Here is a 128,603-nt window from a genome sequence, read left to right as displayed (position 1 = left end):
AACTTTTAACCTTTTTATTTGTTTATATATAATCAAAATAATTGATGGTTCTGATTCGTCTTAAGACATAAATGTCTTTCGACCTAACACATAGCAACATCCAAACCCACCAATTTATCCTTATATGCCATAGACATCGTTGGAACAAGTCCTTCTTCCCTTGAGATTTTGACCTTAGTACTCTTGTCTTTGAGGTTGTTGACACTGTGGCAGCGCCTCCCAAACCACTACTAGACCCCTCGAGTCCTTTAGAAACCCTAGAACTCCCACTCATGATCATGCATTCTTTTTTTTCCCTTGGTGTCTTATATAATTATCATGTTCATCATTTCTTTATATTCAATTGTTTGTTTATTGTGTATTATATACAAATTAAAATTTTCATGTTACTTTGATTTATTTTTGCTTAATATGTTCCTTAAATTATAAAAAGTACTATAAATTAAAATGTACATTTAATTTTATAATACAAATTTTTTACAATATATTTATATAATGGTGATAGTTGAGAGATATTGATTGATATGAGAAATGAGAGAGAAATAATTACTTTAAAATTGAATAATAAATTATATTTTTAAATCAAACTTATTAATACAAAAGAATTTATTGATTTTTTTAAATATTTATGGTGTTAGTAGTTAATGCCCTCATACTAAAAAATGGTGTGTGGATAACCGTTTTTATCATAATGTTTATATTTAACTTAATTTTGCCTATAAGAATATAATATTTATATTTATTTATCATTTACCATAACTAGTAGTGTATATACGTTAAGAATATGTGAGATACTTGCAATTATCTTCGGTTGCAATGGAGGGAGTCTTGCTTCCTGTGTGTCCTTCCCCTTCTTCTTCCTCTGCAGCTCCTAAACCCAGAATCCCCATTCCTCAACGCTCTTCTTTCCCTTCTTCACTACCAACCCATCTCTCCCTCCCCCAAAACGCAGCGTTTTCCCTTCGCACCTCTCTCCGCACTTCCACCTTCGCACCTCTCTCCGCACTTCCACCTTCGCACTCGCGCCACACGAAACTCCCGTTCTGGACAAACCCGACAACAACAGTTCTTCTCCCTCTCTGCCCAAAATCGACAAGACCGGCCGCTTCTGCAGCCCCCGCGCCGCCAGAGAACTCGCTCTGTAAGTTTTTTTTTTTTTATCTGTCAATGTTAGTATATTAGTGGGAATTCAAAGTTCGAACCCACGAACTCTTCTCCCTTTAACCCTTAAACTCCCATCCACAATCACCAACATAACCTTATATTATAACTCCTATTTACACTGTAAGTATAAATCTCTCCGTTCCCCTCTTCACAGCAACATAAATTTATTAGACTTGTTACTCTGGTTTGTGACAAGAGTCCTTTGTGCAGGTCGATAATCTATGCAGCGTGCTTGGAGGGGATGGACCCGGTTCGGCTCTTCGAGAAACGGATGAATGCCCGACGAGGTAACGGTTCAGCTTTGGTGTGAATTGTGGTTACTGGTTGGTTAGTTTAGGCTTGTGTTGTGTTGAATTGGATGTGTTTGTTTCAGAAGCTGGGTATAAATTTAATGAGGAAAAGTTGTTGGAGTATAATCATATGAGTTTTGGAGGGTCGCCTGTTACTGTTGGATCGGATGAAGAAGCAAATGAGCTTCTGCGGCACATTGAAGAAGAGTCTGCCATTGGTAACAAAAAAATTATAGATCCAGAATTTCTCACTTTTTTCTTCTTTGTTTTATATAAAATAAGTTGGTGAAGATGCTTGGATTGTGTTAGAAAGTTCAATGTCTCTATTTTGCTTTTCTTTTTCTTTAACCTTTGCAACATTTTAAAAAAAGAAAGCATAAAATAAAATCAACTGGATTTGCCACTGCTTCATGATATTGTGTATGCATAATTGTATGTATATACATATTTGTTATAATTTGTGAATGTATATACATATGTATGTCGAGTAGTCTTTTTATCACATTGTTGATTTGATGTCTCCTCTGCACGGCACACTTTTGTGACTTATAAATATGATCGGTCGACTTGATTTGCTGGTCATATTGCAGTTTAAGCAGTCATTGGAGATGAAAGTCAATTGTCTTTATTTTGTGTTTCTCTTGCTACCTAGGATTGAAAGTAAGCATAGGTGGATTTTTTTTTTGACTTTTTTGTGATCATTTAAGCTTATAAGTTGTAGCATTTGCAAATCAGTAAAGCATAGGAGTACAACATCAAAAATTTTAGTTTAGTAATCAACGGAACCAGAAATGTAAAATAAGTTTTACCTTGGTTGTCACTGCAACAAGGTTTTGCGTTCTGGTACTGTAAGTTAGCCTTGAAATGGTACTTATTTATGCTAATAGTATGTTAGACAAGAGTTTATGTTGTGATTAAATTGTAAAGCCCCTTTACAAGTAACATTATGGACACTTAAGCACCAAGTTTTTATTTTTATTTTTATTTTTTTATTATTAAATTGTTTCATATTTATGACATTTATTTGGAAGCTTTTAATTCAGGCACCTCGTATTATGGGTGAAAACTTTTACTGTTATGGTTAGGCATTGTAAAATAGGTACAGCCTTCCTTATTGTATTACATTCTTTCATATGACTGAAGTCTGTGTTGTCAGTGACAACACTCTGTCACATATACCCGGAGAAACTTGAATGGGTTGTAAAGCATTTATTATCTGTGCAATTTTCTGTTGTTGCTTTCGTCTCTTGAGTTTTATAATATGTTCTGCATGGCAGAAGCAGAAGTCCTCACAGCTCCTCCAAAGCTGGTATACAACACACTGATTTTGAGGTAAATGTAGACACTTTACATATAATTCATACTTCTAATTTATACTGGTAGCTAGCTAAAGATTGTCATTTCATGCCCCCACCCCCTCCCAAACACATATATGATGCAAGACTGAGTGCTTTTGTGTGTGTGAAGGTTTGTGAGCAAAGATAATAAGCTAACACCATGCTTTATCTGCAGATTCACCAAGAAACTATTGGTTGCAGTCAGGGATACATGGGACAGTCATGTCCTGGTCATTAACAAAATCGTCCCACAAAATTGGAAGGTATGATAATTGATAAACAGAGTAGCTTGTAAAAGGGCAAATAGATAAAGTCAATGTTGAAACTTGTTTGGCCCCTGCTATATTTGTCATCCTTAGCAACAACCCTATAGTTGAATATAAAGGCAGAAAATTTCTATAAAAGTAGAGCAATGAGAAGAATAAAATATCTCATGCAAAAATAGTTAAACATAAGCTTACAAATTCAGAGAGACATGGCTTCCTTTTATGCTTCTTTTTTCATATGTCTCTCCCATCACCAATTTTTACACATAACGTATTTGTAATGTTGTGCTATTTTTGCTTTATTCTTCTTCCCTCCATTTTCTGGTTATATGATCTGTTTGTGTGCAGCAAAAGTTTTTGAAGAGATATCTGTTTGTATTTAATTTAAAAAGAAAAAAAGTATATAAACAAGTAAAAGTTGTGTAATACATAATTTGGAATTGTCTTTGGTTACATCTAAAATCTGCTGGTTTCCCATTACTGATATTATTAGGTATCAATGACCTGTTGATGTATAATGATAAACCTAGAATACTCTTCTAGGGCATATAATATAACACCCTGAAGAAAGGAAATCTTAATACTTTATATTATTATGCAAAAAAAAAAAAATAGTTTATCAAAGTTTACACCGATGATCTATTTAACATAACTTTATTTCCTAATAAAATAACCCTACTGTATACTGGAGTAAGATAATCCAAAAGGGATAAAACCCCTAAATAAAAAATCATGAAACCTAATTTAAAAATTAAAATCTTAAAACAATTTATATCATTATCACCTTTATTGAGTGTTATAAAACTGTTGTGAGATTTCACATCAATTATGGAGGTGTTGAACTGTTAGTGTTGATCATGTTGGAAATAGTAATAATATTTACTATTTATTGTTGTATTGGAAGTATTGAAATTATTAAGCAGTCAATCTTGGAAACAACAAACAATAGGAGAGGAGTTAATGGAGCGTTGAAAATCTAAGATCATAGGAAATAATTTCATTCCTATTTCTTATTCTTGTGAAGATGTATATATTCTTTGCATATAAGTTCAGCTTGCTGAGTGCAAACTGCTCAAGCAATTCACTCGAATCTTCTCTATTATTTTCCCAGGCCATTTCTATTATAATCACAAGTCTTCCCTTAATAGCTTAAGCTTTTGAGAAAATTGGTTCTTGACATGAAAACGTTCTTGGGACTTTGCCGAATAGCTTAATCCTTTGGGAGAGTTTGATCTTCTTCATAGGGAAAATTACTGGTCAATGGCTGGGGTTTATTTATAGGAGATGTCATCTTTTTCTGTTCATACTCCATCCTTCCCCTGCTTCATTTAATATACAGAACATGAAATTCCTCCTATTGAAAGGCAAGTAAGCTGTTACCCTGGGCAGATTACTATTTTTTTGGATCCTAGATTATTATCATTTTCATTTGATCACTTAGTTTATTTGCTCATCGCTGCTAATTACTTCTCATTTGTACAACATCTTGACAAGTTAGATACATGAACTTAGAAACCTTGCACATCACCTGTTGCACAACCATTATTAAGTTTGGTGTATCTCAGTTTATCTGTCTTTCATTGCCAAGTTTTTCGTTAGCATAGCATTTTTTATTATTATTGGTTTGATAATCTTTTGATGATGTTTATTGTATCTACTTCTGTTTATGTATAATTTCAACTTTGCTTCTTTTTATTTGTATCCCTTCTGTGGTTTCAGAAGCAGATTTGTGCATTCATGTCTGGCTTTTAATAACTTATTTCTGTTTCATTCCTTGCACACATATTTTACTAATTTTTAAAGATCCCTTTGTTTGCTAATGCTCATAGTAGTTTGCATCTTATCTATTGATAATTTCAGAATGAACCAGCTGGGAAGATTTTAGAGCTGTCTATTCTTCACTTGGCCATGTCGGAAATGGAAGTGCTAGAAACTAGACACCAAATCGTCATTAATGAGGTACATCTTAAGTTTATGTGATGAGATTATCACCAAAATATATTTAAAAGAAATATTTCAAAATGTTGTACTTTTAAATTTACCAAGATTTTGGCAGTGTTTTCTCTATAATTAAATAATTTTTTTTTTATTTTGTTTATGATAACATGCTTATTTTTAAATCTTAATTCTCTCTTGTAATTTAAACTTTCTATTTTATCTTTAGATTAATTTTATATATCATACTAGTGTTATATATCCATGTCATGTCTTGTTATGTTTAGAATTTTATCATATTCATGTGTCCATGTTGTATCAAAAATGTTTATCTTGTATGGTATAGTTTTCACACAAACACCAAAAATAACTCAATGTATATTATTGTTTTGAAGGCAGTAGATCTTGCTAAACGGTTTTGTGATGGAGCAGCCCCTCGCATCATTAATGGCTGTCTCCGCACATTTTTCCGAGAACTGGAGCTTGAAGCATCGAATAACCGGGTTTAGTTGAGCTCCATGTACATTGTCAGATTGTCTACACGTTGTAGTCCTCGGGTCGTTGAAAAGGTTGACATGCATTTCAGGAAATATCACCAATGGTGGTTTGATAATTTGCATATTGACCTGCAGGCAAGGCCTGAGTTAGGAATCGTGTTGTTTGAAACTGGTAGATAGTTATCATGCCATTTTGTTTTTACAGCAGTTATGACATTGCAATATTGTAATCGTGTATATGTATGTTATATTTTATGTATTTTACCTCGTGGGATTTGTAATAAATTTTGTTTAAGTTAAAGAACTTTTGAAATATAATTTAATTAAGTACTTTTGAAACATGGTACAATTAAAATGTGTTATTTCACACTCTTTCTGTTTCTCAGCAAACAGCACCTCACACAATACACTCACTTTATGTTCATCCATTCACACATACTATTGTTTTATCTTTAGTTTCACTCTTATTTTGTTTGTGATTTTATTCATTTGCTTATGGAAGCTCCATGGTTGTTACTCTTTCTGCCAACTACTGTTTCGTTTGCTCTACTTGTTCACTCCTCATTTTGGTTTGCTTTTTTTTTTTTTTTTTCTGATGGTCTGTGTTTAGATCAGTTGAGGCCTCTTATTTTTCAGTGCTTGTTGAGCTTAACATGATTTTTATTTTTGTTTGCTTTTACCCTTTGTCAAATTGATGGACTAATGCAATACATAGGGGCCATAGGCTGATGTATCCGTGGATCAGGCTCTAAACTTAGTGTCTTTTTCTTATTTTCTTTTGCGTTACACTAGGTCTATGCCTTCTCATCTAAACAGACAATAAAGTGAAAGAGTTATGTCTGGTTGATGGTTTAACCAAGTTAAATATATGGGCATGGTACATCTGTCTTTTTTTTTTTTAATACTTATAGCCTAATACATCCATCCTTATATTCCTTACTCTTTGTGCATCGCTATTTAATTAAATTGAAATGAGACTATTGTGTGAACAACAATTTATAGTTAAATTAAAATTGACAGTGTTGTAATTAAATTATTAAGAAGCTAAATAAATATAATTCTGTACAAAAAATCATTGACAAAAAAAGTAATTTTGTCTTCTCAATCTTTTTTTTTTCATTTATTCTATTTTATTGTTTACTTCTAGGATTTGTAATGAAGTTATGCACGAAAATAAAAAAATTTCATCTTCTATAAAACTTTAAAAAAAAAACATTCATGTAGCAAACCACACTCAAAAGTCATCATTCAATTCAATTTAACTGGAGAAATCCAAGGTGTCAAGACTCTATGGACATTTCTTCATCAGTCATTCAATTTAACTTGAGAAATCCAAGGTGTCAAGACTCTATGGACATTTCTTCATCGCATTGCTTGGATTCCAACCTTGTCACAAAATAGTGAGTTGAAAATGGCCTGTTCAAACTTGAGCATGACTCAGGATAAAAACAAAAGTTGTTTTAAAAAGAAAGAAAGGCATAGATATAGACAGCAATTGACTTCTTTTTTTTATTCCTTTATAATGTTTTAGTCCTGCAATAAACTTAGTAGCAAAGTTCTAGTTGAAGTTCTAAAGCGTGGTTAATCGTTAAGAAAAGCATGCATGTCGAAAAAATGCATGAAGGGTGACGAGAGTTATGGGTTAGAACAAAAACACCAAGCATCTTGAGGGATCCTTTGCAAATTCCAAGTAACCTATTACAAGACCACAATTTAATTTTTTTTTGTTCTAACCCATAACTCTCATCACCTTCATACATTTTTCGGCATGCATGCTATCCTAAAATACCTTTAATGGACTTGTTCAAGACACCTAAACAAGATTTTGTCCAATATGGATTTGAACCTAAGCTAAAGATAGAATAATAGTAGGGGGTTTCTTAGGAGGGTGTAATTCAAGGGTTTCGTGGGTTCAAAGGTTGTAATCCTCACACAAAAGGATTTGCAATATAAGAAGAGAGAGTGATGGTATGAATCTCTTAACTTTCTATGTATCCCACCCTATCCAATATATCTTCTCTTGCTATGTGCTGTACTCCATCATCATTGTTTCCTTAGCTTTTAGCATCATATTCCAACCCCAAAAATATATGTTTAGATATTGTGTTACATCTTGGTGCTTTCACTAAGAGTCGAACTCAAGGCAATAGAAAAAAAATTAAGTATGTGAATTAGTGTTGTCGATTTGTAATTAAAACATGAGTAGCACAACAAAACATAAGCACCATCCTTGCTTGAGAATCTGCATAATGTAACATCATGTTACGTTATATACCACCTATATTAATTCATTTATCTTAATTAGTAAAAATATGATTTTTTTTGTGTTGTCTTGACTTATAAAATACAAAATTTAGAAATGGGATAAGAAAACTTAATGTCACTTTTGGTCCATTATATTTCACAGTTATTTTCATTAAGTTTTAAAAGTTTTATTCTAGTCCTTTATGTTTTTAAAATCTATCATTTTGATCCTTTTTTAAAATTTAAAAGTTAATAGAACACTAATCTTTGTAATAAAATATTGAAAAATGATCAAAATAATACATTTGGAAAACATAAAGGTCCCTTTTTGGATTGTGAAACCCTTGTGTCGCTCCCGACGAACCACCAACCACTTCCGCCACCACTCTCTCCCAATGAATCTCTTTTGCAAAAGGTAACATCTCTTCTTGAGAACCATGGCCGTCGAATCTATATTTGAAGGTGTCAACTGCATCTTTTGTGGAATCTTCTTGTTCATGGCAAATCCGGTGTTAAAACAACTAGATGTGGTGTCAAAACTCACTCGATCAAGTTCCAAAAATGAGGTTGGTTAATTGTTAATTTTACTGCAAATTTGAGATAGTGTTATTATGGTAATACATGAGTATGATTTTGAAAATTTTCCTGTTAAATTTCACCCTCACCTTTATTTTAGATTATGAAAAAGTTTTTTGAATGACAACACTTTATAATCTTTACATTGTCAATAAGTACAGTGGATTGATATTATAAGGTATGATTGTCTGTATTCTCTATTGCTCATTAATTCAAACTTCAAATTATTTTCTGTTGGGTTTCTAAAAAGTTTATTTTATTTGCCACTAAAATTGATGGCCAAAAGCATTGATGTTATTACTATTTCTTTCTTGGTAATTGATGAGCTAAAATTCTTGCATTGTTGAAGTAGCCATGTAGATTTTTTTCGCTTTACTCTCCAAATTTGTGATTTGACTTTTAGGTTAGAAGAGTAATCTCTATGGTAACTGTGAAATTTGGATATAGAGGATGTTGAACTACACTTCCAAAATCAAATTTCTCGATGTAGGATGCATTGGTCGATGCAAATTTTGGTTGTGTATTATGTGATTTTTTATTACATGGATATTGATTAGACTAAAGCTACACGTGCTTGGGATATGAAAGTATGATTATATAACATGTTTGAAATCATATGGTTCATAATTGAGTTATGAATTTGAATCAGTGGAGCTTGCAACTTTGTAATTTTCATGCTTGTTATTCTTATTTGAATCTATCCTGGAAGTATACCTATGATATACATGATTTTAATTGAGTGCCAATAGATTAAATTAAGTTGGAGATGTCTAGAATGTGATAAGATGCTTGTGTGCCTAATGCATAATCGCTTAAATTGTGTGAGCGGTGGGTTTAAATTATGAAGCATGTAACTTGTGAATTCTATGTCAAGTAATCTAACTTGAACCTATTATGTATACTGTTAAGTGCATTCTTGAGTAAATACTCAATAGAAATCATAAAGGTGAAAATGGAAGACTTATACTTGATGGAATTGTTGAATCTTGCTTGTGTAGGTACCTTGTCTTTGACATTACTATGTAACATGCACAATTGAATTGGCATTGACCATTTTATAATTGAATAGTTTGGTGTCTTAACTTTTAAACTTAATTGACCTCACCTCAGTTGCATTTTCCTATAATTTATATCAATATTTTCTTACATACATGTCATAAGAATTTGGTGGACAACTTGTGTTTTGATTGGATTTTCATGCTAATGTAACCTTGGTTCTGTAGATGATAGACCCTAATTTTGTTTTGACATTTTAAATAGAACCTAAGTGTAGGTTATCTAAGTCCTTAGTCCTATGTATTCATGCTCTATGCAAGGTTATCTAATTCCTAAGTCCTATATTTCAAACCTGGTAACTTAACCAGATTAAGGGTAAATGGATCTAAATTTGAATGATGCATGTAGAGAATATATGAGTAGCAAGAGCCTCATGATTTAATGAATCGTGGATTAATTGGTGAATATAATTGTAAACTATGCGTAAAAAGAGATGTTGCAGAATGCCTTGGCTTGGATCCTTCCTTAACCACCCTAATCCCACTTTATCATGGTGAATATAACCTCATCTTTTTTTTTTTTTTTGTTTGCTGGTTATCATAGAGGACCAATACCTCCCCCCCAACCCCTCCCTCCTCCCACCATTAGAGAAATCAAACCCAAAATTACATCAACAAGAATGATGGTTAGTGTTATCAATACAATTAATCAAAGTAACCCCTCTCACATATACCACACATGTATTTATTTATCTAATTTTTTCATTTTTCTAATTATTCTTTGTTATTAATTATATTATTATATGGAATTAGGGGGTGGAGAAGGTGCATTTGGGGTGAAAGATCTCAATGAAAATGATAATATTAGAAAGAACAAAGAAGAAAACAAGTAACCACCATGGCTTTTTATGTTTTTTATATGCCTTTTTTTTGTTCTTTTTTGTGTATTTCTGTGTGCTTATACTTAACCCTTGAGTAGTTGTTCATCCCCTAAAAAAAATTTATCTTGCAGCAATAAAATAGAAAACAACTTTCCTATTTCAGCTAACAAATATGTTAGATTTGTCAGTTTCGTACATTAAGGACATGTAACAAGAAGTTAAGATATTAGAGAAGTATAAATCTTCTCATAACTTCCGAAGAAAATAAACATATTAAACTCCACTAAATTCATATTTTCTAACTAAATTTCTTTCACATAATACGGATACTCTCATATTTTAAGGCAAAGTACAAATGTACACTTGTACAAGTAATGACAAGCATTACACTAGAATTGGCATTTACATGTCGATTGCAAAAGGATGGAAGATTTTTTAGTGTAAATTTAGCAATTGTAATTATATAAAATAATGTTGATATTTATCTCATGTGAGTTTAGGTCAAGGTGGATATATTTTTTCACTTTTGTTTTTTTCATTTTCTTTTCTCCTTATTTTATTTTTCATCATAGTTTGAATTAAGGGTCAATTGTAACCCTTCATTTTTACTTATAAGAAGGGTTCCAGAGTTATTAGACACAAACTTCAATACAACGTTTAATACTGAATTTTATATGGAGATTGATTTTGATACTATAAATTCAAAGTTAATACACTTGAATTGTTAAGGGAATAATGTTAGATAAAGGAATTTGACGAAAATGGGTTTTGAGTTAACCATTTACGAATCCAAAGGTAACCAGATATTTTGTATCTATAATAATTGTAATTGAAAAATAACTATTACGAACCTTCAAACATAGTAAGGAAAGTCTTTTTTAGTCTTTTTTAACCGTAACAAGGTAAAGTTTTCATGTAGTGCAGAAATGTATTTTTAACAAAATGACAAACTAAATTAACCTTGTATTCGTTTGTCATTATTAAGTTGATGTAAAATGCATTTTTGTGTTTTGGAAACACTAGTAATTATTGGATGACATGCCCTTAATAATGGACTTGACCTACTATTGTTTACTTTTAAAAGGTTAAGACAAACAATAGTAATGTTAGTATGTCATTGGAGGAATCTTGTTAGAAAAAAGGAATTTGACGAAAATAGATTTAGAGTTAACCATTTATGAATCTAAAGTTAATTGTATATTTTGTATATGTGATAAACTTGTAAAATTTATTACTAAGTTAATTTTAATTGACCAATAACAATGATGAACATTCAAACACAATAATAAAACCATTTTTTAATCATTGATAGCAATGAAGTCAATTTTCTATGTGATACAATAATAATTGTGATTAACAAAATGTCAAACTCAATTAACATTCTATTTGTATTGCACTAACTAGTTAGTGTTATGAACTTTGAAAAATAAAATTAAAGTATTTTTTATAGCTTGTGTGACAGCAATGGAGTCAATTTTCCACGTAACAGAATAATAATTGTCATTAACTAAATGACAAACTCAATTAACCTTGTATTCATATGACCGTAACCAATTATTGTTAAAGGTGTTTAAAGGTATGTTTAGGTGAGTCCCAGCCCACAATCGCTATGATGGGCAAAACTACTTGAAAAACTAACTGGAAACTAAAAAACTAACTTATTAAATTATAAGTGTTCACTCAAATTAATTGTTGAAGTAGTTGAAAAGTGAAAAAAGAGAAAAAAATAATACAATCATAGTTTATTTAAAAAAGGTAACTAAGAACTTGGATAAATATATTGAAGATAAAAATGAAAAAAAAATATAAAAAGCTAGAAGCTCGCGTTTTAAAATGCGCTGCTTCAAGTAGTATTTCAAAAAATGTTAAAAATTACTAAAAAAATTTTGTTTACCAAACAGTCAAATAAATTTTTCAACTAGTAAAAAAAGTTAAAAGTTAACCGAAATATCTTACCAAACAAACATTATCGATAATAACTATTGATTCACATGTGTTCAGTCACATACTTAAGGCATTACTTTTTACTTTGACAAAAAAGAATTAATCCTTAATAGCGACAAAGCAATTTTTCTTGCAATAAAATAATAATTGTATCAACTAAATTGAATATTGAGTTAATCTTGTATTTGTCTGACACTAGCCCTAGCCCGTTAATGTTAAGAACCTAAAAAAAAAATCAAACCATTTTGTGGTTCTTTTTAATAGTCATGAAGTCTATTTTCCATGTAATACAATAATAATAATTGTCTTTAACTAAATAAAAAACTCATTTAACCTTGTATGCATCTAGCACTAACCACTTAGTCAAAGAAATGTTTAGGTCAGACAAGAGTGGTAACTATTGAATCACATGTCTTCAGTAAAATAATTGATGCATTTTTATTTTTTTTACTTTTAAAGGCCTAGGACACATAGTATTAGTGCTAGTTTGTCATTGTAAGAATAATGTCAAAAAATAAAGTTAAAGAAAATGGATTAAGAGGTAACCATATAACAATACGAGCTAATCATCTATTTTGTATATGATGTTGAATTAAGTAACTAACTTAATTTTAACTAAATAACAAGTGCTATCAACCTTGAAAATAAAAATAAGTCATTTTTAACTCCTTTTTAATAGCAACAAAGCCAATTTTTCATTTAATATAATAATGATTGTCTTTAAAATTAAAAACTGAGTTAACCTTATATCTGTCTGACACTAACCAAATATTGTTAAAGGTACCTTTGGGTCAAGCTACAATACTTATTGTTGGATGATCCGTTGTCAGTAGATTACTGAGTCATTATCTTTCACTTGATAGGCCTAAGACAAGCAGTAGCAATCATAAGCTTTTACAAAATACACAGTCTTGTGATATAAAAAATATCTAAACTTCTACAAATTTAAAGGACAAGTAGGTAATATTAGTACCAATTTATTTTCTCTTTTTATTTTTTACATTCTTTTATTTTTAAAAATTAGCATACGAGGCAATACCTATTTTTTATGGGGGCAAAAATAATAATTATTTAAAATATTCAAATAAAAAAATTTACTAAGTGGGCGCAATTTCCCCCATAATTAACAATGTGCATTCATCCCTGAATGACAGAGTATAGTTCTAAAAAGGAAATTCACCGTCCATGCTTCATAATGAACCACTTCATATTAGTTGATGTGTTGTGTCTCATTATGATAATGTTGTGTGAACAATTGCTTTATTAACGACAAAATATTGATATATACTCTTGGACTTAAATTCCTATTTTGAAAAACAAGGTAATAGGCTTATTGCAAAGAAGACAATTAGAAAAGAATGGACACTACGAATTCAAGAGTCAGCTACTTACAAAAAGAGTTAGAAGAGCTACAAATATCAATTCCAAATTTGACAGCAATTCAAATGTGGCAAATGTTTGAAACATGACGAGTGAGGGAGAAAACATATTTAGTAGTTGAAACTTTAATTTACAATGACACACCGTAGTGATTTGCATTATAATCACATTATTTGAACACATCATCTTTAAACGTATAAATATTATACACAAATTTATGTTGTCAATTGATTACAACACTCCGACTTAACTTCATCCCATAACAATCATTCTAACTACTACACAAATAAAAATATATATTAATAAGCCTCATCGAATCTACTAAGTTGGTGCTTATGTAAAATGGCACATCATATGAACCAGATATGCTTTATCAGAAGACCATGTAGCTACCATCAATTCCTACCATTGTGAGTTGATAGCAATGGGAAAAAACAGAAAACCATATGTACACCTATAACAAGTATGTTTGAATGTACATAGTTACTATCTAAACACCTACAACCAGAAAACCATATTAAACAACTACAAGTATGCTTTAATGTTATCAGTTGAAACACATTACTACTAAAAAATATATAAAAAAAACAAGAAATTGTAAAGGATAACCTTACCTTTTGGTGGAAATTTATCTTGTGTTGATAGCATGTTCAAAAGTTCTCTAGCTTTTCGAATGAGGAGCATTTACCTTTTCAATCTTAAATAAAAACATGATTATAACATTAAACAAAAAGGAATCCCATGAACAAAGCAATTAGTCAAATGCAATCACAAAAAACACTAGCCATACAAGTTGTTTTATTTTGTTGCGAAACATATCACTTTAAAATTAATAATCTATTACTAATTTAATTGACAAAAGATACACAACTTGATAACATAAACTTTTCTTTTGTTGTATAGAAAAATCAAGCCTATTTTACATTGTCATGTACAAAGGAAAATCTTCATTCAAGAACAACATATCAAAGGAAAACATACCAAGTTTGCTATTACTTGAGATTTAGAGCTTAAAATCATAGTGAGATCATTTATTATTATGGGTATTTTAAGGGGCTCTTCCATGCCACAAACCAAGAAGAATTCAAAACAATCATAAAGTAATAAGCAGGCCAAACTAACCAATCAAAGGATCTTTTCATGGAAATGGAGGTCTAATTAGGGGCCAAACACAAGGAAGGAATAAGGAGACTTTTCAAGGTCTGAATTATGGATTGAACATAAAAAAAAAAAACTGATTAAATTGCTACTAAAATTAAGTGGCTCTGATTAAACATCACTTAACACAAATATCTTCAATTGCACACCACTCAACTCACTCGAAACCTTTTTCTTCCTCTTCCTTTTCACCATTTCATCATCACTGGCTAATTTGTTTTCAATCTCATTCTCATCACATTATCATCCATATACCTAACCTTATGAATCCTATCCTAGGAGAGAGAGAGAGAGAAGAAGAAGAAGAAGAAGAAGAATCAATGATAAACTCAACAACAACAACGAAAGAACGAAAAAATAGAGAAACCAGACAAAGACCAAAGAAAGAGAAAATGCACCTACTAATGTGTTTGTTCAACCGTTGACAATACTCGAAGTCAAACATGAAAGTGCAAACCGAAAGTTGCAAAAGGAAGCAGAGATAAAATTACATAAAGCAAATGGAATGGTAAAAACCTAAACGACTCAAGCTAATATGAAAGCAAGAAGCCAAACCTTCTAATGTCTTTGTTCAATCATTGACAATAGTCAAAGTTGAAGAAGGAAGTCGACGTGGGGAGTTGCCAAAGGAAGTGGAGCACAAAGTTGCAGAGAGAAATTGACAGAGAGGAAATACGATTTGTAACTTAAAGGAGCCAACTTTTCTATTCTAAATTCAAACTATTCTTTTATTTCCTTTTTTTAAAAGTGTAATATAAAAAATGCCATATAGGTGGTTGTCTAATGGCTGTCCAATATTGTTCAATTGCTGAAAAATCACAACTCTTGTTGTAATCAAAGCATGATTCCCATCATAACATACATGCACAAACTTCTCTTCCTCCTATGCAAATTAAAGTGGTAAAAGAAAAAGAAAAGATAGGGAAATACAAAGATATCTAGAAAATTAAGAAAAAAATTAAATCTGAAAAAACTCCAAAAAGAAAAATATTTAGCTTGAGGTGGCAATGGAGTAAGAATGGGTGAAAAGTCCATAAGTTATGGGGTAGTTCATGGATATATAAGAATATAATTTTTTTTATGGAAATCACTATATCACATTGTAGCCAAGAAACATTGTTGCTAGTAGATGGGCACTCCTCATTACTTGTGTGTGAACAATTATGTTGAACTATGTAACTGTGCTAATTGAGGATGTAACCACCAACATTATTTGTGATTGTAATCATTTTTGCATAATAGTAAAAATTAAGAGGAGTTTAAAAATATTATAGAAGAAATGACACATGATTAGGTTGATGTGACAAAAATTTATAAAGTAAGACGTCAAGGCATGATTCTATGATTTAAAATTATATATCATAAATCGATTTTAATATTTAATTTTGTCAAAAATTTTATTTATTTTCAACTCAAGAAATAACAAAATATTATTTGTTTCAATAAAAAATTAATTATTTTCATTACATTATTTTATAAAATTAATTAATTAATTTAACATTCTGCACATATTAATAACATAAAAGATAATAATTTGATTTGGATAAAAGATCTTATTTAAAATCTTACCAGATCTTGTTAGTAATGCTCTCGACTTAGTGTTTATTATTATGATATAGTCACTTATAATATTTTTAATATAATTTAAATGATAAAATTTTAAAAAAATGAGAGAATACGATTATATATATATATATAAGTACAGGTTAATAATTCATATAACATGCATGAGAATTGATGATTGAAAATTTGAAAATATTTTGAAGGACAAAATAACAATACGTGTTAATCAGGAATCAAAATGGCACTAAGCGATTATGTTACATTCGAACGTAAAATCTTAATTCTTCATCTTCCAGAAATCTATTAACTGTCGTCTGCTTAACAAATTTAAAGACGAATTTGGCTATTATTTTATTTATTTTCTCAAAAGACTACTAAAAAAGTTCATGAATCCTCTGCCGCGACACGATCGAGTAGGGCGCAACCGTGAAATCGATCCATCGAGCTCACTCAGCCGCCACTGTCAGTGTTTTCAGCGCGCGTGTTTTGTTCCTTCTGTGCTATGCCCCAATCCCTAATCTATCTATCTATCTATCCATCTTTTCTTCATTCCCCTTCTTCTCTTCTGAATTCGAATTTCGAAAATGTTGGGTGGTCTATACGGAGACCTTCCTCCACCTTCTTCCGCCGAGGAAGACAACAAGCCCACCCCCAACGTCTGGTCCTCCAGCACCAAGATGGCTCCCGCCACGCTCCGCAAGCCCGCCTCCCTCTTCGCGCCCCCCCAAACCCTCCTACGGGCCCACCCCAAGCCCAAGCCCACCGCCAAGCCCGTCCTCTCCTCCACCACCCCCGCCCTTCCCCCGGAAGACTCCCCCCTCCAGCCCGCCCTCGTTGGCGTCCAGTCCACCGTCCTCGAGGAGTACGACCCGGCCCGGCCCAACGACTACGAGGAATACCGCCGCGACCTCAAGCGCAAAGCCCGCGAGGCCGAGATGCTGCGCGAGCTCGAGCGCCGCCGCCAGGAGGAGGAAGAGGAAGAGAAGGAAAGGGAAAAGGAAAGAGAAAAAGAGAGAGAAAGAGACTACAACAACAACAACGATTCTTCGTCGTCGAGGCTGAATGTTTCCGGCGAAGAGGCGTGGAGGAGGCGCGCGGCGATGAGCGGGGCGGCGGCGGGGGCGCCGCCGAGATCGCCGTCGCCGCCGCTGCCGGGGAATTCGGACGGGTTTAGCATCGGGAAGTCGGAGACCGGGGGATTGGGCGTCGGGGCGGGCGGGCAGATGACAGCGGCACAGCGAATGATGGCGAAGATGGGGTGGAAGGAGGGGCAGGGGCTGGGGAAGCAGGAACAGGGGATCACCACGCCTTTGATGGCGAAGAAAACAGATAGACGAGCCGGGGTTATTGTGAATGCCAGTGACAATAATAGCAGCAGCAAGAAAGTGAAGAGTGTTAACTTCAATGGTGTGCCTACCAGGGTGCTGCTGCTCAGGAACATGGTAATGTCACATTTGTGTGTCTATTTTGACTTATTTGTATTTTGATATGTTAATCGTTAAGTGCTGTTGATTCTTAGTGATGCTGAAATTTACTGAATCTTGTGATTGTTGGTCAGGATTGTGTTTTATGTGGTAATTTGTGAGCTTGTTCTGTGGCTGTTTCTCTGCTTGGTAGTTGCCAATTGATTTGGAGGTTGCTGCCTTAGATGAACTGGTCTTGTGTTAACTTTAGATTTTAGGTGAAGATTTCGCATTTTAGTTTGTTATTTTGTTATTTTTGTAAAAGATGAGGCATTGCGATGTTTTGGATTGGTGGGCGATGGATGTGATTTTAATAACCTATGGTTTTGTGTTTGGATTCAACGCAATGAGCTATTATATTCTTATAGTTGAACTTTTTACTAGGGTTTTTTTTCCGCTAATCAGTCTGGTTTATCAAATAGAAATTGTGCTTTTCACTTTCACTTGTAATGGTTCATGACTAGACCTTCAGTTTGATTTTGAAGATTCATATTAAATGTCCTACCTTTGTTTATCTGACAATGTCTCTGAGGGTTGACATGCAATTGCCACACTTGAAGGTAAAGAAAATATGTTTCTTGTGACTATAGCATCATCCTCATAAAAAAGGTTGATGCATTGATCAGGAGATTGATGCTGATAGTAAACCAAATTCCCAATGTTAACATGGAGTTATGCCAAATACATGAATAATGGTTTGAAGTGGACTAACCAAACTCAAGGAACTGCTTTTGTCTGTACAAGGATTATGAAGCTTGAACACCAATTTAGACTCCCCCCCCCCCCCCCCCCCTCCAAAAAAAAAGCTTACTCCTGTAAATTTCCTCCTATAAATTACTAGGAAGGCATTTTTTTTGTCAATGTGATAAAGAGGTCACTGCTGGACTGATCAGCAGCCATGACGAGGAAGGACTGAACTGAGGCAATCTTAGTGACTACAGAAAATAGTATCGTTGTGGCCATGACCATAGATATGTGTGTAGTACTTGGCTGCTAAATGAGCAATGGTCAATATAGCCATTATGGACCAACTTCAACTATAAACTCCCATTGACAAATAGCTACCATCTAGTTTAGATACTTGATCCAATGTGTTTTTAGAATGTGGGGAAGGCGTCTAGTCTATCATTGATTGGTGCTAATTTGGATGAGATAGTGCTTCACTTGAGGTTTTAGGAATGCAAACAGAGGACAAGGCTTGAAGTAAAAGTGTAGTATTGTGTAAAAATTGGTCATAACTAGTGCCTCAATGCATACTTCTTGTGCATGATATATTTCTGGTTGATGAGATAAGAGTAGGGGTGAATTCTAAACTTGAGTTGTGGAGTAAAGCATACCAGTATAGGATTTTTAGTTAAGTACGCAAAAGACAAATCTCATGGAACAGATGTTTATTAAGATGCGAGTTGGTAACTTAGCATTATTTAAAAGGTGAAAATAGTGGATGATATTATACAGAAGTTGCATGGTTATGTATCTTGGATCCATCTTTCTCAGTGACTGGAGATTGATGGTATTGTCACATATAGGTTCTAGTTGGGTGGATGAAATATATGTTGTGTAATTTGGGAATTGGGATCATAAAGTGACTTTCAAAGTTCAAACTCAGGAAAATTCATCCGACTGCTGTAAGGTCAGAAATGCTCTATGGTGGTGCATGCTGACAAGTGAATTGTTAACAAGAGTTATTAATAACTAACTGCAGAAGAGATGAGAATTTAAAGGTTGATGTATAGACAACAATAATAATAGTCTTATCCCTCTAGGTGAGGTAGGTGGATGAATAGACATACAAGTAAAAATAGATGAGGAATGAATGTGCTTGAGAGCAGCATCTGTTGAGGATAAATGTACATTTTGAATTTTGAAGTTTGTTTACCAAAAGAAGTTTAGAAAGAATGGAATAGGAATTGTGCCTCTATGCTTCTTTAATGAGAGTATACTCTGCACTCCTTGAACAAGAAATTGTTTAGTTTTAACCCCTAGTTTTCTCTAAGCATGAAGAGAAGCTCATGTTAGTTGGTCTCAAGAAATTATGCTTGTGAAATCTTAACTCATGCAACAAGTAGAAACTAGTGAAAAATCCTATTAAATCATCATCATTCTTTCCTTTAAAGATTCATTATTCAAATATAATTTTCACTGATAACATCATCCTTTTTCGTAACAGAGAAGCATGCCTGTATGACACATATTCATTCTTTATTTTGTCGTTGAAGTTGATAGTGATGTACTGATCAGTATCTTACATCCTTTTAAGTGTTGGATCATCAGGAATGCCACTGCTTATGGTATATTTAGCTTGTTAATTTGCTGATCAATTAGCTTGAGATATCTTGGTTAATGCCTTTTTACTTCCACTGTAAACGAGTTACTTGTTTCTCAAGTGCCCTGCTCTCAAAGTATTATGTTGTTAATGCAGTATGAAGGAATGATATACATAATTCCTAATTTATGATGTGTTTGTAAATTGTGAATTAGGGACGTTTGCTTCTTTGAACTTATTCTCATTCTTTCACAATGCTATCATAGGATAGGATATAAGCCATTTTTTTTTTAATTGTTTTTTTGAGATGAGACCCAAGAGGGGAGGTTCCTATCATAATATTTTGAAATAATTAAAATTTGTCGGTCTCTGTTTTATAGTTTCAAAGTTCTGTTTCATTCTTTTGGGAAGTTTATGGTTATGACCTTGATAAATACCCAAGTCACTTTTAACTTTGTGCACTCACTTAAGTGCTTGATAAAATATTTCTGGACTTGTTTCATAGTTTGTGTCTGGACAGTGGGTTTTAAAACATATTGGTGTGCATCATTTGTATCCTCTTTTTGCACATTACAAGTGCTGATTTTTTACCACTGAAGTAACAAATCAGATTGAAGTGTTTATTTGATCGTGTTTTTGTTAACATTGATCAACAGAAGAAATTTTCTTTGAAGAGTAGAGAATAAGCAGTCTGTCCTAAGATGAAAATAAATAATAGTTCTCCTAAACCGAATTCCCACAAAAACCAAAATTTAAACTGTGCTGAAGTGCTTTCGAATACCAAAAATTGGAATTCTGCACACTAATCTTTTCTCGTGTAGGAAATGGTTGCAGCTTTTTACATTAATTGTAGTTTATGCAATAGTTATGATTTCCATCATGAGTCCAAGTGTTCACAAGATGGTGTGTTTGTATCCTGAAATTACACTTGAGCCTTGTTTGGATACACTTCTCCACAAGTATTTATAGGAGAAGAAAATAAGAAGGTAAAATGAATTGAGCTTCTTCCATAGGTGTAAACTTATGCACCTCTGCTTTTAGTGAAGTTACATGATATATCTTCTATGAAAGTTAAGTGCATAAGTTAATTTTAAATTTGACAGAAACTCAATTTATTTTAGTTTCTTATTTTTTTCTATAAGTACTTATGAAGAAGTTTATCCAAACAATTCATTTTAAAAGTGTGCATATTTGCATACCTTGATGCCTAACTGGTTAATCTATGCCATGAAAAGCTCAAGAGTGATTGCATTAGTTCATCCTAAAATGGAATTGGTGGTGTTGTAGAATGTAGATTAATTGATTACACATGACTCACTATATGTGCTTTCTTGTTGAAGGTGGGTCCTGGTGAGGTAGACGACGAGCTTGAAGATGAGGTAGGATCAGAATGTGCCAAATATGGAATTGTAACCCGCGTTCTGATATTTGAGATAACAGAGCCAAATTTCCCCGTTCATGAAGCAGTAAGAATCTTTGTGCAGTTTGAGAGATCCGAAGAAACAACTAAAGCACTTGTTGACCTTGATGGTCGGTACTTTGGGGGTAGAGTGGTGCGTGCCACATTTTATGATGAGGAGAAATTTAGCAAGAATGAGTTAGCTCCAATGCCAGGAGAAATTCCTGGCTTCACCTGAAAGAACAGAGCGTCTGTTATTTTTGTCTATTGTTTTTGTAAGTTGTCCTTAGTGAATGCCCTGAAGACTTGAGGTTGAAGTTTAATACTTCATTACATGATAGTTGAGCGTTGTCATAAGCTTAATCTTGGTCCATGTGTTTTGTAATAGTGACGAAGGGTGTTGTTGCTCAGGGAATTATTATGATCACCAGAACATTGAACGCTCCTTACTAGTTACTAGCTAATGTTGTCCCTGTACATTGGAAGTTCCTTGATATTATGATCAGTTGGAGATTAAGGTAGCATTGAATGAGCATGTACCACTTTGGTGTGTGTATGCTTAAATGTTTTAAACTTGATGACTGAGGAGGAATTGCAGGAATTTCACTCCCCCCACGCATTAAACAACCAAACAACAGATCGGTATGTTTTATTCCATTTCATTCTTTACCTTCGCACTTCATTTCCTTACTAAAACTCCGATATAAGTAGAACCATTAAAAAGGAAGAAAAGGGTAAAAATGTGAAATGTTCAAACTTCAAATTACCAACCCCACCAAGTCAATACCCCTACCCCAGCTCACTATTACTGTATGCTTCTAACTTTTCTTTCCAAGTCAAATTTGGATTTATAACTTGTATGAATGCTTGCAATCCGCATGGTTGAAAGTTGAAATTGTATTTGGTTCTCATTCACGTCTGTTTGGATTAGGTTATTTTGAGTTCAAAAATTGTAATTAAAATATTATTGAGAGAAATTTTTTAAAGATAAAAGGTGACTTTTTGCTTAGAAAGTATTCAAAAATTAAAAGTACTGATGACAATAATAAAATTCAACTGGTATTTAGAATTTAGACATTCAACATAGCACGTAAATTCACTACTCCTAACAAGTTGAGGCAGGGACAACATCCATATACTAACATACTAAAGTTATCCAATAACCCTGAACCATCGCAGAATGAAAAGGAAAATGAAATACATAAATGGTTAGAATACTAGTTAAGGACAATTGGATTTTCCCGACTGTGACCTATGATCATTTCATTCTCTTGACCTATGATCATTTCATTCCCTTGACCTATGATCATTTCATTTCCAAGCCATTCAGATGGGATGTCACCTCTAAGAATTTGAACTTCAAGTATGACTTTCTTGTCACTGCTTTCCATGAGCTCAAAAATGCAAGCATCTCCAACCCTCAAACAATTATCAATAACAAATTTTTTCCAGCCTGTGACACCAAAAGCCTTCTGTTTGCTTTGTCCATAATACACCATGTCCCAGCTCTTGCCCCCATAGATGAGAATAGTAGGGACCTCATTAGAAGGAAGTTTTGACCGCAAGTTCATCCCCGGCATCTATATACAATACAAGATTTTTAAAATGATTTTCCTTTGTATACAAACATGAAATTGTCTTGTGTGCCTCAATGTGTTCAACATTTCTCAAGGCATAGTAAGGAAATCAATTTTCACTATGATATATAGCGTGTTTGGATTAACATCTGTGATTCACGTTTGATCAAATTTTCATGTTTGGATTAACATCTGTGATTCACATTTGATCAAATTTTCATGTCAAGATGCACCAAAAACAACTAAAAGTTGCTTTTGTGATCCACGTTTGAGTTATGCGGATGTGAATCCAAACTATAGACACATGGACCTTTATGAAACAACAAATGAACTGATGAAGTAATTAAACTCCAATGTTTCCAAGCATAAAATAAAATGTGCTAAAATCAGTGGGGCCATGAGTATGTTTAACTAAATATAAGACCATGATAAGAGAGGTAATAAGTTAGACATAACGATGCATCAACAAAAGCATTAGAACAAGAGACATTGAATTTAGTCAAGTCTGTCCTTTATTAGACCAAATTATGGTCATTTGGCTTCTTTATCATTTTTGTCTTTATTTACTAAAAACGAATGAAATAGCATATGGGTTCTGTAAAACCAAGTACAAAATTACCAAGTTATAACGGGGTTGAAGATTTGTAGGCGAAAGAACACTATGCCAGTATGGTTTTCCTGAAAGTGGTTTAACCTCATCCCATTGTAAATTTGCTTTAGGATCAGGCAACAGTGGTAATGGGACTCCATTTTCTAATGCAACTCTACCACTAGCCACTGCAAAAGAAAAAGAAAAAAGAAAAAACAGAAGATAGAGATAAATGTTTAAGGTGAAAGTTTATCTTGACAAATAAGAATGATGCATGTAACATAAAGTAGTTTCAAGGAATCACTAACTCTCCAATCATGATTATTCTTCAAAAAGTTTGCTGACTAAAACAGAAACTAAGATTAGGAAGATCAACAATCATAGAAGGAAAACATATGAAATGGATTAAGCTAAGTCAAGCAAACACGTTATTCAGCAGGACAAGGGATTCGCCGTTGACATGTTTTGCATAACCAGTCATTTGAAGTGCCTGCTAAGGTATTTAATAACTAGTATTAAGTTTACGAGTGTCAAATTCTGAAAACTCGAGTAGTTAGTGGTCAGACTATAAAAATAGTGTTTTGTACACAAGATTCAAATTGTGAAGTCGAAAGGACTATTTTCAGATCATGATTTGTGAGTAGTAAAACTCAGTAAGAACGAGTTAGGGTCCCAATTAAAAAAAAAAAAGATTTAGTTTAATTATAGACCTACTTGAAAATTCTCAAATAATTCCGGGACCATCTGATCAGTAATTTAACTTGTTTAAAATTATAGCTTGAACGCAATATGTCTTTGGCATCCCAAATATTATATCAAATTTGCTGGCCAAATTAGTGGTTTAGCATTACTTGAGTCTAGCTTACAACCCCGAAATCTTACATCATTTTTTAGTAGATATGGTAATGTCACTTAAGATTAAAGATTTCTTAAATTTTTTATTATTTTGTTGTGATAGATCTTAGATAATTTTTTAAAATATTTAATAAATCAAATATAATTTATTCTACGCCCTTCCGTCCCTCTTCTCGTCTTTCTTTTTTCTTCTTCGATTTTTTCTCGGCCCTCTATCCTGATCCTACGCCTCTTCTTCCTTTCTTCTACCTCCTCCGCCATGGCCTCCTTCTCCTTCTCCTCCTCATCCTACGCCTCTTCTTCCTCGGCCTCAGCCTCCTCCGCCGCGGCAGCGGCCTCTTTCCCCATTCCCCTCCGCCACAGCCTCCTCCTCCTTCCCCTTCGCCGAGAGCCCCCCTTCCCCCTTCCGAAACTCCGCCGCAGCCTCCTTCCCCTTACGCCGGTATGTGTATTTTGTTTTCTTTTTTTATGTTTTTATGATCTGTTGCTACTTGTTTCTTCTTATTTATTATTTCATCTCTTCTTTTGTTGGTGCGTTTTACTATTAGGGAGAGAGTAAAAAATTGTTTTTTTAACAATGTACTCTCCATACTGGAGATTTGCCCAACTTTTTTATTGGGAGTTCTACTCTAGACCAGATCTTGAGTTCAAAATTCTTTACTCTAAGGACAAAGTTTCATCTTTCAGTTTCAGATCTACACACTAATGAATGACAACTCATGCAAAAACACTACTTAAAGCATGTTTGGATTAAAGTTTGCAGACTGATATTTGCAAAAGTATCCCAAGTGTTGATTCTCCGAAATTCAGTTTGAGACAAAATTTTAATCTCGAACATACTTTTAGGGAGTAATTAAACATGATTCCAAACTCATTTTTCTCTCAAACATACTTTTAGACCCTTCCACCGGAAATCCAGGCACACTTGAACTACTCAAAATGCATTTGCTGACCGGCATGCATGCACTTAGTTTTGTTTTTTTGTAATCAAATGCAAATAATATTAAAACAAATTATATGGGGGAAAAAGTGCATTGCAACATAATTATTGTTGTAACCAGCAGATTATAAGCAATGAAAGACCCCCAAAGGTGACAAACAGGTTCATATTTATGATAAAAAAACACTATGAAGATTACCTCTTCCACTTGATCTGCGAGAAAACATTGTGGACAGCTACTATGGCCTGAAAAACTGAAAGAAATAAAAAATCTGCATGCAAAAATACGAAGCATTGTGTCAAACATCGACGAAGTAGAAGGGAATCATGTAAAGACTACCGGATTCCTGAACCAGTTGAACTGTTGAAGCCTCGAGTGACGTGAGAAACTTGTGCATACCACCCCCAATTTGGACCAACGGTCAAATAAAGGAGCTGATATATTTGATAACACTAACTTAATCACTCCTAAATCTAAACCATTATTTTTTTCACCATTGATTGTCTTTCATGCAAACAATCGTCCAATAACTAGCAATTTATCCTCTATTTTGTTGAGCTAAAACAAGAGAAATGATTATGCAAGCAGAAAAAACATCACATTTTGAAATTTTTGTTGGGTAATGATAAAATACAAAGGGAAAAAATAATTTATGTGAACTCCACTTAATAAAGTTTTTTTCCGAATTAGAAGGAAAAAAGAAGAATAAAAGCTTTTATAGTCATAAAAGACACAAATGCCTATATTTATATCACATTTTTATATTTAGAATATTTGTGTCATTTAATTTATACACATTTCTTCTTTCACTTACCATACAACTAAAGAAAGAAGAAATGACTTCTTTTTTTTACTAAACAACCTAAAATATTATCTTATTTTGTACTTCTTTTTCTTTCCTTTTACTTTTTTTTTTCTTCTTCTAAATCAAACATATCTTAAAGCTATCCTTGGTTTAGGAAAAAAGTGAAAGAAATTAAAGAAAAAAAGAAATAAAAAGTGGGATGATTTTATAAGTTGTTAACTAAAAAGAAAAACGGTTAAAAAGGAAAAGGAAAATGTATAAAATGATAAAATATCTCTAATAAATGAAAGAATTTATACCAAAGTAAAAGTATTTGTCATTTTGATACCCTTATAACCTACTTTCTTTGTCTTTGGTCCAAAAATGACAGATTCAAAAAATGATGGATCTCATGTTATATATCAATCCCTTTTCCTCTATTTAAATTCAAACCATATCAAAATGGGGAAACGAATAATATTGGATTAATTTTAATAAAAAATAACTTAATTTAAATAATTAAAACTATAAAGACAAAATGTCAACATACATAAAATTGTTTAAATATCATTTTGATTCTGCTACTTTTAAATTCCATAATTTTGTTCTTTTAATTTTAAAATAAAGATATTTAATCCTCGTTATTTTAAAAATTTGTAATTTTAGTCCTGCTATTTTAAAATAAAAATATTTAATTATTTCAATTTTTTTAAATCTACAATTTTGATCCTTTTGATCGATAAGATATTAATTTAATGTTGTCAAAATTTAATAATGTGACACGGGATTATTTGTTTAATTGGTATCATACCAAAAATTAATCTCTTAACCCAATACTTTTAATTTGATAGAATAATCAAAATCATAATTTTTACATAACTGAAGACTAAATATCCATTTTAAAATAAGAGATCAAAATTACGAATTTTAAAAATATGAAGATTAAATATTTCTATTTTAAAATAGAAATATTAAAACTATTGGATTTTAAAAAATAGCATAATCAAAATTACATGTAAACCTAAAATTAAAAGACTAAAGATAAAGTATACTTAATATATCAAGATACATTTGTTGTCATCTCATTTTATTGTTCAATAGGATCAATTAATTAAATTATGCTAAATGACCTTTTTTATTCTTAATTTAATCTTTTATTTTTAAAAAAGTTTATTTTAATTTATTTATCTTTTTAATTTGATTCAAAATAATATTTTGTTACTAAAAACTTAACATGTTAATATACTATAGTATTCAGATAATGGGGACTAAAAGTAGCCACGAAACAATTTCCTTTTTTCTTTCCTTTTTTTCATTTACTCATTTTTTTTTCCTCTTTCATCTTTTTCTCTTCACCTTTTTGCTTTCCCACCGTCAAGGACCATAACGACGATGGTGCCACGACAAAATGTAACATCATCAAATAACATCTTCCTGGCGTCATCAAGAGTGGTGAGATCTTCATGATCATTCTTAATTTGTTCCCTTTCCTTGTCTTCTCTTCATCCTCTGCGCTCTTCTCCCACAAAGTCCTTCGCTAATATGTCACAGTGGAGTGTGAATTTGTCACAGTGTCACGTTTTCGAGGTCCACTTTCATGACTTTCACGCCCCTTTGATGGCATCACAACTTCGACGTCGCTACCTTCCTCACCATGGCCTACATCCTTGTCATCGGCGCCTTCATCCTCTCCAACTTTGATGGCACCTATTTTCTCGCTGACTTTGTCCCTCTCTGCTCCAACACTTCCATTCCTTTCTTCAACTTCATTGTTCTTTCCTTCGAGTCCTTAAGCCCAATAATGCACCCCTAAAGGCTTGGCAATTTAATTTGCTATTAGAAAAAAAAATTGTAATTACATTGTGTAACTTTGGATTTTCTAGTTTTAATTTGTTATTCTCTATGATTGTTGTGTTACCATTTTTAATCATTGTAAAAAAATCTGTAGAGGTATTATAATACTATTACAACATATTATTATTATTATTATTATTATTATTATTATTTAACTAAAACTTAATGCATACGAGGATTTAAATTTAACATTTTCTCGTAAAGTTAAAATTAAAATGAGAATCTTACTAAAAAAAATTTAAATGAGAATAATTATACTTTTAAAATTATGAAAATAACTATAGAGAACAAATAGAATATTTTTTGGGTCACCATACACTAGTGTAATGAGGAACACTCTTTCTGATATTCTCTTCTAACATTTCTCATGTAATAATTTTCTTTTGTTTGTTCTAAGTGAGAGATCATGGGTGTTTTCAATCTATTGAATTAAAGATTAATCACACTTGTGATGTGTGATTGTCATTGGCCTAAAGGAATGTTTCATGTAAACGCACTGGGACCTTAGACCATTACGCCAATCCTTTGGGTTGTAAACTTGTAATGATTCTCTTTTGAGACCCACTAAAATTATTATTTTTTTAATAAATTTTAACCAATTATAAAGAGAGAATGTGACTAACATTTTCTGATAGTGTGAAGTATTTGCTAACTTTTGTTTATAATTAATATGTATGAATTTATAATTATAATTTCGTATTTCAAAAGTTCCAGTTGCACTCATGGGTACTTCTTGGATGTAGTCTCCTAGGGTTAGGCACATCTTGTGTTGAATAAACCAAAAAAAAAACCCTAAATCTTGCGGGGAATGATGAGTGGAGGGACTAGTGAGCGGAGCCATGGTCTGGCCAAGGAGAAACACAGTGAGGAGAGGGAGATACAAGGGAAGGGAAAAAGAGTAGATACTGAAGAGTGGGAAGTTGTGAGACATAAGAAATATGTGAAACTACAATCATATTTTTTTCACAAACTTTCCGGAAGGTTTTAGATTGAAGTAGTTTTGGAACATATTCGATAGATATGGTAATGTCAAGTAGGTGTTTATGGTGAACAAGAGAAACATACAGGGACAAAAGTACAGTTTTGTTCAATTCTCTAGAGTACAATATCGATATACACTAGAATAGGAGCTAGATAGCATCAAGTTCAGAAGCCCAAAAATGTATGTTAACTTGCCTAAGTTTCAAAGGAAACACTATGATGACAGTAATCAAGGCAATATGGTGAGGGAAAAGGATAAACAAATGGCAACCAGTAACAATATACATGCAAACACAAAGAAAACCATTAATCAAACATTAAAGGGCCAACAACATGACAAAAAGAACATCCTGCTTGGGAAATAGAGAAACAAAAGATTTGACAAGATTCCTAATTTCTGATTTGAAGGAAGAAAGAATACAAGAACTTACTAAGATGGAAGATGAAAACTTTGTCAATTTTCAAGACAATCCAAAAATGGGATGAAGATTTGGGGTTAGCAAATAGGTTGGTTTGGGTAAAGTGCTATGGCATTCCCTTGTTAGTTGGGGGAAGAATACTTATCAAGGATTGTCAATGGAATATGAGCTTTGGTTGACATAGATGAAGAAACAAAGAATTTCTTGAGAGCAGACTATGCTTGAATTATGGTGTTCACTTCGTCCCTTCAGATGATATCTTCATCGTTAAGGGTAATGATCAATGACAAGATTCATTTAGTAAGAATTGTGGAGGATACCATTCTAGTGGTAAACCATTGTGGTTGTAACAGGGGTAGTTATAGATCTGACAAAGATCGTGTTTCAAGTGAAGGAAGTGAAATGTAGCTTGAAATAGGCTTCTCCATGTTAAAGCACTCTATGGACTTTGATTTAGAGGAAGATAGGAGGGGAGCAGGATTGTGGAAGTAGGAGGCAGATCGAAAAGCACAATGGGGCATTCAATGGAGTACAAGCTTTGGTTGACATACATGAAGAAACAAAGAATTTCTCACGAGTGGACTGTGCTCAGATTCTAGTATTCACTTTGTCCCTTTAGATTATATCTTCATCGTTAAGGGTAATAATAAATGACAAGATTTGACTGGTAAGAATTGTGAAGGATACCATTGTGGTGGTAAATCATTGAGGTTATAACATGGGTAGCTATAGAACTAACGAAGATTGAGTTTCCAATGAAGGAAGTAAAATGGAGCTCAAAATAGGCTCATCCATGTTAGAGCACTTTATGGACTTTGATCTGGAGGAAGATAGGAATAAAGAGGGGTTATGGAAGCAGGAGGCAGATCGGAAAGCACGACAAGGTGTTCAATCAGAGAAGAAACATTTCAATTCCCACTGGGTAATAACCAGAAGCCCCAGTCTAGCAAAAGTACACTACATATAGGGTTAACAAATGTCAGTGTCGTTTCTTTTTTCTAGAAAAGCAGTAGTCAAGTTAAAGGAGGAGGTCAAACAGGATGAGGGTCAAGATTATCACCAACTAGGGAAGGCAGATATGAACAACAAGGAAAGCAGTTGGGTGTAACTGGAATTGGGAATGCAAAAGAAAAAGATGGGCAAGGAATGAAGCTTGAGGCAAAAAAGGAAGGTAGCGTAAAAGACAATGGGACTAGGGATAATTTTAAAAATCTGAAGGAAGATTTAGTGACTGTTGAAGATACTTCATTGGTGGATGGTAGAAGTGGGCCTAAAGCCCAATATCAAAAGAAGAAGGTGCATGCAAAAATTTCAAAAGATAAGATAGGAATATTGAGGGTTGCACGGGTTTGGGCTTGAAATATGTGGACTAATCTACTCCAAAGTCACATAGGGAAATTGTAATTTCACTATCAAATTGATTTGCAGTTCTTATGAGAAAAGGCCCAATAAAATCTGTTAGTAGTGTTTCTTCAAAGAAAGACTCTTATTTCTATGATTAGGGGAGGAAAGTTCAAAGAAAAAACAAAACTTAAGGTTAGATACAAAGGAAGTGTTCCATGGTGATACTCCAATCTATGGAGTAGTTAGATGACCAATTTCAATGACTACACCACTAGAATCCAACTTGATCTCAAAAGGAAAGGGGACCAATGACTACAATTTTCTTTTCATCAAGGAATTTTTGGAGTTATTGAAGTGTGACGTTTTAAGATTATTGAAGGAATTCCATAGGCATGGAGTCCTACCTAGAGGTACAAATTTATCCTTTGTTACTTTGATTGTTAAGTGTGACAACCCTCAAAACTTAGGTTAATACATGTATATTTCTTTGGTGGGATGTTTATACAAAATTTTGGGAAAGGTTCTTGCAAATAGAATGAGAAAGGTCATTAGGAAGGTGATTGATTAATGTCAAAGTGCTTTTTTTTAAAGGGAGACAACTATTACATAGTGTATTGGTGGCGAACGAACGAGTTGGTGGATGAAGCAAAAAGAAAAAAAAAGGTTGTGTTTAATTTTCAAGGTAGATTTTAAGAAGGCTTATTGTTCCCTCTCGTGGGAATTTTTATTATACATGCTAAAGAGGTTGACATTTTATGCAAATTGGATAAAGTGGATAAAAGGATGTCTTAAGTCCTCTTAATTATCCGTTTTAGTGAATGGTAGTCCTACACAAGAATTCAAATGCTCCAAAGGTCTTACGCAAGGAGTCCCTTTGGTACCATTTCTTTTCCTTGGGGTGGCCGAAGGGTTGAGTGGTCTAATGAAAGAAGTAAAGGTGAAAGATTTGTATATGGCTACAAGGTGGGTGATAAAGAGTATGTCATTAGCATGCTACAATATGTCAATGACAATTTTTTTTTGTTGAACCAAATGTAAAGAATGTTTCACTATCAAAACCATATTGGGAATGTTTGAATTGGCTTTGGGTTTGAAAGTTAATTTCTTCAAGAGTAGTTTTGGGACTTTAGGTGTGGATCATGGGATGGTTATCTAAATTTGTCGAATTGTAAAACTTTGGAATTGCCTTTTATCTATCTTGGTTTGCCAATTGGAGGGAACCCTAGAAGGGTGGAGTCGTGGCAACCTATAATCAACAAAATTTCTAAGAATTTGGCTCTTGGGAAACACAAGACTTTGTCTTTTGGGGGTTGAATTCGTTTGATAAATTCCATTTTTGTCATTTATTCCTCTTTCTTTTTTTTTAAGTTACTGAAAGAAGTTTGGAGGAAGCTTGTGGGTATGGAAAGGAGATTCTTATGGGGAGGGAATGATGAGAATAAAAAAATTGTTTTGGTGAATTGGAAGGAGGTTTGTATGAGTAATGAATTTGCAATTGGGTGGTCTTGGTATTAAAATCTAGTTTTTTTAATGTAGCCCTTTTGGGGGAAATAGAGGTGGAATCTCTTCCACAATTCAAATAGTTTATGGGGGTGAAGTACTTCTTTCAAAATATGATGTGTGGAAGGGGCTTATGAGGGATGGTGAGCTTTCAAGGGATCCTTTGTGGTGGAGAGATTTGAAGAAGGTTTGTGGGGGATGGTGTAGCAAGAAATGGTTTAAGGAGAGAACTAAGTGGAAAATTGGTGTAGGTGACAAAATTAGATTTTGGTTGGATGAGTAGGTTAATGGAAGCAATTTGGCATCTTTGTTTCCTAGATTATACCTAATCTCGAAACAGAAAGAGGAATTAATTGGTGGAATAGGTTTTTGGAAGGGGGACATATGGTGTTAGGATTTAAAATGGAGAAGGGAGTGTTTGAGTCAGAAAATAGATTATTTCAGGACTTTAACAATGTTTTGCAAGCTATCCAGGTCATAAAACATGTTGCAGATTCTTGGTTTTGGAGGCCTATCTCGTCAAGTGATCACACAACAAATTCAACTTATGTTTTGTCGGTTCAAGCCATTGGTGAAGACAACAACAATGATCTCATTTCCCAGACTTGGAGCATCATAATTCCAAACAATGTCACTTTTCTTATATAGAGATTCATGCTAAACAATACACACACACACACACACACCATTTCAAAAAGGATAAAAGGACACACACACCATTTCAAAAAGGATAAAAGGTTCACATTCACATAGTGAAATCATAATAGAACTTGTTCAAATACTAATAAGATCATCTCGACTCAAAACAAGACCTCTCATTATGAATGAAAAGAAGACACACTGAAGTGGAAAATATAAAATAACTATGTTATTCTTGGAATTATATGAAATAAAATCCTATGTTCCGATGTCACATTTATCAGAGCATTTCCCTGACACAGACTAAACCTCTCTATCTCCAGCATGAAACTCATCATATGCTGGCTAACCTAAAAAAAATGGCATTCAACCCAAACACAAACACACATCGGGAATGAGTTATCACATTGTGAAACATATAATACTTCGAGCTGAATTTATATAAACAACATCACTTCACAAAATCACACACATTATTCACACTCACTCAAGTTCACACACTCCATAAAATAACATCAAATTGCAATTGTTAACTCAATGAAAGTCAAATACAAACGTTATGCAACAAATATACTAGACTCAAGCCTACATGCAATGTGATACCATTTTTTAGTGAAAAACCTCGTCGGGCACCTAGGAGTACATGACGGGACATGCCTCATAATGGGGGTAAGAATGCTTCAACCATGTGTGATCAACACAGACTTAAAGAATCACTCAAACCGAGTGTATTTACCCCTAAGGCCTATATTCTGAGGAGTCCATTAGGGCCTCTCCCTTTTCATTCAGGTCTAACCCAAAAAATATTTTAACACACAGACTCTACCTATGAATTATGTAATACACACAACTACTCAATTGTTTTCAAAATATCAATTATTTTCCAAAATTATTTTAACTCATCGCGCCTCAAATGATTAAACTCGTCGGGTTCCCACCGTGGAACCCATCACAACTCATCGCGCATTAACTCGTCACCTATTTCACAATTCATTACATACTAAATGTTTGTCACTTACACACAATCTCAAGCACAATTTCATAATCTCAATAAAATAATTTATCACACCTCATGAATCATACACATATCACTCAATAGTAATATTACATCACACAAAACACGTATAAATTAAATTGAACTATATTATTTTCAATTAAAAGAACTTCTACAAAAATTAAATTAAAATATAGCAAAAGTAATCACTATTAAGCAATAATTTCTACAACTTAATAATTTATAATATTAAACATATCAATTTACTATAAAAAAACAACTTTCTTACATATATATGTGGCCATTACAATATAATATTTTTCACTAAAAAAAACAAACTTATTTTTAATTTGATTTGCTAAAAAAAAATTCTAACACGTAACAAAATAGAATTTGTACCCACTGCTTCCAAAATGAAAAAAAAGACACGATCATAAATTCTGTGATATAAAATTAATGGCCTCTTTATTAGGTACACAAGTGTAACCAACCAAATGAAGTCAATTGAATCCATTAATTAGTACGTTAAAAAGCTCTTGTTTACAAAAAAAAAAAAAAAAAACTCAACCAAGGTGACTTCAATCTTTTCATTTTCTTTCTTCTCAAATATACTAAAATCAAACCTCAACACAAGAATTTCTTAACCTCCATCCCTCACAAAAAAAAATGATCATGCTTCAATTTCTACAATAAACTTTCGTGTGCAACTCAAAACATTACCTGACAATAAGCAAATAACTAAGATTAAACAAAATAAAAAAGAAACAAAACGCATCAGTATTTTATCCATGAACGATGATATAATAATAATAATAACTATGCACACTAATATTTAGAAATATATATATCTACTAAAAAAAATTGATTTCACTTGATGATTAGATATCATTCAAAACAAGCCATATATGCATCCATATATGCATCCGGGAAACATTTGTAAACAATTCATATAATTCATATAATCTGATTGCCTACATGATTATTATTATATAATTTAATTTGAAATCAAAACATTGAAACAAATAAATAATTCACCTGAAAATCAAAACTTACAATCTATGTAAATAAATCAAATTTACATAAGTAAAATTCAATCACGCAAAAAATTTAGAAAAAACAAAGTTTAATTTTTTAAAAAAAAAACCAAAACAATTCAGAATTAATCCTCTAATGATCTCTATACATGTTCATTCTAATCCCCAGGTGTGAGTAACTCATCCCTTACCTCGATGTAGTCGTTTAAGCATTCTCTGTTAGCAATGGTGATATTTCTTGTGCTCTCTAGAGCTCCTCCTCCAGTTTCAGGGTTCTTGTGCGTCACAAGAAGAGGAAAAAAAATAACATAAGGTGTTTTTGTAAAAGCTGGGTTAAAAGTTAATTTATATAAGGATAAATAACCACTTTTGTCCCTCAATTTGTAATTCGTTGACAAATGTGTCCCTAAAAGATAAAAATACAAAATTTAGTCCCTGAAAGTGTAAAAAGTGCGACAAATATGTCCGACCGATAACTTCCGTCCGTCATTGTTAATAAAATAGCCTACGTGGCACGGAGGGACAAATTTGTCACTGAAATGATTGCCAACATGGATTGCCAACATAGGGGCATATTTGTCATAATATTTTTTTTACTTTTCGTCTTCCCACTCCGCTGACAAATACGTCCTTGAAAAATGAAAATACAAAATTTAGTCCTCGAAAGTATAAAAAGTGTGACAATTATTATTATTATTATTATTATTATTATTATTATTATTATTATTATTATTATTATTATTATTATTATTATTATTATTATTATTATTATTATGTGTTTGTAATTTAATGTTCATATTCGTTTAGTACTTATACAGTATATTTTTAAAATTTCCTTTTTATATATATTTTTATTATTTTGATTTTCTTGTCAAACCTTAATCTTTGCTGTTAAATTTTTTTTATCTTATATCTTATAATTTTATCAAATTTTTTCTAAATTTCTCACTTTTAATCTTTAAAATTATTCTATATCCCAATTCCAACTTAAGTATCCTTATATTTAGATTGAAAATAATACGTCGAGAATTTTGAGTAGAAAAAACACAACCGGTAGTGGGACCAAATTTATTTATTTATTTATTTTAAAAAAATAATTTAATCAACTTATTTTTTTTTAAAATCTCACAAAATTTAAACTAGATAGTGTTAAAGTGGAATTATAAGTCTTTTTCCTTAATCAATGAAATGTATATATATACCTCAAATATGAAAAAATTTCTTGGATAAACCTTATGTACTTCCACTCGAGACAACACTCATTATACATAATATGAATAAATGAAAACAATTACTAACAAATAAAAAAATCCAAATAAATTTAAGTAAAAAATATAATAATGTTCAAATTAATACAGAGTTTAACTTCAAAACAAAAAAAAAAAGAACTAACGCAGAGGTTTATTCTTTGTCTTTGGGACATAAAATTGTATCTCTTGCTGATTTAAGGGCTACAAGAACCTTGCATTCCATACTCTAGGAGAGTACGTAATAAAGATTAATAATTAATTGAAGAAACAAAAAATTTCCAGAAATAAAATACTTTCATTTTTTTAAAGGGTAACTCAATTTTTTTATATCATAAAACTAAAGAAATTTATTTTATTTTGGAAAATAAATAGTTATATTGATCAATTAAAAAACTAATTAGCAATTTGATAGATGGATAAATAGATAAATAATCAAAGTATAAGAGTTCAACTATTTTTTTAATCCCTTTTTTCCTAACTTCACTTCTATACAATTCATTGATAATGTCCAAATATATTTGTCACATTTTTTATATTTTTGGGGACTAAATTTTACATTTTCATCTTTTAGGGAGACATTTGTTAGCGGAGTGAGAAAACGAAAAGTAAAAAAAATATTATGACAAATATGTCCATGTGCTGACAATTCATATTGACAATCATTTCAGTGACAAATTTGTCTCTTCGTGCCATGTAGACTATTTTATTAACGGTGACAGACAGAAGTTAACAGCCGGATATGTTTGTCGCATTTTTTACACTTTGAGAGACTAAATTTTGTATTTTTATCTTTCAGGAATATATTTGTCAACGAATTACACATTGAGGGACAAAAGTGACTATTTACCCTTTATATAATGACGGAATTGATAACCTAATTTATTTATTTATTTATTTATTTATTTTATCTAAATAAAAAAAAAACCCAAAAGGCACTGCTGTTACATAATTCACTGCATATGGAAAGCAAGGAACAAGTTTATTTTTGAATTAAACATCCCAGTAATGGTAAAATCTTTGTTGGATGAAGTTAAATTCCAAGCTTGGACATGGTTGAACAACAACGAATCAAATTTTAATTGCTCTGTTGTGCTATGGTATAGTAATCCTGCGACATATATCTGAGGAGATTACAAAATTATTAGTTGGTTTTTATTGAAAGTGGAGTAGAGTCCCTGGTGGTGCACGTTGTCGGGCTACATCTCTTGCATTGATAGTTGGTAACGAGGGGAGCTTAGACAAGGAGCGTTTTTGTTTCAGGTTGGGATTGTACAATGTAATTTGGAACTCCATTATAGATAGCTTCTTATATAGTATTTATATCAGTGTAGATATAAATATGAAGAAACCATTGGTTGTGCTCAGTTTCTGTATTTAGGTACGTACCAATGGTACCATAAAATAATAATAATCTTTTGTTGATTTAAAAAAAATGTGAGTCTAAAATAGAGTAAATTTTTGTTGGTAACTATCTTAATTAAGACACTTAATTTCTTGGTGGAACCCTCACTATATTATAAACTTCAACTCTTTAAATTGATTATGAGATTAATCTTTTATCCGAAATTTAGTTACACTTAAAGTCTTTAGCTTCTCTCCAAAGATATATTCCCCCATAATTAGGGTCTTTGGTTTCTTGGTATTCCCACAAGCTTAAAGATTCATCGTTTCTCCCCAGAGTGTATTTTATGGAGACCAAATTCAGGTCTTTTTCCACAAATTTAGCGTATGTTGTCAACTGAACTACACCCATTGAGTAATCAATCATGATTATATAATTATAATTAGGCTAAAATGTATTTTTTGTTCTTGTAAAATACCCAAAGTTAGTTTTTAATCCTTGTAAAAAAATTTGTCCATTTTATGTTTCTATAAAATTATAATGTATTACTTTTTGACTCAAAACTAGGATTGAATGAATCCAAATTTATGTAACATTTTTTTCCAACTATGATTATAATTATTAATTATAATTATAATTATCATTGGTGAAATAAAACCGTTACTTTGGTGTGACTTTAAAATAAACCATACTAGTGTATATTATGTATTATCCAATCATATGATGTCAAGTGACTTATCTTGTCACATCATATGATTAATTTTTTTTTTTTACAATTAAAGCCAACAGATCATTTTGCAAATCTGATATTTTTATTTTTTAATCTAATATTTTTTAAAAAGACATTTTAATCTCTAATTAGTTTTTAATCTTCCCTACATTCTATCAATCTTTCCTATCGTCGTCACTTATCTTAGCGCTAACTCCACAAGGCCAACAAGCAGAATATATATTCTCATTTAACCAAGTTGGACACTAATTTGACAATTTAGTATAGTTTGCTAATATGTGATTATGATTGGGAGATTTTAGGATTCATTCACTGGTTATAGTTATGGAAGTACAAAATAAAAACATGGAATATTTAACGAAGTGTGAGAGATTTTAAAACAAGAGAAAAATACTCTTAGCAATTTCAATGGAAGAAGATTTTATAGAATGTAGAGATTCAAATTGATGTGTTCGCAATGAAGAACATGAGAGTGATGAAGAACACAAATGGTTAGTGTAGTTTATGAAGAACCGCTTGGTTTGAAGTGTGGCACCCAAAATATGGGGGTTATGTGAGCTCTTATGCTTCTTGTTGGTCTTGTGGAGTCAATGTGCTCAAACGTGACGGCGGCGATGGAAAAGATGGATGGTACACAGGAAAAACTAATTTAGAATTACAAACATTAAGAATTAATTAAGGATTAAAGTGTTTTTTCAAAAAACATTAAATTAACAATAAAAATGAAAGGTGAGAATTGTAAGGCGAGGGTTTAAGATTTAGATTTTAGACTTGAATACATTGAGATTATTTTTCATTTATATAGTTTCAACACACTCCTTTCACCCTTTTATCTAGGGGTGACAAAAAAAAATATTAAATTTATAAAAAGATTCATTGATCTTAATTACAAAAGTTGAAAAATTAAACTTAATTATATAATATGACAAAATAATAAATCATGTAACATTATATAATTGGAAAATAATTACCACCGAAGTAACCGCACTGAAACAATTTCCCTTGACTCTTTTAATTTAACATTTTTGGCACATTGGAATGAGCTAGTTGCATAATCTGTGTGTATCCTCCAGTGCCATTTCCATGGAGCTAGAGGTGCAGGTGGTGGGAGGCATAGACTCCTGCTTCGTCTCCCTCCCTCTCTCTCTCATCCAAACTCTCCAGTCCACGCGCTCATCACCGATCCCTCAAATCCTCGCTCTCGAACTTCGCTCTCCGACTCACCCCCCTCACACCTGGTTCGTCGCTTGGTCCGGCGCCACTTCCTCTTCTTCTTCCGCCATAGAGGTTTCAATTCCTTTTCCCCTTTCACCTTCTCACTCACTCACTCGCTATCAATTCCAATTAACATTGTTAATTGTGCAGGTTTCTCCTCAATTTGCGGAGTGTGTTTCGTTGCCGAATCATGCTACTGTTCAAGTCAGAGCTGCTCCTAATGTTCCACACGCTTCACTGGTAACGATAGAGCCGCACACCGAGGATGACTGGGAAATTTTGGAGCTTAACGCGGACCAAGCCGAAGCTCAAATCCTCAGCCAGGTCTGGAATGGAATTCGACATTCACTTAACCACATCACAACACAAATTGATCCAAACTATACTTAGGGTCTGTTTGGATAAACTGATCCGTACACACTGATAGGAGAAGAAAAAATGAAATATTTGTGCAAGTTAAAATCATCTTTTAGATAAACTAATATGAGAAAGCTTTTACAAATTAGCTTATGAAAAAGTTCATTTCATTTTCATTTCCTGTAAGTGCTTATAGAATCCATATAGGCCCTTAAAGTAGACATTTAAATTCAGTGCTATGTGCCGTGCAAAAAAAAATAAAAAAATTCAGTGCTATGTACTTTGTTAGAAGACTGATTAGGGATTGGAATGTGTCTATTGAGAATTTTATTTTGTGTGTCTTCTTTGTAATAGTCATGCCATGCGGTTGATGTTTTTCTCTTTGGGAGTGCCTTGCCGCACCTTCGTGCCCATTGCAACTCCTATTTAATTAAATTTTGTGTGATTTATCTTAGCTATTAGTTTGATTAAAAAAGAAGATATTTTACATAAAAATAATATAAATAGGAGTGACAGTAGACACACGGGAGTGGCAATAGACACTCCCTTTCTTCTTTGGAAGAAGATTGGTGGAGACCAAATGCTTTTTAACACCTAGAGAGGGAGAGAAAGAGAAATGTAGGTATGATAGATAATATAATGTGATAGAAAGAGAGATAGAGAGAAATAATAACCGTGGATGAAGTGTTTGATATATAGAGGAGTGTCTATTTATATCATCACTCTTTATTCTCTTTCATAGATTTTTTTTTGTCTAATCCTTTGTCTATGATCTAATAATTATAGTTTTCTATTATTTGAACAACTTTACTCTTTCACCTTCCCTTTTCTACTGGCTATCTGAAAGGCAATCAGTCAGTTTGATAAGAAATTAATCTATTTGATCTGTGTATTGCATTCATATAATGCTGTGAGTGGCTTAATGCAGGTCAGGATTGTCCATGAAGGGATGAGATTTCCTTTGTGGTTACATGGTCATACTGTCATCACATTCCAAGTGGCTTCTGTTTTTCCGAAGAACGTGGTGGGTAAGATGATGCCAATTTCTGTCTGCATAGTTCTATACCATCACATGCTTTGTCAAAGCAGACAAAGCTGCAAAGATCATTAATGACACTTTTTTTTTGGCTTTCTTGTGTATGTAACTTAATCCCTCTTGAACTGTTGTGACAAACATGATAGAGATGTAGTAAAGTAGTTTGCTTAAACTTTTATAGATTGAAGGATTTTACTGCTTGAAGCAAGCATTTGGATACTTTATTATCAATGTATCATTTTGTGTATGTGCAAGGATGAGTTGCTTTGCTATGAAAGTTTGTAAAATGGTTTCTAAACCTTATAATGACTTAATTAGTTGCATTTGCACTTTATATCTTGGGGAAATATGTACTTACTTGGGACTTATATTTTCTCCCATAGGTAATTCTTAAAGTATTGCTATACAACATGGTTGTTATCATTTAAAATATTATTAAGTAGGAGGATATCCATGTTGGAGGTAGGTGAGAAGGGTGATATTATGCATAATTATTTATTATTCTCTTCTTCAGTGGATTCTTACAGTTCTAGTATAAACAAGTCTCTTTTGGTTATCTGTCTGACACGAGACTTTGTCAGTACAACTCATGCCAGGAACTGAAGTTGCTGTTGCTCCAAAAAGACGCAAAAAAAGTTCAGATTCAGCAGGAGATTCACATCTAGACTCCTCTAATAAAGAGCATACTGCTAAGATGCTGCTTCGTTTACAAGATCCAGATGGATTATGTAGTACCAGTACTCATGTCAAAGGAGTTGAGCTTCATGTAGGGCTTACTTCTGTTGCTTTTGTTCACCCAGAAACAGCCAAAAAATACTCATTCAACATGCTTCAGTTGGTTTCGATAGTACCCAGAGTAACCAAGGAGAATGTTAATATTTCCAGATCTAATATTATGAAAGCCAAAAGTGGTCCAGCTACTAATGAAGTTGAGAATGGATATACTGACAAGACAGAATATCGACAAACAATTGTTCAGCTGTTGATTTCAGAATCTGTGGCTGAAGGACATGTGATGGTAGCCAAGTCTCTTCGCCTTTATTTGAGAGCTAGCCTACATTCATGTATGTCAAGTTGTCCTAATATCCATCCTACCTGACTCATTTGTATTTTAGAATCAATTGTTTGTATATTTTCACAAATTTAATCGTGTAGAATATTGCACCCAGCAAATTGTTATTAAATGTATTTGATGTTTGGTGTTAATGTTATCTGTTTCTGTAGTTAGGAGACATGCAGTGTCAAATTGCATTTTGACAGTGCATCAAGCTGTCATGCAGGGCAATTAGGGAATAAGCTGTTTTTTATTTTGAAAAACAGTGAGTTTGCCTGGGTACATAAACTTAAGATATGGCATTTGGATAAATTTTGAGTCGAAGAGTTTATGGAGGTTTGCTCCTTTTTTTTGGTGGATTTGTTAGTTTTGGCAAGAGTATAATTCTTGATTTTCCAATGCAAGATATTAATCTTACTATTTCCTTGAGAGAGAATCTTTCAGTCTCAGTGTTCAACATATATTTCAGTTGAAAAATTATCTGTCCTTTCAATTTTGATATCTGATTTTAACAAGAATATTGCTTTTGTGATTGCATAGGGGTTTATTTGAAGGCATGCGATATTATTTTGGAAAAAAGTATTCCTTCCACCTCTCTTTTTCCGTGCCAATTCAAACTATTAAAGCAAGAGAATGCTGTTGAGAAAGATGGTCTAGAAGTTTTTCATGGCCACAAGAATCACATTGATGAAAATTTGCATGCAAAACCTACATCAGGTGTCTTTGTGGATACTATAGATTGGTCAATCCAAAATGAAGTTGCAGCAGCTCTCTCTGATGAATCCAGTTACAAAGCAGAGGAAGAGGCTACAAATCAATCTCAGAATCAAAGGGGATTACAGAGTCTTGTACGACTATGGTATATCATGCAACTTAAGGCAATTACTTCCATTTCGGGTATGGAGGTTAGTTCGTTGATTATAGGTAATAAAACCTTGCTTCATTTTGAAGTAAGCTGTTACAAGCTTAGGAATAATGGGAAGGTTCAGTTAGCCTATAATTCTTCAGAGAACAGTGGCAAGGCAGCTGAGATGTTGTTTTTATTGACCTTTGGTGAAGAATATCTGCATCATGGGAAACTTAATGCATATGAAGTTGCTCTTGGTGGAAGACTCAATAACATCAATATTGGGGACTTGAAGCTTTTTGAAAGGATGAAATTGTGTGATCCTGTGTCTATTCATTCTATAGAAGAGAGAGCCTCCGAAGACCACATTAGTTCAAATGTATCTTCCCTTGGTTGGATGGAGAAAGCTGCAGATGATGTTATCAACAGTAGGTATTTGTTTTTGTTTTTTTTTTTGTGGGGGGGGGGGGGAAGGGGGGTGAAGTGTCCATAACTTTTTCATTGGTTGTTTCTCATATTTTTTTTCTCAATAAAAACTTAAATGATCCTTAATTGTGTTGGTGCTATCATTATTGTTAATAGATGTACCAAACCGAGTAGGAAAATGTCTAAATGATATGTATGTAGACATAGCCCTTGCCAATAAGGATATGAAAATTCTTTGTACATAAAGATTAAACATGACCATAACCTGTGCATATGTTGGTTTTCTGGGCATACTTTTATATTATTAGGGAGTTGAAGTTAGGAAAGACGTTGGAGGAAATTGTTTAGAGGCATGTCATGGTGTATAATATCCCTGAGATTTTGATTTTTTATTGAGCCCACTGGGGTAGAAAAATAGATAGATATTTATGCTAGGATTATACAAGAAATATTTATAGTGTGTGTTGTGTTGAAATGAGAGAGAAAACTGAAAAGAGAGTAAAGGGATCTGAATTTCATTTCAGTCAATGAGTTTAGGATTACAACTCAGTATTTACAGATGAGCTGTCTAGATGACAGCTGTACCCTAACTAATAGAGAGTCAGTTTGTAACTGCTCTCTTACAACAACAGCTAACTGAAAGTATTCAGTTTTATCAATACACTCACATGTTGCAACTTGAAAATAACACTTCCTGATTTCTGCATTTCATAATTTCTTACAACCACTTTTTACTAGGTGCTTGATAATGTTATGGGATCTTTCTTTGTCATGAGACTGCAGATATTCTCTTCTCCTCAACTGTCTGAGGATGAGAAATGCGTATTATTCTTAGAAAGAATCTGATTATTTTCTACCTGTTTTATCTGGTGAACTTATTTGTTACTTAAGACTCCCTATTTTTCTCTGAGTTATTTTGGGCTGTTAGTATGGATGACCCATTCAAAGATTAGTTAGAATTTAGTTTGAGGTATGCAGGATTCATCTGTTTTCCTCCTTGATGCCACTGCTCATTAATTTGAATTCTACTCACCTAAATAACAATTGTATTCTTTGGCTTTGGGATGCCCTTTAGTGATATTTAACTTGCTGTTTTTGCTGATTGCAGGGATGTTGATATTGTTATGTTCTGCATCTGGTTTGTGGTTTGGCTCACACAACTTACCACTCCCCGGACATGTTCTGATATATGGACCTTCTGTGAGTACAACTTACATTTTATTAACTTTAACGTGCAATGAACATGACTATTTATAAACTAGAGATTGTCATTGCTGGATGGTTTAAATGGAGGTCTCTAGGTAATTGATTCCATTGGTACGGACATACCATTTTGCTACCAACCGTGCCTTGTATCCTTCTGTTGACTTGTCTGCTTTATACTTCATTGTATGCACCCAAGTTCTATTCTTTTCCTATGCCTCCATTTCCACGTTCGTAGCTTGGTCTCGTTTTTCATTGGACAACCTCAAATAATGTGGTATGGATGGCAATGATTTAGGCTTACTAAAAGTGGCTATGTGGTGGTGAGAGTGCATACAATGAAGTACAAAGCAGATAGGTCAACAGAAAGCGTACCAAGAAATCTTTTTTCTTTTGTTATTTTATCTTTGATAATTTTAAAGAAAGTGAGACCTACCCAACTCCCTCAAATCGGTAAGAGTTTGTTTTAGAGCCGCTTCACAGTCATCACATCACACAATACAAATTACTGGCTGCCGTGCTAGTCTTTGAGCTCAGAATCTAGCTCTTCATATTAAGATTAGTGATTTTTTCTTATCTACCTTCATATTGTTGATCTGACCATATAAAAGCTTGCCAATCTGACGAGTGAATTATCTATGCATTTGACATTTAAATATTTTTTTCCCCAGGGCTCTGGGAAAACTATATTAGCAAGAACTGTGGCAAAATCCCTTGAGAATCGTGAGGACATCTTAGCACACATGTATTAATATTAATTCTAATTTAGTCGTTCCTTTATGATTTTCCCCATTTTTCTATATTTTCAATTGCTCCTGCTTAGATATGAAAATTTCAGTATTCAATGTTATGCAGAATTTTTGTTTCCTGCTCAAAACTTGCCCTGGAGAAGGTCCCAGTTATTCGCCAAGAACTTGCAAACCATGTAACTGAAGCTTTAAACCATGCTCCTTCTGTTGTCATCTTTGATGATCTTGATAGCATAATTTCTACCCCTGATTCTGAAGGATCTCAACTGTTAATGTCTGTTGCTGGACTCACAGATTTTCTAATTGACATCATGGATGAATATAGGGTAAGAAGTATGCCTTTCTTGTTATTTACTGCTTATTCTCTGAAATGTTATGTATATTATTGCTCTTTGTATAAACTGCATGTCAAAATACTGATGAGAATTTTGGCTTGTTGAAGTGTGGGGCCTGTGGTTGATATCCATTATCCATCTTTTAAGCCATCAATAGGTTAGTTCAATTAGCTTTCAACTTTTGATAAAAAAATTCATTAATGGGGAGAGGAAGACTGTTTTTACTTTTCTGGTGTCTACAATAGTTTAGTATGATAATGAATATAAAATTGAAATACAGAAAGAAAAGGAGGATAATCGAGGAGACAAGAGATAAATAGATATCTTAATAGGAAAGAATGGGGAGAACATGAAAGATAAAACAAAACAAAAAATCAACTCATCACTTACTCAGACACACCAAACGAGGCAGCAGCAGCAAAATGGGCTAAACAGATGATATCCCAAGACAGATAAGGAGTTATTACTGAGAAGAAAAGTAGAAACTCAGTAGAAAGGGAGGGAAAATCAGTTCTGATGTTGAACCATCCAGCCACAACACTGACAAGAAGAAGAAAAGGCAGAAGCTCATTTGAGAGGATGTTGAACTATGCAATACCAAAATGAATGAGGAAAAAGGAAGGTCATTCAGCTTGCCAGAGATTTGGCCTGTTGCCTCACCATCAAGGTCAACTCACCTCTGGTCTCTTGTACTAGTCACCTCAAAATGTGGTTCCTCTAACCTGGTGCTACCTTTAAGAAGGCTGAAATCAAAATTTCCAAAACAGAGTGCAAAAGTAAATGCAGTGTGCAAAAAACAGAGTGCTTCCACTGCCACCACCAACTACCATAGGCTCCACTATACATTTTCCCATCATTGGCTGACATCAGTGACCAACCATCTCTGTGTCATCTGTACAGCTGAACTGCAGCCAAGACAGAGTTCCTGAGTTCAGTGTTGCCTGAGATTTTGACATGATCTTAGGTCACTACATGTGAAATTTGACTTTAAAAGGGGGAAGAACGAATGAGGAAAAATTATACTAATATGATGTGGAAGTTATAGGGATTAGGTAGAAGATGTGAAAAACAGATGGTAAACAATAATATATGATTAATAAGATGTGGTATAACACAATGACCTAAGTCCCTAACCTACCTAATACTCCAATTTATATTGGCAATTAAGTCAAGTACTATTGCTAACTGTATAAGGACCCACTAAAATAGGATCCTAAATGAATTCTAAAAGATATTAAACCATTCATTAGCGTACACTAATAGCTGGAGCTTATGGGATAATTAAGCTTTGACAACATAAAAATACAACCCAAGCTTTATCAAGCTTGTATTTCCTTTTACAATAGGTGTCAAGGAAGAGTTTATGAAGTGAGAGCTAACAGAAAATAGGTATTATCATCAGAGAAAATTGGAGCTGAGCTCCTTACAACTGAGGAAATTGCACTGAAAACAGAGAATGAAAATAAATAAAAAGAAAACAAAGACTTTTTCCAATATTGCACAGTTGTACCCTATATCATCACCAAATTTTCCCATCCTCCTTTCTCTCTCTCTCTCTCTCTCTCCCTCTCCCTCTATTTTATGTAATGTTCTCTCCCTCTTCTCCATTTGATTCCAGAATCTCCTCACCCTCATCCCCCATGCCACCTGTATCCATTCTGTTATGACAATCTCTCTCTATGCTAACTAAATTTTCACCTTCTGCACTTTTATTAATTCTTCTTTTTCCTTTCAAAACAAAAGCCCTTTGTTATTCGGCCCATATTTTCCTTTTCTTCTATGCACATGCACCATGGGCCTATCAACAAGGCACAAACATAATTATGCCTTGGAATCACTATGATGTTTAGCTAATTGCTTTTTCATGGGGTTATCTTTGGCAATGTACAACAAGATTTCCTGGCTTTGCTTTGTGGATGGGTTTTTCCTTTTTTTCTCCTATTTCTTGTTACCTTTTGAGGGTATAGCTTGCCATTTGCTTTTGTACTGCCCTTCTCTTATTTTCTCAGAATATTGCCTGCAAAAGTGTTTATATTTAAAAGTGTATACTTTACTAAATCAAATATTTTCCTTGTCTAGACATTCTAGCAAAAATTAGAGTTATTTTACGCTTATGTAGTAATAAATACTATCTTTCTGAGGGCTAACAAGTAATTGAAGCACATGCTAAAAAATTTGCAAAAGACCAAGATCTTGACTTTGTTGCTCAATCAATTTAGTAACATTTTTCTTTCCCAAATACAATTATGAATTTATTGCCGTTGTGGCACACTGAACAGGAGAAGAGGCAAAAATCATGTGGATTTGGACCAATAGCCTTCATAGCTTCCATACAATCCCTAGAGAAGATACCACAGTCTTTGAGCTCTTCAGGTTTGCTATTTTTGTGTGTAAATATTTATTACATTATAGTAAAATCTCAAAAAAATATTGATCATTATCTTTCATTTTTTATATGCATTTTATTTCTCATCTTCTGGCTGCTAATTTCTTGATTTTCTTTTTATTAGGACGGTTTGACTTTCATATAAAGCTGCCTGCTCCTGCAGCTTCTGAGCGCAGGGCTATGTTGAAGCATGAAATACAGAGGCGTCAGTTGCAATGTGATGATGACATCCTGCTTGATGTGGCTGTAAAATGTGATGGTTATGATGGTTATGATCTGGTATTCCACTTCTTTTTAGATTTATTGTGTTGACAAATATTAGGCTTCACTGGTGTAAAATTTACTAATTGTCAGTTTTGGTAATGTGTTCACATGTGGTTCTGTTTGTTATATGCTCCATGTGTAGAGAAATTTAGAGAGAGAGAGAGAGAGAAGAAAACCTGCAGATTTTTTGCTTTACATCATTAATGAGTTAGAGTTTTCAGACATGGAACAATATTAGAAAAACAGGATAGTTTGTGGGATAGACTTTGAAGAGAGAGAGAGAGAGAGAGAGAGAGAGAGAGAGAAGAAAAGCAGGACAATGTATGAGATAAACGTTCCAATGCAGATTTCTTGGTGTCTTTTATGAGTTAGAGTTGTACCCTTTTCTTTTCATGTCACATTGTCAGTGTAAGCCTTTTTTTCAGCGGTAGTGGAAGAGAGGGGGAGGGGGTGTAGGGAGTTCATTCATTTGTTCAAGAAGCATGCAGTGAGATATTCCTGCATAAATTTGGTTAGTAAATGATCTAGATTAGAGTTAAGGAATTTAAAATTACTTGATCATAGCTTGAAAAAACTCAAAGAGGGTCCTGTTTCTACCCAACTTAATAATTATTATTTCAATGGTGTCATTTACATTTAATGAACACCAGCTGCTTTTGTAGAAGTTTGATTGTCAATTTGAATATTATTACTGCATGGACTGTTGATAACCATATGTTTGATCTGCAAGTCTGCAAATATTTAATATTTCATTGTTTGCAGGAAATATTAGTTGACAGAACTGTCCATGCTGCTGTTTGCCGTTTTCTGCCATCTAATGCTGCCATTTATGAGCATGAGAGTCCTGCTTTATTAAGGGAGGATTTCTCTCAGGCAATGCTTGATTTTCTTCCAGTTGCAATGCGTGATATCACAAAATCAGCTTCTGATGATGGCCGTTCTGGATGGGATGATGTGGGTGGTCTTGTTGACATTCGAAATGCTATTAAGGAGGTCTGACTTCATGAAATATTAAAATGCTGCTGTTCTCTCACTTTATTTTATGTGTCTCGTTTTGTTTTTCAGATTGTAAGTAATATTGTTATATTTGTAAGAACTGATTCGTATGCATGCTTAAGCCAGGTGGAGGGGCAGAGAATGGTTTTATAACTAACAAGACATTATCCCCTGACTTGTATAATATGTATAGTGCATGCTAAGATTCAAATCCACACCTACACTGCTTTACTGTGGTTTCTTTTTACTCTGCAACTGTTCTTATAAGCCTGTGATTTCTTTATGTAATTCCTTATCCTCTAAGGCATTTGTAATCTGTTTTCTTTGTTTTAATTAATTTATTATTAATCAACCAAAAATGAAAAAAAAGAAGTTGGGAAGTGAAGACAGAAATGTACTGGATAATCTAGAAAGATATTGTAGAATACCAGGGAAGCTGAATTATCTCAGTGTAACCTTGAAAGATATGGCTTTCTCATTGATTGTAGTCAGTCAGTTCATGTGATCACCCAGAACTACTCATTGGGATGCCAATAGTCACAATCTAAAATAACTGAAAGGAAGGTCCAGGCAGTGGTATCTACATTAAAATCAGGGTGGTTGAGAGTAGAGGGATTCTCTGATGCACAATGATTCTTGCAGTTAGATGAACAAAAAATTAATTATTTTGGCCTTTTGTGGCATGTTTTCTTTATGCTTGTCATTTGCATGATTTTATGCTGTTGATTAAATTATTTCCAGATGATAGAGTTGCCATCAAAGTTTCCGAAAACTTTTGCACAAGCACCTTTGAGGTTGCGGTCAAATGTCCTTTTATATGGTCCTCCTGGTTGTGGTAAAACTCACATAGTTGGTGCTGCTGCTGCTGCTTCTTCACTTCGATTCATATCAGTGAAAGGGCCAGAGTTATTAAACAAGTACATTGGTGCTTCTGAACAAGCTGTAAGAGGCCATAAGACCTTCTTTGGACTATTATTGGTGTATGGTATTTTAGAATTTATTTGTATGTTTCTTAATTCGAAGGTTATTACATCTTAATTGATTCAAAACTAGCTTTTAATGCCACTATGTGAGCCATTTGATCATGAATCTTATTATTAGGAGATGTAGGCTGTTTCTTTGGTTTGGTCTATAATATTTTTTAATCTTTCAAATTAAGATTATTGATTTTGCTTAGAAGGTATGAGTGTTGAATGCTGGTTTCAGGTTAGGGATATATTCTCTAAAGCAGCTGCTGCAGCACCATGCCTACTTTTTTTTGATGAATTTGATTCTATAGCCCCCAAGAGAGGGCATGACAATACTGGAGTAACTGATCGTGTTGTTAATCAAGTCAGTATATATTTGTCACTTTTCGATCTTTTACTTTCTTGAATACAATCTGACTTCAGTATGTTCAATTTTCAGTTTCTGACTGAGTTAGATGGTGTTGAGATTTTAACTGGTGTATTTGTGTTTGCTGCAACCAGGTTAGTTTCTCAAACATGTATTCTGGTAAAAAATAAATCAATATAATTTATATAAAGTGTCCAGGGATGAAAGACTGGCTAAAAGGATATAAAGTTAAAACAAGACTATAGGCCCAACCTTGATTTGCTTCTGGTTTATACGTAATTTAGATTAGTTAGTTACAGGTGGCAACTTGTGGTACAAACTTTACGGTCAGTTTGAATAAACTTCTCAACAAGAACTTATAAAAGAAAATAAGAGGCAAAATGAATCAAACTTTATAGTCCTGCTACTGCAATTTGTTACAAACCAAAGAAAAATTTGAGAGAACAGAGAAATAATACTCCTCCAAGGGTTTCCCTCTCACAGGATTTCTCCTCCCGCAAAGAGCAAAGCTTAATTCTCAAATGTTACAAGATAAAATGAATCATTTCCCCTTTCATCCTCCTATTAATTTAACTTGCTTACTAATTATTATAACTGCTACATCTTATCTTAATTCCTAATAAATATTTATGAGATATTCTTCATATATTCAATTCTAAGCTGGAAAAATCTTTGGCTATGATAAGTTTACAGTTGATCCTTGTTTTTTGAGATAATGGATATTAATTATTGGCTATTCTAATATCTGTTTTTCATTTCAAGCAGTAGACCAGATTTACTTGATGCAGCACTGTTGAGACCTGGTAGGTTAGATCGTCTTCTGTTCTGTGACTTTCCGTCTTTGCATGAGAGATTGGAAATTCTTGCAGTACTTTCTAGAAAGGTATGCATAAGCATGACCCTATGATCATGGCCATGTCTTGTTTCTTGTTTGCAAATTGCTTATGATATCTTGTTGGGATTTTTACATATAAGGTAAGTTTTTTGGGTTAAAATGTTTTACTTGTTCATATGTTGTGCTGTGGAATCAGGGTTGTGGACATGTAAGCAAAAGCAAGAGACAATATCATAAGAATCTCATGCAACCAGTTTGTTAGATCCCCCCAGTATCAATAGTAGTAACTGTTAGTTAGAGAGGGAAAGTAGATCCACCCCCCATGTTAGAACATAATAAATAATCGGAGGCAAATAATAGTGAGTAGTCTTTTGATTTTAGAGTGGAAATTGGGAGAGCCCAGGGGCCAGGTCTCTGGATTACCTGGAAGAGTTATGTACTATCGTGTATCTTCATTTCCTCATTTCTGATCTTGTATCTCACAAGTCACAAATTCTAATGCAAATCCAAGGACAAAGGTTTCTGTCAATTAACTTTCCATTTCTATCAAATGTTATCAAAGCTCCCTATTGAAGGAGTCTTCCATGATGCATATGAACATGGAGGCCAGGTTGGAATCATAGTGAGGCCATGAAGATTAGATGAGTCAGATGGAGGAAGATTGACAGCAAGCCAGGAATGATATGGATACTCAAGAAAAGCTGTCAGAAGAAGCTTGAAGACATTCTTGAAGGGATGTCTTGCAATTTCCAAGGAGATGGGAACCAAATGAACCTGCCTATAGGGACCAACACTTCAGGTGCTGGGTGTGATGGAAAACATGGATCAAGGTTGGGTAATGGGATCAAGACTGAAAATGGGATAGGAGCACTGGAGGCAGCTTGATATTCCTTTATTTAGGAGATGGATGATGTGCATGGATGGGTCAATAGGGTGGAGTGCTATTTTGAGATGAAGGGAATATTGGACAAAGAGAAACTACAATCCATGATGGTGGCCATGGAGAGCCAAGTCCTATTTCTGGTGATAGGAATTTCATTGGGTGTCACTGTTGAAGATATAATTGAATTCCACCAAAGATATGTGCAGACTGCAGAATGTCAAGTTGGTGGTTAACCCATCCCAAATTTGAATTTTAATATTTCCGTGTTTGACAAAGGGAGGCTTACAGCTACTCTTTTACTCCTTTTATTAAGTAGTAGGAATTTACCTTTTTCCCTCATGCATATAACGATTCTGTTGACATCAATAGTTTATAAAACATACTCCTTTCTGAATTTATTAAAATGGGTCCTTTTAATTATTGCAGTTACCAATGGCCAATGATGTTGATTTGGATACAATAGCTAATATGACCGAGGGATTCAGTGGAGCTGATCTCCAAGCTCTCCTCTCAGATGCGCAGCTTGCAGCGGTTCATGATGTTCTGGACAGTGTGGATGCCTCTAGGCCAGAAAAAACACCAGTTATTACTGATGCTCTTCTGAAGTTCACAGCATCCAAGGCTAGACCATCTGTTTCAGAAGAAGAGAAGAGAAGACTCTACAATATATATCACCAGTTCCTGGATTCAAAAAGATCGGTTGCTGCCCAGGTTTTTTCCCTCTCCCTCCCTTCTTTTCTCTCCCCCAATCACCGTGTTTCTGTTGAGTCTTTATGTTGAGGGGTCATGCCAACTTGCTTTCATATAATTCATAGGAACAGAATAGTGTTCATGCAATGTTTATGGATGTGAATAGGAACTTGTTGCTTGTTGAGTATTGGGTAAATTGACACCCATGAGTTTCAAGTCACGGTAAGTAAAAAAAACTAGCTCCATTAATTGACAATTCTAGCATCTTCAGTTATTATTTCAAAGAGCCTACATAGCAATTATAGCTTTCTCTTTAGGCAAGGGAAAAAAAAAACTTCTTGTAAATGCTGTAATATTTAGACTAGTTTAAACCCTCATTAATTTTAAAATCTCTGAATCTGTGACAAATTGTCTTGAGTGACTGAAAATGATGTTGTAACCTTAACTGTAAAAGGAGATGATAGATGCTGGTGTGTGATATTTACCTGAATTATCTGTTAATGAAGTTCTTTTAATTTCTCAAAGCTCACCTCTGCATATGTAAGCTATGTACCATGAAGAAACTCTAAACCACAAAGGGTTTAGATGACTAAGCGTAATTCAGATTTCAGCCTTTATATATATATATGTGTGTGTGTGTGTGTAACTGCAAATGTTTTATTCCCTTAATTTAATTGGGTAAATAATTGCATAATGAGATATCTTTATGTTTTAGCTATGCCTTTTTCTAAGTTTGTTAAAATAATTGCTGTAGTCAAGGGATACAAAAGGCAAGAGGGCAACTCTAGCTTGACAGGGAAGTAAATTCAGTGCAGTTTGTTCATGTGGTGGAAGCTAGTCTTTGGTATTCCTTTCTTCTGAAGATGTCTTCTCTGTTCATTTGCACCTCCTTAATAGTAAATTTGTATAGGTATCGATTGTAGTTCAACTCACATCATTTGTTGTATTTGATAATGTAAATTCTCCTAGCAATATTACGAATAAAATATGAACAGAAAAATGTTTTCGCAAGTTATTTTTTTCTCTGAAATTTTATTTTCGGTTATGTGAAATTACAGGGCATAACGGGCAGCAATGAATGGTATTTTTTGTTGTATAATTCAATCACCCAGGTTTCATCTATTTTTCCCTTCTATTTAAATGTTTGCTAAAAACATATTTCCCCCTTCTATTTATTACTTTCAGAATGAATGGTACTTTTGATGTATAATTCAATCACTCAGGTTTCATCTATTTTCCCCTAAGATAAAAATGAAACATTATAAAATAAGTCTCACCTAACATAAAATAGTAGAAAATAAGCATGATGAAATATTACAAAAATAAGTCTCACCTAACATCATTCTTGGTTGGTCTTTCTATTCCTCTTTTGATAAGTACACCCCCAAAGCGTCTGATAGTGCCAGTGCCAATGATTCATGTCTAATGTTGTAATGATTAGTGCCATTAAGAGTCGCTCTCAGGTCAGTCAATCATTACATATTTTGCTTAGTCCTTTCAAATGACTACAAAAAGATAAATAAATAATTAATATGACAGTTTGATTATCATTTAATACATGGAAAAAAAAACAATCATTTTTAATCGTGGGTAAATCATAAATAATAATAATAATAATAATAAAACACAATATAATATTACTTTCAATCTTTTTTTTTATAAAAAAAGCTAAACAAATTTATTGAACCATATCAAAAGTACAGCCACAAGAAGTTACCATACCATACATTATTTTTGGTTTTTTATATAAAACAATAAAATTATTTTTGGATCATTATTAGAAATATATGACGACTTCTAAATGTATTAATTGTTCATTTTCTTATACATTTAATTTATTATGATGTCTATTAATGAGATATTCATTTCTTATTAAAGTAGATGTATTTATATTCAGTGGCGGAGCCAAGTTGCAATGAGGGGAGGGAAGTTTAAAAAGTAAAGTTCATTCAACAAATATATACCTATCAATTTTCATATAAACATTCATAATCATATATTTTGAAATGTTAATTACATCAATAATATTAAAATATCTTTCTTATATATTAATGAAAATTGAAAATACATCTCTTTCATTCATAAGTAGGAAATTATATGTAATTCTAAAAAATCTCAAGAAGTATTAATGTAATTTATTGGAAAATAAAATAAAATTACTATTAATTTTTTAATTTAGAAACATTAATTAATTTTATAAGTTCCTAACATCTAAAGTACACATAAAATTTCAAATCAAATATATTGTAATACTTAAGTCTAAGTTTCAATAATATACAACAATGTTCATTAACAATAATAAGTTTACATCTAAAATAAATAAAAAAACAATTACTTTAGATTGATTTTTCATCTTTTTAAGTAGATTAAACATATTTCTTTTGAAAGACAAATATATCTTGATTGGAGTAATTAAACTTAATCCTAAGGAAGTAATTTAGTTTTTTTAGGTTCTTTATTTTAGATTAAGCAGATAATATTTTCTTTAGACTTTGCTTTTTAGTATCACCATCCCTTTTAATAATCATATTATCCACATAGATTGGGGAAAAAGTGAGTTAGCCTTCCTAGAGATGTTTTATAAAGAGAGTTTTTTTTTTTTTTTACAGGATTTTTTTTATAAAGAGAGTATGATCACTTTAACTCTACATGTATCATAAAGACACCATAATCATAGTAAATATTCCAAATCAAGGGATATTGCTTTAACTCATATAAGGCCTTTCTTAATTTACACAACATATTTTTGCCATTAGTAAAGTTATACCTAGGCGGGATCTCCATGCATATGTCTATCTTCAAGTTTTAATGCAAGAAGAGTTTTTTTTACACCAAATATTTGCAAGTCTCAACCAAAATATGTTATTACACAATTATCACTTTGATTATATTTATTTTCATCAATAAATACATCATCATATTCATTAACATGTCTAGGTGTAACCTTTTGTATAGTCTTGTATTGATCTACAAAACCATCAGATCAATATATAAATAGTGTATTTCAATAGTAAGGGAGTCAACTTTTTGGGCATTCACTAATGCACTAATCTTTTCATTCATGACTCAAACCTAATTCTTATCCTTTAATTAGTTGCACTTGATATTATGTTTGTTGTTTGATTCAATTTGAAAACTAACATTTTATTCTATGATTAGTTGCATTTGATTAGGAAAGATATACATTACTTTTTCTTTTGCTGTACATGTAATTTTTTTAGGTTTAATTGTACTTTTGGTTCTCAAAATAGTTTAATTATGTTGATTTTGGCCTCCAAAGTTTCAATTGAGTGAGTTGAGTTTTACAAGTATTAAAATTGTGTAATTTTGATTCATAAGTCTTTTAATGAATTTTGTTGACATGATAAATGATATAACATTGACAATTGACATAAAAAACATAGTGATATTAATATGACAATTGACATAAATACAAACATTATTTTATTATTAAAGATGTAGGAGGTGTGAAAAGAACCACCAACCTTACATTATTATAGTAATACTTAACTATTATTAAGCTAATAGATTTTCTTGAAATATAAATGAAAATTATATTCCCTCTAGTACTTATTATAAGATACCATTTAAAAGGAATTAATGGTCATTTTTATAAGGTATTTTAATGTTTTTCTCTATCTGTTCTTATTGAATACTCTAGCATTTGTTTCATGAATTAATTCTTTAACCCAAGAAATATTTTTTCTTGGGAATGTTGTTCTCAAGTATTTTTTTCATGAATCACACAATTACAATATTTGAGAAATCATAAGTAAAATTAAGTCTATTTTTTTAATTCATAGAAATTGAACTCATATGTCAAGAGATTTACAACTCATGTACACTAGTCAAACACATTATTCAATCAACAAAATTAGACTTTCTCAGTGATAGTCAAGTGTAGATAGATAACATGTATGTTTGAGACAATTAACTTAATTATAAAAACATTATTTTTAAAACGGTATTTTTATGAATATAAAATTTTGTTGACATGATTATTTTTCAACAATTTTTTTCTTTTCAAATGTTTTCATCATTTTTACTAGTAACTAGTCTGCAACCCTGCACATGCACAGGTTGTTTGGTAAGCGTTTTGTAAATGTTGATGGACACCAAAATAACAAAGTTGATTATCAGTAAAATGGAGATTAACAACAAAATGTTGATTAATAACAAAGTTGATTAACACCAAAATACACTGAGTAAACATTAACAGAGTTTGTTGAAACTACATGAGCAAGATTTTTTTTCCCAAAGGTAGTCTAATTGCTGTCACTATCCTCCCAATCCTCGGGTCTTCTAATTATAATATCCCAAAATTTTTCATAATATCTATAGTAAATAGAGATTTCATCTCCATCATCAAAGTTCATTTCTTCAAGAAAATCGTACCATGGTTGGACAACGCCTTTTCCACCAATAGCAAGATTCAGGGTTTCAACTTTCCATTGCAATGAGGGGCCAGATGGCCTTAAGACTGTCATGTGATTATCACAAGCTTTAAGAGGAACTTCTGTACAACGCGGGAGTTTTTGTAAATAGGAAAAAGTAAAATTGTTAAACTGGTAAAAATGTGTTTAAAGAGATTAATGTATGAAAATCAACTTACCAGGGGTTCAAGAGCATCCAACATTTCCTGAGTAAGTCGAAGAGTCCAGATATGCTTTCTGGATGAATGCCTCTGCCTACCACAAGTTTGCCGCTCCAGTGTTGGTATGAAATGTATGTCAAATATGCAGTGATGGTCACAGGCAAAAAAGTTGATGGTGTTTGACTCGTAGATTTTCAAATTTTTCCTGAAGTTTTCGAGTCCATCTGTCAAATAGACTTTTTCTTTGTGTGTCTGCCCCGTATTTCGTAGATGGCTCCATTGTATCTCAGATGAACAAACTCAGGATACTGTGGTGCCCATTGTGTATGGTAGAACGCGGGAAGTTGTATGGTATTCTGTAAAAAAAGTGAGAAATATAAATGCATGTATATGCAACGATAATACTAATGGAAGAATTGGAAAAAAATATGACTTTGTCGTTGTTGAAGGTAGCAATAAATTGGATGATCAATGGCGGTCTGATCATGGGATTTTTCATCTGCAGAGATATCGTAGTTTTAATAAATTAAGTGTAGATTTTGAAGAAAAGGAAGAAAAAATTTCCTAGCGTGAAGAGGAGAGTAGGAATGAATTACTTCACTTGATGCTGTTGAAGATGTGCTGTTCATTTTGTGCATGGCGTGAAAGTGGAGTCTGGATAGAAAAGTGAAAGAGGATTTGTAGGAGAAGGTAGATTATAGCGTTTTCTAGAGTGTGGTATTTAATAAATGCTTGTTTCCAATGCCATAACTGACGGTTGATTTGATCATTGCTTTTAAACTGAGCACAGTTGTCAAGAGGTGTGAACTGAATAATTGTGAATTGAAGGGGTGCCAAGTAAATGAAGAGTTTTTGTTGAAAACAGAAGGTTAACACTATTGATATTGTGGGGCATTAATGATCTAGATTTATTTTCGGCCTGGATATGAGGATTGGCGCAATTTCTAGAATTCCTTGTTAGGATTTGGTTTTTAATGTATTGCAGAGGGGGTATGATATGATATTTTTTAATGATATGATGTCTGAAGCATATATATAACAATTTTTAAAAAATAACTATGTCATGTTGCAAAACTGGATTTTTTTAATGTAGTTTTTTTTTTTTGTAAAATAACAATGATGTTGTTTTCAACCAATGGAGTATATGCAGCATGATCTGATATATTTGCACAATTGGCATAAGCGAATTTTTTTCATAGTCGCACAAAAGTGCAACGAAAATTTGATAAATATTCTTTAAAGGATAATTATCATATAAGGAGTAGCATATGAAACAAAAAGAAATTTTAAGCTTAGTGGAACGCTAGATAGTTTATTACTGAACTTCAATAGTTTAAATTTCTATATTTCGGAGAAAAATAAACAGAATTTTTACAGGTAAATGTCAAAGCAAGAATTTGGGCTTAGATATATTAAAGTCATTTGATTGTAGTTCACTTGCAGTAGCTGTTATTTGTGGATGAGAGACGGTCATTGTATGATTTGGCTATAAAAGAAAGCAATTGAATATGAGCAACATTGTTTAATTAAGTAAAAGACGTTTTTAAAGTTGTGATAGAACTATGCTAAGTTGTGATAAAGTGCTAAATATTCAGAGGTTATGGATATCTTTCTAAACAAGTTAATAATATAACCTTAAGTAAATGAAATTATAAATGGAAGATATTAATGTGGTAACTAAGATTACATACCTGACAATGTAAAATTTAAGACTGTGATATATGATGTCATCTTTGGCTGTATGTTAGAATGTATATGAGTAAGATGACAATTATGAATTGTTGCTAATAAATAGTACAATTTGTTGTTTCAAAATTTAGAGTTACCTTGTAAGATTTTTGAAAACCTCTTTAAAAACTACATTGGTAGTAGAAGTCATATTTTTTTGGTCTTTATCATGAATAAGAACTTTTAATCCTTGCCTTTAATTGACCCTTGATAATGCAATGTATAATTGTCCATGGCTAAAGACTGGTTTTGGCAAATAAAGTCCAACCATAGAAAGTGATTGGCCCTGAGACTTGTTAATTGTCATTGCATAAGATAACATGATTGGAAATTGCCTTCTTAAAAGTTTGAAAGGCTATGGTGATTGTGAAGGTGACATTGACATTCTTGGGATGTAAACATTATCGCCAAGATTTTTTCCAGGAATGATTTCAGCTGCAATTACATGTTTGGCTAGTCTTGTAACTACTAATCTAGTACCATTACACAAACCTTGCGTTTGGTCTAAGTTTCTTAGCAACATTATAGGACCATCGATTTTTAGCTTGATACAATGATTTGGCAGACCATATGTGTTTAGTGAATTGAGAAATTCAATTGTAATTGATTGGAAATGCCAACTGTCAATGATTTCTGATTTCTCTATATAATCAGAGCTTAAGTATTCCATCTGTTCACCTATTATGTTTATTTCAGTTAGCATGCAAAGTTAAATAGAGGACAAATACTAAATAGATGTTAGTTTTTGTAAGTTTCAGATATGCATAAATACCTGGAATCAAGGAAAGTATATAATCATTGACTTCTTCAACTGTTTCATTGGTGGAAGCTAATATTGCTCTACATTTGAAGAATTCAAGATTACTGTGGTGTTGATATAAATCTGGGAATGTTGATTTGACTATAGCATCAATGGGGTCATTATATTCAGTAATCAGTAGGTACTCAGGAATCTCAACCGTAGCATATTCATCATTTTGATTCCCAATAACTCCATCTCCAATATCTAGAATCCACTTTGCAAGTTTAGTAGTTTCTTGATCATCAATTGATTGGGCATTGCCTTGTAAACACATGTTTTTTATGAGTGTTAAGACTTCACAGGAAGGCCAGAGATATGATGAATTCATTGTTGCATTTATAATGTCTGAACGACTTCCTCTTGGAATGACTGACAGAATTTGTCGGAAATCTCCACCAAATACAATAACTTTGCCTCCAAAAATTTGATTCGGATTTTTTTTTCTTGAAAGCAAAATTTGTGAGCCATGGGTGCTTCATCCCAAATTATCAGATTTGTCTGATTTAACAATTCTGCTAGCTGACTTCCTTGAAGTGTGTTGCATGTTGAGTCTTCGAAAATTGGCACAGGTATCTTAAATTTGGAATGGGCAGTCCTGCCTCCTGGCAATAATAGAGAAGCTATGCCACTAGAAGAAACGATAATCACAATTTGATTTTTTGCCCTCGGTGAACTTGCTAATGTTCTCCATATGTATGTTTTTCCTATACCTCCGTATCCATATAGGAAAAACATGTCACCTTCATTGTTGTTGACAACTTGCATAATTTTGTGATAAATTTGTTTTTGTTCATCTAGAATAAAAAATAAGTTGAGATCTGATAGAAATGAAGAATAAGCAGATGCAAAATTAGAAGATACAGATGGAATTTAACTTTGTTAAATGCAATTTATAATATATGAATTGGTAGATTACCTGTCATAGATGAAAAAATATTTTCGAATTCTGATCTAGCCTTATCATTATTGTAATTAAGTTCAGATAATATCAAGCTATTCTCTAGACACGATGCAGGATTTGCACCCTGAGGATATGACATTGTAGGATAGTCTTTGAGTGATTTTTGGTTTGGATGTAGAAGTTTTTCAATTTCCAATGATGTTAAATTTTTAAGTTGCTCATCATCAATCTCTAATTCTAAGAAATGATAAAGAAAATAGTTAAACAATGCCTATCTGTGATGTTATTCAACATACAAAGTTACAAACTGATTAAAACTAACCTGTGTTCAGAGTTGTTTTTTTATAATGATATGCAATGTCTTCAACTAACCAATTCCATGTCTGATTCCAAAGTTCTTCAGGTTTAGTAATGACACTTGTTAATAGCATTAAGACAAATAATTTCCTCAAATAATTAGTCGTGCCCCAGTTCTTAGCTTCTTTGATTGCTTCCACAAATTTTGTCATCTTGCAAAAAACTCATTGTGAAGCATGCTTCCTATATGTAAGGTATAGAACATTTTTAACTGTTCTAATATCCTCAAATGAAGTAGGTCCTTTGCATTTAGTAAGCATCATTCTTAGATAAAACAATTCACTAGTGGTTGGTGGAACCCATATTAGCTTGTCAATTGTATTGCCTTTCTTTCTGAGGTTCCATGATCTAGCCTTTTGGTTGTACATGAATTTGGAAACAAATTGTGAATAAGTAAGATTTCTACCTTCTGAAAAACATTTGTTACTATTTATCCAAGCTAAGAATTTTGAATCTGAAATGCTTGGCTTTGATAAGATATGATTTATATCATCATCATCTTCATAAAGAACATTGTATTGCCATGACAGATGAAAATGTAATCTCTCCACAACAGGTTTTCTAGCATGTACTGGAAAACCAAAAATTCTCCAAGTAGCTTCACACGGAGAAATATATCTGGCATAAAAAATTCATAATTAAAAGAGTTAATTAAAGAAACAATGAGTAAATTAAGTATACATCTTAAATTAATATTACCTGTAATCTACATATTCTTTAATCTCATCATTTTGAGTGATAGGATTCTCAAGTGCACCATTAGCATCATAAACAACAACAGCAGTGACTCTGTCATAACCTTTGTTTATATATTTAAATAGATATTTAATGGAAGTATTTTGATTACACCATTCAATATTTATGTATGCTCGGTATTTCCTCAGCAATTTTGCATTATAAGGTACTTTATATCTATTATCAATAATAACTCCATTCTTTGAAATTGTACGACCATCATTTCTTCTACAATAGATTGGATAGCCATTTAAATCTAAAACAGTTCGAGAGTGAAACATTTTAGGGTAAAAACAACTACACTTGCCTTCTTTCATACATGGAGACTTAGATTGCAAAATTCCACATGGGCCATGTATCATATAATTTTGGACTAATGTATAGAGTTCAGGGTCATTTTCATGTGAAGGAATTTCTGCTGATATTATCTGGTCAATGTCATCTGAAGATGGATATTTATTATCTGGGTGTAAGAATAGCAATAGATGCACATGAGGAAGTCCTCTTTTTTGAAATTCAATTGTGTGCATATCTGTAATTGTTAGCTGATCGTATTAATAGTGCAACAATAATATAGAAATTCTGAATAGTTGTATCATATGAGGGAAAAATGAAAAGCAATAAACAAATGTATAAGTTTAAGAAGCAGATTAATAGCAAACTCACATGTGACTACTTTTCCAAGTAGGTGTTTTTTTGTTAAGTCAAAAAGCATTTGTTCATACTTCAATCTGAAAACACGTGAGATAAGATCTGGTCTATCTGTTGCTTTTAGATTCAAAGGTGCAAGTACTCTACGGATTTCAGGCCAATTTGGATTACAGGTTAAAGTAATAAAAAGATTTGGAAAATCCACATGGCTGCATATTGTCATACCATCAAAGTAAAGTTGGTCCATATAACATGGACTGCCAACAAAGGTTGAAGGCAAAATCACTCTTTTTCCTTTAGATGAGCCTTTACTGCTTCCAGCATCCAATGATGTTTGTAAACTACAATACTTGTTAACTCTAAGTTTTTTTTGGTTGTTCCTGATGTAGCTAAGTCTTTCAGACTCAACCATGGTGTATGCTTCAACGATGAATTGTTGGAATAGTTTTCTAGAATGCAACAAAGTTTGTGCTTCATTTGACCTGAACTACAGTCTATAAACAAACCACTATCTCATCGTTAGACGATTTCTCTTCCTTTTTCTACTGCTAGATGTAGAACGGTGAAGTATATCAGGTCTATATCCATCTTCACCATAAGGGAAGAGTAAAAGGTACTGCAGTCCTAGATAACTAGAGTGTAATTCATGGATTCTTTATAATTCTCCATTTTGAGTTTCAACAATAATATCCCTTCTTGAGTCTGCATCAAAATCACCAACAATCAAGGTAGCAACTTCAGAAACATCTGGGAGATTGTATGTATGACCATCTTTTTCATGTCCAGCTATCAATCTCAATTTTACACTATCTAGTTGACTATCTGTCAATCTGTCCCTGGCCATTCTGAAACTTTTTGCATGGACATTGTGTTCATCCAACATTTGACTTAAAGTTGAAACAATCTCTGGTTGAATTACAACATATTGGCTGCAAAAAATAATATAAAAATACATCCATTGGTGTCAGAAAACATGTTTTCCCAATCAGAATTCTTAATATTTGATAATAAAAGAAACAAAAGAACTACTACCTCATCGTATTAATTCTATTTTCAACTTCATTCTGCGTATCAAAGATATATAATTATGCAAATTGCGGTTGTTTTCCAGGCATTGGTAATAAGCTGCCTATTCGATGGCATGGTTGACCTTGAATTCTAATTGTAGGATGTCCTCTGGTTTCATTAATTAATTTGTCTAGCTTAATACCAATAGAGGTAAAGGCAAACATCATGTTATATGTCCGTATGTTACACTAATAATGTTTACTATCACTTGCATTATCATCAAATAGAAGTCGTTCAAGATATTTCGGTGGACTTTGTAATAATGGAAGTTCAACTTTGTCATCTCCACAACAGAAGCTGAATTTTGGACTTGTTGTATTTTTATCTTTTGAAATTCTTTCATTATACCACATTTTTGCATTACAATGTCTATATTGCATGGCCTGATCACCCAAGTCAGAATAGCCTGAAATTGTTTAATGAAATAGTACAATTTAATTGAAAGTATATCAGTCGATATCGTTAACGTTATATCAGAGCTATAAGTATTATCTTCAGTATTAATTGCAGGTTCATTACTGTTGGATTGACAATTTTCATCCTCAGACAAAAAATTAGAATCAGATGTTGTAACAATTTAGGTTAGATATCATAGATATAATTAAAATTTGGGGAAAAAATGGAGCAAGGATTTTCTATCATCATACCTTGTGTAGATTCAGAATTTATATCCTCTAATGAATCAGTTGTCATGACTTAAGAATAGAGACAAATTAAGTCAAGTTGAATAGACTAATGTTTTTTTTTTAAAAGCAAACATCTTATTTATAATTTCTCACCATGACATTGTATATCTTTCAGAGTGAAATCTATAGTTGCCTTATGTGATCTGTCAGACTGAGTCTTTTTTTTTTTGCAGGATAACTTTCCTATTTATCCTGGCTTTAGCTAAGGTAGATGCATTTGCATGTGTATTGTTTTGCATGTTTGCAATTGATATCAATGAAGCTGTTTGATATATCAATTCACCACGACAAAGTTTTGAAATGCACAAAGAGGAAATTATACATCAAAGTAATTCCAAATGTGCAGTTGTGTAATAAAGAGAAAATTAAACATGGAAGTTGAATTTAAGTAGCTTCCAAAATGAGTCATGTAACAGTGATCAAACTCACATATAAAGATATTGTATATAGAGGAGTAAGTTCTGGATATAGAATCAGCTATGTGATTGATCTTCACGTTTAGAGCTCAAGAATTTAGAATGGAACTTGGAACAAAAGATGAAATGTTTTGTAAATTAATAAAAAATGTTAATTGACATCAAGCAAGAGATGACAAATATCAAATCCGGGTTTGGGGGATTAAATGTGATTAGACGTTTTTATATAATGGATTTCATACTTAATAAACAATTTTCTTTTGGCAGCCAAAACTACAGCTAAAGATTTACGGATAAATAAATAAACAAATTTTAATTGACATAAAGCAAGAGATGACAAATATCAAATCTGAGTTTGGTAGATTAAATGTGATTAGACATTTTTAGAGTTGTTGCAATAAAAAAGAAAGTTAAGCATGAAATTTAAATTAGAAAGCAAAACTACAACCAAAGATGCACGGTAGAGAAAAATTTGATATCGAAGGCTGTCCAATCTCTCTTTGATTGATCAATATGTCATATTTGGAATCCTCATTCCTAATGGAATCGAAATAATCCTTGCCTTGAATCTCTCTTTACTTAGTACTGATTATATTAAATTTCAAAATTAGCTGTGCAATACCAATAAAGATAGGATTAAATAGTTTTGAAAATTACTTAATATGCCAATCTATTTTACTGATTGTAATGACTCATGATTAATATTTAAGTAGCCAAAAAACTAAGTTTAATTACTAAATGTCAACTTATGTTTTACTTCATGTGTAATTCGCTAAAAAAAAACCTTATTTCATCAGTTATCTTGACTTGTTAACATTCATCAGCATTCTGACAATGATTGAATAGATTGCAATTTCGTAATAGTATAGAATCAAAATAATCTTTGTGTTGAATCTCTCTTTAGTTAGTACTCAGTAGAGAAAAGAAAAACTTTAATTCATGAGTTAACTTGAGTTGATTACATTCATTAGGATTTTGACAACAATAATCCTTGTATTGAATGTCTCTTTAGTTAGTACTCAGCAGAGAAAAGAAAAACCTTAATTCATCAGTTAACCAACAATTCAACAGATTGCAATTTCGTAATAATATTTCATAATAGAACAAAATACAATAGAACAGATTGCAATTTCATAACAGTATTAACAAATAGAGTAATGCAAAGCCCAAAAAAACTATTGTTTCATTTAATCAAAGAGGAAAAAAGTAGTTTTCGTTTGGAACTACAAAATGAACTTAACGAAAATGAGACATGAACGATATTCTACAAAATAGCCAGCACTTAATGTTCCAACAACGTGGCCCATGCAAAGAGTCAAAAAACCACAAAAAATGCCACGGGGCAAATATTACAATTTGATCATATGATCATAAAAAAACATCCAAGACAACCTTTCGACAACATAATTCATTCAGCTTGAGAATGCTTGGCTAATTTATTTGAGGAAACTTGGACAGGCGAAATCTGAAAGTTTTTTTGGCTCATCATCCAACTCATCATGAGATACACGCTTAGTTGGTGTTAATGGAATCCTGAGAAGAGGGTCATGATCTCCGGTAACAGACACAGATTGCTGCATAAAATATTAACTGATCAGTAAGCTAAATTTTGTTGACATCATCCCAAAATACACCAGCAAAAACACACAAGGACAACGTCAGCTTACAAATTCAAGCTCTGTAGGCTCAGTTGAGTCAAGCATTGAACGGTCATGATCAGCGTTAACAGAGACAGATTGCTGCATAAAATATTGATTAATGAGTCAGCTAAATTTTGTTGCCATCATTGCAACATACACCAAGAAAAACAAAGAAAGACAATGTTAGCTTACAGATTCAAGCTCTGTAGGATCGGTTGACTCAAGTATTGAATTCTCGATCTTGCAACATGGCTACATGATATATGAATTTAGACTAAAGAAACAAATGGAATATATGCATACACTCACAATAACTAAAATACACTTGACAAAACACAACCTCACTAACCGAAAGCATATCCAGTACAACATTGATCAAGTCTGATTCATCTGAATATTTAAGAACAACAGAATTCCTGAACCTTGGTTGCACCTTCACTTTGAATGCAAGGAAACAACCCAATAGCCTATCTAGTGCTTGAGGAGAGGCATTTAAATCAACATCGTCATCCTTGCGCGAAAAAAGAAGAATGAAAATGGATAGCAACCTAACAAATTTTCATTGTAAATTAAAAAACATTGCATGATAATACAATAAGATACTTCTATTTTGAGCCTGTTGACTTCATCCGCTGATTGACCAATTAACTCTGCACATTCATGGTCCCAGAGCAAAAATTTCGTCTGTTCACCCTTGTGATTAACCATCACTTCAACTCTATACCTGCCAATGTAGATACCAGTATAAGAAAAAGTAGCTGATGAACGTCATACCAATTAAGCAGTGAATCAATCACCTTAGTACAGGTTGATCGTTCTCTTTGCCACACGGACATGTGAACCGCACAGTTTCTATGTCAATTTTTTTGTAACATTGACCGCAAGCTGGATAGCACCATGAATAGTTGTCCACCACTATAGTTGTAATCTTGGCGACAGTAACATAAATAATTTCCTGTTTGAAGAAACTGACATTACATTTTCTACAAAGAGAAGCTACAAATGAATAAGAACATCACCTCGCAAATGGCATTAATCTGAGAGATATTTTTTACTTCAGCCTTTGACAGAAATGCATCTTTTGATGATAATTGAGATGACCCTAAAACCTGTGAACTCCCTTGTCCAATAGGAGTCAAAACTGATCTAACCTCAATCCCTAAATCTAAAAGGCTATAAGAATAGAACAAATGCAAAAGCCCAGCAAAGATTACTTACATATTTAACAGTTTGAAATTACAATCACACAAGTAACACATTGCCAAAATACCTCTCTCTAAATTCTTGAATTTCCAGCACAAGCTCGTTGATCATGAGTTTAGACGCCTTGAAAGAATTACTGACTGACGGCGGATATGATCCTGCAGATTAGACCCAAAAAAAATATTATCTAGTAAGCATGAAAATTGAGAAATTTGAGATTATACTGACCTTGCGCTTCCTTGATCCTGCCATGTGTCAAAAGAATAACGATCGACCTTTCATCTTCAACCTCATTCAAATAAGACAAAAACTGTAAGCAGTAATTTTCCCAAAGTGTGTAGGATAGTACTTGTCGACTATCAGAAGGAAACAACAATTAATGTATCAGTATATCAACATCTAATCATCATCAGATAGAAACAATAATCACACACACTCAAAACTTAAATTCTAAAACATAACATCAAATCCTTTAATTTGAAAACAACCCTCATATTTTTCGATGAGACATATCGGAATACCACTTCATCAACCATGGCAATAACATCTAAAGCAACCACAAGGTAAACACATCTTATTTGAAAAGCCATAAGCACCTCAATCAAAATCAATCAACAAATTGCAAACGACGATCTTACCAACCAAGAGTCCAGTTTGAAAATGACCAGCAATGACATTGGAAAAATCAACAAATCTAAATTTTCTAAAAGGTAAGTGTTCCATATCAGATTGCCTAACAATAGTAATTCCAGTAAAACATAAATTATATTCATGATCACAAACTTTGAATTTCCCATCATTCTTCATAACTTTAAAATTATGCATCACATAAGTCAAATTTTCCTTCAAATCAGCCTTGCGAGACTTTAGCTGATCGTGTTTGCAAACAACATGGATTTCATCTCCCTATAATATAGAAAGTATATAAATACCTGATTGAATGGTCAATAATATAATATATAATAAAAAAAAACGCCAAAAACATACATTAGAATCAACAACCACCATTTTAGCTTGTTCTGACTTTTCAGGAATCCCAATGAACCAAAGATCAGTGATCCTTATAGAAAACTTAAGAGCTTCCCTTGATCCATCTATCAACTTAATTTTATCAGGAACACGTGCCATAAGTTTATAATCGCAAAGCCTGAACAACAACACCAAGAAAAACTGAACATCAGTTAAAAACCAAGCATATAGTCAAACGGGAAAAAATTAAATTACCACCTCAACCACTGGAAACCAAAGTTAACAACCTGTGACAAAAAAAAACAAAGAAGAAAACTCACAAAACACACATAAGACCACAACAAACTGCATATGAATCAGTAAAAATAAACACCTGACCATGTGAGTAAACAAAGTTAACAAAAGAGGCGACAAACATATAAGAATGCATTAACACCAAACTTAAGAAACCATACAAAAAACAGTCATCCTCAAGTTAAGCCTCAACTTTTCTCAGCCAAACCAAAACATAGGTACAAAAGTATAGTTTTGATTTCTCGCACTCAAAAGTAACAACCGAACAAAGGCAAACTGTAAAACAAACTTCTCAACCAAAGAATGCACAACATAAATATTACCTTTTCTTCTCACAATCAAGCCATGCAACACAGCAAAACCAAACTGCAAAACAAACTTCTCAACCAAAGAAAAACTGTAAAATCACAGCCATGCACAATAGAAAAGTTAGAAAACAAAGCATCAGAGTCAGAAAAACACCGAAAAAGAGTTCTAAAATCACCCGGAAAAGGTAACACACATACAAACTAAAAACAAACCGAATACAAAGATATTCAACAAAAAAACATTACCTTTTCTTCTCACAGCCAACCGAACAACAAAGCTAAACCAAACTAGAAAACAAAAAGGAAAATCACAGTCATGCACAACATAAAAGTTAGAAAACAAACGACTAAGGCATAACCTCACACCTTGAAATCCAAAAGCAAACAAAGAAATAGTTTTGCTCTCAAACTTGAAAATGAAACAAACAAAAATGACACAACAACGGCCAACGACATTCTACAAAACACCAAAACCACGTGCCCAACCAAACAGTGCAAGCTAGCTTAGCCATCAGACACATGGCACAACAGTTGCTTTTTGAGGAAAAAACAAACACGTAAACCACACACGTGTTGTAGCTGAAGAAGAAACCAAAAGGACAACAAAATGACAATAAACGAAAATGACACAACAACGGCCAACGACATTCTATAAAACACCTAAACCACGTGCCCAACCAAACAGTGCAAGCTAGCTTAGCCATCAGACACATGGCACAATAGTTGCTTTTTGAGGAAAAAACAAACACATAAACCACACACGTGTTGTAGCGGAAGAAGAAACCAAAAGGACAATAAAATGACAATAAACCCAGCAAAAGGCAAACTGTAAAACAAACGTAACTCATTAAAAAACAAAAAGCGAAAGCTAAAACAGACTTGCACAACATAAACATTACATTTTCTTCTCACAGTCAAGCCTAACAACGGAGCAAAAGCAAACTCCAAAACAAACTTCTCAACCAAAGAAAACTGTAAAATCACAGCCATGCACAAAAGTTAGAAAACAAAGCACCAAAGAAGAAAAACACCGAAAAAGAGTTCTAAAATCACCTGGAAAAGGTAACACACATACAAACTGAAAACAAACCGAACGCAAAGACATTAAACAAAAAAACATTACCTTTTCTTCTCACAGCCAACCCAAACAACAAAACAAAACCAAACTGCAAAACAAAAAGGAAAATCACAGCAATGCACAACATAAAAGTTAGAAAAGAAACGACCAAGACACAACCTCACACCTTCAAATCCAGTTTTGCTTTCAAACTTGAAAATGAAACAAACGAAAATGACACAACAACAACCAACGAAATTCCACAAAACACCCAAACCACGTGCCCAATCAAAGAGTGCAAGCTAGCTTAGCCATCAGACACATGACACAACAATTGCTTTTTGATGAAAAAACAAACATTTAAACCACACATGTGTAGAAGCTCAAGCAGAAACCAAAAGGCCAACAAAATGACAATAAACCCAGCAAAAGAGACACGTGACAATTTTCTAAGCAGGGATACACGAGTAATTTTCCTATACTTCTCTTTTATAATATAGGATATAGATTTCTTTTGCATCCAAACAAAATTAATGATTTGAAGATCACTTTTTTTTAGCAAACTTATCCAAATAAAAACTAATTCTAATCATAATCTATTATAACAATAATATTTGATTATACATACAATTAATTATTAAAATAATTTAATTTTCGCGGCTATTACAAACTCATCGGTGCAAAAATTACACTAAAAGAATATAATCATTAAATTCTATACATTAAATTTAATTATGTGTTAATTAATAATTAATTAATTGATTTAAAAAATACACACAGTTTTAGATATATTCGAATTAAATGCAGTTGATGATTAGTGGACAAAGTGAAAACAAAACCAAAACACAAATATACAGAACGGAAAAAAAAAAGTGTGGGGAAACAAAATAAACGAGATTGTCGAACTTGGTGTTCTTTTGCAACCTGCGAGGGTGCGACTGCGAGCGAGCGAGCGAGCGAGAGAGAGAGAATCGAAGGCGACACAACTTGCATCCGATTCTGAGAAGAAGAAGACGAGGGTTCTCCTCCTGTTCTCTTTCGAATACGTAAGTGCCTCTGATTTCGTTTTTTTTTTTCATTTTCGTTACCCTTATCTTTTTTTGATGCGTTTGATCGATCTATCACTTTTCCTGTTTTCTTTCCAATTGAATCCTTTTTTCTTCGTTATTTTCTTCCTAATTTCACTTTTCTCAATCGATTTATTGAAACCCTTTCGAAACTCCTTCCAATTTCGTTGTCGCTCGTATGTGTCTGGTTTTGCACGTTTTCCCACCGTGTTCCTGCATTTGGGACCGATTGAACCGAAAATTTTGGTTCTTTTGTCCTATTTGGGTAATTGAATGGGTGCTGTAGTCTCTTCGGATTTGAGAAGCAGATTAGGGTTCACTCGTGAAAAAATGAACAGTTTTGAACATAAGGGCCATGGAAGCTTTTGTGTCACTTTTTCTTTTTTCTTTTATGATCTCACCATTTTCTATTGTGTGAATGTGGGAGTTTGATTAAAGGTGGCGTTCTTCTTTTCTCTTTTGTTAAATAGAGAGAAAACCATCGTATTACCTAATAGTATTATGTATGTTTGGGTGTTAGTAGCTGGCATTCTAGCATTTTCTCAATCTATGTCTGGTCTAGTCTAGTCATTGGGTTTGTTCCTTCGGTAGGATACCTTGTGGCGAAGAATTTCTCCTTTGCGGTTGTGATGGTGGTAGAGTGAATTGTGGGGGTTTACATGCAAAGACACCGCTCAAGAACTAATGTTAGAGCATACAGAGGGAGAATTAGGAAGGTTTACTGGAGGGGTCTTTGGAAGACATATGTAGGTCAGTGTTGAAAAAAAAGCAGCCATGGCACTGTCACAGTGGAATGGCTTGGCTGATTTTTTGCCAACCACCGTAGACAATATGTGAAGGGAGGCCCACCATGGCGGCGCAATAAGGCACAATGGCGTGTGTTTATATGGTGGAATTTCGGCCTTCCACCATGTTTTGCTATCCGCCATTGATAACACTGATGTAAGATGGAGGTTGCATGTGGGTAAGTGTTGGTCTAGGCCTTGGTGGGGTATGATATTATGGCATTGTGGGATGCTTGTTGGTCTAGGTTCCTAAAAATGTGAATGCATTCCACATTCAAGCAAGCCTCTTGCTAAGTGAATGGGTTGCATGGCTGGGCATTACTGCAAGTGGCTATGGATTATAGAACTGTTTTATCCCCCACTTAATTACACCAGGTTATGGGCTGGCCTGGGGTTAAACGAACTGGGTTTTTGTTGGAAAGCTGCCTTTAATTGTGGTCATCTCTGGCCTGCCTTATTTGCAGCCTCTTTGTGGGCTGCCCTAAATTGAAGCTCCGAGGATGATGTATAGTCCCACATCAACTTGAGATATGAGTTAAATAGAGCTCTTATAAAGCTTGGGCAATCCTCCTCTTATGAGTCGGTTTGGTGGGGTTGAGTTACGCCTTAAGCCCAATTCTAAGATGGTATCAAAGCTATCCTAGATCAGTAGATCATAGTTGTCAATAGCAGCTGTAGCGGCCGCTATAGCGGCGGAGTGACACCCATCTGCGACGGACACGTGTGTATCGGCGTGGTTTTGGGTCACGGCTGGAGCGGCCACTATCGTGGTGGAGCAGCGCAGGTTGCGGAGCGGTTTTTCGCGACGCTACTTCGAAGCACTTGTGGTTCTGAGTGGGTTCGGTGGTTCTGTTCTGTGTTGCTTCTTCTGCTTTGTTCTTCCCAGAGAGAGAGAGAGACAAAAGACTCAGATGTGTGTTTATCCGGCAAACCCTCCTTTTCCAGATGCCCCTTGAAAGAGACAATGCTAAGAAACGATCGATCTCACTTGAAATCGCCTTTGTGAACTTCTCGAGACTAGTTCCATCCGCTCTGGTATTTTTAGTGTGAGAGCGGACGACAACTGCAGTAACAGTGGACGCGACTATTATTAAGACAGCAAAGAGTGACAGCAACACAATCTTTTTCCTCCCGGAAGATCTTAGAGAGTTGAGGCGCGAGGAGCCACCAAGATCAGAGGGTCCCAACCTTCCGTAGTCCATTGTGAAGTGTTCTTTCTATGGAGAGAGAATGAGGGAGCTAGATTGTGGTGATGTGTACATAATGAATGGTGCCCTTTATATAAATGACGGTGCTTAGTTACTTCTACTACTGAGGAGTGAAAAAGTGAGTGTTGTGTGGAGCTTGTAGGTTGGTGTGAAGTCGATGTCGCAGGGAATTAGCTGGCTGCTACTATGTATGCCCATGAGCTAGGTTGAAAAACATAGGGATGAGAAAGGAAAAATAGAAAAGAACCACATTTTTTAGGTATATATGTAAGTAGGGGGTACATAGGGATAAGAAGGAAAAATAGAAAAGAACCAGAGAGAAAGTAACAATGTACGTGATAACAAAAAAATTGAGTAGAAAATGAAAAGGAAGACAATAGGTGAAGGTTGAGTATATGAGTATATATGTGTAGAGGCGAGTTCGTTGACCATGGATTTTAAGCTTAAAAGCAAGGTTTTTAAAATTTGATTGATTATTCAATTGATCAAGGTATTGATTTAAAGTTTAACATATCTAGTTAAATTGTAGCCAAACAATATTAATATATAATAATAATGTTAATAATTAAATAAATATAATAATATCATAATTTTATAATATTAAAAACTTATATATATATATATTTCTGTTTTTGAACACACACATATATATATTATTAATTATTTAACATATATAAAAAAACATTAGAAGCTGTGCAAAAAAAAAAAAAAAAACATTAGAATAGCGGTCATCCCGCTATCCACTATCCCACTTTTGGGGTCGGCCGCTCTGCTCCATTACGCCGGTATTGAAAACTATACAGTAGATCCATTGTTCATTTTACCATATCAATTTATTTTCCTTTTAGTTTTCTGTGTCAGTCTTGGTGGTGGGCTTAACATGATGTGATCCCTGTATGCAGTGAAGTTGAGAATATCAATACCCAGTTTAGATTCTGTTCCTAACCTCTCTCCCGCAGCCCCTCTGTTTTCTTTCATTGTCCTACATTTTCCTTCATTTTCTTCCCTTGCATGTTTTACATGGATTACAATTTCCACGTTTCTGTTATATTCATGATTCCACATACATGATATTCATTTATTTTTATGTCTTCCAGAATCTTTCTGCTTCATGATGTTGAACAAATGATACAGAATTTATTCTGTGCACAGAAAATCTGGTACATATGGCAGGACTTATGCCTGGAGAGTTGTCACATCATGGAACATCTGATGGCAACTCTGGTAAAAGTTCTATAGAGAAGCAAGAGGAATCATTAGGTCGCTGGTATATGTCTAGAAAAGAAATAGAGGAACATTCCCCATCAAGAAAAGATGGAATTGACTTGAAGAAAGAGACGTATCTGCGCAAGTCATACTGCACATTCTTGCAGGATTTAGGCATGAGACTTAAAGTGTGAGTTTGCTGCTACTGATATTATTATAATTATTTAATTATTACTTTCTAGATTCAAATACTTGCTTTGCGTTTGGGATTGCTCTGAGGAATTTTATGCTTCATCCTGTTGTTTTACTTTTTCTTTCTTTTTTTTCCCTCTCTTTGCAGCCCCTTATTTTCTTTCCAATTTCTTAATAGTAATGTTTTATTTAAATCTTTCCTAAATTATACAGCTGTTTATGTGAATGGTACACCTCACCAATGCAATAATATAGTGCATGGTAATGAAACATTGTGAGCAATGAGCATATGCTTGCTTAATTCTTTCTAAAATTTGGTTGTCTTTTTCTGTTTTACTTGGTTCTGAGATAATCTTATAATTATATATTTAGTATATGCAAGATAGATATGGCAATTACCTTTTGAATGCAGTTGCTTATTTTCACCATGTTGTGAATTTTGTAAATATTTATATCCTGTTTTTGAAATTCTGTTGGAGGTTTACATATTAATTGTAATGTTGGCCCCTGCAGGCCTCAGGTAACTATAGCAACGGCCATAATCTTTTGTCATCGGTTCTTTCTTCGACAATCTCATGCAAAGAATGACCGAAGGGTGGGTTGTTGCACTTTCAAATAGATATTATGTGGGCATTTTACCTCTCCAGAGCTTAAGTTGCAATTTAAATTAGTGTAGCATGTTTGTGTTCTTGCCATTGCGGATAACCAGTATATCATAAGTGTAAATGGCAAATAGAAATATCAACACTATCTAGAAGATGGTTTGTTGTGCAGAATTATTTTCCTTAGTTAAATTTCCAATGCTTGACATGCCTGGTTGGCAGATACTTTGTGGATGGTTTTTGTCTGTAATATTGGTAGTTTCTCCTGTTTAAAAGCATATGCTTGGTTTTGGATTGTTTTTTAAATAAATGAAAACTAGCTAAAATTTTCTTTCTATTGACTTGTGATATGAATTATGAACACCTAGAAATTTTATGGTGTTGTCATATTTTGTCTTCATAAAGTCATAGTGATAAACATAGCTGAGAAACCCAAGCTTTAAGAAATTTGTTTATTTATATGCCCACTGCATTTTTTATTATTTCAAAAGATTTTTGATGATAACTATTCTTGGAAAGGTTGAGTTTGTCTTACATTTGTCTAACTCTAATATACTACACTCTCAATATTGAAAATGTTTTGGGTGCATATTCAGTCTGGAAATTTTTTCTAAAATTCTGTGAAGTTGAAAGGTTGCATGGGGAGTGGTAACCAGAATAACAGAGAATGAAATGAGAGAGAGATGGACCTAAAAGAATGAGTATTGATATTGCTGGAATTGGGCATGAGGAGAGAAGTCCTCCAAGGGAAGTCCCCATGCAACTGAGCAGAGTTCAGTTGTTCTTAATCTTGACCTCCTCTCATTCTGTTCCATCCTTTACTATTTAGCAACCTACCATAACAGAATAACTGTCAACCTACTGACTCCTTTCTGACAAATCTAACTACTGGGCCTTTTCTCACTAGTGGGGCCCTTTTTCTTACAAGAATAAACCTTCCAAATTCTGTCTTTCTCTGCCTGGGACCTAACAGAAATTGTCTAAGGACTTCTATATGTTTCAGAAGATGTCTATATACTGAGTGCAGAATTTATTGCTTTTCAATAGGGATTTGTAATCAATAATTTCTATTGTCTGTTTTGCATAATATTATTATTTTAGGTGGGTTTTCTACTTCGCACGAAATCTGGTTTTGAACAGGTCAATCTATTCATTTTTAGTTTAGAGGAAAGTTTTGTAATGGAAGGTGAATGGATCTTCTAAATTTGCATCTTTTGTATCTTACATTTTATAAGTTAATATTTCTGTGAAATTTTTATCATCTATCCCACATTTTTATTCCATTTAACTCTTTTATCTTACATTTTATTTCAAGTTCCAAGTTGCAACTGCTGCTTAAACTTTTCTGTTTAGTGAAGTTTCAAAATCTTTAACACTTCTATGCTTTATTATTTGAGTTCTATAATTATTTGATGTAAGGAGGTTCCTAATTTATATTAAGAGAATGTAGATGTTAAAGCTGTATAGTTTTAAAGATTACTTAATCAAAAACTCATAATTCACTTGATGAACTTTTGCAGACCATTGCAACGGTCTGTATGTTCCTTGCTGGGAAGGTTGAAGAGACTCCTCGTCCACTAAAGGATGTTATTCTTGTTTCTTATGAGATCATTCACAAGAAGGATCCTGCAGCTGCACAGAGGATAAAACAGAAGGTGTTTTATTACTGATGGTGCTTTGACCAGTTCACTCCTATACATCAACATTTTTGACTTAGGATTTAGCTGAATCTTATTGCTGCTGTTAACTCGAGACTTTTTCTTGCCTGTCATCTTTCTCCAATTGTCTAAACTGGACTAGGTTTTTGCCCCCCAATTGCTTCTAGACTGTGAATCCCTCCAACTTGTCAGTTTCTAGCCAACACATCTATGTAGGTTATATGTCAAACATGGTAGCTATGTTCCAAATATTGAAATCCTATAAAATGTTTTTCTGCCTTGTAAATTATGAAAAGTATCAAGGTTATTTTTTTTTATTGCTCAATAACTAAAGTTGAACTTGTTGCCTAGAGTTTTTAAATTTTATCATTAAGGAAATGTTCTTTCCTATACCCCATTCTATTGGATAGTTGATCTGATTCCATCTCCAACTGCCGTATATTGGTAAAGTACTACGTGGTCCCTTTCTGACTTTTTATTTTTTATTTACACTCCTCTTTTATAGTGGTTCTCTTTCCTTTACCCTTGATGTATTTATATTTGTTCAATAGAAATTGTAAATGATGCAGGAAGTGTATGAGCAGCAAAAAGAATTAATTTTACTTGGAGAGAGGGTTGTGCTTGCCACTTTAGGTTTTGATCTGAATGTTCAACATCCGTATAAACCTCTTGTGGAAGCCATAAAGAAGTTTAATGTTGCGAAGAATGCCCTTGCACAAGTTGCGTGGAACTTTGTTAATGATGGGTATGATTTGGTTGCCATTTGTTTGAATTTAACTTCATTGAATTTATTTTTTTTAAATATATTTGTTCACACACTGGAAAGTGGCTTTCAGGCTGAGGACATCGCTCTGCCTGCAATTTAAGCCACATCATATTGCGGCAGGTGCCATTTTCCTTGCTGCCAAGTTCTTGAAAGTGAAGCTTCCATCAGATGGTGAGAAGGTTTGGTGGCAAGAATTTGATGTCACCCCACGTCAATTAGAGGGTCGGTGTCATCTCCTCAATTCATTTGCATGCTAATAAAATTGATCTGTTTGGATGGCCTTGTGTTCCCTTGGTTTAATGCATTATGATAATTTCTGCCATTCTCACATCTGGATGGTTTTATCCCTGTTTCCTGATCAAATTAGGAATTTTCATTAGAGAACCCAGTTTATTGCTATGAGTAGTTTAACAATGGGTTGTCCTTTTGTGTGTCTGTATGCTTCTGTATATCCTTCTCAGTTCTTGTGGGTATTTTCTCTTGCAGAAGTTAGCAATCAAATGTTGGAACTCTACGAGCAGAATAGACTTCCACCAGCACAGGGAAGTGAAGTAGAAGGAAGTGCTGGAGGAACAAGAGCTGCTTCAAAGGCTCCTACTGCGAATGAGGACCAGGCCTCAAAGCAAATATCATCTCAAGCCCCCCAGCACTCGTCTGCAGAGAGAACTGTGGTACCACAAAGAGGAACTGAGAACCAAAGCAATGATGGGAGTGCAGAAATGGGGAGTGACATTACTGATCACAACTTGGACATTAGGGAGTCTCAGAATTCAGAACAGTTGACTCAGCAAGATAACAAGAGAGAAGTGTCAAATAGATCTAAATCTGGCACTGAACGAGACCAAGACAGAATGGTTGGGACTAAGGAGGGTGCAGAAGTAGGAAGGAGAGATGAATCAGCATTAAACAATCCTGGCAGCAATGTTGTCCGAAATCTGGAGCGTCGGGAAGGCCCACTAGGTCATTCACCCAATGAAGCAATCAAGATTGACAAGGACAAGTTAAAGGCACTGGCAGCATTGGGAAAGAAGAGAAAGGAACAACGAGGGGAAATGGCATTAAAGAAAGATGTAATGGATGAGGATGATCTCATTGAGAGGGAGCTGGAAGATGGAATTGAATTAGCAGTCGAGGACGAGAAAAATAAGCGTGAGAGAAGGCAGAACTGGTCTAAGCCTGATGGTGAAAATCACCATGGAGAGAACCATGAGGAAACTAGAGATGGGCGACACTTGAGCATGAAGGGGCAGTTTCAGAAAGACATGGATGAAGACAATGCAGAAGAAGGGGAGATGATAGATGATGCTTCGTCCTCGTTGAACAATCGCAAGAGAAGGATGGGGAGCCCTCCAGGTAGGCAACCAGAGATGAAAAAGCGTCTTGATTCAAGTTATCATAATGATCTTGCCGAATAAAGGAACTCGCTGAATAAAGGAACTGGGAAGGGGGAGAGTTGGTTATGTAGGCAGGGAAAGCACAAGGAATGGGGAGCAAAATTATTGTTGAGGTGAATATTCTGATGTCCTTTATTTGCTTATTGTGATTTAGCTAATCGGTTGCTAAAGAATTGATGATTCTGGATGCTCTTGTTTGCCTTATACATTTCTTGTTTAAGGAACGGGATGCCTCAGTTTTGGTAGTGCCATTAAAGGCTTATTATTATTTTTTTTTCCGGGCTGGGAGGGGGTTGTATGAGAACCTTGTGCTATTTATTTAATTTAATACATATGAATATATTTCTGCAAGCCCTGTGATTTGGAATCATTGAGAGCTGCCATCGTCAAAGGTCAAAAATGAATTGGTAACTTGTATATTACGACCTGATCCTAGGCCTTCACTAATGCCCAATAAGTCTATTCGGATACGCAAGCACTTCTAGGAGAAAAAAATAATTTAAGTTTCTCCTTAAGTTAAAATTAGTTCATGCATAAGTTAAAAATTTCATTTTAGAGAAGTTAATATGCCAGAGCTTTTACAAACTAGTTTATACATAAATTAGTCTGTGTAAAACTTCAATTTTTTTTTCATTCTTTCTAGAGGTGTGTTTAGAGAAGTTATCCAAAGAAGGCCTAACCACTTGCCTTAACATCCACCTAACCTGCCAAGCCCGAGAGAATCCTAATTAAGAAGAATGTTGAATTCTTGAACACAAATTTAGCATTTTTTTTAGTTGTTGAGTGACTAACACACCTATATAAGCTAATCCCATGTCTATTAACTAATCCTCTTCAGCCACAAATTTTTGTTTTTGGTCGTGCTTCTTCATAAGTTACACAACCTTAAGATCCAATAGCCCAATTTGTTGGGGCCATCATAGATGTCCAATTTGCTATTGATATTGGTCCCTACCACATTTGCTATTGGCCCCTACACACTTGAGAAAAATACCCTCTTACCCTCTTAGTTCTCCCCCCTCCCTCTTCTCCTTCCCCTTCCCTGTGACACCAACCCATCAACACCACACCATCTCCGCCCCCAGATCTGAACTTCCATCCGTGCCGCGACAAGCGTCTTCCCTGTTGCATGGTGGGGTGGTGTTAGCACAATGACACCGTGGTGTTGTGGCGCATAGATCTGTTGGTATGAGGTACCATTTGGGACGCACAATGTTGTTGTTGGTATGGCAGTGACTTGGGTGATCGATGATAGTGGTGACATGATGGAAGGTGGTGATCTGGTGTTTGGGTCGTGTAAGTCTTGGTGGTGTTTGATGATGGTTATGGTTGACACTCTCTAATGTGTAGAAGAAGAAGAGGCAAATATACATGGGTATAAAAAATAATAATAGAAACACGATTTTGTTGTTTATTTTTTTTTGCACCCCCTTCGGAAAATAACAAAAATGTGATTCTATTGTACAACTGTACAATTAAATTGTGTTTTCATTGTTTAATTTTTTTGCATCCCCTCCCTAAACAACATAAATGGGATTTCGTTATATAATTGTACAACAAAATTGTATTTTTATTGTTTATTTTTTTAACCCCTCCATAAACATCATAATCACATTTTCATTGTTTATTTTTTTTATACCCCTCCGTAAGTAATGAAGATACGATTCCATTATACAGTTGAACAATAAAACCATTTTTCCGTAAAAACTGTATTTTTAGAAAAAAAAATTAAAATTACTTGATAGGAGCCACTAATAATAACTCGGGGTCAATAGCAACTCCCGTCTAATTTTTACTTTTTTGGTACGGATGTGTAGCCCATTATGTAGTGCTTTTGTTTTTTAATGCTAAAAGTGGTCTTTAACCAAAATCAAAGGAAACTAAAGACAGACTCCCCACAAATATATTTAAAAAAAGTAAAGAAAATAACAGAGAGAGAGAAAGAGTGGGAGAAAAAAAAAAGTCATTTTAATGCTTAAAACTTCAAAAAGATATTTTGTATAGTAAATACACCCAACAGTACCAAGAAGTAGCAATACATATGAAAATCAATATGCCTATAGGGGCATCTCCCTTGTAAACAAAGATCAAGTCATAAACATCACTAGAAAAACAACATAAAAAGTCCACGCAACCTTCAGCCTCAAAATAGTCCACAATCCAACCATATAACCAAACCCTTCACTTAATGTCAAGTGACATAGATATATAATAATATATACACAACATGTCGTCAATGAGAAATCAATGCTCAAAACCAAATTTGATTAAGCGGGCGAACGGCCTCCGCCACAGCTCTCTTCAGTCTCACCGCCGCAGCCCGTAGCCACCACTGTTTCTAGAGTTCTACATCTATCCTATAAAGAGAAATGCCACCAACACACTTTCAAACATATTCTTTTAAACACCCTTTATATTATTGGTTAAAATTAATTAGAAATTACCAAAATCCTGTAAGTCTTTGTAAGTTCTAATAAATTTTAACGAATAACAAAGTATATTAAAAAGAATGTATTAAAGAATGGGTTGATTGTGCATTTCTCACCCTACTATAAAGTAAAAGTATATAGAAGGCACAACTTGAGAAAATAATGCCACCTTAATTTTTAGTTTTTGTATCTTTTCATGATCTAGGTAGGTATACTAGTATAGTTTTATATTACTAATAAATTATCTAGTAGCATCACCACATTGAATCACCATAGCTGTTCTGGTCCACCACCATGTCCATGTCAAAAATAGGCTTGGCTTGTGATGGAGAGCCACTGTTGGTTGGGCTAGTGGGGCTGTAGAGTGATGCAGTTTGGCGCACCCTGAGGTGCACAGCTTCAGCCTGTGCCACGGCCAATTGGGTCTGCAACACATCAATCTGTTGCTGAAGAGATGAGATGGCCCCTACGCAGCCATACACAGGGTCCCTCACTCTTGCATTTGCTTCATACACCATGCTGCTCACTGCATCTCCTCGCTGATGCTCTGCTAAGTCCTGCAAATAGGTCAAGTAATTAGAAGAAAAATATGCTGTTTTTGTTTTTTAGCAATAGAAGACAGGTTACCAACAAATTTACAATAATTAATGCCCTCTCGTCAATCAATTGAAGTAGCTAAATTAAACCCCTCTTGTTATTAATAGAATTATTGAGAGTCATTCACTTCTGAATATAACAGGAGTTTGATTTCCAGCAGAGTATTGTACTGTTCACTAATAAAAAAATCATATTAATTATGTTTTTTAAGATGCTATTTACAAATATTATTATATGATAATAGTTAAGGATTAATGAAAAAAATGTTTTCTTAAAAATTAAGATAAAAATTAAATATTCTGATGACATTAATGTCACTTTTATAATAACAGTACTTATGTGCTTGAACAGCACTCTTACTTTTTCCTCCCATTTCTCTGATTGAACAACACTTTCTTTTTTTTCTCTTCTTCATATTACAATATATATATATATATATATATATATATATATATATATATATATATATATATATTCTTTTAGAAGTTTGTCTTGTTTGTTTTAAGATACTCTTCAAATTATCTACCGTATTAAACTTTTTAACAAAAAATGTACTTAATTACTTAATATTTATTTTCTAAAAATAAACAATAAATACATTAAATTCTTTTCTTTCACTATTTGTCTCTTTTATTAGGACAAGGAAAGATCACTGCTCAAATTTGTCTCTTTCATCTATATATAAAATACAAAAAAGTCGTTACTCAAGTGAAGATACATGAAAAAAATTAAGAGACAAAGGTGCTTCAAAATTTAAAAGTAATTTTTTTAAAAATATATAAAAGAATCCCCTCTCTATATAAGGCTAGAAAATAGAGATGGTATATTATATAATAAAGAATATTTTAAAAAAAAATTTAACCATTATTTTATATAATATTGTTAGTAAAATTATTTTAATAATAAAAAATATATTAAAGAGTACGCTAACTTAAAATATTGCATGTTTGACAATGAAATAAGTAAATTTATTCCATATATGCTTGATTAAAAAATTTGACAGTCAAAAACAGCTTCACGTGGTACAGAACCCAGGATGTTACTTCAATCATTTCTTAATTTTATGACAAGGGAAGGTGAAGATGATGAGTTTGGATTTGGATTCTTAAACGTGGTTTCACACAATCAAGTAGTTGCTTGTTAAGTTGCGCTTTGTGCTCAATTCTGACTTTTTGCTGCCCAAAACCACGTTTAGAAGCTCCCATTGGGTAGCCCAAGATACGATGTAGAAAGAGATCATACGATCTAATTTCTCAAAAAATTAAATAAATATAATGCCACACATCAACTTTTTTCAATTTTTTTTTTCTCATTTGCCTTATTCTTTTTTATGTTTTACGGAACACACGACAGACCAAAAGACGAGGCTGACCTAATATTGAAATATGAAGGAAATGGAAAAGCAGACAAAGAGATTAGGACATGAAATGTGAGGTTTGAAGGCGCCGAATGCCTAATCTTCTCCACCTTTTCTAATTTTTCAAGGGCTACTTGGAAACTATCAAGCGGGATGATGTGGTTTTTCACAATCGCTTGTCTCAAAAGCTAAAATTCATATACAAAGATATAAGAATAATTCTATATATATAATAGTACTTTTAGAATTTAATTAGATTACATTAACTTTATACTAACATTAATTCAAGTCCATATTCTGATGCTATATTATTGGTGTCTCTCTGGAACTGAATTTTATTTTTTTAAGTAAAGTATAAAGAATAGAAAAAAATGTGATAAGAAGAAAAGATCCTATTAGTAAAGGTGGTCACTCAATTTTTTTAAGAAAATTAATTATTAATAAAATTAAAAAAATACTTTATACTAATACTATTATAATATCAAAAGTTGATTTATTTTTATAATATTTATTTTATAAGTCACCAGTGATTTCTCATAACATATACCAATTAAACTCATTCTTAATGCTTTCTTCATACAAAATCATTTGATAAAATTATATTTTTGGTCCCTTTAGTTGTCTTTAATTTCAATTTTAGTCTTCCTTTAAATTTATTCACGAATTTAGTTCTCAAATTATGTTCAATCCCGTAAATGTGGTCCTCAAACTCAGATTTTGATGTTGGTTGTTACAAAGAAACGTTGACTATCACGTGTCGCGTTCTGATTGGACGATGAAAATGTATTGTTGTTGTCAATGTTCAATCGAATCAGACACATGACAATCAATGTAACCTGACACGTGACAGTCAAACGTTCATGTGTAATAGTCAACGTTTAAATCTGGACTTGAGATTCACATTTACTGGATTGTACATAATTGAATGATTAAATTCCTGAATAAATTTAAAGGAGACTAAAATTAAAATTGAAAATAATTAGGGGGGACAAAAAAATGTAATTTTGCCAAATCATTTTAATATATCATTGTATTATGAATCTAACTATTTTAAAAACTTGAGTAATTAAAGGAAACTTGTATTTTGTTAATATAATGTAAATATTATTTAATTATAATTTGTCATGTATAATAAATTTATTAATTTTATAATAGATATCTTAATAATCGTACTAAAATAATTTTTAATTATATAAAAACTTTTAGATTAAGTAAAAAAGAAAGAACCTGACAATGAAGCATGTTTTTTTAGGCAGACAATGAAGCATGTTAAACCTTAATATATATATGACAGTACTGAATTGACTACCATATATTAAGTAACAAAAAAAATATAATTCGAATTTGCGATTTTTCAGTTTTTCTTTTATTTTTTTAAAAAGAAATTGAAAATGAAGCATGTTAAACCTTAATGTGTGAAAGATTCACTTTATGGTGAAGGAAAGCGTCGCACTAGTCTCCAATGTTGATCTCTCTCTCTCTCTTTCTTTTTTCTTTATACCGAACATACCCTATAAAATTGTTAAGAAAGTGACTTCTCAATGTGCAGTGATTAACAGCCTTACAATTTACAAGTATTACAAGTAACTAATGGAGTTCGTGTTTTTTTAGAGGAAAAAAAATAACTTGATATGGACGTGATTTTTTATATATCAAGGAAGGATCAATTATTTGATAATTATTATCCTATTTTTATAATTTGATATGAAATATGATTTTTATTAATTCACTTATTAAATTATATTTACATATTATCAAATGATTCATATTTTATTATATTTTGAAAATTTATATTATATCAATTTTAATTTATATGAATAAGATAATAAATGATTTTTGATTAATATAAAATTTTATATATATAATTTATATAAAAGAAACTTTCAATTCAATGATACATTTTAAAAAAATATTATTCAATTAAAAGTTATAAAATAATATAATAATTATCAAAGTTAAACCAATATAATTTAATCTTTATTCTTTTATATATATATATATATATATATTATTAATTTCCTCACATTTATATATCATGGGCACATCAACAATATGTGGTATGTTCATGTCTCCATGGTGTGTAATAGACTAATGGTATTATTTTCCCCCGGCCTAACCTAGCATAAATCTCAGGAAAATTAGTCTTATTTACCACCGTATTCATATTCTTGTTTCGATCTGAATATGAAAATGTTTTAATCCATAGGATAAGAGATTTGGATATATATGAACATAAAAAAGTGGCAAATACTTAACATAACCATAGTGTTAATTATGTTAAATTACTTTTTATAATATTATATTGAAAGAAAAAGTTATTATTTTCTTAAAAATAATCTTATAAAACAGTGTTAAATTTGAATATTATATATATTTCCAATAATTAATAACAAGAATGCACAAATAAGAGAGGAATAATTAAATAATGAACCTGAAGCATCTTGTTGACATTGCTGGCACCAAAGACTTTGTGCACATTTGCAAACTTCTGAGGCTCATCAGCAGGAAAATAAGGAGCAAAAACACAGTCCTGAGCACACCTTCTCCTAAGGAGCTTGCATGCAGCACAGGGTGAGGGTGCACCCTGCTTTCTACCACCATCTTTCATGGATCCTCTAATCTTTAATTAATTATAGTGTTAATTTCCCTTCTTCTAACTATCTATCAACGTCTAATAGGACACGACCAAGAATGGTAGCAGAAGGAGGAGGAGGATTTATAGGCTAAAAATAAAGTTATGAAAAGTGAAAGCAATTAGAAAAGGAAAAAAGACATGAGAGAGGGCGTGTGGTGTGGTGGGGGATGTAGGGAATGGATCTATGGAGGTGGAAGAGTGGCCTGCATTATATAATTAAGGAAAAAGAACAAAAAATGAAGAGCACCACCCAGTACTAGTACATGACTCCATGTACAATTCATTCATGTGGGTCCACCCCATAAATTAAACACCTTTTTTTTCAGATTTCGATCGACAAACATTTTTCCATTGATGTGACCATTGGGTCCCTAGCAGCTTCTTGTCCCGTTCTGCATTTCGACTGCTTGATGCGTGCGACTCAGAATTTTATATTAACCAATGATGATAATGAGTGTAACATTCCAATTTTTTAAATTTAGATTAAAAAAGATTGTTATTTATAAATAAATAGAATTTTAGAAAAATGATGAGATTTTATAAATAAATAAATAAGAAGATATAATTATTAATTAAAATAATGATTTGAGAAAAAATAGAAAAGGTATTTCATTTATTTGTTTAATAGAAAATAAAATAGAGTTTGTTTTTATAAAATAAATAAATATAGAACAAATAATAGGCTGAATACGTTAGCTAAAAAGTTATGTTAAGTCAGGTGCCTCTTTTTTGTCTCATTTTCGTTTTTCCCCTTCTCCTCTCAAAACCCTTTCTTTTTTCCGCAGCTCACCAAATTTGTCTTAAAAAATGACGATTTTGGACTCGTTCACCGTTGGATCGTTGTTGGATCGTCGTGAAATTTGAGTACCACGTTTGCAACCCAATTTCAAACATTCTCACCGTTGAGAATTTCAAAATCATATCTGAGCTTAGAGGAAAACCCTTCGCATGGTAGCATTTTAATTTCCCGCAGAAACCCAAAACTGTCTCGTTAAAACTACGATCTCGGTTTCGTTAACCGTTGGATTTTCATGAAATTTGTATATGTTGTTCGAAATTCAATTGTGCACACTTTCACCGTTGGGATTTTTGAGATAATATTCGTGGAGGGATAAAAAGGAATCGCATGAAGACAGTACAAGTGGAGGTTTCAATCTCTTCTCCGTCTCTCTGACGTTTGGGAATTCTATCGGAGCAGTCAGAGGAATAACTGAAGGAATCTCAGGGAACCGCTAGAGATGTTATTATCGCTGGCTGAAGACACGTGAGTCCGCTCAGAGGTAAGGGATGAGTTATTCATAATTGGGGGTTAGTGAGAACATGTGTAGGGATCCTTGGAGAACTAAATTTGGGCTTATTTTAGGATGTTTATTGAATTATAATTTTTCTTTATGATTATGAATGCAATATTATTGTGTTCTATGTACAAATTGATGTTCTAATGAGAATTGATTGATAAACTTGAGTGCTCTTGATGTCTTTGTGTTTAACCCAGGATTTTGATTAATTGATTTTGATACAATTGTGAGAAACTATTTTAGAGGCTTTACATCCCATGTTGTGATAAAATCTTTTGTATAAATTGTTATGTTGAGGTTATGAAATGATGATTCAAACTGTGAATATGTGATAAATTGAACATGTGACGGATGATGAAATACATGTGTATTGAGATGAGATGTGTGTATTGAGTTGTGAATTATGAACTGTGCAATCACACAATTGTAAGACCCTTTAAGGGCGACGAGTATTGTGATGTGATCCACTGTGGGAACCCGACGAGTTAAAATGATTTTGAAAACAATTGAGTAAATGTGTGTATTGCATAGTTCATAGATAAAGTGTATATGATTCATGAGGTGTGATAACATGTTAAATTGAGATTATACCATTGTGATTGGGATTAAGTGTATGTGATAAATTGAGTATGTATATAATTGAGATATATATGTGCATTGAGTTGTGAACTATGAATTGTACAATCACACGATCATAAGTCCCTTCAAGGGCGACGAGTTAATGCTAAGTCCCTTTTAGGGCGACAAGTTGATGCTAAGTCCCTTTTAGGGTGACGAGTTGATGTTAAGTCCCTTTAAGGGTGACGAGTTAATGATAAGACCCTTAAAGGGTGACGAGTTAAAATTATTTTGAGAACAATTGAGGAGTCGTATGTTTTGTACAGTTCATAGATAGAGTATGTGTGCTAAAATATTTTCTGGGTTGGACCTGAATCAAGAGGGAGAGGCCCTGACGGACTCTTCGGAGTGTAGGCCTTGGGGGTCACACGGTTTGAGTGCTTCTTTAAGCCTATGTTAATCCCATATGGTTGGAGCATTCTCGCAAAACACTGTGACCCTGACTGGTCTCCCTATGATATTACCTAGTGAGAGTGACTTGACTTATTATTGTGTGGTTTGTCTTGTCATGTACTCCTAGGCGCCCGACGAGGTTTTTCACTGACATGGTACCACATTGCATATAGGCTTGAGTCTTAGCATAACTGTCGCATACGCTTGCTAATTATTTATTATGAAATTGATGTGTTATTATGTCTTGATCGGAGTGTGTGATTCCTGTGTATAGTGATTGATGATTGAAAGGTGTGATTGATGGATGAAAAGTGTGATTGATGAATGACAAAGTGATGAAATAATGTGAGATATGCTAAGTAAATTGTATTTGACTACTATATGTTGTGTTGTTTCCCTCTAGTAGTTAGAAATGTGATAACTCACTCCCGGTTTACTGTTTGTGTTTGGATCTTGTGATGATCTTGAACTTTGTGTTCGGGGGAGCAGATGAATAGGTGGATGACTATGAAGAACCTCATGCTAGAGGACACGGGAACACCACGCTCTGATAGGATGTGACATTAGGATATAGGTTCTATATTAATTGTATGAGACTTAGATGACCTTCTTTGAGTCGAGATGACTTTATTATTTATTTGGACAAGTCTGAATATGATGTAGAAGAAAGTGAATGTGAGCCTTTTACCCATTTGAAAAGCTTGTATTTAAAAATGTTTTAAAAATACTTTTAATTAATATTTGAATTTTTATTCCTTTATTAATATATATGTGAGGGGTAGAGGGTGTCACAATGAGTACTAGGCTTGAGCAAGGAAGGATAACAAAATAAATTCGGATCCTACGCGTACTTACAAAAATATTTATAAGTGAAAAAAATAAAATAATTATTTATTTATTGGAGTTGGAAATAAAGGCAGATACAAGTATTATAATACTCATTCTATTACGTTCCACTCCATATATATATAATATTAATATAATTAAAATATATTACTTAAATAAATATTTATATTATAAATATATTCTTCTATAAAAAATAATTATATTTTCTTAATTTTTTTATTAATCGTAATAGCTTAACAAATAATATATGTATAAATTTACTTCATATTATATTTAAGAATACTGAACTATTATGTATAAATTTATGAATTTGTTAACAAGTTCTTTTAAGATTGTCTTTTAATTATAAATCAATATTTTGTATAGTTTGGTGTTTCAAATTTGTAGTGTAGATTTATACCTATTTAATAACTTATTTGTAATGTTGGATGATTACATTTCTAATGATATTTATTTATGAGTTAAGTTTGAATGAATTAATATTATATTTATTTATTTTTAATACTACCTTTGGTTATATATATAAGAAATAAAAGACAACATTTTCTTGGTCCTAATTATAACAAATATGAGGGGTGAAGATGTGCTCACTTAAGTGACCTAGCCTATGAGGTGGCAATAATGGGCTCGAGTAGTATTCTGACTATACATGACCTAGGCTATGAAGGTTGAGGATGTGCTCACTTAAGTGAGTTGTAAGGTTCAGTGAAACCATTGTACACAAAAGAGTTTGACATGCATCATAACATTTGAGAGTCTTGTTGGAGTAAAATAGACATCAGGTAGATGATGTAGGTCACAATAGGTTTAACTTGGACCTTGGGACTTTTTAGGACCTGGTGTGGATGTTCTATTGACTCATACTAGTCCTATGAGTTAAAACATACTTACAATGTTGGGTAACCCTGACTAGTTACTTGTGAATATCATTTAGGTAGTGCGGTCTTAATCGAAGGCATTGATGTCAATGATGTTTTTTTGGTAGACATGTGCTCTCGGACTAGTTCAAGAGTGTTTTATAATGTGCCAATTTTTATGTGCTCTCGGACTAGTTTTTTTGGTAGACGTTATTTTGAATTTAAATTTCAAATTAAAAGATTACTAGAAAAGTGTTTTATAATGTGCCAATTTTTATGATGGGCCAATTAAGAAATTTATGGGATTTTGATGATTTCAATTTTTGTTTTAATTATTTGACCATTTACCATTAAATCATTTTAATTACTGTTCTGTTTTTATTTTATTACCAACATTTTAATCATTAAATGCCTCAACTAATTCATTTTTTGCATGCTCTATATGAAGTGGCAAAAATATCACAACAAGGGGATTGAATAGTGTTTTCACAAAGATTCAAATTCTTTTTGAAAGAAAACAAGTTTTTCATATAAGTTCTGAAAGAGACAGGTTACGGATTTATAAAAATAGAAACTTGTTAGACTATTGCAAGTGTACCAATGTTGTGACAGGTTACAGATTTATAAAAAGATATCGTCTTCACAGGGACTTGAGTTACTTAATTCCTCCGAATAAAAGTAAATAGTTCAATAGTTATGTACAAATTCAATCGAAATATCATGGGTTTGTCTAACTAATGAAAGATAACTAAAGTAAGTAGAATAACGAAAATAACAAAAATAACAGAATTTAGCGCATCGAAAATACGTAAAATTATGGAAACAATAATAACAGATTTAATTAATTCAAGAAAAACGTAGGATTGGATTTCATCGTTCATACCCTCAGTATCCTAATAAGATTAATATATATGAATTATTTTCTAACATTATTGATGCACACATTAAATTACCTCGAATTGATGCCTCACACTCAAGAATTCTAAGAATATTTACCAAATATTGATCCCTTGCATATGAAATGAATATTCCAGCATTACAATCATAATCTTGGGCTATTTGCAATCAAAACGTTATGCTCTATTCCTAGAAACGTAACGTAAAAAGTAAATTCATTCAGTTCAAATTCTAAGAGTACTTTCCAGTCAAACTTAAAATTCAATTTCATGAAATTAGTGATCAAATAGAATCAAGCATTACAAACATAATGAAATCACCAATTATGAGTATAAAAGATTCATAACTATATAAAATATCAAAAGAGATACACAAGGGTAGGAAAATTACATCCAATCCATTGGAGAAACTAGTCAATCATTGCGTAGAGCACAAGATTAACATGAGAAATGACGAAGGATGCGATCCACGGTCACAACTCTGTAGCACCTGGTGCAACATGTTTTTAGGCTAAATTGGAGCGGGAATCACAACTATGGCATAATCATTTAGGCCATTTAAGCTATGATGGCTTAAAAACACTTGCTTCTAAGCAAATGGTGAATGGGCTGCCCACTATTTCAATTACACAAGAATTATGTATACACTGTTTGACTGGAAAACAACATCAAAATTCCATGTCAAAGAAGAGTCTATGGAGAGTTTCAGAGAAACTTCAACTCATTCATGCTAATTTGTGTGGACTGATTCGACCTTCATCAAACAACAACAAGAAGTATTTCCTAAGTTATATTGATGACTTCTCACAAAAAACTTGGGTATACTTTCTACATGACAAGGTAGAAACTTTTTCTCTATTTAAAAGTTTCAAATCACTGGTAGAAAAAGAAGTTGGAGGAAGCATTATCTATCTCAGGACAGACAGAGGTGGAGAGTTAATTCCAATGCATTTAAAGAATTCTACAAAACTCAAGGTATACAGAGACAATCAACAACAACTTACACACCTAAGCAGAATGGAGTTGCTAAGAGGAAAAATAGAACCATCATGAATATGGTTCGGTCTATGTTGACAGGCAGGCGTGTTCTAAAAATTTTCTGGCCAGAAGCAACTAAGTGGTGTGTCCATGTTCTAAATAGAACTCTCACAACATCAATACAAGATAAAACCCTTGAAGAAGCATGGAGTGGAGTGAAGCCATTTGTGGATTATTTTAGGGTGTTTGGATGCATTGCACATGTCCATACACCAAACCAACTACGAGTAAAGCTGGATGATAAGAGCAAAAAGTGTGTTCTTCTTGGAGTTAGTGATGAATCAAAAGCCTACAAATAATTTGATCTTGTTAAAAATTGAATCATTATCAGAAAAGATGTTGTATTCGAAGAAGAAAAGTGTTGGAACTGGGAGAAAATTGAAGGCACAAATCAGCAAAAGAATCTGGACTGGGATGATAGAGAGGCATATGAGCATAATGTTGAGGAAGTTGAGCAAAATGATGCAGGAATTTTGGAACAACAAGCTGTAATCTGCACAATTACCAAGTATAGGAAATGCTGAAATCAATTTCGATGATCCTTTGTCCAACAATAATATTGCTCAAGGGAGGGCTAAAAGGCATAGAAAAGAACCGGTTTGGATGGCTGACTATGAGAGAGGAGATGATCTATCAGATAATGCTATGATGGTGACAAAAGATGATCCTGTGACTTATGAAGAAGCTGTCAAGAGTAAGACATGGAGGGATGCAATGAAAAAGGAGATGGTAGCCATAGAGAAGAACAAAACTTGGGAACTAACGAATTTGCCAACAGGTATGAAACCAATTGGAGTCAAATGGATATACAAAACCAAACTCAAAGAAAATGGAGAAATTGATAAGTTCAAAGCAAGATTAGTTGCTAAAGGGTATGCACAACAGTATGGAGTGGACTACACTGAGGTATTTGCACCCGTTGCTAAAATGGACACAATACGCATTCTTGTATCCATATCTGCTCAACACGGCTGGAGTATTTATCAACTGGATGTGAAGAGTGTGTTTCTTCATGGAGAACTCAAGGAAGAGGTATATGTATGACAACCCATTGGCTTCGTGAAATTAGGAGAAGAAGAAAAGGTTTACAGATTGAGAAAAGCATTGTACGGGCTTAAGCAAGCACCAAGAGCATGGTACAACAAAATAGAGACATATTTCCTATGCAATGGCTTTGAGAGATGTTTTTGTGAACACACACTGTTTACAAAGTCAAAGGGAGGTAAAATTCTAATTATGAGTCTATATGTTGATGATCTAATATACACTGGAAATGATGAAAGCATGTGCAATGATTTTAGATCATCTATGATGCTGGAATTTCATATGATGGATCTAGGGCGGATGAGATATTTTCTTGGTATAGAAATCTTGAAGAATAATCATGGAATCTTTATGTGTCAAAGAAAGTATGCCCATGATGTTCTGACTCAGTTTGGTATGCAAGATTGCAATGCAATAAAAAATCCAATTGTGCCAGGAACAAAGCTATCAAGAAATGATACAGGAACTAAGGTGGATGCCACACAATTCATACAAGTAGTTGGAAGCTTAATGTATTTGACTGCAACTAGGCTGAATTTAATGTATGGAGTCAGCCTGATTAGCAGATTTATGGCCAATCCTACAAAGACACATTGGTTTGCAGCCAAACGGATACTAAGATACTTGAAAGGAACAACAGAGCTTGGTATATACTACAAGAAAGAGGAGAGCACTAATGTAGTAGCATATACAGACAATGACTTTGCTGGAGACATTGATGATAGGAAGAGTACCTCAGGTTTTGTGTTTTTCTTAGGGAATGAAGCAGTACCATGGTCATTTAAAAAGCAACTAGCAGTATCACTATCTACAACGGAAGCTGAATACATAGCTGCTGCCTCTTGCGCATGTCAATGCATTTGGATTAAGAGAATTATGGAGACTCTCGGTTTTAATAGTTGTGATCATATGCTAGTTTTGTGTGACAACAACTCTACAATCCAATTGTCAAAAAATCCAGTTTTCCATGGAAGAAGTAAACATATAGATGTGCACTTTCATTTTTTCAAGAGATCTTGTGAAGAATGGGAGCATTGAACTAAAGCACTGCAGTTCACAGTCTCAAGTTGTGGATATCATGACCAAACCGTTAAAATTGGAGCAGTTTTTAAATCTCAGAAGCATGTTGGGTTTGATTGAAGCATCAAAAGTAAACTAGATGCTGAGCATTTAGTTTAAGGGAAGGAATGTTAGTAAATATTTATTATTTTTTTTTTGTTCTGTTTTAACTAGTAGGATTCTGTTTCAATAATAGTCAGTTATTTTGACCGAGTCTTTAGGGAAGAGTAGCTTGAAAAGCTACTTAGTTTTCTTTTGCAGTTGTAAAACCCACATAGTGGGTCAGTTTTATTGTTCTGGTTGTTAGCTTTGACAAGCTACAATAATGTATCTTGCTATACAATTGAATGATAGAATACAAGTGAGCATTTTTTTCTTAGAAAAAAAAACTTACTTGTTCTAGTTCACACCCAATCCACTTAACCTAAAAGTTCATTTGGGTTGGTTCAGATCTTCAATGGTCAACTTGTGGATTAGATAAGATTGGGCTTTTGGAGCCCAAACCTGGTAACCCTGTCCATTGAACACTTAGTTTTACATAAACATATTGTACTAAAATTATTGTATAAATAATAGTATTGAAATTAAAATGTCCTCTAAATTGTCTGGTAGAAGGAAAGAGGTATATAGGGTTCGGCAGGAAAGTAAAGCAATAAATTGAATAGTGTTTTCAACCCCTTTGCTATACCTATGCGCCCATGCCACATCAACAGAAAAAGAGTGCTAGATAAATGAGGTTTATCCTATATAAAAATACTCTCGAATGAGATGCGTAATGCCAAGAGCTTTGAGTTATATGGATCCAATCATTGTTTTTCCGTCAACTCGTAGGACTACTGTTAGTTGGTCAATCACTACGCTTCTGTACACTATGTTTAAGAAATTAAATTAATTTATAAATATCTTTGAATAAAAACACAAGAAAGATGTATACTAATAACATTTAGTATTAATATGAAGACATTTCATCTTAAAAATTTTATCCATGATTCATAGAGTAATAATAATATTATATTTGTAGATGCCACAAATATGTTCTATAAAAGATCATCATATTTGAGTCGGTAGAAGTAATATGAATGACTATAAACTCTCCCTAAAGTAATAATAATACTAATATATTTGTTAGTGTCTCTAAAGAAAAATAAAACAAAAAAACTACATGAAAAGGATGCTAAAATGGTAGCCGGCGTCTGGAATTTTATTTCCTCTAGAAGTTCATTCTACTAGCAGTCATGGAATTTAAATTAAATTAAAAAGTAATAATAGCGGCAAAACTATATACGTACGTAGGTTATTAATTCTAATTTGAGAAAAAAGGTTATTTACTGAAAAGGTAAAATTTTTATATAATCATTCATTATGTAAGTTAAATTTATTAATTTTTTAAATAATTATCTTAAAATAATTTAAATTATAATTTATTATTAAATGATAATATAAAACTGATCAATATATATAGATATTAAACTTTTATAATTTAATATTTTGTATATTGTTTTGTTATTGAATCATTCGAAAATGTAGCTTACTTTTTGATATGGAGCAACATGATAGACATGCGACAATACGGAAAAAATGCAATGCAGTTTTCTTTGACGAGTATAGACATGGACAAGCTAGATAGAAATGATTAACAAAAGATTCATATTGCAGGCCATTATAGAAATCCTACACAATGAGCTTGGATACACTCTTAACAAAATAGTTTACTAGAGACTTCAAACGGTTGGTACGAACTATCAATTGAGCATAACAAAGTCACTTAGCATGCTTACCATTATTTAATTGAGTCTATTTTGAATACTAAAACTAAAAGAAATAAAAATTTCCTCTAATTTAACAGACTCTAATGATTCGTTTGGTTGGATAGATGAACAATAAGAAAAGAAAAGAAAATTAAAATTTGAATTAAAAATAATCAAAGAGAAAAAATTTAAAGTTTTATTTTTAGAAATCAATTTTTTCTTACATTTTCTTTCCAACCAAACAGGAGAAATTTTTTATAAATAATGTTTTTTTTCTTCTTCTCTATTTTATTTCTTCTTACTTTTTCTCAAACCAATCACACCATAAAAGATAAATAGATATCTTGTGAGTCAAAGTTTTCTTTGATCTCGTTCACATAAAGGAATGGAAGTTGAGATTCATGTAGTAGCCTACTTTTTGAAGGACGAGAACTTCCTCGTTATCGAATATACCATTGAAATGTTTTATACCGACAGGAAATATAATCAAAGAAACAGATGTAAACTTTGGACAATTAATTATTAATTTCTTTTTTCCTTCTCCCGTGCTTAATTTAGATATTGCTCTAAACAAATAATCTTATACTTGAAAGCTAAAAGATGGTAGCAGGAAGCGGGAAAGCCAGCTGGTAACTTTGAAAAATTAATTTATTAAATTATAAGTGTTCGATAAAATTAGTTGTTAAAATAATTGAAAAATAAAAAATAATATAATTATAATTTATTTTAAAAGGAAAATTAAAAAATTTGATTAATATATTAAAGATAAAAATGGAAAAAAATATAAAAAAGTAGAAGTTAACGTTTTAAAAAATATTACTTCAAGTAGTGTTTTAAAAATGTTAGAAATTACTAAAAAAGTTTATTTACTGAATAATAAAAAAACTTTTCTACTAGTAAAAAAATTAAAAACTAATTAAAATATCTTATAAAAAATAATCTAAGTTACATTTTTTTTAATCTAGGAATTATGTGGGACATTTATTTAGCACCAACTTAATCTCTATTCCATTGGATCACTATGTTTTAAAATAAAATGATATCTGCAAGAACTATACGTTTAAGTTTGATGTCAAAGCTCATATCTTAGTTAAGGAATCTATAACCTTGAGTTACATACATAGAGCAAAAATATCATAATCATCAAATATTAAAGGTTTAATTATTATGTAATTGTCATACTTGTGTTAGCTTTTCGTTTTAGTCATTATATACCTATAAATTATATGTTTTAATCTTTATATAAGTAACATTATTTTTTTTATGTTTTGATCATTTTGCTTCCATTTTGTGACGATTTTATATTATTAAAAAACTAAAAACATAGACTAAATGATAAAAAAATGTCATATGAGAACTAAAACGTATAATTTATAGGTGGTACAATAAAAAGTTGACACAAATATGAGAATTAAGAAAATATAAGATTGATCCACCTAGCCAGGAAAGATGTAATGATTATTTTGCTTCCATTTTGTGACACTTTTACATTATTAAAAAAAACTAAAAACATAGACTAAACCATAAAAAATGTCGTATGAGAACTAAAACCTATAAACCTATAATTGATAGGTGGTACAACGAAAAATTGACACAAATATAAAAATTAAAAAAAATATAAGATTGATTCAGTGATTTAAGAAAAATGTTTTGATCATTTTGCTTCCATTTTATAATGATTTTACACTATTAAAAAACTAAAAACATAGACTAAACCATAAAAAGAATGTCATATGAGAACTAAATAGGTGATACAAAGAAAAGTTGACACAAATATAAGAATTAAGAAAATATAAGATTCATTCAATTATTCAGGAAATATGAATGGAGAGAGGAGTGGGAAGACCATGAGTTAGAATTCTCCAACTGATATTTCTAAAATAATTAACAAGTTAATATTTATTGATAAAGAAATATATAAGAATCAAATTATTAAATAAACCTGGATTTTTTTTACAATAATTTTGCTAGTCACATGCAAGTTTGAAGCATCCTAAGTACCGTCACTATTGAAGAGCGCAGTGCAACGAATAGAATGATTGCAGGCCTTGAGAAGAGGGGCCGAAAAGATTTCATAGACAGGTGAATTAGGTAGGGCAATGATATATCTTTTTTTCTTTTCTCAAAGATCAAACCCTACATAAGAAACTCGCCGTCTACGACAACGTGATTAAGGTGCACTTATACGGTCAAGGTAGTGGAAGGAAGCATATGAACATGAACGTGCATCTGCCTTTGGTCAAAACCAAAACAAAATGCATACAATTAATAGGACAGTTCTTCGACCGTTGGGGAGGAAAAAAACTACCAATACCTTTCGGTTGGTTGGTATGTTGAGAATTGAGATTTGACTAAAACGGAGCAACCCACGTAGATTTCAAACTTGGAAACACGATGCCATATCAAATTCAATGCAAAAGGGGGCCCATTCCCCCAAAATACCTTTCTCTGTGCCAAATGCTTTCATATCCACCCTTCTTATTTGTCTAAATCTCTTTTGTTTCAAATATAATTTTTTTTTATTTTAAATATAAAATTTTTTCAACCAACTTTATCTTATTTAATATTAATAATTTTAAAATATTTTTTATTTAATTGAAATATTAATTTCAATGACTTTTTTATTTTTATATCAAAGTTTTAATAAAAGATAAAATTAAAAAAATTATTTTTGATTGAATTTGGTGTAATTAATTAATATGATTAACTAAATTTCTTAATTAACATGAATCGGTTTTATATTTGAGAGACAAGTAAATATAAGACAAATGCTAACAAATATTCTTAGATATGGGTTAAAAAATCAAAATAAAAAATATTTTTATTGAAATATCTAAAATTGAATAATTCTTGACTTTTTCATGATCTCATAATCTTCATATTAAATATTTTTTATTTTTAATTAATATGTTAAGAGCATTAGTAAGCAAAATTCATTTTTAAAATATGTTGATTGGATTCACTTTCTCACCGTATATACAGAAAAGACTTCAATAAAAAGAATACTTTAATATTAATACATACACATGAAGAGAAATTAGTGTCTAATTGTCAGTATAGAACATCTAATGTTAAAGAAAAAACGATGCCCATGTAGAATTTTAATAATGAATGGTGTTACAAAATGTCCTCGTACTTTTTCTTAGAATAAATCTCAATTATAAAATATTTTTATTGCATAGTCTGTTCATGTACGCTAAAAGGAAAGTATGTTACTATAATAACCCTCAAAACCTAGTCATGTGGACCTGCCTCGAGGAATACACCCCATCTCTTCTTGAAAAAAAAATAGCCTAACCTATTTCCATTACAACAATTTTACTTTTGAGTAAATAACCAAATTTGATCATAACAGTGTGATGCGCTGAGCAGGTTATAATTGATCCTTAAAAATGTCAAATATAAATTTAGTAGTGTGATAAATTAATGTTGTTGTTAAATTTATGAAATTATTTTGTTATTAAATTGTAATGTCCAAAAATCAATTTAAAAATAAATTATATTTTTATGATTAATTTGACATTAAATTAAAAAATTTAGGAACTAAATTATCATTACATTTTCTGTAAGAATAATTTATTATATTTTTACTAAATTTTAATTTTTGATATTTTAGATACTAATTATCATGTCTTATATTTTCGGAAATGAATTTGACGGTTTATCCTTTAGTTTTCAACATTTGAATTTTTTATGGTTATTTTTTTTAATAGACTATGGTAGGAAAATGTTAATGACGTTCTTGAATCAATATTTTTTTTATATCAACAGTTAAAAATAAATTATTCTTAAAAAAAGTATCGCATGTTTTTTTTTCGTGTGATGCTTTTATGTTAATTGTTAATAACAAGTAAATAATCATTACAAATTAATTTATCATAAACAAGAAAATAAAAAAAGCTTAATTATATTTTTAGTCCTTCAAATTAAAAGTGTATTTTTTTAGTCTTTCAAATAAAAATTTATATTTTTTAGTCTCTCAAATTTTAAAAATGCTCATTTTGTCCCTCCATTCTAATAAAATTTACATTTTTTAGTGTCTCAAACTTTGACAGAGGGACTAAAAATAGTATTTTTAGAATTTGAGGAAATAAAATTGTAAAAAATATTTATTTGAAAGACTAAAAAAAACTTACCTCCTAAATTTAGAGAAATAAAGACTATTGTAAGAAACAATAAGAAAATTAAAATAGTTGTTGCATAAACATGTTTTCAAGACAGTTGTATAAAAAAAAGGTTTAATTAAATTTTTCATATCTGAAATATAGTTTGTTTTTAAAAAACTATCCAACATTCATTTTTTTCCCATATATCTGAAAAAATTTTGCGTTTCATTTTAGTACATGCCGTCAATCTACATCCGTTAAGTGATGACCTTGCGTTTCATTTTAGTACATACTGTTAGGCTACATTCGTTAAGTGATGACATGGCAGACGGAGTGTCACGTCATCATGCCTAGTCACTAACCACGTAAGCACAGACCTTCACGTCATTAATTTTCATTTTTAAATGTTTAAAAAATGAAATTTAAATCAAGCTGGGTTACTTTTTTTTTCTTTTTCAAAAACATTTGGTTGCTGCAAATTTGGAACCCTAAGGGAGGCATTTGGGATTTTGGAATCCTAAGGCTATTTCAAGGCATTTGGGAATTTTGAACCCTAACGGAGGTTGTTCGGTTGATGGGTGAAAGGATGAATGGAAAAGGTGGGTCATCATCGTCGTCATCGTCATCTCCTGCGATGGTTAAGTGAAAATGTGAGGTACCCACTATTGTGTTCATGTCGCATAGTGTGAACCATCTGGGGAAAAGGTTTTGAAGATGCCCACATTGGAATGTAAGCAAATGCAAATTATGTTTTGTTTTGGATTTTACTTTGTTTAATTATTGTATTGTAGGAATCCAGTACTTGTAGATATTTTCAATGGGTTTATGATATTGAGGCTCACAATAATGTGTCCGTAGAAGGGAGTGAGTTGGTCTAGTATGTTCAAGAAAATAAAGAGCAGAAGCTGAAACTTGCTTCATTAATGGAGGAAGCTAAAGTAAATGTAGAAGAAATAAAAAATTTGAGGAAAAAATTGTTGCACAAGAAGAAGAATGTTGTGCATCCTCAGCTGAAGTTGTGCACCTGAAGAGTAAAATTGGAAGGAAAAAGAAAAATTGTTGTTTTTGAAAGGAATAGAGTGAAGCTATTAGGTTTTGTAGTGTTAATTCTTTGGGTATTCATTTCTTTACTAAGCATTGTAATTGCAATGAATGTTGGTGGTCATAGAAGGAATTGAGTTGTAGCTGAAGTTGTTCATTTCTTTGGGTAGTTTTGTTGTTAAATTTGGTAGGTTGGTAGGTTGAGATGTAAATCTTGGAAAGTAATTATGTTGTATTTGATGTAGTTGGATGTTTCTAATGAAATTAGTTTATGATGTATTAATGTCATCTTTCGTATTGGCTTAATAAGCCAAACAAGGTAAGGTTTTAGGTAGTTTATTGGAACTAAAAAAAAATTGAGGTAGTAATATGAAAAGAATTTGAGCTAGTTATACGAAAATGGTTTGTTTTGCAGGTACTTTTTTGGAATAGATAAAAAATTTTAGGTATCAAAATATGTTTCATTATACAGGCACTTCGATGTTAAAAAAATTAATTTGGGGTAGTAAAATTAATATTTGTTAATTTGCAGTAAAGTGAAGATTTCATTCATGGAACACTTGAGTGTGTTACTGTGTAGTTCAATATTTATGACAGTATAAATATAACAAAAGAGATATCAATATATTGATAAGTGAGAATTGTTTGATATAAGCGACATGGTCCCAAAAGGCTTAAAGTAGTAGTTAATGGTCCCAAAAGGCCTAAATATAAGCAACATTGTCTAGAACAAATACACAAAAGGTGCAGTAAACTATGCACATGATTTCCCACACCCCACTACAAAATGTATTTCACAGTCTTGTTTTTGTCAACTGCTATCTTTAACTGATGCGCCTTGATTGGTTTGAGTTGTGAATCATGTAGGTTTTGATGATGCCAAAAATAATTCACTTGATAATGATTGTCATCATCAAAAAGGGGGAGAATGTGAATGTATGAATACATGATTTTAATGATGCCAAAGAATAATCAAACAAGGTTGCTTTCAAGATTACTTCAACAAACATTCAAAGGTTAAGCATTGCTTCAAGATTAATACAAGGTTGCTTCAACAAACAAGCATTGCTTCAAGATTAATTCAAGATCAAGCTTTTGCCTCAAAACAAAGTGTTTCCAAGAGATCAAGGCTCTGGTAATCGATTACCAGGCAGGGTAATCGATTACCAGAAGAAAATTTTGAAGCAAAGGGTTTAAAAAAGGTTTTGAATTTGAATTTTGAATCATGTAATCGATTATCAGATGTTTGTAATCGATTACCAACAACAACACTTCAGAAAACACTTTGAAAAGACATGACCCTTCAAAATATAGCTGTGTAATCGATTACCAGAAACCTGTAATCAATTACCAGTGAAGAATTTTAGAAAAAAGCTTTTTGAAAAGACACATCTCTTCAAACCATTTTGAAAAGGCACAGAGGGCCTATATATATGTGTGTCTGACTTTGAAAAGCAAGAGAGAGATATTCTAAGAGAACTTAATTGTCAAATTCTCTCTCAACAACTCTTGGGAAAACACTTGCAAATCTATTGAAAATTCATCCAGGAACTTCAAATTGTATTATCATCTCTAAAAGAGAGAAATTCCTCTAGGAACTTCAATTTGTATCATCCACTCTAAAGGAGAGAAATCTTTTCGTTCATCTCAGAAAGTCAGTTGTAATCAAGAGGCTGATTGTCTCTTGGATTGTGAGAATTGTAATTAAGAGACGGGTTGTCTCTTGGAGAATCTTCGAACACAAGGGTGAGGGATACCAATGTGTGTTCAAAGTTTGTAGAGGATTTACAGAGATGGTGGAAAATCTCAAGTGGGTTGCTTGAGGACTGGACATAGGCACATAAAGTGGCCGAACCAGTATAAATCAAGTTTGCATTTCTCTCTTCCCTTATCTCATTTATGTTATTGCAATCAATTTTGTCTTGCATGTTTAAAGAACATTATTAAATTGATTGTTGCTTCTTCTTCTGCATTCAAAGCCTATCATTTAGAAGGGGGTTAAAAGTTTTTTAGTGGAAAATTTTGAAACTTAATTCACCCCCCTCTTAAGTTATTGAGGCCACTTGTCCAACATGAGAGTCCGCAAGTCCACTTCCTAGCTCAATTTTCCTGTCAACAATTGTTAGTTGACAACCTTTAAGTTTTTTGCTTGTTGGTGCCTTGCATTTAGGAACAAGTTTCTGTACTTTTTCATTTAAAGCAGTGTTGTGCCCACAGTGCCCCTATAAAATTGAAATTTGTGAAATTAATGCAATCAATAAATACTTAATGCAATTAGTACAAAAATAAAACAGTGAGTGCCGTTGTGTGCCTATTTGTAGGTTTGGCCTACTGATGTTGTTGAAGACCAACAACTTTTCTTACAAATTGTTGTACACCTTTTCCCTACAAAATTAAATTACCAAATTAATCAATATGAACTATCATGTGGTATGTTATGCATTTGGGAACAATTTACCTTATTGTTTGTGTTTGAACATTTGATTTGTGTGATGTCCTTTTTTTTTATTGAATCTGAACTCTAGTAGGTGCACCCTCAAATCAACCCAAAACAACATTTAGTTGCTCAGGCTAAACTCTAGCAAGTGTACCTTCAACAATATTGACTTGCTAAGTCTGACCTCCAGTAGATGTACCCTCATTTCCACCCTGAGTTGCTCCTTCAGTGCCATCCTCTATTGCACCTTCAACTGCATTGATTGTCCATCAACTGCACCTTGAGTTGCGCCCTCACCTGCACCTTGAGTTGCACCCTCACCTGCACCTTGATTTGCACCTTGAGCTACACCTTGAGTTGCACCCTCACCTACACCTTCAGTAGCTCTATAGCTGGCCATATATCCATACCATTGATTGATGCAACCTCATGGCCGTAACAAACACCATATGTTTCCTTTGAATAATAATTACTAACATAATCCACAACCTTAAAATTTCTGAATTGTATGGCAGCCACTACATGTCTGCAAGGTATTCCAACCAATCCTTAGAAGTTACACGAACAACTCTGTTTGTTTATATCAATTAAAAATTTCTCATCATAATGAAGATGAGTAACTTTGAAATCTCCATCTCCTCCCCAAGCAGCTACCCAATTCCCAGACTTTTCAACCTCCCAGTCCAACCTTTTCAGGGGCTTAGGCATCACCTCACATTTGTAATTTTTCAATTTGTTTCTAAGGGTTGCAAATCTATTCATGAGGTACATTCTAATCTACTCACCCATAGTTATGATAGGCTTATCCCTAGCTACTAGTATTGTATTTTTAAATGACTCAATGAGGTTGTTCATCAAAATATCGCACTTTGGGTAATGTGAGAATGCATACTACACCATGCTTTCCCCTCCAGGTTATACAACCAATGATATGCAGCTTCATTGATATCCTTAATCTGTTGCATTTTGTGTTTCCACAAATGTTCATAAGTAGCTTTAGTAGCCCCCATCATTAGATCTTTCAGCATTATCACAACACCAAATTTTTTCTTAAAATTGTTGTAAAAATGTCATAGATAGAACCTGTGCTCTATCGGGGTTGGAAATTCCAGAAAAACTTGTTATAATCCATTCAAATAAATTAACTCATGAAAATAATCCAAAAACTTGTTGCAAAATAATAAAATATAATCCAAGTGTATAGTTTTTTTTACCTTTTATTGATCACTAATGGACACCCATTTGTTGGTTTCAACACTACCAATATCCTTAAACAACAAATTCATAAACCATCTCCATGTTTCCTTGGTCTCTGTTTCTACAATAGTAAAAGCAATAGGCATGTACTGGTCATTGGGATCTCTACCAACAACAATCAACAGTTGTCCTCCAAACTTTGATTGTAGATGACATCCATCTACACTCAAATGTAAAGGTTTGCAGGCCTTTTTGAAAGCAGTTTTTGGACCTTCTAAGCACATATAGAAACTACCAAATCTTGGTAGCACCTCAATGGATGGTTTCTCCACTCCAATCAAGCATGAATTGTTTGGGCATTTATCCTTTAGTTTAGCAGCATATGACCAGAGCTGGGAATATTGTTGGACAAAATCACCATCAACAACCTGTTTTGCTAGTTATTTAGCCCTCCATGCCCTGGAGCATGTAATTCCAATTGACGAGTTAGCCCTTATTTCACCAATAATGTCCTTTATAGACATGTCAACATATGTTGCCTTCATCTTTTTGACTAAGACTTTGGCTATCCAGGTAGACTTAACACTTTTATCATTGAATACCCTACCACAAGTGTGTTTAGGTTGTAAGGTATTAAGCCTATATGTGTCAGTCTAACCTACCTTACTAACATATACTAGATACTCAGTGTAATGCTAACACCTTGCTCTTGCTTGTCTCTTATCATTGAAATCAAACTTGATTTCTCTCCTAATTAAAACATTGTATTCCAGTATGGCTTCTTTGATCTCTTTCAAAGAAGCAAACTCCAATCCTAACATCCATTTAAATTCCTTATAAAGCAACTCGATGTTGAATCTTTTATTCTTTTTCTTGAAAACATCTTCATCTGAATCATCACTGCACAACTATTCATTAACATACCCATCTTCAATATCATCTTCAGGCAAACTTGGTGACACCAAAAAACTGCCACTAACATTAAAAAAAATTATGTTCAGCCCTCTTACCCCTACCAGTAACCTTGTTTCCTCCACCAGTACCCTTGTTACCCCTAGCAACAACCTTTTTACCTTACCAACACCCTGCTTACCCTTACCTGTAGGCCTTTTATCTCCACCAGCAGCCTTCTTGCCATCAACATCTTTGTTCACCTGCTTGAAATGAGCATCACTCCGCACTTCACTTGGTAGATTTAAGTTTTCATCTAGGCTGAAGTAACCATCAGATACTTCAATTAATTCAACACATACACGTTGGTTGTTTTGTATGTCATCATTTTTATGAACAAAAACACTAGCACAAGTATCATCACTTGAATCACCTTCCTCCCTCAGATTACACACCTTTTTGAAAGTCTTCCTCTTTATTCGTTTATTTTTCATTCTACCAATTTCTGGAATAGGTAAATCAAAACCATCATTCAGTCCAATAGCCCTTTCCTCCTTAGACTCATCTAAATGTACATTCTTTAGTGATTCATCACTATTGTCTTAAAAAAAATTTCCATCCATAACTCCCTCATTACCCCCAGCACATTCCACAAACAACTCCACCTCACAACTGTTAGCAATCACATAATTAGACAACTCCAATGCATGCCTCTCCATGGTCATCTCCTTATAGTCACCATCACCACCTTTCCACCATAGCTTCATTTGTTGATCACTATATCCAAAGTCTTCTTTTAAAATCCCAATTGCTTCAAAGAATGACCACTTGTCAGCATCTATATCAATGACACTTACAATATTTCTAGTCTTAACATATTGCATCACAGGGTCTCTTTGAAAGAAACCGTCGTGATGCAATTTTAATTTGAAACTCATGCCTACAACACATATAGAAACAATGCTTTAACTCCAAATAGTTTAAGGGCATAAAGGATGTTTTAACAATGTTTTAAACACATATATATGAATGTTAATTATGCAATTTGTACCCAATTCTGCCATGAATCAGACCCTTGTTGAAAACTAATCAACCCTAATCAAACTTGGTTAAACCATAAACCAACCCTACACAAAACCCAAAATCATTTGGTACGCAAACCTTCAAAAAACCCAAATACAAATTTAAATTTTTTTGACTTCACAAAATAAGGACCACTGCAACCAGGTCATGGGAGACAAGGGGACCACTGACAAAGAAAAAGCAAATAAACAAAACCATAAAATAGCATTACCAGGTACATTTTGAAGATGATTCCTTTCTCATTTTCGAAGATAACAAAGACCACTAAACAATAGGAATGCCACAACACGTACACATGAACAAAGATGAAGATAAAGTCACATTTGTGAAGAAAGCCACTAACAAAGGGACACTAAGATGAGGTCATAAAATCCATGAAGTCACTACCTCGATAACACTCACAATCAGCCATTGAAGAAAGTAAATACATTGTTGAGAAGATGAAGTCCCATTTGCAAGATATGAATAATTTCCAAAATGATAGAAAACTCAATTTGATTAAAATTTCATTTTTTAAATATTTAAAAATGAAAATTAATGACGTGGAGGCCTATGCTTATGTGGTTAGTGACTAGGCATGATGACGTGACACTTCGTCTACCACACCATCATTTAACGGAGGCAGCCTGACGGCAAGTACTAAACTGAAACACAAAAATTTTCCATGTATCTGGGGCAAAAATGAATGTTAGGTAGTTTTTGAAAATAGGCTATGTTCTAGGTATAAAAAACTTAATTAAGCAAAAAAAATTGTTGTTAACATATAATAATGTTCTAGACCAACCTTTGTGGGGCCAAATCCAATAATAGCGCTCTGGCCAAAGTCGAACCTCTGTATATAGCCCAAACTAATTAGAATAAACACGAGAGAAAAGTGCTACACAAAGAAAGATGTTCCTATGTCACATTGTACCCTCTATACAGGTGTATCAGTCATGCACATTGGCATCACGCCATCACCTATGCACCAAGAGCCTAGATATATAAGAGTTATAAGATTGACTTGGAAGTTGAAGAAAGAAGAAAAGAGAAAGAGATCATGAGTTTGAATTCCTCCTACTAATAGAAACTAACAAATTAATAATGAACATTTGTGATAAAAAATAAGGCCATAGATATAAAGCAAGCACGGTGATAGACGTAACATACATATTCTATTCCATTTTTATTCACCTCTTAAGACTCTTTCTAACATTGGCTTAAGAGTTAGACTCCTTATAGGTGACCACATTACAATGTGACCAAGTGATCTTCGTGTACATCCACCCTAACATTCTTTTACATTCCACAAATATTTGTTCCTTTGGTTTGTGCAGAACATTAAACGTTGTATGTTAGAATTGATTTCTTTATTTGAATCAATTTTATTCTTCACATCAGTCTAAGCTAAGAACCTTAAGTTCTCATTGACCATGGCCAACACCATTAGAGAAGCTCTCTACTAGAATGATGCATACCATCAAATCACAAACCTAGCCAGTTAGAAACTATGGCTGTATGCATGAAGGGGTTGAATTATATAGCCTCTTAATTTTAAAAATTCCCATAGAGTTTCAAAAATCTTTTATCCCCATTTTGTTTTGAAATAAATTTTTTTTGTTAATTGATTTATTAAATTGAGTTGTAAAAGCCTTGATCATATGCTATTATCTATGATATGTATGAGATGATCACAAATTTACCACACACACGATAACAAGAATTACAAGATAAGAGTTGAGAAAGAAAGGACGGATACAAGACTTTGTGTTGGTTCAATCTCTACCACTAAGAGTTACATCCATTTCCAATCAAATCAATTGAGATTTTTTCACTAGTAATTCAATTATTTACAAACACACACCAGAAGACAAATAAATAATTAAAGGACCAAAACCAAAACCAATTTTTTTTTTTAAAATCTACAAGAACGGAAACTCACTTGTAGATGTGAATGCATATGCTGTATGAAGATTTTGATGATGCCAAAAGATTGAAGCTATTCAAAGTTGATTCAAGTCAAGATTAAGAGATTAATAGAAACGATTCACAATAGTCCATTATTTGTTAAAAGAATCTCTTAAAAAATTGCAATGGTTTGGCCTTAAAAGACTTAAATTTTCAAATCTCTTATAAAGTTTTTTAAGTGGTTTTACATCTTTGGAAAATATATATTTCTCTCTGGTAATCAATTATCAGAGGCTATAATCGATCACCAGAAGCAAACATGTTTTTGAAAAGCTTTCAGAAAGTTTGAAATTTGAATTTTAAAGGTTGTAATCGATTACCATCTTTGTATAATTGATTACCAGTAATGGAATGTTTTGAAATTCAAACTGAAAAGACATGACTCCTCAAAATTAATTGTGTAATCGATTACCACAGATCTGTATTCGATTACCAGTGAGGAAATTTCAAAAATAACTCTGAAAAGTCACATCTCTTCATAAGTTTTTGAAAAGCCACCAAAGGCCTATAAATATGTGACTTGTGTTTGAAATTCTTTAGAGTTTTTCAGAACTTCATTGTTTTATTCTCTCATTATAAAACCTTTGGCCAAACACTTGCAAAACAATTAAGGATTCTTATAAGTTCTTCAAGTTGTATCATTCTTCTCTTAAAGAGAGAAAAACATCTTCTGTACTTCAAAAGCAAACTCTTGTTAATCAAGAGGCAGTGGGTCTCTTGATTTGTAAGTTTTCTGAACACAAGGGAAAGGTATCCCTAGGTGGTTCAGAAGTTGTAAAGGAATTTACAAGGATAGTGGAAATTTCAAGTGGATTGCTTGAGGACTGGACGTAGGCACAGGAAGTGGTCGAACCAATATAAACTGAGTTTGCAATTCTCTCTTCCGTAAACTCATTTACATTATTGCAGTTTCATTTTATTTTGCACATTTAAAGAAGCATCAAATAAATTGTTCATTGCTTCTTTTTCTGCATATTAAGTATGCATGTATCTTTTAAAGAGAGAATTAAAATTTGTTAGGGGAAATTTTTTAAACTTAATTCACCCCCCCTCTTAAGTTATTGAGGCCACTTGTTTAACAAGTGGTATCAGAGCTTAATTCTTGTATAAGGTTTAGAAACTTCAAGAATAGTTATGGCCTTATCAAACTTTTTATTTCCTGAAGGGAACTCTATTGATAGGCCTCCTCTATTCCCTGTAATCGATTACCATAGAACAGGCCCCTATAATAAAGTACAATAGGCTGTAATTGATTACCAGAGGGGTTTGGTCAGCTGCAGGATACGCCTGTAATCAATTGTCATGAGCTGTAATCGATTACAACTCGTCCCTATCTATAAATACTACATTTTCTCTCTCCTTGCACAGACCCTTTTCTTCTTCACTCTCCTTGACGGCACCCCTCCCTCTCAAAACTACAGATCTTCATAACTTTCTCATTTCTTTTCCAAATCACTTCAAACAAAGCTCCAATTTCTTCTTTTTCAATTCTCTACAAAACCCACCAATCAGAATTTTCAGAAACAAGCTCAAATGGTAGAATCCTCAAAGAAGAGAAAGGGGTCATCCTCCACCAGCATCGCTGCAGGCCAACGCCGCCACGACACATCCGGTGACCAACCAGCACCACCTCCTCCTTCTTTTTCTTCTCCAAGGTCATTGACTCTATTTTCTTTGGATGACCAGCATCAAAGGTACTATTCCCTATTCTCAAATTGTGTCATTCTCGATCCTAAGTATCTAGACTTAGATTTCTTTGATGAGGAAACCTTTGATTACTATTAGGTTTTCCAAAATTCTGAATTATTTGATTTTATGTCTTTAAAATTTTCGTTCTATCCTAAATTAGTTCGAGTCTTTTACAATAATCTAAAAATTCAGGATGGTGTCATTTTTTCTGAGGTGCATCAAATACCTATTGTTGTTGATCAATCTCTATTTTATTCTCTGAAAAAACTGAGCAGTCAGGGTGTTCCTTTTGATGGCACTCTAGTTGATGATTGGAAGTATGCCTATTCTAGTTATGATGCTCGTAAAATGGTCTATAATGACCATGCTGATATGACCGACAAATTGCTTGCTGGCTCATTCACCTTTGAATGTCACATTATGCATTATATCCTTTGTCGAGTTTTGTTTCCACGGTCCTCAAATTTTGCTCAGGCCTCTGAGGAGGATTTAATCTTGCTATGGGCTCTTCAAACCGGTCGCCAAATTGACTGGGCCCATCTTGTCAGGCACCGTATGCATAAGGCATTACGGGCTAATGCACCTCTTCCGTATCCTCATCTTGTCACTCTGTTTCTTTAGCATTTCAATGTTCCTTTAGAGGATGAACCTTTTGTTAAGGTTAAAAGATCATTTGCTATTGGTGTTGATGTTCTTACCTTCTTCGGATACTGAAAGGATATGGATGGCTAATGGGTGCGTAAGCAAGACTTGCCACCTCCCATTCCCGATGAACGCACACCCTTCCCACCACCGCAACGAGATACCTCATCTTCCTTATTGAATGACGCTCTCACTGAGCTATGGGATATTCGGGCTTTCGTCGACGATCGCTTCCATGCAATGGACTCATGTATCACGCGTCTTGAAGATGACATGAGCTTCATTCGATGTTGCTTTGATCCTCCTGCGGATTTTTAGACGTTTCTTTTCCATCCTACTTTTTTCTAGTATTATCAGTTGTTAATTTTCTAGAAATTTTACTATTTCTTCCTTGTATTTGGCTTTGGCTATTTATCACTTCGTTATTTTTGGTGCTTTGCTTTGGATATTTTGCACTTGCTTCTATTTTATATTGCTATGATGATTAGCTTTTGGTTATGATTGTGATGCTTGCTTTGGATTTTTGTGGCTATGATATTTTGTCCGGTCTTTTTGGCTTTTTGATGTTGCCAAAGGGGGAGAGAAACTCAGGGTAGATCTTTTCTAAAAATAGGCAATAAATTGCAAAATTAAGGGGGAGTAAGGGTGAGTGGTCGTCTTGCAAATTGAATATCGTTGATCTTGTTTTCATATAGTTGTCATCATCAAAGAAGGGGAGAATGTGAATGCATATGTTGTATGAAGATTTTGATGATGCCAAAAGATTGAAGATATTCAAAGTTGATTCAAGTCAAGATTAAGAGATCAAGAGAAACGATTCACAATAGTCCATTATTTGTTAAAAGATTCTCTTAAAAAAATTGCAAAGGTTTGGCCTTAAAAGACTTAAATTTTCAAATCTCTTATAAAGTTTTTTAAGTGGTTTTACATCTTTGGAAAATATATATTTCTCTCTGGTAATCGATTACCAGAGGCTGTAATCGATTACCAGAAGCAAACATGTTTTTGAAAAGCTTTCAGAAAGTTTGAAATTTGAATTTTAAAGGCTGTAATCAATTACCACCTTTGTGTAATCGATTACCAGTAACAGAATGTTTTAAAATTAAAACTGAAAAGACATGGATCCTTTAAATTAACTGTGTAATCGATTACCATAGATCTGTAATCGATTACCAGTGAGGAAATTTCAAAAATAACTTTGAAGAGTCACATCTCTTCATAAGTTTTTGAAAATCCACCAAAGGCCTATAAATACGTGACTTGTGTTCGAAATTCTTCAGAGTTTTTTAGAACTTCATTGTTTTATTCTCTCATAAGAAAACCTTTGGCCAAACACTTGCAAAATAATTAAGGATTCTTATAAGTTCTTCAAGTTGTATCATTCTTCTCTTAAAGAGAGAAAAACATCTTCTGTACTTCAAAAGCAAGCTCTTGTTAATCAAGAGGCAGTGGGTTTCTTGATTTGTAAGTTTTCTGAACACAAGGGAAAGGTATCTCTAGGTGGTTTAGAAGTTGTAAAGGAATTTACAAGGATAGTGGAAATCTCAAGTGGATTGCTTGAGGACTGGACGTAGGCACAGAAAGTGACTGAACCAGTATAAACTGAGTTTGCAATTCTCTCTTCTGTAAACTCATTTACATTATTGCAGTTTAATTTTATTTTGCACATTTAAAGAAGCATCAAATAAATTGTTCATTTCTTCTTTTTCTGCATATTAAGTCTGCATATTTCTTTTAAAGAGAGAATTAAAATTTGTTAGGGGAAATTTTTTAAACTTAATTCACCCCCTCTTAAGTTATTGAGGCCACTTGTTTATCAGTAGAGACCTATTACAAGCACTTCTTATGAAACTGTATCTCAAGAAAGACATAGCCAATTATAACACAAAAGGTTAAGGATTGATATCACCTAGGTTGTGATAGATTCATAGTTTGATTCTTTATTTGAATAAATTTTGTTCTTCACATTAGTCTAAGCTAAGAACCTTAAGCTCTAATTAATTCTGGCCAACACCATTAGAGAAACTTTCTTGAATGATGCATACCATCAAATCACTACTATAAAAAAAACCTTTTAGCATTGGTTCTAAAAGGCTTTCAACATCAATTTTTGAATTGATGTTGAAAAGACCGTCATTGAAAGTCAAACATTTCAAGCAATATTGGTTTTTAAAAACAATGTAGAAAGTTAGTTTTTAAATCGATTGTTGCATCAACCAATGTAAAAAGTGTGCCAAAATTGGATATCTACCAAACTATCTACATCGGTTGTGACTTAAACCAATGTAAGAAGTGTCTATACGATATTGGTTTTATGAAGGTCTAATGTTGTATAGGCACTTCTAACATCGATCGATTTTATTTAGAACCGATGTAGAAAACTATTTTTTTAAAAATTACAATTTTATTACCACTACTTAAATTGGGATTAAAATAATAATAGAACCATAGATTTAAGATTCTAATATTTTTATTATCATATGAAACTTGGTAGTAGGGTTATGATAATTTCCAATAGAAATTAACATATAAAACTTGACCAATAGGGTTATGATAATTGACATGATATTCATTGGTTTGACATTCTCATTATAATTTTTTCTTCACTGGTTATTGATTTTTTTCTTCTTTTTTTAGGGATATATTTTGAAATAACATATATCATACTAGAAGGGGAGTTGAATAGTGTGTTAGATAAAAATATATTTTTTTTGCAAGATATTGTTTTTAACAACAAATATGCAATAAGACTAGTTTTAATAAAAGTAAAAACATTGTTGTCTAGTGATTGAAAAAAAAATATTTTCACAAAGGTTTTTCAAGATAACACTTGTGTGATAAAGTGTGTCAATATAAGCTAAAGAGAACACTAATCAAATAACTTAAGAGATGAGTAGAAACAATTAGTTTATACTGATTCACTCAAACAAAAATATGTCAAGTTCTCCTTCATAAACCAATGAAGGGTTCCAGTAATCAAAGCTTGATTACAAACAAATATTCTATCATGCTACTCCTAGCTACATTATTATTGTTTAGGCTACTATTGGCACACCCTTAGACTCCCCCTGAATCTAAAATACTCAAGTATTGTTTAACACTAAGTCACTTTTGGCTTTCACAAACAAATAATGTTTGATTGAATACACAAATTCAAATCACTCAACAAAGTGGATAAACAATTAAGCTCGAATAAAAATGAAAAGCTTTTCTATGCAAAGGATGAACTAATCAAGCACTGTTGTGTATCGTCCAATGACTTGATAAAATCTCACTTTAGAATGCTCTTGCTTTTCACTTTATATTTTTATTCTCTTCTTTCTTGCATTTGATAGTAGAGTCTTGGTCACCTTTTATATACTTCACCAAAGTATCTATTTTGGAATTAGTACTTGTCTCTGATTTGACTATTGTCTCACAGCTAGAGGCAATTGTTATGTTCTTGTGGAGAGAGAAAAAATAAAAGTACAGAGAACTGCATGTGAAGTGACTAAAATACCACAAGAATGGGGGGGGGGTTGAATTGGGGTTTTGAAAACTTTTAATCTTCCTTTGTATACAAAAAGGTTTCTAAAGATCATAATGAATCAGTTCAGAATGAAGAATAGTTCTGAGCTTAGCATGAAAATTCAAGTTGCTTAGAATGAAAATCCAAATTATTCCGAGAAAAAAGTTCTTTTTGTAGTATAAATATTTTTGTTTCAAAAACAATGTTTAACTTAAAACCTTTTGATAAAACACAACTTATTTTAGTTGTTAAGATGAAATCTTAATAGATTTATTGTTTTGATCAAAAAGTAGTTTTTTAGATCTGTGCAAAACGAAGTCAAGAGTAAGAAGAGAGAAGAATGCACAAAGGTTTTTATACTAGTTCACCCCAACTTTGGGCTACGTCTAATCCTCACCCTTAAAAATGAGATTAAACTAACACGATTAGTTTGCAACTGGATCAACAAACCACTAGGTTTCAACAACTTGCTATTTCCTCACTTGACTTCAATCCTAGCCTCGACTAGACTAGTTATACCACTGGGTTTCACCTTTGTCAGCCAATGTTGCATTTTTATAGAGAAATGAATTTGTGTTTGATTGCAAATAATAAAAATTTTCACCTTAGTAGAGGGATTCCACTCAGAAACTTAATCTCACACTTCTATCTATGATTATTACAAGCTATGTAAGCACAAATCAGAAATGGGTCATCCTCACAGAGAGGGTTGAAGCTAATACACAAATTCTCACACAAAGATCTTGCACATAGTGTTGCAATTTTGGAATACTTCAACTTATCTTTATGCCTCAAAAAATGCTTCAAATAACTCCCAAGAAGACTATTTTAGTGGGCTCTACACAACTGACAAGCTTTTGGATCAAGCAAGTGCACTTTAAAGTTTTCATGAAGTCATAGCTGACAGAACCATTCTGATGTTCCCATTCTGAGGAACCTTTCTAATGGACATTCTAAAGAACCATCAAAATAACCATTCTAATGTTTGCTGAGAAGGAATTCATATTAGATGAATTCCTTTTACGAAGTTTAGATTGATCCTCAATTTTGAAGTAGCATAACTTCATTGCTCTTAATACTTCTTCACAACCTCAAGTATTTTGAAATTGATCAGTTCAGAAAGACTTAGAAAGAGTTTAGTTGTTGGTGTGTTAATGTTTTGTCCAAGGTCAGATTGAGTAGTATTCTTCAATCCTTTGTTCTGATGCTTCTTATCAATGCTTCTCATGGGTAGCTCATCATTCAACCATTTTGCATATTCTTATGCAGTTAGTTCTTACTTTCTGACGTGTCTTGATAAATGTCAAATTTATCGAATTTTCATATGCATTTTGTGACATTTATTTGGCATTTTAGTTAACTTTAGACCTTGTTTTGAATCAAATTAGCTTTACATTCAGTTTTTACTTTGTCTTAGGTACAGTTTTGTGTTTTAGTTATTTTTAATGAATTTTTGATAGTTTTCAGCAAAAACAAGTCATTCTGGCAAGAGCTCCAGAGGCCTAAAATCAGCAGAAATTTCTGGATAGAGAAATTACAAAAATTGAAGATAAAAACTAGGAAAATCAAGAACAATATACTTTTCAAGGATAAATCAGTTGAAGAAGAAGATAATTACTTTATTTAATTAGAGATATTATTTGTTTGTAATTTCTTGTGATTATCTCCTTAATTAAACTCAGCTACAATTCTATAAATAGGAGACTAGGCATTCATTGTAATGTGGTGGATGTCTTGAACAGTTTTTAGAATTATATTTAAGAGTTCCACCTGCTAGATGCCTCCATTATTCCATTAGAGACTCTAGGTTTCATTGTGTTATTTTTATTAGTGCAATTCCTTCCACCTAGGAGAGGAAAGAATAAACTTTGTTTTGCTTTAATTCTATTAATCCAATACTTCATCTTGAGTTCTTTATTTATTTTCGTACATAATGATTTTATTTGATTGGTCATCTTATAGATGAATTTAGAAATTGACTTGCGCTTTGACAAGTCTTGTTGATGTAACACCCTGAAATTTTGCTAACTGTAAATCGATGTTTAAATGTATTTCTCGTGTTATTTGATTATGTGATTGACTTGGATGAGTTGAGGTATTGTGTGAATTAGCCATGTGTGATTTTCTTGATGTGCATGTTGAGTTATGTGGAGTTTTATTGACTTAAGTCAAAATTCTGAGATTTCAAGTTTTACCTAAACCTATTCCGGTAAAATCACGACCCTGTATTCATTAATCGTTGGATCGCCTTCAAATTTGGACTATAGGTACACTACTCATGTCTCCACGTTTTGACTGTTGGTATTTGAAAAAATAACAACATTTGAAATCCATCTTAGCGTGAGAAATGCGTTTAGCGTAATTCCAACCCGAGATGGAATTGTGCTTAGTGTCAAATGTCGTGCTCAGTGCAATAGGAATTGCGCTCAGCATGAAAAGTTGAGCTCAATGCCAAAAGTCAATTCTCACTTAGTGAGCTCACTAGGCGAGATCTACGAATTATAAATATGTTCTTCAGCATGAAAAACACAATTTTCATGCACCCTTCTCTCAAAACTCCACCAAGCCTCCCTAGAAAATCCTCCTCCACCAGCCACGACCATCGATGGCCACCACGAGTCGATGTTGCTTGCCGCCAAACTACCATATGGAGAGGAACATTTTAATCAAAGTGAAATCCTCAGAGTCCACCTCAAGGATTCAGTGGAGAACAAGCTCTCAATCCATTCTTTTGCATTTTCTCTGAGGTAATCTTGACTTCTATGTCTTTCTCTAGTTAGTTTGAGTTTCTCTTAGTGTCTCTTGTGTTATGGGTACCGTAATAGGATGTTTTTATACTTCCTTTGAAAAACCCTTGAAAATGAGACGCTGTAAAAGTTATATTTTTATAAAATTGATGTTGTTTTTGTGACCTTCGCTGAAACCTGATCACATTGGTATGGTTGGAATTTCAAAATGACGTCTCCTTGTAGTAGAACCTGAAACACCCCTTAGCCCATTTTGTTTTGACAAGGGTAATTGACCCCGGATGTTATTATTAGTCTTGTTTTTGAAACCTATACTAAATTCCCTTTGATTTGGTATATTGAACCTTGCATTTGGATTGACGAACGTGAATGAGAGAGGTCTCTGAGCGATGCAGAGAGGAGCTGACGGAGAGCTCACAATAGGTATAAGGAGTTTATTATGATTTTATGGCTTTAATACCATAATTGGGGTCAGTGAACCCATTTATGGGAATGTATGTTTGTCCCTGTGTATGCTGGTTTTCAAGAAAAAAAATACTTTTGACTAATGGAATGTGATACATCTGTTATTGATAAATGACATTATTATTTTTATTAGACTTGTGTTGTCTGAAGACCTGAAGAGTGTGAATCTCAAACATGAACTATATATGTATGTAAGTGCGAAATGTGATTTATTGATGATATTAATTGATATGATGTGACATTGATATTTATGATAATGTTGATAGAGAATGATGTTGTTTTTGAAGATGATATTAATAATAATTGATATGAGATGATGTTAGTGTTTTTGATAATATTGATATGAGGTGATGATGTTATTGATAATTATGTTGATATAAGATGATGATGTTGTTGTTGATAATGTCATTGAGATAAGACGATGTTGATATTGAGAATGACATGAAGATGAGATGATGTTGATGTTGATAATGACATTGAGTAAGATGTTGATGTTGAAAATATGATTATGATGATGTATGTACATAGGGGGTGTAGTGACCATGAAGGATATCCCTGGTGGGGGAAATTGAGTAGTTAAACAGTTTTAAGCATCTCTAGAGGGGGATAACTTAGAATCTTTATTTATCCACGGTCAGTGCATTGATGACGCCCATGTTTCATACTTCATATATGGAAATAGTATAAATTTTGTTAATAAGTACTTATAGTTTCTCATGAGGAGGAATACTTGTACTTAGGGGTATGTCACTCGGTTTGGAACTCCCTTGAGACTCAGGCTAATCACCATGTGGGGGAAGAGGGTTGCCTGTGCACGATAGGGTGACTTCGACACTTGCTGCCTAATTTTCTTAAGTGAGAAGGTCGCATAGACACACTTAGGCTATTTCCTGATGAATTGTACCAAATTGGATTTGAGAGTTGAGGTCGGGTGCATGCATCATACTGAGCATGATTGATTGGAATTGTGGAAAAGTTTATGGATAATTATTAAGTGTATGTTGTATTGATTGATAATTATGTATGATCATGACACTTGTTATTGTTTCTCTTTCTGATTATGGTTATTTGATAACTGTTGGTTTCTATTTGATAATTGTGTATGAGCATGATGATTGCGAACCGTCGTTCGTGGGAGCAGATGGACAGCAATAGCTTACCTAAAGTGAGATTCTTTTGTTGAAGTCGCCAAGCCAACATGATGACATTGGGATTATTTTGGGAGAGAGTTATGTTTTGTTAATCAACTTCTTCCTAGCCGTTTCTATGATTCTATTTGAATTGAGAATGTAAATAACAGATTTAATTATATGTATGAACTAATTTACTTTCCTTCGTGTGAATGATGTGTACTGAGTTAATATATCTATATCTATATATATATATATATATATATATATATATATATATATATATATATATATATACACACATATATAAATTCATTTAAGTATTTGTGTATTTTTTTGGTGAACGTCTATTGTGCAAAATTTACTCTCGCTTTTCATAAGCAAATTAACAGAGTTTTCATTTAAAAATTGAAATTTGTGCGGTTTGGAGTAATGATATCATTGCGACGAGGTGGTCGTTACAACTGAAACCTGAACATGAATCAAGTACTTAATTGAGATTATCTCTAAGGATAAAATAATCTTAGTTAAGCCTCACTAATTCTTGACCATTAATGTTGATTACTTGTGTTGGTATGTCCAAGAGATTGAGTATCGAGAAAGTAGTTTAGAATCTGCGACCATACGGGAGCTGGGGTAGAATACATTAGTGAATTGGGGATGAGCAAGAGAGATGAATAGAGAATTGTGAAGTTACAGTGGATCGAGTGAATTCCAATTCCAAACCTAGACATTCATTCATTAAGATCAGCATCACCTTCCAAGTCTAGTATTTCTATCATTACTTAATTATTTTATTGTCATTTAATTTTCATTGCAATTTATTTTATGTTATTTATTTCGTGACAATCACCAAACAAAAATACAAAAACCTAGTTCTTAGATAAATAATTACATGAAATCCCTCATTTTTTCCTTCGGGAGACGACCTAAACGATAATTTAGTTACTACATCATGATCGGGTTACACTTGGCCTATAAGTTTAATCTAACATGAAATAAAACCCTAACATCCCCTCAATGATTTGGTAGTATGTGGAAAATGAAAAACTATAAGATTCTAGTCTTTTGATATTGTCCAAGTAATGCATTTTGAGTCTTTCTAAATCATTTTGGTGTTCAGAAACTCAGGGTCAAGGTCTTCATCCTCCTGATGTAGACTCTGTATAGCTTCATTTTGAATTAGAATGATCTTCATGTAGCATTTGATGAATCTTCTATTTAAGGCATTGATGTTTAGTATCTTTCCAGGAACTAAGTACTTAGAGGGAAGCAAACTTCATCATTTTGATGGGTTTCAAGAATTCTTCTCAGTTCTTATGATAGTTGTTCTATGAACCTTTCTAAGCATCATCTTGAGTACCTCAGAATCAAAGAACATATTTGCTGCTTAATGGAATAAACACTAAAACACTTAAGCATAATGTTAGCCATCACTTAAATCCATCATCCTTTCAATTTGCATTACTAATGGTTTGTCATAATTAAAACCAAGGATGTGGATTTAACAACATGTGCTTTTCTCTTTAGCGATAACGACCTCTTAGGAATATTCTTGGGAAATCTTCTATTCCCTTCTATTTTGTCCTTCCTTAAATTCAAATGTTAGCAATTCAAAATAAGAGAGACAAAACTGAATTTGCGAAAGTTGAGTTCGAGTACTTCCCTTTATAGTTAACACTAATTTTAGTACAATGTTGGATGTCATTTATACATGATATATGAAAAGATTATGTAAGTGATTAAGCCCATTAGACACAAACAAAAATAGCAGTGTATGGACATTGGTTTTCACAAAGTGTACTTGATGCGTAACAAAAGTACTCACATAAGGATAAGTGTATCCTACGCAGTAGTAGCAATGGACTAGAAGTCCGAATATCGAACCTTAGAGACCAGTTGTATTCCCAAAGTAGTCAAAATTATTAAACTAAATAGTCGAGATGATTGGAAGAAGATATAAGTAAATTAGTTATTGTAAAAGAGATGTTTAAGTGGTATTAAAAGCAACCAAGGATTATGATTCACTAGTACCAATTTTTCCCTAATCTTAGCTCTCATCGATTCCCGAGGTCAACCAAAGCCTAAGATCAAGGTCGAAGGATGCTATTTTCCTTAAATCAATACTCCAATGATCATAGATATATTAATCTAAGTAAAAAGATATAATCAAGTCTAAGGATGATCAATTAAGAATTAATTAATCTATCAAATATTACCTAAATAGTTTGATCGTGAAATTTGATGTAAAACATTTTCTACCTAAGTCTACCAAACATATGTAGATGATCACCATGGTACATTCAATTAAACATAGGATTCATTAGTTCCCAGATAAACAATAAAAATAAGGAAGATAACTAATTAACATAAAACACTTAGGAATTCCATTAAGAACAAAGAAAGTGGTACAATTGGATAGTTACATAATAACCCCCGAACAAGGGTGACTAGCTACTTATGATCAAAGCAAAAGTAGAAAGCCTATAAGAAATTGTCATAGGCATACCACAAGGGAAGAACGATGATCACGATCTGTCCTCATGGTGTTGCTTACGCTTTATACCCCTAAAAACCCTCAAAAGTGCTATCTAATTTGTAAAATTGGCAAAAGGTCCTTTATAGATTTCAAACCCCCTATTTATAGCTTCCTAGGAATACAAACCCATTTGAGGTGCACTACAATCGTGTTGAAATCCACCATGACCATAGTTGGAAACTATGACGCTAAAGCTCTTAGGCATGATGAACTAACTATGATTGTCATGATGTGACTACGATCGTCATCAGAAGGCTAACACTATTTATGGAGGGGTATCATCATATTACCATGGTCATCATGCTCACCACGGTCGTGTTGGACATACTACATCTATGGTCAAGAGACAGAGTCTTCAAATCTTCAGGTAAAAGTGCAAATTTCATCTTTTTTTCACTTAATTGAGCGACTATGCTTCTGCAAAACAAAAGTAGCACCTAAACATGAGTTCTGCCAAGAAAATACATGCAAGTGACACAAACTCACTGCAAAAGTGGTTTATCATGGACGCTAGTTTATAACAACGTGTTGGACGTTGGATATTACTCTTTAATAAAACTAGCACCCAAATGTGAGTTTTGCCAAAAAAAAAAATACATGCAAGTGACACAAAAACTCACAGCAAAAGTGGTTTATCATGGACGCTAGTTTATAATAGCATGTTGGATGTTGGATATTACTCTTTAATAAAACAATTTCCGCTTGTGATTGGACACACACTAATAGGAATTGTAGGATAAGAAATAATACCAAGTGAGTTAATAATGTTGGTCATGTTCACTAAAGAACAACTCATTAGTCTATCAATAATTTATATCTTTGTAATCATTTGTGATAATGGACCGTCCAGACTTAACGTATTCTACCTCTGTTGTAGCTTTCTAATTGGTTTATTTTACCTTGTATACTAGAGGATGGCAACTAGTTAGGACCTGTTGAGTGAGTTTTTGTTATTCTTTTTTGTTTTTGTTGGACAGTAATCGGATAAGTGAATAACATTCTCTGAATAACTAACTACATTATGTTATATTATTCCAACTGCCTAATAGTTCATGTTCAAGGAAAATTTGACATCATGAAGTATTATTTGTGGTAGTACACATCTAGTTGACCTGGCTAGAAGTGAGAGAGTTGATAAAACTAAGGCCACATGTGATTGACTTAAGGAGGCTCAACATATCAACAAGTCATTGTATGCCTTCTAATTCTAATACTAATTTCTAGGCAACCATATTATATGAGACGACTCACTTTGAAGACACTTGAATCCTAACCCAAGCAATTAGAATCCTAAGCTCGCATAAAATCTAACTGATGAGGATATTTATGAACTTTTTTATCTACCAGACTCGAACTAAATCACTTATGATTGCGAATAGGATATTTATGAACTTCAAGACCCTTGTTTGGGTATTAGCTAGTTGAGACATTCCATTACATATTTTATACTCTATTTGGTAGAGGATAAAAATAGAGTAAATAAAAAATAAAAAAAAATATGTAAATTAAAGTGGAGGGTTAGTGATATGAGACTCACTAATTTGGTAAATTTTTCCTCCCCTTCCCTTTATTTTCACCCTACCAAAAAGTGAGCTAACGGGCTGCATATAATTATAATCAAGGGTTAACATCATTGAGTGTGAACCTTCTTGTTGAAGGAAATCCTTTCGGGTCCAGTTTTCATTATCCACTAAGCAAAAGTTATTAAGGGGATTTTTAATTAATTTTTGTAAATCCACACCGACTATGCATAATCTTTAGCAATTTTATGATACGATAAGATTCCCTTACATTTTCATGTAGGGTAGACCTACTTTTCTCTCGTTAATTTTCTATATTTTTTTAACTTGTCGTTCGTCGCTCACATGTAAAAACAAGAGCAAATTGATTTTTAATATGACCAAGCTTCTATAGATATACATATTTCTGTACGGTGATTATAACTCCAAAGATATAGATTCAGAATGTTGTGAAACAACATTTGCCAACGATCGATGAATTAGTACTCATGCCCAAGCATGAGACAAGAAATTTTAGAATTTTATTAATATACTGAGTGAGACAGTTTGGAGTATCACTAATTGTAACTTTTCCAAGTGCAATTTAATATTATTTTCTTTCCTTGGAGAGGTTGCAAGGCATGGCGGGTATGTTGATAATGGCATGATGATGAATTTGACTTATGAGAAATCTCTTGTGATATATTGCTTAAGGTTCCTTTCTTTCTAAAGAATCGTTATTGCTGCAAGAGAGGCCCCTCTTGTCCCCTCTTCTAGTATCTATAACTTGTTGAAGCAAAGTGCATTGGATTGGTTTGGAAAGATTCCCATAAAAAGAAACTTAGCTTCCAGGCGCAATTATCTGTTTGTGAGAAAATGCATACAAGGGACTCATACTATAATGGTAACATCTCAAGTGCTCAAGGCTATTTTTTTTTCAGTATTTATAAATTTTGTCGATAATTAATCTTTTTTGCTTAGTAAGATTTTTTCTGTTAATAACATTTTTTCTATCCACAAGATTTAAATTCAAAATCTTACTTGATAGATTATATCAATATCACTTAAATCAATAAAGTGTTATTGCTTAAGACCATTTGATTTAAAAGGACAAAATTTGTGGCGTTCACAAAGTAATATGAAGTGACATCCTCACTAGATTATCTAAGATAGGGGTCCCCATGACCATTATATTGCCTTACTCTTCATAGAACAAACAAAGCATGGCCAACAAGATTATCATGTTTTTGTCACTAAAGGAGAAACAGTGCGGACCTCACTTTTCATATCCTCAAACAATTATAAGCCACGCACGCAGTTTGGTTTTATTCATCATCTCTTTATCTGGTCCCCTAAGGATTCCTTGTGATCCATTGGCCCGTAGTGGATTTTGAGTTCATTATGTTATGCAGCACCAAATAATGGAGCTAGCTCATTCTCATACACAACACTAGCAGGATCGGCAGGAGTAATTTTGAATAGCATGAGCTGATGATGTAAATAAGCTTGAAATGAACCACTAATGAACCTGAATTAATTAGTTCGCACCAACTCAAGCTAGAAGCATGCAATATAACCATAGTCAAAAGCTACTAGCTAATTATTGTTTGCTTACTGTTATATTATTATTATTATTATTATTATTATTATTATTATTTAATGTTAATTGTTAATTTTTGTTACAAATATTAGTGGAAGATTCGAGACCTCTCATCCTCGCTTTCTCTCTTAAACTTTTTTTTTCAATCATCAAACTAACTTTATAACTCTTAATGTTTGTCCACTATGTGCATGTTTGGATTGAAATTAGAAATGTTGTGTACAATTGTTGGAGTACAATTGATCTCTTTGACAAAATGAAAGCAAAAACAAATATCATGATCCTTTGACAAAATTACTCTTGGAGTACAATTGATCTCTCATACCAATTGTTGTGTTGTGCATTTGAGAGAATAAACATCAAAGAGAATTTTATCAATGGATTATGAGCAATCACATAAGTAAACACCAATAGACCATGAGTAACCACATAAGTGAATTTGACACTACACTTTAACATAAGTTCAGATTTATGAGTATTCTCCTTACTTATATGATACTCATCTATTGCTTTAGAGTCACTTTTATTTTTTAAATACCCTATAGTATTATACATATACTAATTTGGTCTTTATCATAATATCATAGACAATAGTAATTTTTTATATATAAAGCTATGACCTGCAAAGGCATCACAACAGGACAAAAGCAAAAAATTTAAAGTTTGTATTTATGATTTTTTTGTGATTGAGGATTATTGCATTTTTTTAATGAAAGAATGCAATTTCATTGGTCATTAAATGAAGTTCATCTACTAGAGATGCCTCATCTAGCACAAATTATTGTTTAGATTTCTGCCAAAATGCAACTAGAGGCTCATGAACTACTTGATTGAAACGGAAGAGTAAAATCCTCACTTTAGTTTATATCATTATCCTCCAACAATAAACCTAATGTTAATATGGCCATCACTAATGCCTTAAAGATAGTATGGGAGTCTCCCACAAGTTGGATGTGATCCAGGTCCGAGAGGATAGAAGCATTAGATCTTATCTTATTTTCAAAATTCATTTTAAGTCTATATCTTTTAAATGATTCATTTTGGTTATTTAACTCTCATATTCAAGTTACTATTGTCATTTTGAAACAAAGATTTTTATTTTATTTTATTTCAAGGCATGATTTTGAATAATTTTTATTTATTTATTTAAGATGTAAATTTGTCTCATTAAATTCACCTACATATAAACTATGAAACTCAATCAATGTTCGAACCAAAGAGTCATACAAATGGTAAAAATCCCATGAAAAGTAAGCCATAAAAATTACTTGTTAAGTTAAAAGACATTTGTGTCTTAAGATGAATTAGGACCCTTAATTATTTTGATTAGATGCAAACAAACGCAAATGTTAAAAGTTATGTCTTAGGAGATATCAAAACATGCTTCATGAGTTTGGGTATGATGTTACAAGCAATAAAAAACTAAAGTCACGATCTGATCGATACAACATTAAATGATGGTATTTAAGATTTCATTTAATACTTTGTGTTTGAGATTTATTTTGCAATTCTCCTAGGATCTGTCAAATCCTATAAAGAATAAATGAAGATCAAGTTTTAAAAGTTGTCAATCACCATCAAAAGAAGGGCTTTATTGTACATACCTGCTTTGACACAAAAAGAAATAGTTTTCTGCTAGAGTGCTCAACATGATAGCTAAAGAGAATGATTTTTCAACAAGAAGTATGTGCATCCAACAATCAAAATCTTGAGACGCAAGCTCAAGAGAAAAAATCTATTTGTTTATATACAACAAACACTTGTTGAAGAATACCTATAAATACCAAAAGCTTTGAAGACATGGGACATGAACTTACGCGCTCATATTCAAATTCTTTATGTAAAAATTGTATATTTCTATAAATTCTTGTAAAGCTATCAAAACACCTTGAGAGAAAAGACTATGTGTTTAGATTGTATATCCGTCTATAAGATGATTTAGTGCTAGCTAGTGTGTAAGCTAAATAACAAATCTTCTGATTTGAATTAGAGCCAACAATAACTTGGTAGGACAAAGAATACTGGTTGTAACAAGTCTGGAGTAGATCTTGAGTTATAGATCTAGAAGTGACAATGATTAATACTTGTAACTTGTTGGAGTTAGTGGAACTTGGTCATTTGCCAAGAACTGGATGTAATATTAGTGGTTGAGACGAACCAGTATAACTTCTTGTGTCTTATCTTTTCTTGTCTTTTCTTCTTTGCTTTAAACTGACTTAGGGTTTGAATTTGATTTTTCTTTTGAAAAAACTCTATTTGTTTTACAAAGTCTGACGCTATTGTCTGAACCCATTTACGAAAATATGATCTTTGTATTTACATGATTTATCATCAGACAATAACATTGTTATTTAAGAAAAATGTTTTAAAATTTCTAAAATCACAATTCAATCCTCCTTATTGTGATATTTGCCTTTATAATTTGGTATTAGAGCTTAATCTCTAAGGGTTGAGCACCTGATAATGTCTAGAGGAAAAGATCCTGGTGTCTAATAACAACAACAAGCTTGGTTCATTGCTAAGGGAGCATCCTTCATGAGGCCACTAGGTTTCACAGGAGGGGACTATCCATACTAGAAAGATAGAACTAAGATGTACATCAAGTGTGCGTTTGGATTGGCATTTGTAGAATTGATTCAAGATCAAAATGATTTTATACAATTGATTTTAAGTAAACGTGATTTTAGAGTGATGTGATTTTTGTTTGGATACATCTATTAAAAAAATTGATTTTCACATTCAATGATGTTTGGAAAGTAACTATCAAAATTGATTTTGAATGTGGAATTACCAAAATAGGTATTAATTGTTTGTAGATGTCTTTTGCATTATAATTTACCAAAATGATCGTGTGTAATATCCCAACTGCCTTGATGATTATAGGGTTAGCTAGTTAGTTACCAAATTATTTTGTTTTTATTTTATTTGTACGGGAAAAGAACCAACATTATGAACCAAGAAATAACACTTATATACTAACCAAACAATATAATAACAGTGTTATTATGAACCAACAACACCAAATATAATGCTAACCGAATAACCTTATGAAATTAAATGCTAAACACAACACCAAATATAGCAGTTATGCAGCAAAATAATAGTATAAAAATAACATGCGGTGGAGATCACAATAAATATAACAGTATAAAAATAACAACAAAACAATAAGCACAACATAAAATAGATGGTGGAAAAAACACACGCATGCATTAACTTCATAGACAATGGAAAAGGGTGAAGGGCAAAAACGAAAAATCCAACATGGAAATATGAGAATTGATTCTTCCATGACGTAGAAGCAACTCCAAGGTAGCTTCATCCAAAATTGATTTTCAATACATGAATCACGTCCAACACAATAAACCAAATGTCATGGTTTCCCTTTTTTCACGTTTGACCATTTTTGATCCACATCTAGGGGTTTCCAACATGCAACCAAACATACTCCAACTCCACTCAGTACAGACTCTAGCTGATCATCACAATTGAAGATATACCCATTCCTAAATCTAAAGCAGAAGGGACAGACATAGACCTTACTATAATGGAGTTGAACGCAAAAGCTCATTATACTCTTACATGCACTTTATCTAGGAATGAGTATAAAAAGATATGTAGACTGAAGACAACCAAAGAGATATGGGATTTGCTGAGCATCAACTATGAAGGAACATAAGATGTTTAACAGAGAAAAGTTGCCATTCTAATGCAACACTAGAAGCTTGAAAGACTATGAAAGAAGGAGAATTTGTTGATGACATGTTTGAAAGAAGGAGAATTTGTTGAGCATCAACTATGAAGGAACATGAGATATGTAGACTTGAAGTCTTTCAAACATGTCATCAACAAATTCTCCTTCTTTCATAGTCTTTCAAGCTTCTAGTGTTGCATCAGAATGGCAACTTTTCTTAGTTAAACATCTTATGTTCCTTCATAGTTGATGCTCAGCAAATCCCATATCTCTTTGGTTGTCTTCAGTCTACATATCTTTTTATACTCATTCCTAGATAAAGTGCATGTAAGAGTATAATGAGCTTTTGCGTTCAACTCCATTATAGTAAGGTCTATGTCTGTCCCTTCTGCTTTAGATTTAGGAATGGGTATATCTTCAATTGTGATGATCAGCTAGAGTCTGTACTGAGTGGAGTTGGAGTATGTTTGGTTGCATGTTGGAA

At 32.9% G+C, this 128,603-nt stretch overlaps 7 protein-coding genes, 1 long non-coding RNA gene and 2 pseudogenes across 17 annotated transcripts; 7 read left to right on the top strand and 3 right to left on the bottom strand.

Moving 5' to 3' along the window:
- Positions 1–781: 781 nt before the first annotated feature.
- On the top strand, positions 782–5,838 carry LOC114419820 (annotated as a pseudogene). Its single transcript, XR_003668307.1, has 7 exons — positions 782–1,141; positions 1,375–1,451; positions 1,538–1,672; positions 2,732–2,786; positions 2,967–3,054; positions 4,918–5,016; positions 5,388–5,838. The product of XR_003668307.1 is annotated as an uncharacterized LOC114419820 (transcript).
- Positions 5,839–8,032: 2,194 nt separating this feature from the next.
- Positions 8,033–10,468, top strand: LOC114419819. The gene is made up of 2 exons (XR_003668306.1): positions 8,033–8,299; positions 10,118–10,468. It is a non-coding gene; the product is annotated as an uncharacterized LOC114419819 (long non-coding RNA).
- A 6,043-nt stretch (positions 10,469–16,511) lies between these two features.
- On the top strand, positions 16,512–21,897 carry LOC114419816 (DNA-damage-repair/toleration protein DRT111, chloroplastic-like). The gene is made up of 2 exons (XM_028385611.1): positions 16,512–17,672; positions 21,300–21,897. The coding sequence occupies exons 1-2, from the start codon at positions 16,815–16,817 to the stop codon at positions 21,594–21,596; spliced, it is 1,155 nt and encodes a 384-aa protein (XP_028241412.1). The 5' UTR covers positions 16,512–16,814; the 3' UTR covers positions 21,597–21,897.
- Positions 21,898–22,391: 494 nt separating this feature from the next.
- LOC114419817 (B3 domain-containing protein Os04g0386900-like) lies at positions 22,392–25,841 on the bottom strand. Of its 6 annotated transcripts, none has more exons than XM_028385616.1 (4): positions 25,660–25,841; positions 25,519–25,573; positions 23,555–23,712; positions 22,392–22,938 (listed from the first exon to the last, which is right to left on the bottom strand). In XM_028385616.1, exons 2-4 carry the CDS (start codon positions 25,544–25,546, stop codon positions 22,576–22,578), a joined length of 549 nt encoding a protein of 182 aa, XP_028241417.1. In that variant the 5' UTR covers positions 25,547–25,573; positions 25,660–25,841; the 3' UTR covers positions 22,392–22,575. The 6 variants fall into 6 exon arrangements, with proteins under 6 accessions (XP_028241417.1, XP_028241414.1, XP_028241416.1 ...); XM_028385613.1 differs by having other exon boundaries at positions 25,519–25,565; positions 25,660–25,840; XM_028385615.1 differs by having other exon boundaries at positions 25,519–25,591; positions 25,720–25,757.
- Positions 25,842–39,174: 13,333 nt separating this feature from the next.
- Positions 39,175–54,017, top strand: LOC114419815 (peroxisome biogenesis protein 1). 2 transcript variants are annotated; one of them, XR_003668305.1, is made up of 18 exons: positions 39,175–39,478; positions 39,557–39,730; positions 40,692–40,791; positions 41,381–41,863; positions 42,394–43,128; positions 44,235–44,326; positions 45,001–45,074; positions 45,185–45,404; positions 47,693–47,786; positions 47,924–48,078; positions 48,826–49,056; positions 49,801–50,001; positions 50,266–50,391; positions 50,467–50,528; positions 51,160–51,277; positions 52,539–52,823; positions 53,557–53,712; positions 53,861–54,017. XR_003668305.1 is itself a non-coding variant. In XM_028385610.1 (17 exons), the coding sequence occupies exons 1-17, from the start codon at positions 39,275–39,277 to the stop codon at positions 53,593–53,595; spliced, it is 3,393 nt and encodes a 1,130-aa protein (XP_028241411.1). In that variant the 5' UTR covers positions 39,175–39,274; the 3' UTR covers positions 53,596–53,813. The 2 variants fall into 2 exon arrangements, 1 of the variants encoding a protein (XP_028241411.1); XM_028385610.1 differs by lacking the exon at positions 53,861–54,017 and having other exon boundaries at positions 53,557–53,813.
- Positions 54,018–57,067: 3,050 nt separating this feature from the next.
- On the bottom strand, positions 57,068–62,982 carry LOC114420714 (annotated as a pseudogene).
- Positions 62,983–71,044: 8,062 nt separating this feature from the next.
- On the top strand, positions 71,045–79,440 carry LOC114419814 (cyclin-T1-3-like). Of its 3 annotated transcripts, none has more exons than XM_028385607.1 (7): positions 71,045–71,257; positions 74,424–74,667; positions 75,183–75,264; positions 76,792–76,926; positions 77,499–77,674; positions 77,766–77,917; positions 78,182–79,440. In XM_028385607.1, the coding sequence occupies exons 2-7, from the start codon at positions 74,438–74,440 to the stop codon at positions 79,108–79,110; spliced, it is 1,704 nt and encodes a 567-aa protein (XP_028241408.1). In that variant the 5' UTR covers positions 71,045–71,257; positions 74,424–74,437; the 3' UTR covers positions 79,111–79,440. The 3 variants fall into 3 exon arrangements, with proteins under 3 accessions (XP_028241408.1, XP_028241407.1, XP_028241410.1); XM_028385606.1 differs by having other exon boundaries at positions 74,369–74,667; XM_028385609.1 differs by lacking the exons at positions 71,045–71,257; positions 75,183–75,264 and having other exon boundaries at positions 74,530–74,667.
- Positions 79,441–81,071: 1,631 nt separating this feature from the next.
- On the bottom strand, positions 81,072–86,334 carry LOC114419813 (LOB domain-containing protein 4-like). Its single transcript, XM_028385605.1, has 2 exons — positions 85,904–86,334; positions 81,072–82,075 (listed from the first exon to the last, which is right to left on the bottom strand). Exons 1-2 carry the CDS (start codon positions 86,078–86,080, stop codon positions 81,773–81,775), a joined length of 480 nt encoding a protein of 159 aa, XP_028241406.1. The 5' UTR covers positions 86,081–86,334; the 3' UTR covers positions 81,072–81,772.
- Positions 86,335–92,656: 6,322 nt separating this feature from the next.
- On the top strand, positions 92,657–93,097 carry LOC114420713 (uncharacterized mitochondrial protein AtMg00820-like). The gene has a single exon (XM_028386535.1). The coding sequence runs from the start codon at positions 92,657–92,659 to the stop codon at positions 93,095–93,097; it is 441 nt and encodes a 146-aa protein (XP_028242336.1).
- A 192-nt stretch (positions 93,098–93,289) lies between these two features.
- LOC114420712 (uncharacterized mitochondrial protein AtMg00810-like) lies at positions 93,290–94,135 on the top strand. Its single transcript, XM_028386534.1, has one exon. It carries the CDS (start codon positions 93,290–93,292, stop codon positions 94,133–94,135), a length of 846 nt encoding a protein of 281 aa, XP_028242335.1.
- The last annotated feature ends 34,468 nt before the right edge of the window (positions 94,136–128,603 follow it).

The sequence above is a fragment of the Glycine soja genome, chromosome 7 (genome assembly GCF_004193775.1).
Source record: "Glycine soja cultivar W05 chromosome 7, ASM419377v2, whole genome shotgun sequence".
NCBI lineage: Eukaryota > Viridiplantae > Streptophyta > Magnoliopsida > Fabales > Fabaceae > Glycine > Glycine soja.
This window is presented reverse-complemented; position numbering and strand designations above follow the sequence as displayed.

Bases quoted from the DNA above. Each gene is read 5' to 3' on its own strand.
- LOC114419816 (XM_028385611.1), top strand. From the start codon at position 16,815: ATGTTGGGTGGTCTATACGGAGACCTTCCTCCACCTTCTTCCGCCGAG. The intron at 17,673-21,299 runs GTAATGTCACAT...TTCTTGTTGAAG, and splicing joins TGCTGCTGCTCAGGAACATG to GTGGGTCCTGGTGAGGTAGA.
- LOC114420712 (XM_028386534.1), top strand. From the start codon at position 93,290: ATGAGTCTATATGTTGATGATCTAATATACACTGGAAATGATGAAAGC.
- LOC114420713 (XM_028386535.1), top strand. From the start codon at position 92,657: ATGGCTGACTATGAGAGAGGAGATGATCTATCAGATAATGCTATGATG.
- LOC114419813 (XM_028385605.1), bottom strand. From the start codon at position 86,080: ATGAAAGATGGTGGTAGAAAGCAGGGTGCACCCTCACCCTGTGCTGCA. The intron at 82,076-85,903 runs GTTCATTATTTA...ACCTATTTGCAG, and splicing joins ATGTCAACAAGATGCTTCAG to GACTTAGCAGAGCATCAGCG.
- LOC114419814 (XM_028385607.1), top strand. From the start codon at position 74,438: ATGGCAGGACTTATGCCTGGAGAGTTGTCACATCATGGAACATCTGAT. The intron at 75,265-76,791 runs GTGGGTTGTTGC...GAACTTTTGCAG, and splicing joins ATGCAAAGAATGACCGAAGG to ACCATTGCAACGGTCTGTAT. The intron at 77,675-77,765 runs GTATGATTTGGT...AGTGGCTTTCAG, and splicing joins TGGAACTTTGTTAATGATGG to GCTGAGGACATCGCTCTGCC.
- LOC114419817 (XM_028385612.1), bottom strand. From the start codon at position 25,338: ATGCCGGTCAGCAAATGCATTTTGAGTAGTTCAAGTGTGCCTGGATTT. The intron at 23,713-25,271 runs GTATGTTTGAGA...TTTCTTTTGCAG, and splicing joins TCCGGTGGAAGGGTCTAAAA to TGGCTAGTGGTAGAGTTGCA. The intron at 22,939-23,554 runs GTAATTTTGTAC...TATTGTATATAG, and splicing joins TTCAACCCCGTTATAACTTG to ATGCCGGGGATGAACTTGCG.
- LOC114419815 (XM_028385610.1), top strand. From the start codon at position 39,275: ATGGAGCTAGAGGTGCAGGTGGTGGGAGGCATAGACTCCTGCTTCGTC. The intron at 39,731-40,691 runs GTCTGGAATGGA...GGCTTAATGCAG, and splicing joins AAGCTCAAATCCTCAGCCAG to GTCAGGATTGTCCATGAAGG. The intron at 50,392-50,466 runs GTCAGTATATAT...TTCAATTTTCAG, and splicing joins CTGATCGTGTTGTTAATCAA to TTTCTGACTGAGTTAGATGG.